This window comes from Oncorhynchus mykiss, chromosome 11 (genome assembly GCF_057628025.1).
Source record: "Oncorhynchus mykiss isolate SJ-2025 chromosome 11, ASM5762802v1, whole genome shotgun sequence".
Classification (NCBI taxonomy): domain Eukaryota; kingdom Metazoa; phylum Chordata; class Actinopteri; order Salmoniformes; family Salmonidae; genus Oncorhynchus; species Oncorhynchus mykiss.
This window is the reverse complement of record NC_143032.1, coordinates 6,378,493-6,500,000: the sequence shown is the minus strand read 5'-3', so window position 1 is coordinate 6,500,000 and position 121,508 is coordinate 6,378,493. Positions and strand designations below refer to the sequence as shown.

The 121,508-nt window shown below is 42.4% G+C and overlaps 4 protein-coding genes and 1 non-coding gene across 9 annotated transcripts in view; 2 read left to right on the top strand and 3 right to left on the bottom strand.

Moving 5' to 3' along the window:
• LOC110536538 (uncharacterized) overlaps positions 1-4,919 on the bottom strand; it is a 103,834-nt gene extending 98,915 nt beyond the window's left edge. The window contains exons 1-3 of one of the 4 annotated variants that reach the window (XM_090189261.1): positions 4,545-4,919; positions 3,988-4,128; positions 1,864-2,045 (exon numbers count right to left, since the gene is read on the bottom strand). In XM_090189261.1, the coding sequence (XP_090045387.1) occupies positions 1,864-2,045; positions 3,988-4,049 (244 nt within the window). In that variant the 5' untranslated portion in view covers positions 4,050-4,128; positions 4,545-4,919. The remainder of the gene's footprint in view (positions 1-1,863; positions 2,046-3,987; positions 4,129-4,544) is intronic. The other 3 variants (XM_036934740.2, XM_036934743.2, XM_036934742.2) reach the window with 3 other exon arrangements.
• A 52,282-nt stretch (positions 4,920-57,201) lies between these two features.
• On the top strand, positions 57,202-62,807 carry LOC110535196 (patched domain-containing protein 3). 2 transcript variants are annotated; one of them, XM_021620060.3, is made up of 4 exons: positions 57,234-58,074; positions 58,319-58,446; positions 59,433-59,578; positions 59,751-62,807. In XM_021620060.3, exons 1-4 carry the CDS (start codon positions 57,391-57,393, stop codon positions 61,367-61,369), a joined length of 2,577 nt encoding a protein of 858 aa, XP_021475735.3. In that variant the 5' UTR covers positions 57,234-57,390; the 3' UTR covers positions 61,370-62,807. The 2 variants fall into 2 exon arrangements, with proteins under 2 accessions (XP_021475736.3, XP_021475735.3); XM_021620061.3 differs by lacking the exon at positions 58,319-58,446 and having other exon boundaries at positions 57,202-57,344.
• On the top strand, positions 62,642-66,540 carry LOC110536536 (uncharacterized). The gene is made up of 2 exons (XR_016484320.1): positions 62,642-62,704; positions 64,067-66,540. It is a non-coding gene; the product is annotated as an uncharacterized LOC110536536 (transcript).
• Positions 66,541-77,558: 11,018 nt separating this feature from the next.
• On the bottom strand, positions 77,559-84,441 carry LOC149979462 (uncharacterized). The gene has a single exon (XM_090189260.1). It carries the CDS (start codon positions 84,352-84,354, stop codon positions 78,910-78,912), a length of 5,445 nt encoding a protein of 1,814 aa, XP_090045386.1. The 5' UTR covers positions 84,355-84,441; the 3' UTR covers positions 77,559-78,909.
• A 100-nt stretch (positions 84,442-84,541) lies between these two features.
• On the bottom strand, positions 84,542-99,277 carry LOC149979461 (uncharacterized). Its single transcript, XM_090189180.1, has 6 exons — positions 99,193-99,277; positions 98,914-98,994; positions 98,218-98,371; positions 89,240-89,400; positions 84,986-85,192; positions 84,542-84,726 (listed from the first exon to the last, which is right to left on the bottom strand). Exons 1-6 carry the CDS (start codon positions 99,212-99,214, stop codon positions 84,542-84,544), a joined length of 810 nt encoding a protein of 269 aa, XP_090045306.1. The 5' UTR covers positions 99,215-99,277.
• Between the last annotated feature and the right edge of the window lie 22,231 nt (positions 99,278-121,508).

Below are 121,508 nucleotides of genomic sequence, written 5' to 3'. Positions count from 1 at the left end.
GTCCCTCCGTTCTCCTGAGGAAAGGGAACAGTCTTCCAGCTGATGGTCAGTCTGAGGGGAGGGAGGGAGCAGCGGTAAGGCTGCCTATCACCGTCCCTCCGTTCTCCTGAGGAAAGGGAACAGTCTTCCAGCTGATGGTCAGTCTGAGGGGAGGGAGGGGGCAGCGGTAAGGCTGCCTATCACCGTCCCTCCGTTCTCCTGAGGAAAGGGAACAGTCTTCCAGCTGATGGTCAGTCTGAGGGGAGGGAGGGGGCAGCGGTAAGGCTGCCTATCACCGTCCCTCCGTCCCTCCGTTCTCCTGAGGAAAGGGAACAGTCTTCCAGCTGATGGTCAGTCTGAGGGGAGGGAGGGGGCAGCGGTAAGGCTGCCTATCACCGTCCCTCCGTTCTCCTGAGGAAAGGGAACAGTCTTCCAGCTGATGGCGAAACTCAACTCACACTGGATTATTTCTGCCTCAAGCACCAATTCATGGTGTTACTCCGATGACCAGAGAAAGTGAAATATTCCTCGATAGAGTCGATAGACACGAGCCACTAATAATACCAACGCAAGTTTATCGGAAACACTTTGCTGTAGTCATTCATTGCAGCTGCGGTGCTGGTTGTAGCGTGAGTGGAAGTAGGGAGAACTAGCATTTTATGGCTTATAAAAGTGTTGAACCAAGTGTTGACAGTGTTGAATAACAACTTCATCATGAACTTACTGCTCTCAGTTTGTCACACTGTGCCCAACAGCTGAAAACACTGACTTCACATCTGTCGACCATTATCAAGGGACAGTAACGGTCTAATCATTAGTCTGTGAGCTAGGGGAGGCTGATTAGACTCAACTGGGGGAGACTGATTAGACTGAACTGGAGGAGTCTGATTAGACTGAACTGGGGGAGACTGATTAGACTGAACTGGGGAGAGACTGATTAGACTGAACTGGGGGAGACCTGCATACTTAGGAGTCTGATTTCTGTCAGATTAGACTGAACTGAGGGAGACTGATTAGACTGAACTGGAGGAGACTGATTAGACTGTGAACTGAGGAAGATTGATTAGACTGAACTGGAGGAGACTGATTAGACTGTGAACTGGAGGAGACTGATTAGACTGTGAACTGGAGGAGACTGATTAGACTGAACTGGGGGAGACTGATTAGACTGAACTGGGGGAGACTGATTAGACTGAACTGGGGGAGACTGATTAGACTGTGAACTGGGGGGAGACTGATTAGACTGAACTGGAGGAGACTGATTAGACTGACCTGGAGGAGACTGATTAGACTGAACTGGGGGGAGACTGATTACACTGAACTGGAGGAGACTGATTAGACTGACCTGGAGGAGACTGATTAGACTGAACTGGGGGAGACTGATTAGACTGAACTGGAGGAGACTGATTAGACTGAACTGGAGGAGACTGATTAGACTGAACTAGAGGAGACTGATTAGACTGTGAACTGGGGGAGACTGATTAGACTGTGAACTGGGGGAGACTGATTAGACTGTGAACTGGGGGAGACTGATTAGACTGTGAACTGGGGGACACTGATTAGACTGTGAACTGGGGGAGACTGATTAGACTGTGAACTGGGGGAGACTGATTAGACTGAACTGGGGGAGACTGATTAGACTGAACTGGGGGAGACTGATTAGACTGTAAACTGGAGGAGACTGATTAGACTGTAAACTGGGGGAGACTGATTAGTCTGTAGCTGTATAATCAGTCTCTCCCAGCTCACAGGCACAATCCACAGATGGCCCTAACATAGTTGGGCTGTGAAGTGTCATGTAATTCTGTGTTTTGTCGTGCAGTGATATTGTAGTTTCTGTAATGAGAGTTCCTCCTCCCTACTAGGGAAGAAGTGTCTCCTTACCTGTGAAGAAACTCTTGACCCGGAGGTAGCTGACACTGAGGCGCAGCACGGACAGTTTATCCAGCTTGGAGATGATGTCTGGGGAAAAAGGTAGCATGCTGGCCAGCCGGTCCAGCTCCGCGTTCAGGCGGTCCCGGTGCCTCTTGGATGGGTTGGACTTCTCACTCACAGTCGCTGGTTTCCTGGTGAAAACACAGCCGGACATATGTTAGGGTCTGTTTACTGTGACGGTTTGTAGCTGTAAGATTTTTTTTTTTTAAAGGCTCAACTGTTAACAGAGAGATGTCCTGTGCTTTTGGGTGCAGGAGGGCCGAGAGACACATAGCAACAGAATATGAACATGGAATCATTATGTAAATACAATACAATGTATTCATGGTCTTTGGAAGAGGAATGTTTTAGTCTGTTTTGTTTTTTCACGACCCGATCAACAGCAGTAACATAGGGAAACATACAATATGTGAAGTCAATTTACATCAAATTGTTCATTCAGCAATTGCGCACACACACATGCACACACACCTACACATACACACACACACACCTATACAACTACACATACACACACACACACACATACACACACACACACACACACGCATGCGCATGCACACGCACGCACACGCACATGCACACACACCTACACATACACACACACACACACCTATACACCTACACATATACACACACACACACACACACACACACACACACAAACAGGGTACCCTGAAAGTTTTGAACAAAACAAACAGCCATCAATCAATAATACCATTATCAAGAGACTTTTTACAAACAGACGGGTTGACAGCCTCAAACACCATTTCTTCTCAAATTTGACATATTGTAGCTAGCTGAAAGCTGTTGTTGGATTCAACATTTAAAAGGTTAGCGCTACAGTGTCCGGCGGATAGCTTGGTTAGCCTATACAGCATTTTGAAACCATCACGTTTCCTACAAGTCCTTTTAACCTGGCATTACTTGGAACGACAAAAACTTCCACAATAATCTGCCAACTACTTCTGTCTCCTGTCACTAAAAACCTCCAAATGACACTATTACTAATGTTATTTTTTATTTTATTTTATTTTTTTTAAATGTCACCTTTATTTAACCAGGTAGGCTAGTTGAGAACAAGTTCTCATTTACAACAGCAACCTGGCCAAGATAAAGCATAGCAGTGTGAACAGACAACAACAACAGAGTTACACATGGAGTAAACAATAAACAAGTCAATAACACAGTAGAAAAAAAAAGAGAGTCTATATACATTGTGTGCAAAAGGCATGAGGAGGTAGGCGGATAATTACAATTTAGCAGATTAACACTGGAGTGATAAATGATCAGATGGTCATGTACAGGTAGAGATATTGGTGTGCAAAAGAGCAGAAAAGTAAATAAATAAAAACAGTATGGGGATGAGGTAGGTAAATTGGGTGGGCTATTTACCGATAGACTATGTACAGCTGCAGCGATCGGTTAGCTGCTCAGATAGCAGATGTTTGAAGTTGGTGAGGGAGATAAAAGTCTCCAACTTCAGAGATTTTTGCAATTCGTTCCAGTCACAGCAGAGAACAGGTAAGAGAACAGAGAACAGGTAACGAAAGGCGGCCAAATGAGGTGTTGGCTTTCGGGATGATCAGTGAGATACACCTGCTGAAGGTTACTAATATTAACATATTAGTAACCTTCACATAAACTGAATTCATCCCAAACTGATCAATTATTGCTCCAAATTCAAGCCAAAGCCATAGCATATAAATAGCCTACATATCACATCAACAATCTATAACATTTTACATTTGTCCAAACGTATGCATATCTTGACTCATTCTGTAAACATTTCTCAGTGTTCGCTTGGCAGTGTACTAGTAATGTATCTAATACACGCTACTGAAATGTGAAAATCTCACAAATAATAAACTAGATGTACTAATGGGCTACCATGTAGACGGGCTATTACAACATAGTGAAACATGGTGAAAGTGTATTGAGGAACCCCCCCCCCCCCCCAAAAAAAAAAAAGTTTAACCAAACTTCAGAAGTAGAAGTACACATAAAATCCATAAAACAGTTTAACAACATGGTCAAATATAAATGTTACGAGGAAAACAAGTGATTCTTAACTGTTTTTTAACGGGTTTCCTTCTCTTCCTGGCCGCGTACATGCAGTCTCCTGGTGGAATCATCGTGCTGCGCTCCGTAAAGGGAACAGGTGCGCTGCAGGGTGCAGGGAAGATGGAGAAAACGTTTCAGTGTCCCCCCTCCCTAAAAACACATGACGTAGAAAAGTTCCACGAACCGATAAAAAAAATATATACTATACTCCATAAAGTAACTGATGGGAAAATTGCTTATATAAATTTAGTGATGCTATCAAGATCGAGTAATTTGTCAACGTAATTTGAGAAGACTATTGCCATTCAAATAATCAATAAGAAAATGATCAGGAAAAAAGTGGGTACAGTTATAACCTGGCCTAAATAGTGGTTTGTCAATATCGTGTCAATAGTTTTTTTTGTTTACACGAGTGAAACGTGAATATAGTGAAACCACAAATTCCATAATAACGCAAGTTGACAACTCACTAAGGTTATTCACATCAAATAAAAACAACTTTGAAAGACATTCTTAAATAGGCAATTTAGAAGAAATGGAAAACAACATAAAGTTAAAACACTTACCAAGAAGGTCTGTCAATATTACTTAATTCCAGTATAATGTTAGATGGGTCATTCAAATTGAACGGGTATGTTATAGATAAGGTACTTCCTAAGTAGACAATGGTAATAATTCCTCGGGAAAATGCAACCGACGTCTACCAGACGTCTGAACTGATGTTTTCATCCCTTTGCAATGCTCGAGGCAGATGTGGTTGTTGATGCTTTATACCCGATTGAGTCGCTTTCACTTCCTCGTGTTTCAGGTGGCGGATTCCTCTGAATGACATGTGGAGCTCTTCGCACGCAACTGCCTCGCAAACAGACTGCGTACGCACACACAATTTATGAGAAGCGCGAGCGGAGGAATCTCACCAGAAGCGTCACACTACAAATCTCATTACCGTTCTCCTGGCAGCAGGATGTGCATCATACGTGGATTTTTTTTGATTCTCAAAATAAGAGTCCCCTTACAAAAACATGCTAAACTTTGGGAATATCAATTTTTAAAAAAAAACAATTTCACAGAATTCCAATCACCTTCATTTAAAAAAATGATGGCTCAATTGACGTAGTTTTATTTTTCATATTTTATTATTCATACAATTTCTGCAGAAAGTTTAAACCAATACTGGTATGTTGAAAGCCATTGTATAGGCTATATGTAAAGAAATACACGTATAATTCAAATATGTGTCATTGTAATTACTCAATAGAGTCTACGTTGCTGGGCAACGGCTTTAATACAGAGTCCAAACTCCACCCACTCCATTCACCTCATGCAATACACTGCATACAGTATGCGGTACATATTGGTTTATAGAGAAACACATATTATTGGTGCCCATGTAAAAGGGGGATTGTGGGTACTCAGTAAGGCCTGTAGAATCTGTACATGGTATCATTTCTTGGGGCACTGAATGAATCAAATCAAAATCAAATCAAATTGTATTTGTCACATGGTTAGCAGATGTTAACGCGAGTGTAGCGAAATACGGAGCGTTGCTGGTCTTCTAATCCAGCCATTCCATAGGCCACAATGCAAATCACTGTATATGAAATACATATTGGCTAATGGAGAAAACCCTATCATTGTGCTGATGGAAAAGTGGGGTTGGGAGTTTTTTTCCCCCACTATAAACCAATATGTATTTCATATACAGTGTTTTGCATTGTGGCCTATGGAATGGCTGGAGTAACCACCATATGTAGATTCTACAGACCCTACTGAGTTCTCAAAACCCAATTTTACATCGACACAAATAATTGTTTTTTTTCCACTAAAACCCAATATTGTCAACATACCAGTCTGAACATTGGATCAAAAATGTAAAAAGAGATCTTCAAAATATTCTTCATAATGTTTCAAATGTTTTCCATAAATTCCTTATTGTATGTACTTGTAAGCGCAATAAATATCAACGTTGATTAAAATCTCAAATATATATATATATTATTTTATTATTTATCAACCTTGCAATGTTTTGAAATGTGGGCTTTTGTTTCGAAGGTGATCTTATTACCATAGCAAAGTGACGTCCTCGGTAGTTCTGCTAGTGGAACAGTAGTACAACTATTACTGTAGCTGAAATGTGCACAGGGAGGTTTTTACTCTCGGGTGTCTGACGCGCTGTCCGAAATGGAAAGGATATTTGGAGCAAGCATTTTTTGGATCGTTTTGGATTCGTAAAACCACATCTAAACTGTTAATAGCTGGATATATTATCTCCTCAACTTGGTTTGAATGGTGCGTCAGGAATTCTCTGTGTTCCACAGTTATGTCTTGTTTTGTTTACTAGCCCGTAGTGCGTGCTGTATTTCATCACAATGATTTTAAAATAACCAAAATGGTTTGAACCAGCCAGGGCTGGAACAAATCCGACCAGTTGAGTTCAGTAGTGGTCGCATTTAATTGCATTACCTCAGCTGCCAGATGCTATGAGATTTTACTCTGGGCGATATGTACATTTTAAGTACATCTGTTGCCCTTTTGTCTACACAGGCTAATCTTTGATCATCTAGCCTATGTAAGGCTATATGCAGAGAGACTGGTGGGAGGGAGACTGGTGGGTGATTGTCATATGGGATTTGTAGCCTACAGTGTTTTTTTTTTTTTGTTGTTTTTTTTGTTGTTTCTAACTAAGATTTTTTGATGTGATAAAAATATCTGAAATCAATTTAATTTGATTCCCATGTTTCTTGTTCATCACTTTTTATTAATAAACAAATGTTGCAAATGGTGGCAATGGAAATGACATGCTTCTCTCTCTCTCTCTCTCTCTCTCTCTCTCTGTGTCTCTTTCTCTCTCTCTGTCTCTCTCTGTCTCTCTCTCTCTCTGTGTCTATGTCTCGCTCTCTCTGTCTCTGTCTGTCTCTCTCTGTGTCTCTGTCTCTCTCTGTGTCTCTCTCTCTCTGTCTCTCTCTGTCTCTGTCTGTCTCTCTCTGTGTCTCTGTCTCTCTCTGTCTGTCTCTCTCTCTCTCCCTCTCTTTCTCTTTCTGTCTTGCTGCCCCCCCTCTCTCTCTCTCTCCCTCTCTCTCCCTCTCTCTTTATCTCTTTCTGTCTTGCTGCCCCCCTCTCTCTCTCTCTCTCTCTCTCTCTCTCTCTCTCTCTCTCTCTCTCTCTCTGTCTGTCTCTGTCTCTTTGTCTGTCTCTCTGTCTGTCTCTCTGTCTGTCTGTCTCTCTCTGTGTCTCTCTCTCTCTGTCTGTCTCTATGTCTCTGTCTCTCTGTCTGTCTCTGTCTCTCTTTCTCTCTGTCTCTCTTTCTCCCTCTCTCTCTGTGTGTCTCTCTCGCTCTGTCTGTGTCTCTGTCTCGCTCTCTCTGTGTGTCTCTTGGTCTCTGTCTCACTCTCTCTCAATTCATTTCAATGTTCCCTCAATTTCAATTATCTGTCTCTCTCTCTCTGTGTCTCTCTCAATTCAATAAAAAATGTCCCTCAATTTCAAATTTGTCTCTCTGTCTCTCTCTCTCTCTCTCTCAATTCAATTCAATTCAATTCAAGGGCTTTATTGGCATGGGAAACATGTGTTAACATTGCCAAAGCAAGTGAGGTAGACAACATACAAAGTGAAAATATAAAGTGAAAAACAACAAAAATTAACAGTAAACATTACACATACAGAGGTTTCAAAACAGTAAAGACATTACAAATGTCATATTATATATATATATACAGTGTTTTAACAATGTACAAATGGTTAAAGGACACAAGATAAAATAAATAAGCATAAATATGGGTTGTATTTACAATGGTGTGTGTTCTTCACTGGTTGCCCTTTTCTCGTGGCAACAGGTCACAAATCTTGCTGCTGTGATGGCACACTGTGGAATTTCACCCAGTAGATATGGGAGTTTTTCAAATTTGGATTTGTTTTCGAATTCTTTGTGGATCTGTGTAATCTGAGGGAAATATGTCTCTCTAATATGGTCATACATTGGGCAGGAGGTTAGGAAGTGCATCTCAGTTTCCACCTCATTTTGTGGGCAGTGAGCACATAGCCTGTCTTCTCTTGAGAGCCATGTCTGCCTACGGCGGCCTTTCTCAATAGCAAGGCTATGCTCACTGAGTCTGTACATAGTCAAAGCTTTCCTTAATTTTGGGTCAGTCACAGTGGTCAGGTATTCTGCCGCTGTGTACTCTCTGTTTAGGGCCAAATAGCATTCTAGTTTGCTCTGTTTTTTTGTTAATTCTTTCCAATGTGTCAAGTAATTATCTTTTTGTTTTCTCATGATTTGGTTGGGTCTAATTGTGCTGTTGTCCTGGGGCTCTGTAGGGTGTGTTTGTGTTTGTGAACAGAGCCCCAGGACCAGCTTGCTTAGGGGACTCTTCTCCAGGTTCATCTCTCTGTAGGTGATGGCTTTGTTATGGAAGGTTTGTGAATCACTTCCTTTTAGGTGGTTGTAGAATTTAACGGCTCTTTTCTGGATTTTGATAATTAGTGGGTATCGGCCTAATTCTGCTCTGCATGCATTATTTGGTGTTCTACGTTGTACACGGAGGATATTTTTGCAGAATTCTGCGTGCAGAGTCTCAATTTGGTGTTTGTCCCATTTTGTGAAGTCTTGGTTGGTGAGCGGACCCCAGACCTCACAACCATAAAGGGCAATGGGCTCTATGACTGATTCAAGTATTTTTAGCCAAATCCTAATTGGTATGTTGAAATTTATGTTTCTTTTGATGGCATAGAATGCCCTTCTTGCCTTGTCTCTCTCTCCCTGTCAATTCAATTCAATTCAAGGGCTTTATTGGCATGGGAAACATGTGTTAACATTGCCAAAGCAAGTGAGGTAGACAACATACAAAGTGAATATATAAAGTGAAAAACAAAAAAAATTAACATTAAACATTACACATACAGAGGTTTCAAAACAGTAAAGACATTACAAATGTCATATTATATATATATATACAGTGTTTTAACAATGTACAAATGGTTAAAGGACACAAGATAAAATAAATAAGCATAAATATGGGTTGTATTTACAATGGTGTGTGTTCTTCACTGGTTGCCCTTTTCTCGTGGCAACAGGTCACAAATCTTGCTGCTGTGATGGCACACTGTGGAATTTCACCCAGTAGATATGGGAGTTTTTCAAATTTGGATTTGTTTTCGAATTCTTTGTGGATCTGTGTAATCTGAGGGAAATATGTCTCTCTAATATGGTCATACATTGGGCAGGAGGTTAGGAAGTGCAGCTCAGTTTCCACCTCATTTTGTGGGCAGTGAGCACATAGCCTGTCTTCTCTTGAGAGCCATGTCTGCCTACGGCGGCCTTTCTCAATAGCAAGGCTATGCTCACTGAGTCTGTACATAGTCAAAGCTTTCCTTCATTTTGGGTCAGTCACAGTGGTCAGGTATTCTGCCGCTGTGTACTCTCTGTTTAGGGCCAAATAGCATTCTAGTTTGCTCTGTGTTTTTGTTAATTCTTTCCAATGTGTCAAGTAATTATCTTTTTGTTTTCTCATGATTTGGTTGGGTCTAATTGTGCTGTTGTCCTGGGGCTCTGTAGGGTGTGTTTGTGTTTGTGAACAGAGCCCCAGGACCAGCTTGCTTAGGGGACTCTTCTCCAGGTTCATCTCTCTGTAGGTGATGGCTTTGTTATGGAAGGTTTGTGAATCGCTTCCTTTTAGGTGGTTGTAGAATTTAACGGCTCTTTTCTGGATTTTGATAATTAGTGGGTATCGGCCTAATCCCTGTCTCTCTCTGTCTCTTAATTCAATTCATATCAATTTCAATTTCCCCTCAATTTCAATAATATTTCTCTCTCAATTAAATTCTCTCTCTCTCCCCCTCTCTTTATCTCTTTCTGTCTTGCTGCCCCCCCCCTCTCTCTCTCTCTCTCTCTCCCTCTCTTTCTCTTTCTGTCTTGCTGCCCCCTCCCATCTCTCTCTCCCTCTCTCTCTCTCTCTCCCTCTCTCTATCTCTTTCTGTCTTGCTGCCCCCCCTCTCTCTCTCTCTCTCTTTATCTCTTTCTGTCTTGCTGCCCCCCCTCTCTCTCTCTCTCAATTCAATAAAAAATGTCCCTCAATTTCAATTCTGCCTCTCTCGCTCTCTCTCTGTTTCTCTCTCCCTGTCTCTCTCTCTCTCTTAATTAAATTCATATCAATTTAAATTTTCCCTCAATTTCAATAATATTTCTCTCTCAATTAAATTCTCTCTCTCCCCCTCTCTTTATCTCTTTCTGTCTTGCTGCCCCCCCTCTCTCTCTCTCTCTCCCTCTATCGCTGCCTCTCTCTCTCTCTCTCGCTCTCTCTTTCTGTCTTGCTGCCCCCCTCCTCTCTCTCTCTCCCTCTCTCTTTATCTCTTTCTGTCTTGCTGCCCCCCCCTCTCTCTCTCTCTCCCTTTATCTCTTTCTGTCTTGCTGCCCCCCCCTCTCTCTCTCTCCCTCTCTCTTTATCTCTTTCTGTCTTGCTGCCCCCCCCCCCTCTCTCTCTCTCTCCTCCACTCTCTCTCTCTCTCCCTGTCTCTCTCTCTCACTCTCTTTAGCTCACAACACACATTCCATTAATGAAAGAAGCAACTGTAAAGTCAGATGATTTTCAGATGAAAGCTACTGTATATCCTAAAAATATGATAACTCTGATTTATAAAACATGGAATCTGACTTCCCAGAAAAAGGGCAAATGTTTTGTAGAATGCACTTAGGCAGGCTCGCATGTGGAATAAAACAAAAACAAGAGTCCCCCGGAGTGGAAGAATGGGCCCCGAGGTGATCCACTTGCAATGTGGTACATGGACGGAGATGGAATACAACAGGATGTACAGCTGTGGTAGACCGAGAGAAAGAGAGTTTGTGTGAGAGAGAGAGTGGAGGAGAGAGAGAGAGAGTGGAGGAGAGAGAGAGTGGAGGAGAGAAAGAGAGAGTGGAGGAGAGAAAGAGTGGAGGAGAGAGAGAGAGAGAGAGAGTGGAGGAGAGAGAGAGAGAGAGAGAGAGAGGAGGAGAGAGAGAATGAGGGAGATAGAGAGAGTGGAGGAGAGAGAGTTGAGGAGAGAGAGAGTGGAGGAGAGAAAGAGAGAGTGGAGGAGAGAGAGAGAGTGGAGAGAGAGAGTGGAGGAGAGAGAGAGAGAGAGTGGAGGAGAGAGAGAGTGGAGGAAAGAGAGAGAGAGTGGAGGAGAGAGAGAGAGTGGAGGAAAGAGAGAGAGTGAAGGAGAGAGAGAGACAACATTGGACACTCTATGGAACAAAAAGCCTTCACTATATTATCATGGAATATCCAAGGCCTGAGGTCATCTGCCTTTGGCCTAAAGAGCAGAAACCCGGACTTCACCAAAGAAATCGGTAATACAGACATTGTCATCCTGCAAGAAACCTGGTATAGAGGAGACGGACCCACTGGTTGCCCTCTAGGTTACAGAGAGCTGGTAGTCCCATCCACCAAACTACCAGGTGTGAAACAGGGAAGGGACTCAGGGGGTATGCTAATTTGGTATAGAGCAGACCTAACTCACTCCATTAAATTAATCAAAACAGGAACATTTTACATTTGGCTAGAAATTCAAAAGGAAATTATCCTAACAGAGAAAAATGTCCTCCTGTGTGCTACCTATATCCCCCCACTAGAATCCCCATATTTTAATGAAGACAGCTTCTCCATCCTGGAGGGGGAAATCAATCATTTCCAGGCCCAGGGACATGTACTAGTCTGTGGCGACCTAAATGCCAGAACCGGACAAGAACCTGACACCCTAAGCACACAGGGGGACAAACACCTGCCTGGAGGTGACAGCATTCCCTCCCACATATGCCCCCCTAGGCACAACTATGACAACATAACCAACAAAAACGGGTCACAACTCCTGCAGCTCTGTCGCACGCTGGGTATGTACATAGTCAACGGTAGGCTTCGAGGGGACTCCTATGGTAGGTACACCTATAGCTCATCTCTTGGCAGTAGTACTGTAGACTACTTTATCACCGACCTCAACCCAGAGTCTCTCAGAGCGTTCACAGTCAGCCCACTGACACCCCTATCAGACCACAGCAAAATCACAGTCTACTTAAACAGAGCAATAATCAATCATGAGGCATCAAAGCCAAAGGAACTGAGTAACATTAAGAAATGCTATAGATGGAAGGAATGCAGTTTGGAAACCTACCAAAAAACAATTAGGCAACAACAAATTCAATCCCTTTTAGACAATTTCCTGGGTAAAACGTTCCGCTGTAATAGTGAAGGTGTAAACTTGGCAGTAGAAAATCTTAACAGTATATTTGACCTCTCAGCTTCCCTATCAAATCTAAAAATCTCAAATAGAAAACCGAAGAAAATTAACAATAATGACAAATGGTTTGATGAAGAATGCAAAAATCTAAGAAAGAAATTGAGAAACCTGTCCAACCAAAAACATAGAGACCCGGAAAACCTGAGTCTACGCCTTCACTATGGTGAATCACTAAAACAATACAGAAATACACTACGGAAAAAGAAGGAACAGCATGTCAGAAATCAGCTCAATGCAATTGAAGAATCCATAGACTCTAACCACTTCTGGGAAAATTGGAAAACACTAAACAAACAACAACAAGAAGAATTATCTATCCAAAATGGAGATGTATGGGTAAACCACTTCTCCAATCTTTTTGGCTCTATAACAAAGAATAAAGAGCAAAAACATATACATGATCAAATACAGATCTTAGAATCATCTATTAAAGACTACCAGAACCCACTGGATTATCCAATTACATTGAATGAGTTACAGGACAAAATAAAAACCCTCCAACCCAAAAAGGCCTGTGGTGTTGATGGTATCCTCAATGAAATGATCAAATATACAGACAACAAATTCCAATTGGCTATACTAAAACTCTTTAACATCATACTTAGCTCTGGCATCTTCCCCAATATTTGGAACCAAGGACTGATCACCCCAATCCACAAAAGTGGAGACAAATTTGACCCCAATAACTACCGTGGAATATGTGTCAACAGTAACCTTGGGAAAATCCTCTGCATTATTATTAACAGCAGACTCGTACATTTCCTCAATGAAAACAATGTACTGAGCAAATGTCAAATTGGCTTTTTACCAAATTACCGTACAACAGACCATGTATTCACCCTGCACACCCTAATTGACAACCAAACAAACCAAAACAAAGGCAAAGTCTTCTCATGCTTTGTTGATTTCAAAAAAGCCTTCGACTCAATCTGGCATGAGGGTCTGCTATACAAACTGATGGAAAGTGGTGTTGGGGGTAAAACATACGACATTATAAAATCCATGTACACAAACAACAAGTGTGCGGTTAAAATTGGCAAAAAACACACACATTTCTTCACACAGGGTCGTGGGGTTAGACAGGGATGCAGTTTAAGCCCCACCCTCTTCAACATATATATCAACGAATTGGCGCGGGCACTAGAAAAGTCTGCAGCACCCGGCCTCCCCCTGCTAGAATCCGAAGTCAAATGTCTGCTGTTTGCCGATGATCTGGTGCTTCTGTCACCAACCAAGGAGGGCCTACAGCAGCACCTAGATCTTATGCACAGATTCTGTCAGACCTGGGCCCTGACAGTAAATCTCAGTAAGACCAAAATAATGGTGTTCCAAAAAAGGTCCAGTCACCAGGACCACAAATACAAATTCAATCTAGACACTGTTGCCCTAGAGCACACAAAAAACTATACATACCTTGGCCTAAACATCAGCGCCACAGGTAACTTCCACAAAGCTGTGAACGATCTGAGAGACAAGGCAAGAAGGGCATTCTATGCCATCAAAAGAAACATAAATTTCAACATACCAATTAGGATTTGGCTAAAAATACTTGAATCAGTCATAGAGCCCATTGCCCTTTATGGTTGTGAGGTCTGGGGTCCGCTCACCAACCAAGACTTCACAAAATGGGACAAACACCAAATTGAGACTCTGCACGCAGAATTCTGCAAAAATATCCTCCGTGTACAACGTAGAACACCAAATAATGCATGCAGAGCAGAATTAGGCCGATACCCACTAATTATCAAAATCCAGAAAAGAGCCGTTAAATTCTACAACCACCTAAAAGGAAGTGATTCACAAACCTTCCATAACAAAGCCATCACCTACAGAGAGATGAACCTGGAGAAGAGTCCCCTAAGCAAGCTGGTCCTGGGGCTCTGTTCACAAACACAAACACACCCTACAGAGCCCCAGGACAACAGCACAATTAGACCCAACCAAATCATGAGAAAACAAAAAGATAATTACTTGACACATTGGAAAGAATTAACAAAAAAACAGAGCAAACTAGAATGCTATTTGGCCCTAAACAGAGAGTACACAGCGGCAGAATACCTGACCACTGTGACTGACCCAAAATTAAGGAAAGCTTTGACTATGTACAGACTCAGTGAGCATAGCCTTGCTATTGAGAAAGGCCGCCGTAGGCAGACATGGCTCTCAAGAGAAGACAGGCTATGTGCTCACTGCCCACAAAATGAGGTGGAAACTGAGCTGCACTTCCTAACCTCCTGCCCAATGTATGATCATATTAGAGAGACATATTTCCCTCAGATTACACAGATCCACAAAGAATTCGAAAACAAATCCAAATTTGAAAAACTCCCATATCTACTGGGTGAAATTCCACAGTGTGCCATCACAGCAGCAAGATTTGTGACCTGTTGCCACGAGAAAAGGGCAACCAGTGAAGAACACACACCATTGTAAATACAACCCATATTTATGCTTATTTATTTTATCTTGTGTCCTTTAACCATTTGTACATTGTTAAAACACTGTATATATATATATGATATGACATTTGTAATGTCTTTACTGTTTTGAAACCTCTGTATGTGTAATGTTTACTGTTAATTTTTGTTGTTTTTCACTTTATATTTTCACTTTGTATGTTGTCTACCTCACTTGCTTTGGCAATGTTAACACATGTTTCCCATGCCAATAAAGCCCTTGAATTGAATTGAATTGAATTGAGTGGAGGAGAGAAAGAGAGAGTGGAGGAGCGAGAGAGAGAGTGGAGGAGAGAGAGGGCTAAAAGATTAAGCTTGTAGGATACTGTTCGACCCATCTAAACTTCACTAGCTCACCTACTCTCAATACAATGGGGTAGTCCACATGCCTGCATATTATATCACCCGGCAGGGGGGGAGTTTCAACCATCTTCGTGAAACAAAGATCTGCAAACGTGTTTTCCGTGATTGATGTTGGCTTCATGGTGGTTTTCAGATGTCGGGGAGAAGGTGCTACGTAGGGAATAAGACGATGGGGGAAGGGAAGGAGACCAGCTGTTCTCAAGGCCATGCAGAGACCTTTTTGGAGGGGGGGGGGGGGGTCAAATCAAATCAAATCAAATGTTATTTGTCACATACACATGGTTACAGCTCTGTGTGAGGGCACCTTCTCATAGTAGGACAAAAGGGCATTTTATGTTACAGCCTTTATTCTAAAATGGGTTAAATAAATACAATTCCTCATCAATCTACACACAATACCCCATCATTTCAAAGTGAAAGCAGGTTTTTAGAAATGTTTGCAAATGTATTAAATATTAAAAACAGAAATACCTTAATTACGTAAGTATTCAAACCCTTTGCTATGAGACTCAAAACTGAGTTCAGGTGCACCCTGTTTCCATTGAGCATCCTTGAAATGTTTCTATAACTTGATTGGAGTCCTCCTGTGGTAAATTCAATTAATTGGACGAATTGGATGATTTGGAAAGACACACGCCTGTCTATATAAGGTCCCACAGTTGACAGTGCATGTCAGAGCAAAAACCAAGCCAAGAGGTCGAAGGAATTGTCCGAACAGCTCTGAGACAGGATTGTGTCGAGGCACAGATCTGGGGAAGGGTACAAAAACATTTCTTCAGCATTGAACGTCCCCAAGAACACAGTGGCCTCCATCATTCTTGAATGGAAGAAGTTTGGAACCACCAAGACTCTTTATAGAGCTGGACACCTGGTCAAACTGAGCAATTGGAGTTGAAGGGTCAGGGAGGTGATCAAGAACCCAATGGTCACTCTGACAGAGCTCCAGAGTTCCTCTATGGAGATGGGAGAACCTTCCAGAAGAACAACCATCTCTGCAGCACTCCAACAATCAGGCCTTTATGGTAGAGTGGCCAGAAGGAAGCACTCCTCAGGAAAAGGCACATGACAGCTCGCTTGGAGTTTGCCTAAAGGAACCTAAAGACTCTCAGACCGTTAGAAACAAGATTCTCTGGTCTGATGAAACCAAGATTGAACTCTTTGGCTTGAATGCATAGCGTCACATGGAGGAAACCTGGCACCATCCCTACGGTGAAGCATGGTGGTGGCAGCATCATGCTGTGGGGATGTTTTTCAGCTGCAGAACTGTGAGACGAGTCAGGATCGAGGGAAAGATGAACAGAGCAAAGTACAGAGAGATCCTTGATGAAAACCTGCTCCAGAGCACTCAGGACTTCAGACTGGGACGAAGGTTCACCTTCCAACAGGACAACGACCCTAAGCACACAGCCAAGACAACGCAGGAGTGGATTCGGGACGAGTCTCTGAATGTCCTTGAGTGGCCCAGCCAGAGCCCAGACTTGAACCCAATCGAACATCTCTGGAGAGACCTGACAATAGCTGTGCAGCAATGCTCCCCATCGAACCTGACAGAGCCTGAGAGGATCTGCAGAGAAGAAAGGGAGAAACTCCCCAAATACAGGTGTGCCAAGCTTGTAGCATTGGGACCCAAGAAGACTTGAGGCTTCTTCTTTCTCCTCCTGAGCAGTGAGATCAGTTCAAGCTCTGAGTAGTGAGATCAGTTCAAGCTCTGAGCAGTGAGAGCACTGCCTAAGGTGCTTCAACAAAGTATTGAGTAAAGGGTACTTACAGTACCAGTCAAAGTTTGGACACCTACTCATTCCAGGGTTCTAGAACACCTACTCATTCCAGGGTTCTAGAACACCTACTCATTCCAGGGTTCTAGAACACCTACTCATTCCAGGGTTCTAGAACACCTACTCATTCCAGGGTTCTAGAACACCTACTCATTCCAGGGTTCTAGAACACCTACTCATTCCAGGGTTCTAGAACACCTACTCATTCCAGGGTTCTAGAACACCTACTCATTCAGGGGTTTTTCTTTATTTTACTATTTTCTACATTGTAGAATAATAATGATGATAATGAATAATAGTGAAGACATCAAAACTGTGAAATAACACATATGGAATCATGTAGTAATTGGTGTGTCCAAACTTTTGACTGGTTCTGTATGTGCGCACATGTTTTCCAATCCACACTCCAACGTTTGAACATTTAATGTAGAGTGCTACGCGTGATCGCAGCATCCTGGAAAGACACTCGACCAGCTGGTGTGAGGAAGTAGGCCTTGATGTTATTGTGCACATCTATAGCAACTCTGTTTGCCCTGCCTGCCGACATCCAGGAAGCTGGCGTCTCCTTGTACCACCTGTCTACAGTCTCCTGGACACGAGTTCCCAGTGGGTGTGGAGTGGTCAAGAAACATAGGGGTGGCTGTACTGTGTTGATGACTCTGTGTTGTCAGTGTCTGTGGTGCATAGGTAGTTGTGCAGGGCCACGCAGGCCTTCACAATGGTCTCAGCTTTCTCTGGGGCAACCTCAAGGGCTCGTCCCAGGATCCTCCATCTTGCAGCAAGGATCCCAAAGCAGTTCTCGGGTGGCTGCGGTTGATGATCTTGGTCGTCATCAAGGCCAGAAGAACCTTTGAATAAAACATGTGCTTCCATTAGTATTGAACAGGAACATGGAGGTTATCAAATGTGTAATGTAACAACTGTGTAGCCTAAGCTTCGGACACAGGCCTATCATTTCATTTGTATAGTCACATGTAGTTGGTGTATTTCACCTGGAGACGGTCGCATCATGTTTACCCTCAGAGAGAATGCCTCGTCTCCCATGAAGACATATGGTCTCGGTGTTTGGGCCCCCGGCAAGCACCCTGGCCCTGGTAGCGACAGCTGACCTGAAATGAGTTGGGAGCCGAACTTGCTTCATGAGCAGATTTCCGCATCTCCCTCCCGACCATACGTGCCCAGGTCGATCGTGGTGAAGCGGTACCTTGCATCTCAGACTGCCATCAGGACCACATGGACCCACCTCCTTCATGGTGAAGTGGTACTTTGCAGACTGCCATCAGGACCACATGGACCCACCTCCTTCGTGGTGAAGTGGTACTTTGCAGACTGCCATCAGGACCACATGGACCCACCTCCTTCGTGGTGAAGCGGTACCTTGCAGACTGCCATCAGGACCACATGGACCCACCTCCTTCATGGTGAAGTGGTACTTTGCAGACTGCCATCAGGACCACATGGACCCACCTCCTTCATGGTGAAGTGGTACTTTGCAGACTGCCATCAGGACCACATGGACCCACCTCCTTCATGGTGAAGCGGTACTTTGCAGACTGCCATCAGGACCACATGGACCCACCTCCTTCATGGTGAAGTGGTACTTTGCAGACTGCCATCAGGACCACATGGACCCACCTCCTTCATGGTGAAGTGGTACTTTGCAGACTGCCATCAGGACCATATGGACCCACCTCCTTCATGGTGAAGTGGTACTTTGCAGACTGCCATCAGGACCACATGGACCCACCTCCTTCATGGTGAAGTGGTACTTTGCAGACTGCCATCAGGACCACATGGACCCACCTCCTTCATGGTGAAGTGGTACTTTGCAGACTGCCATCAGGACCACATGGACCCACCTCCTTCGTGGTGAAGCGGTACCTTGCATTTCAGACTGCCATCAGGACCACATGGACCCACCTCCTTCATGGTGAAGTGGTACTTTGCAGACTGCCATCAGGACCACATGGACCCACCTCCTTCATGGTGAAGTGGTACTTTGCAGACTGCCATCAGGACCACATGGACCCACCTCCTTCGTGGTGAAGTGGTACTTTGCAGACTGCCATCAGGACCACATGGACCCACCTCCTTCATGGTGAAGTGGTACTTTGCAGACTGCCATCAGGACCATATGGACCCACCTCCTTCATGGTGAAGTGGTACTTTGCAGACTGCCATCAGGACCACATGGACCCACCTCCTTCGTGGTGAAGCGGTACCTTGCATCTCAGACTGCCATCAGGACCACATGGACCCACCTCCTTCATGGTGAAGTGATACTTTGCAGACTGCCATCAGGACCATATGGACCCACCTCCTTCATGGTGAAGTGGTACTTTGCAGACTGCCATCAGGACCACATGGACCCACCTCCTTCATGGTGAAGTGGTACTTTGCAGACTGCCATCAGGACCACATGGACCCACCTCCTTCATGGTGAAGTGGTACTTTGCAGACTGCCATCAGGACCATATGGACCCACCTCCTTCATGGTGAAGTGGTACTTTGCAGACTGCCATCAGGACCACATGGACCCACCTCCTTCATGGTGAAGTGGTACTTTGCAGACTGCCATCAGGACCACATGGACCCACCTCCTTCATGGTGAAGTGGTACTTTGCAGACTGCCATCAGGACCACTGAGAATTATCCCTAGTAGTTGAGGTACCCTGCCCGACTTTGCCCGACTTTGCCGGAGCTCAGAACCGAACATATTTTCCACTGACAGCTTCCAACGCCGCCGCTGAAGCATGTCGTCTTGGCAACAGACATCCGAAAGTATTGGAAATGTCTTTCATTTGTAGATGCTTCGCATAGGTTGGAGAAGAGGCATGTATTCTCCATTGTCCCCTCTTGTAGTGTTCAGTGGAAAAAAACATTTTCTGTTGTTGTTTTTTTTTCTCCTCCTGAGCAGTGAGATCGGTTCAAGCTCTGAGTAGTGAGAGTAGTTCAAGCTCTGAGCAGTGAGATCAGTTCAAGCTCTGAGCAGTGAGATCAGTTCAAGCTCTGAGCAGTGAGATCAGTTCAAGCTCTGAGCAGTGAGAGCAGTTCAAGCCATTGCTGTTCAAGCTCTAGCAATTGCAATTCGTAGAGAGACATGTTTGCTACTGCTTCTGTTGCTAAAAAGTAGCATCGTAGAGCATAGAACACCAGACTAGTCAGTGTTTGTAAACAAAAAGGCATATAACACCGTTTCCGGTAAGTTAAAAAGTCGTCGCTAGCTACAGTCAAGAGGTGCCTCTTGCTTGGTAAGCTACTCTGGCTCCCCCTAGTGGATTTCCATTACACAAGGCACCTCTTGCTTGGTAAACTACTCTGGCTCCCCCTAGTGGATATCCTCTACACAAGGCACCTCTTGCATGGTAAGCTACTCTGGCTCCCCCTAGTGGATTTCCATTACACAAGGCACCTCTTGCTTGGTAAACTACTCTGGCTCCCCCTAGTGGATATCCACTACACAAGGCACCTCTTGCTTGGTAAGCTACTCTGGCTCCCCCTAGTGGATATCCACTACACAAGGCACCTCTTGCTTGGTAAGCTACTCTGGCTCCCCCTAGTGGATATCCACTACACAAGGCACCTCTTGCTTGGTAAGCTACTCTGGCTCCCCCTAGTGGATAACCACTACACAAGGTGGACTTCCTCACTAAGTGGGAATGCGATGTGGACAAAAGGGTGAGTTGTCCCAAGAAAACAGACTATTCCCATGCACCTGCATCCACGTCAATCGACAAATTAAGCTTTTAAATCAAACCAAATCAAATCTTAGTACTTACATGCGCCGAATACAACAGGCGTAGGTAGACCTTTACAGTGAAATGCTTACTTACGAGGCCCTAACCAACAATGCAGTTTGAACAAATACGAATAAGAATAAGAAATAAAAGTAACAAGTAATTAAAAAGCAGTGATAAAATAACAATAGCGAGACAATATACAGGGGGGAGGTACCAGTACAGAGTCAATGTGCGGGGGCTCCGGTTAGTTTTAGTTACCTTAAGCTACCCAACCAAATACCTGGTATTGAAATTGTTTTGAATGGATCTAAGCTACTCTACCTGGTGTTGACACACTGAGTGTACAAGACATTAGGAACACTTGCTTTTTCCATGACAGACTGACCAGGTGAATACAGGTATGCCCTGTGATCCCTTGTTAAATCCACTTCAATCCGTGTAGATGAAGGAGAGGAGAAAGGTTAAAGAATGATTTTTAAGTCTTGAGACAATTGAGACATGGATTGTGTATCTGTGCCACTCAGAGGGTGAATGGGCAAGACAAAATATTTAAGTGCCTTTGATCTGGTATGGTAGAAGGTGCCAGGAGCATTGGTTTGAGGGTGTCAAGAACTGCAACGCTGCTGGGTTTTTCACGTTCAACAATTCCCCGTGTGTATCATGAATGGTCCACCACCCAAATGACATACAGTCAACTTGACACAACTGTGGGAAGCATTGGAGTCAACATGGGCCATGCCCGACACCTTGTAGAGTCCATGACCTGAAGAATTGAGGATGTTCTAAAGGCCAAAGGGGCGGGGGGGGGGGGGGGGGGTTGCAACTCAAGGCTAAGGAATCTCCTGACCCAGACAGACACGCAGTTTCCCTCCATCAGCACATGTTGCCACTGACACACAAGATGACTTCCCCCAGGGAGAGACATCACGGATCAAATCGGAGCGATCCTCCAGGTGGTGAGTTTGTTCATCTGACGAAGGAAAAACAAAACAATTAGAAAACAAAACAGAAGTCAAACAAGGCTGTTTAGTAATCAAAGGAAGATCCGGTGATGATAGTTTACGTGTCTCATCAGTAATATTGACAGCTCGATCTAAAGCAGTGGTTATACTGGCTCATCAACTTTATATCAGACCCCCGAGACCCCCTCTGGGTTCCCGTCTACCTGTAGAATAAAGGAACTTCTGCTAAAAACCTAAATATTGGTATGAAATGGGTTGTGGTATACTATGTCATTCTATATTCCACAGAAATAACAACGGTCTCTTGGCTGTGTAGCTAGAAAATAAACTCAGCAGAGTGACTCATTACATTTGCATCCCACGTGCTAACTCATTCCAAATGTTTCTGGGCTGTCGTTGGGCTCATACCTCTCTCAAGAGGATTTCTTGCATCCAAACACAAAAGACACTGAATGTTCGGGACGGAAACGTTTCTGTCACTAAAGTCATTGTTTTCATTCAACACAACAGGCCATAATAGCAACCGTGTAGTCTGAGTCAGACATCTTAAACTATGAGACATAAAGTGAAAAAACATACCAGTGGTATCAAGTTAATAACACTGTTTTTTTGGGGGACAACTTTCATGAACGAGAATGAATGAACAGGCCTGTTTCAAATCACATTTTATTCATCACGTGCTTCGTAACAACAACAGGTGTAGACTATCGGTGAAATGCTTACTCACGGGTCCTTTTCCAACAATGTAGAGTTAAAGATTGAGAGAATAAATAAGAAACAAATGTAGAAATAGTGACAAGACGAACACAGTGATTTAAAAATTAAAGCTTTATTTAACTAGGTAAGTGAGTTAAGAACAAATTCTTATTTACAATGACGGCCCTACACCAGCCAAACCCGGACAACACTGGGCAAATTGTGCGCCGACCTATGGGACTCCCAATCACGGCCGGTTGTGATTATTTTATATTTATCTGTTTATATTATTTATTTAACAAGTCAGATAAGAAACAAATTCTTATTTACAATGATGGCCTTCCCGGGGAGGTGGATTTGATTTGATTTGATCTAGCAACCTTTTGGTTACTGGCACAACACTCTAACCACTAGGCAACCTGCCGCCTCAACACTCTAACCACTAGGCAACCTGCCGCCTCTACACTCTAACCACTAGGCAACCTGCCGCCTCTACACTCTAACCACTAGGCAACCTGCCGCCTCTACACTCTAACCACTAGGCAACCTGCCGCCTCTACACTCTAACCACTAGGCAACCTGCCGCCTCTACACTCTAACCACTAGGCAACCTGCCGCCTCTACACTCTAACCACTAGGCAACCTGCCGCCTCTACACTCTAACCACTAGGCAACCTGCCGCCTCTACACTCTAACCACTAGGCAACCTGCCGCCTCTACACTCTAACCACTAGGCAACCTGCCGCCTCTACACTCTAACCACTAGGCAACCTGCCGCCTCTACACTCTAACCACTAGGCAACCTGCCGCCTCTACACTCTAACCACTAGGCAACCTGCCGCCTCTACACTCTAACCACGAGGCTACCTGCCGCCTCTACACTCTAAACACTAGGCAACCTGCCGCCTCTACACTCTAACCACTAGGCAACCTGCCACCTCTACACTCTAACCACTAGCCTACCTGCCGCCTCTACATTCTAACCACTAGGCAACCTGCCGCCTCTACACTCTAACCACTAGGCAACCTGCCGCCTCTACACTCTAACCACTAGGCTACCTGCCACCTCTACACTCTAACCACTAGGCTACCTGCCGCCTCTACACTCTAACCACTAGGCTACCTGCCGCCTCTACACTCTAACCACTAGGCAACCTGCCGCCTCTACACTCTAACCACTAGGCTACCTGCTGCCTCTACACTCTAACCACTAGGCAACCTGCCGCCTCTACACTCTAACCACTAGGCAACCTGCCGGCTCTACACTCTAACCACTAGGCTACCTGCCGCCTCTACACTCTAACCACTAGGCTACCCTGCCGCCTCTACACTCTAACCACTAGGCAACCTGCCACCTCTACACTCTAACCACTAGGCAACCTGCCGCCTCTACACTCTAACCACTAGGCAACCTGCCACCTCTACACTCTAACCACTAGGCAACCTGCCACCTCTACACTCTAACCACTAGGCTACCCTGCCGCCTCTACACTCTAACCACTAGGCAACCTGCCGCCTCTGCACTCTAACCACTAGGCTACCCTGCCACCTTTACACTCTAGCCACTAGGCTACCTGCCCCCTCTACACTCTAACCACTAGGCAACCTGCCGCCTCTGCACTCTAACCACTAGGCTACCCTGCCGCCTCTACACTCTAACCACTAGGCAACCTGCCGCCTCTGCACTCTAACCACTAGGCTACCCTGCCACCTCTACACTCTAGCCACTAGGCTACCTGCCCCCTCTACACTCTAACCACTAGACTACCTGCCACCTCTACACTCTAACCACTAGGCTACCCTGCCACCCTGCCACCTCTACACTCTAACCACTAGACTACCTGCCACCTCTACACTCTAACCACTAGGCTACCCTGCCACCCTGCCGCCTCTGCACTCTAACCACTAGGCTACCCTGCCACCTCTACACTCTAGCCACTAGGCTACCTGCCCCCTCTACACTCTAACCACTAGACTACCTGCCACCTCTACACTCTAACCACTAGGCTACCCTGCCACCCTGCCACCTCTACACTCTAACCACTAGACTACCTGCCACCTCTACACTCTAACCACTAGGCTACCCTGCCACCCTGCCACCTCTACACTCTAACCACTAGGCTACCCTGCCGCCTCTACACTCTAACCACTAGGCTACCCTGCCGCCTCTACACTCTAACCACTAGGCAACCTGCCGCCTCTGCACTCTAACCACTAGGCTACCCTGCCACCTCTACACTCTAGCCACTAGGCTACCTGCCCCCTCTACACTCTAACCACTAGACTACCTGCCACCTCTACACTCTAACCACTAGGCTACCCTGCCACCCTGCCACCTCTACACTCTAACCACTAGGCTACCCTGCCGCCTCTACACTCTAACCACTAGGCAACCTGCCGCCTCTGCACTCTAACCACTAGGCTACCCTGCCACCTCTACACTCTAGCAACTAGGCTACCTGCCCCCTCTACACTCTAACCACTAGACTACCTGCCACCTCTACACTCTAACCACTAGGCTACCCTGCCACCCTGCCACCTCTACACTCTAACCACTAGGCTACCTGCCCCCTCTACACTCTAACCACTAGACTACCTGCCACCTCTACACTCTAACCACTAGGCTACCCTGCCACCCTGCCACCTCTACACTCTAACCACTAGGCTACCTGCCGCCTCTACACTCTAACCACTAGGCTACCTGCCGCCTCTACACTCTAACCACTAGGCTACCCTGCCGCCTCTACACTCTAACCACTAGGCAACCTGCCGCCTCTACACTCTAACCACTAGGCAACCTGCCGCCTCTACACTCTAACCACTAGGCTACCTGCTGCCTCTACACTCTAACCACTAGGCAACCTGCCGCCTCTACACTCTAACCACTAGGCAACCTGCCGCCTCTACACTCTAACCACTAGCCTACCTGCCGCCTCTACACTCTAACCACTAGGCAACCTGCCACCTCTACACTCTAACCACTAGGCTACCCTGCCGCCTCTACAATCTAACCACTAGGCTACCTGCCACCTCTACACTCTAACCACTAGGCTACCCTGCCACCTCTACACTCTAACCACTAGGCTACCTGCCCCCTCTACACTCTAACCACTAGACTACCTGCCACCTCTACACTCTAACCACTAGGCTACCCTGCCACCCTGCCACCTCTACACTCTAACCACTAGGCTACCTGCCGCCTCTACACTCTAACCACTAGGCTACCTGCCGCCTCTACACTCTAACCACTAGGCTACCCTGCCGCCTCTACACTCTAACCACTAGGCAACCTGCCGCCTCTACACTCTAACCACTAGGCAACCTGCCGCCTCTACACTCTAACCACTAGGCTACCTGCTGCCTCTACACTCTAACCACTAGGCAACCTGCCGCCTCTACACTCTAACCACTAGGCAACCTGCCGCCTCTACACTCTAACCACTAGCCTACCTGCCGCCTCTACACTCTAACCACTAGGCAACCTGCCACCTCTACACTCTAACCACTAGGCTACCCTGCCGCCTCTACACTCTAACCACTAGGCTACCTGCCACCTCTACACTCTAACCACTAGGCTACCCTGCCACCTCTACACTCTAACCACTAGGCTACCTGCCACCTCTACACTCTAACCACTAGGCTACCCTGCCGCCTCTACACTCTAAACACTAGGCTACCCTGCCACCTCTACACTCTAACCACTAGGCTACCCTGCCGCCTCTACACTCTAACCACTAGGCTACCTGCCACCTCTACACTCTAACCACTAGGCTACCCTGCCACCTCTACACTCTAACCACTAGGCTACCTGCCACCTCTACACTCTAACCACTAGGCTACCCTGCCACGTCTACACTCTAACCACTAGGCTACCTACAACCTCTACACTCTAACCACTAGGCTACCCTGCCGCCTCTACACTCTAACCACTAGGCTACCCTGCCGCCTCTACACTCTAACCACTAGGCTACCTGCCCCCTCTACACTCTAACCACTAGACTACCTGCAACCTCTACACTCTAACCACTAGGCTACCTGCCACCTCTACACTCTAACCACTAGGCAACCTGCCGCCTCTACACTCTAACCACTAGGCAACCTGCCGCCTCTACACTCTAACCACTAGGCTACCTGCTGCCTCTACACTCTAACCACTAGGCAACCTGCCGCCTCTACACTCTAACCACTAGGCAACCTGCCGCCTCTACACTCTAACCACTAGCCTACCTGCCGCCTCTACACTCTAACCACTAGGCAACCTGCCGCCTCTACACTCTAACCACTAGGCAACATGCCGGCTCTACACTCTAACCACTAGGCTACCTGCCGCCTCTACACTCTAACCACTAGGCTACCTGCCGCCTCTACACTCTAACCACTAGGCTACCCTGCCGCCTCTACACTCTAACCACTAGGCTACCTGCCACCTCTACACTCTAACCACTAGGCTACCCTGCCGCCTCTACACTCTAACCACTAGGCTACCTGCCACCTCTACACTCTAACCACTAGGCTACCCTGCCACCTCTACACTCTAACCACTAGGCAACCTGCCACCTCTACACTCTAATCACTAGGCTACCCTGCCGCCTCTACACTCTAAACACTAGGCAACCTGCCACCTCTACACTCTAACCACTAGGCAACCTGCCACCTCTACACTCTAACCACTAGGCAACCTGCCACCTCTACACTCTAACCACTAGGCTACCCTGCCGCCTCTACACTCTAACCACTAGGCAACCTGCCGCCTCTGCACTCTAACCACTAGGCAACCTGCCACCTCTACACTCTAACCACTAGGCTACCTGCCTCCTCTACACTCTAACCACTAGGCAACCTGCCACCTCTACACTCTAACCACTAGGCAACCTGCCACGTCTACACTCTAACCACTAGGCTACCTACCACCTCTACACTCTAACCACTAGGCTACCCTGCCGCCTCTACACTCTAACCACTAGGCTACCCTGCCGCCTCTACACTCTAACCACTAGGCTACCCTGCCACCTCTACACTCTAACCACTAGGCTACCTGCCCCCTCTACACTCTAACCACTAGACTACCTGCCACCTCTACACTCTAACCACTAGGCTACCCTGCCACCTCTACACTCTAACCACTAGGCTACCCTGCCACCCCTACACTCTAACCACTAGGCAACCTGCCACGTCTACACTCTAACCACTAGGCTACCTACAACCTCTACACTCTAACCACTAGGCTACCCTGCCGCCTCTACACTCTAACCACTAGGCTACCCTGCCGCCTCTACACTCTAACCACTAGGCTACCCTGCCGCCTCTACACTCTAACCACTAGGCTACCCTGCCACCTCTACACTCTAACCACTAGGCCACCCTGCCACCTCTACACTCTAACCACTAGGCTACCTGCCCCCTCTACACTCTAACCACTAGACTACCTGCCACCTCTACACTCTAACCACTAGGCTACCTGCCACCTCTACACTCTAACCACTAGGCTACCTGCCGCCTCTACACTCTAACCACTAGGCTACCTGCCACCTCTACACTCTAACCACTAGACTACCTGCCGCCTCTACACTCTAACCACTAGGCAACCTGCCACCTCTACACTCTAACCACTAGACTACCTGCCACCTCTACACTCTAACCACTAGACTACCTGCCGCCTCTACACTCTAACCACTAGACTACCTGCCACCTCTACACTCTAACCACTAGACTACCTGCCACCTCTACACTCTAACCACTAGACTACCTGCCGCCTCTACACTCTAACCACTAGGCAACCTGCCACCTCTACACTCTAACCACTAGGCTACCTGCCACCTCTACACTCTAACCACTAGACTACCTGCCGCCTCTACACTCTAACCACTAGGCAACCTGCCACCTCTACACTCTAACCACTAGACTACCTGCCACCTCTACACTCTAACCACTAGACTACCTGCCGCCTCTACACTCTAACCACTAGACTACCTGCCACCTCTACACTCTAACCACTAGACTACCTGCCACCTCTACACTCTAACCACTAGACTACCTGCCACCTCTACACTCTAACCACTAGACTACCTGCCACCTCTACACTCTAACCACTAGGCTACCTGAGAGGTGCAGACCACTGCTGCTGTCGATACCCAATAACAATAACAATATCGAGTAAAAGTAACATAGCTATGTACAGAGATGACCAGAACCGAGTCGATGTGCAGGGCTACAAGGTTATTGTGGTAGCTATGTACTGAACATGTAAACTGTAGGTACACTGGGTATATGGGTAGGATTTTACTAATAGTGTTCCCATTGTTATAGGAATACATTTGTATTTTATTATAAAATTATAAAATTGTATTTCACTATTTGTAAACATTTATGAGCATGTATAAGCATCATCGGCATTACATTTACAAGCATTTATAGTATTTTTATTAATATATAAAACATGTATAAACATTTAAAATGGCTTATTTATGGATAGTCGTTATAGAATGTGACATTATTTTCAAATGGAATCACTCATATGGCAATGCTAAAACATTGTTGAGGGGTCAGGAAGTGACTAAAACTATACTGTATAGTTTTAGTTTTACTGTATAGGTACAGTAACACTTGAATGAACTTCAAACAATGCCATATATTGTATTATACATATTATACAGCGATTGGAGGCCAAAATGCAAGGAGAAACCGTAATGCATACATCCCTACAAACTGTGTCAGTGATTTGGGTATCCATAGCAGTGTGCTGCACCTTTCCAAAACACAGACGTCCACGCCAAGGCCTATTTGGCTCCAAACACTGGAGAGAATCTCACTCCATCCACTGGGTATTAGCTACACAGTACTCCATCCACTGGGTATTAGCTACACAGTACTCCATCCACTGGGTATTAGCTACACAGTACTCCATCCACTGGGTATTAGTGGCAACACAGTACTCCATCCACTGGGTATTAGTGGTTACACAGTACTCCATCCACTGGGTATTAGTGGCAACACAGTACTCCATCCACTGGGTATTAGTTACACAGTACTCCATCCACTGGGTATTAGTTACACAGTACTCCATCCACTGGGTATTAGCTACACAGTACTCCATCCACTGGGTATTAGTTACACAGTACTCCATCCACTGGGTATTAGTTACACAGTACTCCATCCACTGGGTATTAGTTACACAGTACTCCATCCACTGGGTATTAGTTACACAGTACTCCATCCACTGGGTATTAGTTACACAGTACTCCATCCACTGGGTATTAGTTACACAGTACTCCATCCACTGGGTATTAGTGGTTACACAGTACTCCATCCACTGGGTATTAGTGGTTACACAGTACTCCATCCACTGGGTATTAGTTACACAGTACTCCATCCACTGGGTATTAGTGGCAACACAGTACTCCATCCACTGGGTATTAGTTACACAGTACTCCATCCACTGGGTATTAGTTACACAGTACTCCATCCACTGGGTATTAGTTACACAGTACTCCATCCATTGGGTATTAGTGGCAACACAGTACTCCATCCATTGGGTATTAGTTACACAGTACTCCATCCATTGGGTATTAGTTACACAGTACTCCATCCATTGGGTATTAGTGGCAACACAGTACTCCATCCATTGGGTATTAGTTACACAGTACTCCATCCACTGGGTATTAGTGGCAACACAGTACTCCATCCATTGGGTATTAGTTACACAGTACTCCATCCACTGGGTATTAGTTACACAGTACTCCATCCACTGGGTATTAGTGGCAACACAGTACTCCATCCACTGGGTATTAGTGGCAACACAGTACTCCATCCACTGGGTATTAGTGGTTACACAGTACTCCATCCACTGGGTATTAGTGGCAACACAGTACTCCATCCACTGGGTATTAGTGGCAACACAGTACTCCATCCACTGGGTATTAGTGGCAACACAGTACTCCATCCACTGGGTATTAGTGGTTACACAGTACTCCATCCACTGGGTATTAGTGGCAACACAGTACTCCATCCACTGGGTATTAGTTACACAGTACTCCATCCACTGGGTATTAGTGGCAACACAGTACTCCATCCACTGGGTATTAGTTACACAGTACTCCATCCACTGGGTATTAGTGGCAACACAGTACTCCATCCACTGGGTATTAGTGGTTACACAGTACTCCATCCACTGGGTATTAGTGGCAACACAGTACTCCATCCACTGGGTATTAGTTACACAGTACTCCATCCACTGGGTATTAGTGGCAACACAGTACTCCATCCACTGGGTATTAGTGGCAACACAGTACTCCATCCACTGGGTATTAGTGGCAACACAGTACTCCATCCACTGGGTATTAGTGGCAACACAGTACTCCATCCACTGGGTATTAGTGGCTACACAGTACTCCATCCACTGGGTATTAGTGGTTACACAGTACTCCATCCACTGGGTATTAGTGGCAACACAGTACTCCATCCACTGGGTATTAGTTACACAGTACTCCATCCACTGGGTATTAGTTACACAGTACTCCATCCACTGGGTATTAGTGGCAACACAGTACTCCATCCACTGGGTATTAGTTACACAGTACTCCATCCACTGGGTATTAGTGGCAACACAGTACTCCATCCACTGGGTATTAGTTACACAGTACTCCATCCACTGGGTATTAGTGGCAACACAGTACTCCATCCACTGGGTATTAGTGGCAACACAGTACTCCATCCACTGGGTATTAGTGGTTACACAGTACTCCATCCACTGGGTATTAGTGGCAACACAGTACTCCATCCACTGGGTATTAGTTACACAGTACTCCATCCACTGGGTATTAGTGGCAACACAGTACTCCATCCACTGGGTATTAGTTACACAGTACTCCATCCACTGGGTATTAGTGGCAACACAGTACTCCATCCACTGGGTATTAGTGGTTACACAGTACTCCATCCACTGGGTATTAGTGGCAACACAGTACTCCATCCACTGGGTATTAGTTACACAGTACTCCATCCACTGGGTATTAGTGGCAACACAGTACTCCATCCACTGGGTATTAGTGGCAACACAGTACTCCATCCACTGGGTATTAGTGGCAACACAGTACTCCATCCACTGGGTATTAGTGGCAACACAGTACTCCATCTACTGGGTATTAGTGGCTACACAGTACTCCATCCACTGGGTATTAGTGGTTACACAGTACTCCATCCACTGGGTATTAGTGGCAACACAGTACTCCATCTACTGGGTATTAGTGGCAACACAGTACTCCATCCACTGGGTATTAGTTACACAGTACTCCATCCACTGGGTATTAGTGGCAACACAGTACTCCATCCACTGGGTATTAGTTACACAGTACTCCATCCACTGGGTATTAGTGGCAACACAGTACTCCATCCACTGGGTATTAGTTACACAGTACTCCATCCACTGGGTATTAGTGGCAACACAGTACTCCATCCACTGGGTATAAGTTACACAGTACTCCATCCATTGGGTATTAGTGGCAACACAGTACTCCATCCACTGGGTATTAGTGGCTACACAGTCCAAAGATTCATAAGGTTTTAGTTTTCTTCAATAAATTATTTGACCTGAATTTGCTCAATTATTTTTGGCCGAGCAAGGCACTACAGAGGGTAGTGCGAACAGCCCAGTACATCACTGCCTGGTATGGCAACTGCTCGGCCTCCGACCGCAAGGCACTACAGAGGGTAGTGCGAACTGCCCAGTACATCACTGGGGCCAAGCTTCCTGCCGTGCAGGACCTCTATACCAGGCGGTGTCAGAGGAAGGCCCTAAAAATTGTCAAAGACTCCGTTCACCCTAGTCATAGACTGTTCTCTCTGCTACCGCAAGGCAAGTGGTACCGTAGCACCAAGTCTAGGTCCAAGAGGCTTCTAAACAGCTTCTACCCCCAAGCCATAAGACTCCTAAACATCTAGTCAAATGGCTACACAGACTATTTGCGCTCCTCTTTACACCACTGCTACTCTCTGTTGTCATCTATGCAAAGTCACTTTAATAACTCTACCTACATGTACATACTACCTCAAATAACCGGTGCCCCCGGACATTGACTCTGTACCAGTACCCCCCTGTATATAGCCTCACTATTGTTATTTTACTGCTGCTCTTTAATTACTTGTTACTTTTATCTCTTATTCTTATCTGTATTTTTTTGAAACTGCATTGTTGGTTAGTGGCTTGTAAGTAAGCCTTTCACTGTAAGGTTGTAGATTCACCTGTTGTATTCGGCGCGTGTGACTAATAACATTTTATTTGATATTGTTATTTATCTTAAATATTCTAGTTTAGTTGTTTGACGTTATTTTTATTATTATTATAGGAGTGTTGTTATGGCTGTTGTTCTTTGTTATCTGTGACCAGAAGGGTATACTACAAAGCAGGATCAAGTTATTGAGTTAGCCAGCTAACTTGAGTTAGCCAGCTAACTTTAATAAATGTCCTGAAATAACCATTGATTTTCAGGTTCTTCAAAAAAATAAAGAGATATCAGTCAGTTAACATTAATTAATTAACATGAACTTCATGAATTATGAAGCCTTTATGTGGTTAATGCGCTTTTTTTCAGGACATAAATGCTTCAACATTTCACAAAAAGTGATGTTAGCTGATGAAGATTATCTCATACACCAAAACGTACAAGATCTCCTAAGTCTGTGTTTACCACAGACCTTATATTCAGCATTTATCCAAAAACCCTACCAAAAAAAATCCATTCATTTCCCCATAGGCTTTTGCCAACGAGCCATGGCGGAGTTAGTGCTCACAGATTTTATGATTTCGGGTGTGTTCGTAAATTCAGTGCCAGAGTGTGCTCTGGGCGTTCGTAAATACAGAGCGTTGTTAAATTGTCCATTGGTAAATTCAGAGCGTTTCGCTATCGGAGAGTTCAGAGCACACACTGGATGCTCAGACCGAGGAGTAGATCCAGCATTCAACGGTTGTCAAGCACCCAAGATAACTGGCTAACGTTGGCTAGTCAATGAGTAATGTATATAAAACATACTGACTAGGTATCCCCCTTGATCCTACTTAGCAGGTGACGCCAGACATGCACTGGTTGATGTTTGTGACTATCCAGCAGGTGGAGCTGCTGGTAAATGTTTTAACTACATAACGTGAAATCATTCAATATTATAATTAAAAACATTCAATTAAAAACTGTATGTAGCTATGAAGGCTCTGTCCAATATTCTCCCGAAAAGCCCGTATGATTGACATCCTGAGTAGGATTTGAATTGGGCTGGAATGATTTGCTTCCACAATTTTCTTTCCCCAAAATGTTTTTATATCTAGGGGCTAGAATCCTCATGGCCTGCAAATACATGGAGAAAGCTGCGGGGGCCCTGAAATAAGTCAAGGAAGGCTTTGGCAGCCAAAATCCTTCAGAGAGTTTGCCAGAGACCATCAACAAAGGTAAGGGGAAGTGAGACATGACTTGAAACTTTAGCCGATTGCTTAGTTTTTCCACATGGTGTCTCTACAACGTTTGTTGTTTCACCATAGCCACCTGCTTATTAAGGCATACCTCAGATGGTCTTTAGGCAAACCTCAGATGGTCTTTAGGCAAACCTCAGATGGAAATTGTTACCATTTTTCAGTGTTCTGAGACTTGTGTTTTTGTTGTACCTTGTCCCTGTCCAAATATATTTAAAAAAAAATGTAGACTAGATTGTATCACGAGTCAAGACTTCATTGGGACAATGGATTGATTCATTTGCACTCCTGTCAGAAGAGAAGAAACTCAACATCCTCATCAACAATGCTGGCGTCATGGTGTGTCCGTACGGGAAAACAGCTGATGGATATGAAATGCAGATTGGTGTCACCCACATGGGTAAGTGAACCTACATAGCATGGATTTGAAATGCAGATTGGTGTCACCCACATGGGTAAGTGAACCTACATAGCATGGATTTGAAATGCAGATTGGTGTCACCCACATGGGTAAATGAACCTACATAGCATGGATTTGAAATGCAGATTGGTGTCACCCACATGGGTAAGTGAACCTACATAGCATGGATTTGAAATGCAGATTGGTGTCACCCACATGGGTAAGTGAACCTACATAGCACAGGAAGAGAAGCAAAGTTCTTCTTTGGCCAGGCATCACATGATTCTAAAATATAAAAGGGCACAAACATACCACATATTATTGATAATTGACTAGGGTTTAACTGCCAATTGGCTGTACTAGTAGCCATTCCTATAAGGAAATGCTTATTTATCTGCTTACTTCCTTGTGGACAGCTGCTTCCCTTGGAGATGTGGTTTTGTTATGACAGAAATACACTAAATTAATTGAAGACTCTGGCCTAAACCACTACTGACTAACCACACGGATGATTCCAAGGCAAAGGAGGAAAGTACCAGACCACACAACATTTAATTCAAGCAAGTCCTGACTTGTACATAGTGTTCTCCATTATTAATCATTTACTGGAGTTGTAATCTTTATGCAAATATCTATCCAGGAAGCGAAGCTACTGCAAGTTAAGGTACACTACATGGCCAAAAAGTATATAGACACCTGCTGGTCTAACATCTCATTCCGAAATCATGGGCATTTGCTGCTATAACCGCCTCCACTCTTCTGGGAAGGCTTTCCACTAGATGTTGGAACATTGCTGCTATAACAGCCTCCACTCTTCTGGGAAGGCTTTCCACTAGATGTTGGAACATTGCTGCTATAACAGCCTCCACTCTTCTGGGAAGGCTTTCCACTAGATGTTGGAACATTGCTGCTATAACAGCCTCCACTCTTCTGGGAAGGCTTTCCACTAGATGTTGGAACATTGCTGCTATAACAGCCTCCACTCTTCTGGGAAGGCTTTCCACTAGATGTTGGAACATTGCTGCTATAACAGCCTCCACTCTTCTGGGAAGGCTTTCCACTAGATGTTGGAACATTGAGGCGGGGCCTTGCTTCCATTCATCAACAAGAGCATTAGTGAGGTCGGGCACCAATTCATCCCAAAGGTGCTCGATGGGGTTGAGGTCAGGGCTCTATGCAGGCCAGTCAAGAGCTGCAACGGTTAACTGTAAGTGCTGTTATTGTGAAATGGAAACGTCTAGGAGCAACAATGGCTCACCCACGAGGTGGTAAGCCACACAATCTCACAGAACGGGAATCGTCTGTCCTCGATTGCAACACTCACTATAGGTCTGTCCGTAATAAAGAGATGGGGAGAGGTCTGTCTGTAATAAAGAGATGGGGAGAGGTCTGTCATAATAAAGAGATGGGGAGAGGTATGTCTGTCTGTAATAAAGAGATGGGGAGAGGTCTGTCTGTAATAAAGAGATGGGGAGAGGTCTGTCTGTAATATAGAGATGAGGGGAGGTCTGTCATAATAAAGAGATGAGGAGAGGTCTGTCCGTAATAAAGAGATGGGGAGAGGTCTGTCTGTAATAAAGAGATGGGGAGAGGTCTGTCTGTAATAAAGAGATGGCGAGAGGTCTGTCTGTAATAAAGAGATGGGGTGAGGTCTGTCTGTAATAAAGAGATGGGGAGAGGTCTGTCATAATAAAGAGATGGGGAGAGGTCTGTCTGTAATAAAGAGATGGGGAGAGGTCTGTCTGTAATATAGAGATGAGGGGAGGTCTGTCATAATAAAGAGATGAGGAGAGGTCTGTCCGTAATAAAGAGATGGGGAGAGGTCTGTCTGTAATAAAGAGATGGGGAGAGGTCTGTCTGTAATAAAGAGATGGTGAGAGGTCTGTCATAATAAAGAGATGGGGAGAGGTCTGTCTGTAATAAAGAGATGGGGAGAGGTCTGTCTGTAATATAGAGATGAGGAGAGGTCTGTCTGTAATAAAGAGATGGTGAGAGGTCTGTCTGTAATAAAGAGATGGGGAGAGGTCTGTAATAAAGAGATGGGGAGAGGTCTGTCTGTAATAAAGAGATGGGGAGAGGTCTGTCTGTAATAAAGAGATGGGGAGAGGTCTGTCTGTAATAAAGAGATGGGGAGAGGTCTGTCTGTAATAAAGAGATGGGGAGAGGTCTGTCTGTAATAAAGAGATGGGGAGAGGTTTGTCTGTAATAAAGAGATGGGGAGAGGTTTGTCTGTAATATAGAGATGGGGAGAGGTCTGTCTGTAATAAAGAGATGAGGAGAGGTCTGTCTGTAAATAAAGAGATGGGGAGAGGTCTGTCATAATAAAGAGATGGGGAGAGGTCTGTCTGTAAATAAAGAGATGGGGAGAGGTCTGTCTGTAATAAAGAGATGGGGAGAGGTCTGTCTGTAATAAAGAGATGGGGAGAGGTCTGTCTGTAATATAGAGATGGGGAGAGGTCTGTCTGTAATAAAGAGATGGGGAGAGGTCTGTCTGTAATATAGAGATGGGGAGAGGTCTGTCTGTAATAAAGAGATGGGGAGAGGTCTGTCTGTAATAAAGAGATGGGGAGAGGTCTGTCTGTAATATAGAGATGGGGAGAGGTCTGTCTGTAATAAAGAGATGGGGAGAGGTCTGTCTGTAATAAAGAGATGGGGAGAGGTCTGTCTGTAATAAAGAGATGGGGAGAGGTCTGTCTGTCTGTAATAAAGAGATGAGGAGAGGTCTGTCATAATAAAGAGATGGGGAGAGGTCTGTCTGTAATAAAGAGATGGGGAGAGGTCTGTCTGTAATAAAGAGATGGGGAGAGGTCTGTCTGTAATAAAGAGATGGGGAGAGGTCTGTCTGTAATAAAGAGATGAGGAGAGGTCTGTCTGTAATAAAGAGATGGGGAGAGGTCTGTCTGTAATAAAGAGATGAGGAGAGGTCTGTCTGTAATAAAGAGATGGGGAGAGGTCTGTCTGTAATAAAGAGATGGGGAGAGGTCTGTCATAATAAAGAGATGGGGAGAGGTCTGTCTGTAATAAAGAGATGGGGAAAGGTCTGTCTGTAATAAAGAGATGGGGAGAGGTCTGTCTGTAATAAAGAGATGGGGAGAGGTCTGTCTGTAATAAAGAGATGAGGAGAGGTCTGTCTGTAATAAAGAGATGGGGAGAGGTCTGTCTGTAATAAAGAGATGAGGAGAGGTCTGTCATAATAAAGAGATGGGGAGAGGTCTGTCTGTAATATAGAGATGGGGAGAGGTCTGTCTGTAATAAAGAGATGGGGAGAGGTCTGTCTGTAATAAAGAGATGGGGAGAGGTCTGTCTGTAATAAAGAGATGGCGAGAGGTCTGTCATAATAAAGAGATGGGGAAAGGTCTGTCTGTAATAAAGCGATGGGGAGAGGTCTGTCTGTAATAAAGAGATGAGGAGAGGTCTGTCTGTAATAAAGAGATGGGGAGAGGTCTGTCTGTAATAAAGAGATGAGGAGAGGTCTGTCTGTAATAAAGAGATGGGGAGAGGTCTGTCTGTAATAAAGAGATGAGGAGAGGTCTGTCTGTAATAAAGAGATGGGGAGAGGTCTGTCTGTAATAAAGAGATGAGGAGAGGTCTGTCATAATAAAGAGATGGGGAGAGGTCTGTCTGTAATAAAGAGATGGGGAGAGGTCTGTCTGTAATAAAGAGATGAGGAGAGGTCTGTCTGTAATATAGAGATGGGGAGAGGTCTGTCTGTAATAAAGAGATGGGGAGAGGTATGTCTGTAATAAAGAGATGGGGAGAGGTCTGTCTGTAATAAAGAGATGGGGAGAGGTCTGTCTGTAATAAAGAGATGGGGAGAGGTCTGTCTGTAATAAAGAGATAAGGAGAGGTCTGTCTGTAATAAAGAGATGGGGAGAGGTCTGTCTGTAATAAAGAGATGGGGAGAGGTCTGTCATAATAAAGAGATGGGGAGAGGTCTGTCTGTAATAAAGAGATGAGGGGAGGTCTGTCTGTAATAAAGAGATGAGGAGAGGTCTGTCATAATAAAGAGATGAGGAGAGGTCTGTCTGTAATAAAGAGATGGGGAGAGGTCTGTCTGTAATAAAGAGATGAGGGGAGGTCTGTCTGTAATAAAGAGATGGGGAGAGGTCTGTCTGTAATAAAGAGATGAGGGGAGGTCTGTCTGTAATAAAGAGATGGGGAGAGGTCTGTCTGTAATAAATAGATGGGGAGAGGTCTGTCTGTAATAAAGAGATGGGGAGAGGTCTGTCATAATAAAGAGATGGGGAGAGGTCTGTCTGTAATAAAGAGATGGGGAGAGGTCTGTCATAATAAAGAGATGGGGAGAGGTCTGTCTGTAATAAAGAGATGGGGAGAGGTCTGTCATAATAAAGAGATGGGGAGAGGTCTGTCTGTAATAAAGAGATGGGGAGAGGTCTGTCATAATAAAGAGATGGGGAGAGGTCTGTCTGTAATAAAGAGATGGGGAGAGGTCTGTCATAATAAAGAGATGGGGAGAGGTCTGTCTGTAATATAGAGATGAGGGGAGGTCTGTCATAATAAAGAGATGAGGAGAGGTCTGTCCGTAATAAAGAGATGAGGAGAGGTCTGTCTGTAATATAGAGATGGGGAGAGGTCTGTCAGTAATAAAGAGATGGAGAGAGGTCTGTCAGTAATAAAGAGATGGGGAGAGGTCTGTCTGTAATAAAGAGGTCCTCTGCTTTTTTGACACCACACTCCACGAAGCAAATCCTGCAGACACTAGTTTTATCTTACCTTGGTTATTGTTCAGTCTTCTGGTCAAGTGTTGCAAAGAAAGCTGCAGCTGGTCCTAAACAGAGCGGCACATCTTCTTCTTCATTGTAATCAGAGGGATAATATTAATACTATGCATGCCAGTCTCTCTTGGCTAAGAGTTGAGGAAGACTGATTGCGTCACTTCTTGTTTTTATAAGAAACAATGTGTTGGAAATTCCAAATTCTTTGCATAGTCAACTTAAACACAGCACTGACACACACACTTAACCCAACAGACATGCCACCAGGGGTCTTTTCACAGTCCCCAAAGGTCCAGAACAAATTCAATGAAATTGATATTATACAAAGCCATGAGTGCACGACACAATGCCTCTTCCCCATGTGACCTACCTGGTGTGTGTACAATTTGTGTGTGAATAATTTTGCACGCCCAATTTTTCAGTTTTTGATTTGTTAAAAAAGTTTGAAATATCCAATAAATGTCGTTCCACTTCATGATTGTGTCCCACTTGTTGTTGATTCTTCACAAAAAAATACAGTTTTATATGTTTATGTTTGAAGCCTGAAATGTGGCAAAAGGTCGCAAAGTTCAAGGGGGCCGAATACTTTCGCAAGGCACTGTAACTACTATATCTATCGTATCTACTATATCTACTGTTACCTACAATATCTACTGTGTTATCTACTCTGGTGTGTGTATGTACTGAGATGCATATGGAACTGATAGATGCACATTTACATTTCTTGTTAATGTTTTTAAATGTATATAAATTGTTAAATATTTTGTCTGTAATGTCAAAACAACAACAAATCAAATTTTATTTGTCACATACACATGGTTAGCAGATGTTAATGCGAGTGTAGCGAAATGCTTGTGCTTCTAGTTCCGACAATGCAGTAATAACCAACAAGTAATCTAGCTAACAATTCCAAAACTACTACCTTATAGACACAAGTGTAAGGGGATAAAGAATATGTACATAAAGATATATGAATGAGTGATGGTACAGAGCAGCATAGGCAAGATACAGTAGATGGTATTGAGTACAGTATATACATATGAGATGAGTATGTAAACAAAGTGGCATAGTTTAAAGTGGCTAGTGATACATGTATTACATAAAGATGCAGTAGATGATATAGAGTACAGTATATACGTATACATATGAGATGAATAATGTAGGGTATGTAAACATTATATTAGGTAGCATTGTTTAAAGTGGCTAGTGATATATTTTACATCATTTCCCATCAATTCCCATTATTAAAGTGGCTGGAGTTGAGTCAGTGTCAGTGTGTTGGCAGCAGCCCCTCAATGTATTTTTTGTTATACGTCTGACCCCAACAAGACTAGTTGTCGCCGTTGACGTCGGCTAATGTGGATCCTAATAAATCAAATCAAAAATTAAGTTGACCGCAATGAATTACATGTAATTTACTTCCTCCTTATTATCCATCAGATCCAAAAACAAGTTCATCACCATGCTCAGATTCCTGGTTTCCACCCTCTTTCAGCATTACTACCAAAGTGTGCTGTCGGGGTCCAGTAATTTAATCAGGAGAACATTCACACCCATGTCTTGAAAGAGAAGATTCCGGAAAGTCATAGCTAGTCAATGCCTAATGCAATGAGAGAAGAATCGTCATTCAGCGCAACACTGCAAGCTTTCATCTACGGCACCATACTGACTCTTAATGTTGCTTGTCTCCTGCTGTACGTCTGGCGAGGGACCGCTTCTGGAAAGAATGACAATGTACCCACCTCCTCGCTGTGCAATAAACTTTACTGTTTCAAACCCTAATCCAGTTAGACCACATGTAACGATGTACACAGACTTCTTTTGGAAAAGCTGGTTTGGCTTAGGCAGCAACTGAATGTCGGACAGTGCCTTTGGAATCATCTTTACCCAGCGCCTCAACAGACAGGGTCTTTGAGCTGAAGTATGACTCAAGATTCCTCAACAGACAGGGCCTTTAGAATCATCTTTACCCAGTGCCACAACAGACAGGGCCTTTGGAATCATCTTTACCCAGTGCCACAACAGACAGTGCCTTTGGAATCATCTTTACCCAGCGCCTCAACAGACAGGGTCTTTGAGCTGAAGTATGACTCAAGATTCCTCAACAGACAGGGCCTTTAGAAACATCTTTACCCAGTGCTATAACAGACAGGGCCTTTAGAATCATCTTTACCCAGTGCCACAACAGACAGGGCCTTTGGAATCATCTTTACCCAGTGCCACAACAGACAGGGCCTTTGGAATCATCTTTACCCAGTGCCACAACAGACAGGGCCTTTGGAATCATCTTTACCCAGTGCCACAACATACAGGGTCTTTAGAATCATCTTTACCCAGTGCTATAACAGACAGGGCCTTTAGAATCATCTTTACCCAGTGCTATAACAGACAGGGCCTTTGGAATCATCTTTACCCAGTGCTATAACAGACAGGGCCTTTGGAATCATCTTTACCCAGTGCCACAACAGACAGGGCCTTTGGAATCATATTTACCCAGTGCCACAACAGACAGGGCCTTTGGAATCATCTTTACCCAGTGCCACAACAGACAGGGCCTTTGGAATCATCTTTACCCAGTGCTATAACAGACAGATCCTTTAGAATCATCTTTACCCAGTGCTATAACAGACAGGGCCTTTGGAATCATCTTTACCCAGTGCTATAACAGACAGGGCCTTTAGAATCATCTTTACCCAGTGCCACAACAGACAGGGCCTTTGGAATCATCTTTACCCAGTGCCACAACAGACAGGGCCTTTGGAATCATCTTTACCCAGTGCCACAACAGACAGGGTCTTTAGAATCATCTTTACCCAGTGCTATAACAGACAGGGCCTTTGGAATCATCTTTACCCAGTGCTATAACAGACAGGGCCTTTGGAATCATCTTTACCCAGTACTATAACAGACAGGGCCTTAATGAATCATCTTTACCCAGTACTATAACAGACAGGGCCTTAATGAATCATCTTTACCCAGTGCTATAACAGACAGGGCCTTTAGAATCATCTTTACCCAGTGCCACAACAGACAGGGCCTTTAGAATCATCTTTACCCAGTGCCACAACAGACAGGGCCTTTAGAATCATCTTTACCCAGTGCTATAACAGACAGGGCCTTTAGAATCATCTTTACCCAGTGCTATAACAGACAGGGCCTTTAGAATCATCTTTACCCAGTGCCACAACAGACAGGGCCTTTGGAATCATCTTTACCCAGTGCCACAACAGACAGGGCCTTTGAGATGAAGTACGACTCAGATTCTTCAACAGGTAGGAAGTCAATGCTTCCGGATGACATTCTCTGAAAGGTGTTGGTTTCAAAATCTAAAGACTTCTTGTCCAAATGCATTGATTTGAGCAAATGTACACGTGACGCTTTTCTTCTCTGATAGATCCCTTTTCCAATATGCTAGACATCTGAACAGTCTGAATGCGAACATCATCATTGCCACAACTGAAGAAATTTTGTGAAAAGGAGGATTGCCACTCATTTTCTCATACAGCAACAATGTGTCTCACACCGGAAACATTGCAAGCTGAGATTTGTCAAATAACAAAGACAAATGCATCAAGCTTGTTCACACTGTGAAGCTGATCACTGAACTGAGCCAAGACAATGATGTTTGGGATAGTGGGCAGCATTTTTACATTCGGATGAAAAGCGTGCCCAGAGTAAACTGCCTGCTACTCAGGCCCAGATGCTAATATATGCATATTATTAGTAGTATTGGATAGAAAACACTCTGAAGTTTCTAAAACTGTTTGAATGAAGTCTGTGAGTATAACAGAACTCATATGGCAGGCGAAAACCTGAGAAAAATTCAAACAGGAAGTGGGAAATCTGAGGTTTGTAGTTTTTCAAGTTATTGCCTATCAAATATACAGTGTCTATGGGGTCATATTGCACTTCCTAATGCTTCCACTAGATGTCAACAGTCTTTAGAACCTTGTTTGATGCTTCTACTGTGAAGGAGGGGGGAATGGGAGCTGAATGAGTCAGAGGTCTGCCAGAGTAGCATGAGCTGATCACGCGCGTTCACATGAGAGTTAGCTCTGTTCCATTGCATTTCTACAGACAAAGGAATTCTCCGGTTGAAACATTATTGAAGATTTATGATAAAAACATCCTAAAGATTGATTCTATACTTCGTTTGACATGTTTCTACGAACTGTAATATGACTTTTCGTCTGAACTTTTGCCTGGACTTGTTTTGTAGCATGCTGCTTCAGGAATCACAATCTTAGAAGATGCAGCAATGGGATAACATGATACTACATGGTCTCCCACTTTCAGTGTGTTCACATCTTTCCCTACAGCTGTGACAGTACCACTGAAGTCAAGAGCCAGAAGCTGGTGGTTCTGAGATGTGTGATTGTTCCAGTACATTGTCTGACCATAGTTCAGGTCAGAGACACTGACAGGACAGCAGTAGTCTGAGAAATGAACACCTATCTTACTGAGCTGAGTCTCAACTTATTTCTCCTGGATGTTCTGATCATCAACATCACAGGGAACGGCAGACAAGCGAGTCATTCTGTACGGATCAGCAGTCTGAAGGATGAACTGCCCAGACAAGCTAATCATTCTGTACGGATCAGCAGTCTGAAGGATGTACTTATATTTCAAAGAGTGGACATTTCCCTGTGAGTTGTAAGGTTTCATAATCTGCCCATCTTCCAACACCAATTCTGGGTATTTGAGTCAAGGACCTGAGACAGAGATCTGATGTCCTCTGTAGAGATAGAGCTGATGTTAATCAACTGGAAGAAAATATCTGACATTTCTTCAGCACGAGATCTAGTCATGCCTGACATGACAAAGCCTGGGCTGATACAGTCCACTGTGTTCTCTGCTGACCGGTAGGTTATTGCTCTGATGGAATTTGGAAATTTCATTACCTTCAGTTCCAGGACTATTTGTCGGAACATCTCACAGCAGCTGACCATGTTCTCCAGGATAGCCTCTGTTTCGTGGGATGTAACATTGTCGTTGCTCCACACAAACGAGATTTCTTCAAAGTTGTTCGAGATTTGATCAAACGGCGCTTTAAATCCACGGCTCAAGAGATCATTGGCATGTGTGAAAGAGACGTATTGAGACTGTGAGCTCAAATGTTTTTGCATGGCTACGGATACACTCATCTGGTCAGCGAAGACCAATGCCTTGGGTTTATTAATGGGCTTGTAGTCATCAGAGACAACACTGAAGTCATTGTGGAAGAAGTATTCTTCAACTACACAAGATTGACTTCCAAGATACTTGAATATAACATGCTTCAGTTCAACCAACACCCGGCCTGCTTTGTCTGTGAAACAGACAGATACTTCCAAATTGTACACTGCAACATTTGCAGCTCTCAAATACAGAACCATTTCAGGCTGCAAAGGGTTCGAGGAACAGTCCACCGGCCAATTTCATCAGGAAAGCCAGGCCTTGCCATGAATGCAGTCACTGTTGTGACTTGAGTCAGTTGTAGCAAGTAGTCTAGCACTACAGGATGAATGCAGAAGTCATGCAACTGTGGCAGGAGCTCTTCAGGGACAGACACAACAGAGATGGCTTCCATCAAGTCGTCACCATAATGGACATCTCCTCTGTTTCTGAAAACAGAACCATACTGAAACCCTCTGTTACTTAGGTAATTGTAGAAGTCGTCAGTACTCATAGTTGATGTGCATCACTTGTAAACCGAGTCTTTAGAGATGTCCTGTTCCTCGGCCAACCTCCCTTGCTTGCATGATATGCTGCCTGATGCATACGTTACTGTAGGTGATTGTATCTTAAACGTTGTCTCATTTTCAACGTGATCCAGTTTGACACTCAACTCAGGAGAATTTGGTGAAATGACAAACTGACACTGAGTTGCAGTGTGTTGAGTGGCACCGCCTAATGTACCTTGCTGTGCTGCCTCAAAGATGAGACTGACCCTTACCCTAACCTTAACCCTTAACCATTAACCATTAAACCTTAACCATTAAACCTTAACCATTAAACCTTAACCCTTACCTAACTCTAACCTTAAACCTTACCTTAACCGTTTTAAATGTTGACTGCAGTGGAGTGACGTCAGAGTTCGTTTAGCACTTACCCATTTCGGGCCATTTAAAAAAAAAATTGAGGCCCCCATTCTTTGAGACCCTCATGGTACCCGGGGCGGCAGGTAGCCTAAAGTATTGAGCATTGGGCCAAAAGGTTGCTGGATTGAATCCCCGAGCTGACGAGGTAAAAATGTGTTGTTCTGCCCCTGAACAAAGCAGTTGCTCCCCGGTAGGCTGTCATTGTAAATAAGAATTTGTTCTTATTAACTGACTTAACTACTTAAATAAATAAAGGTGAAATTCAATGTTAAAAAAAAATTATTGCCATATAATGAACATTTTGTCCAACCCCCAAAAAATGACTAGTCAGACAGGCCCACTGGGCAAAAAATGGACCAGCCAATCTGACAAATGCCCGAAATGCCAGATGGTCAGTCCACCCCGGGACCAGTATCTGTGAGAAAGTTGTACTACATGGAACACTGCAAGGAACTGTTGGGCTCCACCCTTAATTACTCTTGGTGAGTCATATAGGAAAAAATAACTTGTATATTGCACTCTAATTTAAATTGGTGATAAGGGATGGTAAATATACAGTGTCACAGAATAGTAACATTCTCTTGAAGTTCTTTGACGAAATTAAAGTTTAAAAGTTCATTCAACGCATCAAATACTCCCAGAGACGTTGTAAGGCCAGACTGGCTAAATGTTTGCCCAGTTTGTATATTGTACTGCAAAGAGTGAAAAACTGAAGAAAACGCTCACTTGTTTCAGTGACTTCAGTAGAAGAACCCCACAACCCTCTCCTCTGCCATCTGCTCTGCTGGATAAAGGGGAAATCAGCTTTACCTTGCTGAGATCGACAGTGGTTTGCAACTCTATCAAAACAGCTGACACAGAGAGCCATCTCACCTGGTAGGACAAACAAGTGTTAATATAATTACAGGTGGTACTCAAACAGCACCTGCTCATGTAGCTGTAAAGGGATTAATAGTCAAACATATGATTGTCTATTTGTCTTTATCTTTTTAGAAATTGCACAATTGGTAGGTTGACAGTGGTAGCCTGTATTAAGCCCCCTAAGGGCTAAGGACTGGGGCTGACTCTCTAATAAAAGCTAACATATCGTTGAAATTGTTGCATGTTGCATTTTTAGAAAACAATTATTTTTTTTATTTCACCTTTATTTAACCAGGTAGGCTAGTTGAGAACACCTTTATTTAACCAGGTAGGCTAGTTGAGAACACCTTTATTTAACCAGGTAGGCCAGTTGAGAACACCTTTATTTAACCAGGTAGGCCAGTTGAGAACACCTTTATTTAACCAGGTAGACCAGTTGAGAACACCTTTATTTAACCAGGTAGGCTAGTTGAGAACACCTTTATTTAACCAGGTAGGCCAGTTGAGAACACCTTTATTTAACCAGGTAGGCCAGTTGAGAACAAGTTCTCATTTGAGTTACTAACAATTGTGCAATACAATGTACAGTCAGAAAGCAGTTGATCAGTTACACCGGAGGGGCCCCGTGGCAATAAATTAATAAAACCAAAAGCTTACCTAGACTTGGAAGAGTTCCAGTGATGGATTGCCATAGTCAGCAAGCTAACATAGCATCCCTCTGTTATAGTCAGCAAGCTAACATAGCATCCCTCTGTTATAGTCAGCAAGCTAACATAGCATCCCTCTCTGTTGGATAGCCATAGTCAGCAAGCTAACATAGCATCCCTCTGTTATAGTCAGCAAGCTAACATAGCATCCCTCTGTTATAGTCAGCAAGCTAACATAGCATCCCTCTCTGTTGGATAGCCATAGTCAGCAAGCTAACATAGCATCCCTCTGTTATAGTCAGCAAGCTAACATAGCATCCCTCTGTTATAGTCAGCAAGCTAACATAGCATCCCTCTCTGTTGGATAGCCATAGTCAGCAAGCTAACATAGCATCCCTCTGTTATAGTCAGCAAGCTAACATAGCATCCCTCTGTTATAGTCAGCAAGCTAACATAGCATCCCTCTCTGTTGGATAGCCATAGTCAGCAAGCTAACATAGCATCCCTCTGTTATAGTCAGCAAGCTAACATAGCATCCCTCTCTGTTGGATAGCCATAGTCAGCAAGCTAACATAGCATCCCTCTCTGTTGGATAGCCATACTCAGCAAGCTAACATAGCATCCCTCTATATTGGATAGCCATAGTCAGCAAGCTAACATAGCATCCCTCTGTTATAATCAGCAAGCTAACATAGCATCCCTCTGTTATAGTCAGCAAGCTAACATAGCATCCCTCTGTTATAGTCAGCAAGCTAACATAGCATCCCTCTCTGTTATAGTCAGCAAGCTAACAGAGCATCCCTCTCTGTTATAGTCAGCAAGCTAACATAGCATCCCTCTCTGTTGGATAGCCATAGTCAGCAAGCTAACATAGCATCCCTCTGTTATAGTCAGCAAGCTAACATAGCATCCCTCTGTTATAGTCAGCAAGCTAACAGAGCATCCCGCTGTTATAGTCAGCAAGCAAACATAGCATCCCTCTGTTATAGTCAGCAAGCTAACATAGCATCCCTCTGTTATAGTCAGCAAGCTAACATAGCATCCCTCTCTGTTGGATAGCCATAGTCAGCAAGCTAACATAGCATCCCTCTCTGTTGGATAGCCATACTCAGCAAGCTAACATAGCATCCCTCTCTGTTGGATAGCCATAGTCAGCAAGCTAACATAGCATCCCTCTCTGTTGGATAGCCATAGTCAGCAAGCTAACATAGCATCCCTCTCTGTTCGAGCTGGGTGTTTGAGTAGGCTGCATTTGCTAGCTAAGTGAAAGTTTAAAAATATACTACCAAATGTAGCTTTCTCTCTCTCTTGCTTTTCCCTAATTTTGTAAGAAATGTATTTGTTAAAAACGCTTAAACTATTGTCTTTCTCTCTCTTTGAGTCAACTACTCACCACATGGGGCGGCAGGGTAGCCTAGTGGTTAGAGTGTAGAGGCGGCAGGTAGCCTAGTGGTTAGAGTGTAGAGGTGGCAGGTAGCCTAGTGGTTAGAGTGTAGGGGAGGCAGGTAGCCTAGTGGTTAGAGTGTAGAGGTGGCAGGTAGCCTAGTGGTTAGAGTGTGGAGGTGGCAGGGTAGCCTAGTGGTTAGAGTGTAGAGGTGGCAGGGTAGCCTAGTGGTTAGAGTGTAGAGGTGGCAGGTAGCCTAGTGGTTAGAGTGTAGGGGAGGCAGGTAGCCTAGTGGTTAGAGAGTAGAGGTGACAGGGTAGCCTAGTGGTTAGAGTGTAGAGGAGGCAGGTAGCCTAGTGGTTGCAAGTTCAAATCCCCGAGCTGACAAGGTACAAATCTGTCGTTCTGCCCCTGAACAGGCAGTTAACCCACTGTTCCTAGGCAGTCATTGAAAATAAGGATTTGTTCTTAACTTACCTGCCTAGTTAAAGGTTAAAAAAATAAAATTAAAATAAATTGAATGTTATACACTGCAGTGCTAGCTAGCTGTAGCTTATGCTTTCAGTACTAAATTAATTCTCTGATCCTTGATTTGGTGGACATGCTGCAAGAGCTCTGATAGGTTGGAGCACATCCTCTGGAAGTTGTCATAATTACTGTGTAAGTCTATGAAAAGGGGTGAGAAACCTCCTAGGTTTTGTGTTTAATTTTATGTACCCAGAGGAGGACAGAAGCTAGCTGTGAGTAAGACCTTTAAACATGTTTACATTCACAAGGCTGCAGGACCAGACGGATTACCAGGACGTGTACTCACAGCATGCGCTGACCAACTGGCAATTGTCTTCACTGACATTTTTAACCTCTTCCCTGTCCGAGTCTGTAATACCTACATGTTTCAAGCAAACCAACCACCATAGTCCCTGTGCCCACGAACACCAAGGAAACCTGTCTAAATGACTATTGCCCCACAGACCTCATGGCTCACATCAACACCATTACCCCAGAAACCCTAGACCCACTCCAATTTGCATACCGCCCCAACAGATCCACAGATGATGCAATCTCTATCGTACTCCGCACTGCCCTTTCCCACCTGGACAAGAGGAATACCTATGTAGGAATGCTGTTCATTGACTACAGTTCAGCGTTCAACACCCCCCCCCCCCCCAACATTCACACAAACATACGCACACAACATTCACTCAAACATTCGCACACAACATTCACACCAACATACGCACACAACATTCACACAAACATACGCACACAACATTCACTCAAACATTCGCACACAACATTCACACCAACATACGCACACAACATTCACCCAAACATACGCACACAACATTCACACCAACATACGCACACAACATTCACCCAAACATACGCACACAACATTCACACACACACATACACATTAATCTAGGCTAGATATTAAAACAAGCAACAACCATTGTCAATTATTTAAAAAAAAATTGAAATGACAGGCTACGTTTTTTGTACAGGACACAGTATTTATTCTATAAAATCAACGAGAGCAGCTTTGATAGTGTGAGACTTCCCAGGATTGCTGTTGTCGGCATCTTTAAGTACTGTTAAATCTCTTGTTAGAGATTAGCCAGTTTTTGCCTTTCCGGAATAAACTTCCAGAAATTGTCAAAACCCTCACCTGGAATAGGTTATGGTTAGCATCAGAACAGGAAGAAAATATGATTTGTTTTTAAAATTAATAGCTAGGTACATATATATTTTTTGAACAAAAATATTTTTTCATCACAATGTATATCGTTTTTTTGTAAACAACATGTAGCTTGTCTATAAATAAAAAAACATTTAAATTACTGGTACAGATGTTAGGGGAAAAAATGAGTCTTTAAAAGTATCATTAGATATATATATATATATATTTAATTTAAAGAATCAAAATCCAAGTCAGCTGATGTTTCATAATATTATATTTAACGTCTCAGCAGCTTGTTGTGTTTTTATTAGAGGTGAGAACTTGGGTTATCTTTATTTTTTAACTAGGCAAGTCAGTTAAGAACAAATTCTTATTTTCAATGACAGCCTAGTGGGTTAACTGCCTGTTCAGTGGCAGAACGACAGATTCGTACCTAGTCAGCTCGGGGGTTTGAACTTGCAACCTTCCGGTTACTAGTACAACGCTCTAACCACTAGGCTACCCTGCAGAGCCCATATGCCTCTAGCTCCTTAGTCTCCTTAGTTCACGTGCATGGCCTTTATCTCGAAGGACTGATTGCAGTCCTCTAAGGAAATGCTGATACATTTCCACCGATATCAATGCTTTCAATAAAGGCCACGCCAGTTTAATTTATTTTGTCAGACAGTATCTCCTTGGCCACAGTATCTACAGTCCTCAAGTGGATTTCTATATGAGTTATCCTCATTGTACTCGTATCCTTTTCATTTTCTTAAAACTTGTTATGCGGCAAAATTGGTGCAGAAGAGCTTGTCTGAGATCTACTTTTTTCCTCTGTCTGATACAGAATTGGTTAATTATTACGTTTAAGAACCAATATATTTTCTTCTCAATTTTTTTTCACTGTTAGTCTGCACCTTTTGAGGTGTACATCGTCAAGAACCTTAAAAACATAACAGTTTCTATTTAAAAAAATTAGAGGAAACCAGAACTTTCCTAGTTATCAAAATATTGCTAATAGGTTGAAGATATCATTTTCCACTAACCGTCATACTTCAGTATTTTGTGACAACTTGCACATTTCTGTAATAATGTGTGAACTAAAGAGAGAGAGAGATTTGCTGACAGCATGGAAAAGTCAACGTGAGGTGAGACGGGGACATTCAAATGATGTCATTATTAATGATGATCCAGCAGTAATGTTGGCTAGTAGGATACTTGCCAGTACCTGACTTACTCCGTAACCAATAGCAGTTTTAGCGCTGTAATATAACGCATCAGAAGGTCAACGTTTATTCCACTGTAGTTGTAAACTTTACAGGTGTAAAACAAACAAGCATTGTAACAGATAAGTAGGCAGATAACGTCAGACAACTTCTAGTGAAAAAAATAAGTTTCATGCTTTAGTATGATGAGCATCTGAAAAGTGTGTCATATCTATTTGTAGGAATCCTTTATCAAATTGGTATGTTCTGTACAATACGATACACGGGTAAATGGAGCCTGCCTTTCCAACTGAGGACATGTATCAATAAGGCTTTTTTTACATAACTCAAATGGCGTTCTATTAACTTAGCCATAGAACTTAGCCATAGAACATAGCCATAGAACATAGCCATAGAACATAGCCATAGAACATAGCCATAGAACTTAGCCATAGAACTCAGCCATAGAACTCAGCCATATAACTTAGCCATAGAACATAGCCATAGAACATAGCCATAGAACTTAGCCATAGAACTCAGCCATAGAACTCAGCCATATAACTTAGCCATAGAACTTAGCCATAGAACATAGCCATAGAACTTAGCCATAGAACATAGCCATAGAACATAGCCATAGAACTTAGCCATAGAACATAGTCTATTTCCTGGAAGAGGAGAGCATGTAATATACAAGTATAGACGGATACCCAAACAGAAATAGTCAAAAGATGATCAGGTTTAATACAGTTGGAACCTGTTTCCATGTTGATGTGTTCCTCTCTCTTAATGTGTATTGTTAACGTGATCCTCTCTGTTAATGTGTATTGTTGACGTGTTCCTCTCTGTTAATGTGTATTGTTGACGTGTTCCTCTCTGTTAATGTGTATTGTTGACGTGATCCTCTCTCTTAATGTGTATTGTTAAAGTGATCCTCTCTCTTAATGTGTATTGTTGATGTGTTCCTATCTGTTAATGTGTATTGTTGACGTGTTCCTCTCTGTTAATGTGTATTAGTGAGCGGTTCCACTGGCAGCACTTTTAAACTCCATTACAGGTCTTCTTCTGTACTTTGGGGATAGAACCTGGTGGTAGTAGTTCTGTACTTTGGGGATAGAACCTGGTGGTAGTAGTTCTGTACTTTGGGGATAGAACCTGGTGGTAGTAGTTCTGTACTTTGGGGATAGAACCTGGTGGTAGTAGTTCTGTACTTTGGGGATAGAACCTGGTGGTAGAGGTTCTGTACTTTGGGGATAGAACCTGGTGGTAGTAGTTCTGTACTTTGGGGATAGAACCTGGTCGTAGTAGTTCTGTACTTTGGGGATAGAACCTGGTGGTAGAGGTTCTGTACTTTGGGGATAGAACCTGGTGGTAGTAGTTCTGTACTTTGGGGATAGAACCTGGTCGTAGTAGTTCTGTACTTTGGGGATAGAACCTGGTGGTAGTAGTTCTGTACTTAAAGGGGATAGAACCTGGTGGTAGAGGTTCTGTACTTAAAGGGGATAGAACCTGGTGGTAGAGGTTCTGTACTTTGGGGATAGAACCTGGTCGTAGTAGTTCTGTACTTTGGGGATAGAACCTGGTGGTAGTAGTTCTGTACTTTGGGGATAGAACCTGGTGGTAGTAGTTCTGTACTTTGGGGATAGAACCTGGTGGTAGTAGTTCTGTACTTTGGGGATAGAACCTGGTGGTAGTAGTTCTGTACTTTGGGGATAGAACCTGGTCGTAGTAGTTCTGTACTTTGGGGATAGAACCTGGTCGTAGTAGTTCTGTACTTAAAGGGGATAGAACCTGGTGGTAGAGGTTCTGTACTTAAATGGGATAGAACCTGGTGGTAGAGGTTCTGTACTTTGGGGATAGAACCTGGTCGTAGTAGTTCTGTACTTTGGGGATAGAACCTGGTGGTAGTAGTTCTGTACTTTGGGGATAGAACCTGGTCGTAGTAGTTCTGTACTTTGGGGATAGAACCTGGTGGTAGTAGGTCTGTACTTTGGGGATAGAACCTGGTGGTAGTAGTTCTGTACTTTGGGGATAGAACCTGGTGGTAGTAGTTCTGTACTTTGGGGATAGAACCTGGTGGTAGTAGTTCTGTACTTTGGGGATAGAACCTGGTGGTAGTAGTTCTGTACTTTGGGGATAGAACCTGGTGGTAGTAGTTCTGTACTTAAAGGGGATAGAACCTGGTGGTAGTAGTTCTGTACTTAAAGGGGATAGAACCTGGTGGTAGTAGTTCTGTACTTAAAGGGGATAGAACCTGGTGGTAGTAGTTCTGTACTTAAAGGGGATAGAACCTGGTGGTAGTAGTTCTGTACTTAAAGGGGATAGAACCTGGTGGTAGTAGTTTTTGAATTCAGATATTTTTTGTTAGTGCACTGACTGTTCAACTCTTCTACTTTCTCAGAGAAAACAACAAGGCAAGAAAATTATGTGTGTTTTACTCAACTGTTTTCCAACTTGTCAGAAACTTAATTGCGAAAGGGAAATACAGCCAGTGCACTAACAAAAAATATCTGAATTCAAAAACTACTACCACCAGGTTATATCCCCAAAAAGACCGTGTTTGACGATGAGTTATGATAAGGAAAGGTAAAGTTGACCTTTTTGAATTGCACTAGCATGCGGCAATCAGTGACATCAAACGTGTAGTTTTGACAAAGAACATTTTTTCCTGAATGATTCAGAAGGGAAAAGTACCGTTTGTTATTTAAGTTGCACAGATTAACAAACTGTCTAAGCATATTGCCAGGTTTGGTAAAAATACTTGTGTCCATGTGCATACAAGTTCATACGTGGTTTAAGCATCTTTGGTTGCTTCCAAATCAGAGGGCATAGCTCATATGTGGGTAGCTATTATGAAAACGAGGACCAATCATTGTCAGAGTATCAAAACAAATCAAATGTTATTTGTCACATACATATTGTTAGCAGATGTTAATGCGAGTGTAGCGAAATGCTTGTGCTTCTAGTTTCGACAGTGCAGTAATATCTAACAAGTAATCTAACAAATTCACAACGACTGCCTTATACACGCAAATGTAAGGGGATGGAATAAGAATATGTACATATATATATATATATGGACGTACGATGACCGTTCGGCATAGGTAAGATGCAATAGATGGTCTAAAATACAGTATATACAGTTTAAGTCGGAAGTTTACTTACACCCTAGCCAAAGACATTTAAACTCAGTTTTTCACAATTCCTGACATTTAGTCCTCGTAAAAATTCCCTGTCTTAGGTCAGTTAGAATCACCACTTTATTTTAAGAATGTGAAATGTCAGAGTAATAGTAGAGAGAATGATTTATTTCAGCTTTTATTTCTTTCATCACATTCCCAGTGGGTCAGAAGTTTACATACGCTCAATTAGTATTTGGTAGCATTGCCATTAAATTGTTTAACTTGGGTCAAACGTTTTGGGTAGCCTTCCACAAGTTTCCCACAATAAGTTGGGTGAATTTTGGCCCATTTCTCCTGACAGAGCTGGTGTAACTGAGTCAGGTTTGTAGGCCTCCTTGCTCGCACACACTTTTTCAGTGGCCACCATTTTTCAATGATGGCCACTCCAATACCTTGACTTTGTTGTCCTTAAGCCATTTTGCCACAACTTTGGAAGTATGCTTGGGGTCATTGTTCATTTGGAAGACCCATCTGCAACCAAGCTTTATCTTCCTGACTGAGGTCTTGAGATGTTGCTTCAATATATCCACATAATTTTCCTGCCTCATGATGCCATCTATTTTGTGAAATGCACCAGTCTCTCCTGCAGAAAGGCACCCCCACAACATGATGCTGCCACCCCCGTGCCTCATGGTTGGGATGGTGTTCTTCGGCATGCAAGCCTCCTCCTTTTTCCTCCAAATGTAACAATGGTCATAATGGCCAAACAGTTAAATTTTTGTTTCATTATTTCTCCAAAAAGTACAATCTTTGTTCCCATGTGCAGTTGCAAACCGTAGTCTGGCTTTTTAATGGTAGTTTTGGAGCAGTGGCTTGCTGAGCGGCCACTCATGGTCATGTTGATATAGGACTCGTTTTACTGTGGATATACAGTGGGGCAACAAAGTATTTAGTCAGCCACCAATTGTGCAAGTTCTCCCACTTAAAAAGATGAGAGAGGCCTGTAATTTTCATCATAGGTACACTTCAACTATGACAGACAAAATGAGGGAAAAAAATCCAGAAAATCACATTGTAGGATTTGTAATGAACTACTTCCCGTCTCCCGGGGTCGTCGTTACACACATGAAACAATGTATTTGATTGTCTTTTATCGTACTCAAACATTATCGGCCCAAAAGTGTCAATCACAATGGATGAGGGCTCTTTTGACAGGTGTGTGTGTTTATATGCCGGTACATCAATATGAAGGTTAGATTAACAGGTCACCCTTTTGTTATCAAACTGTACTTTTGACAGGGAAGTCATCCCAGGGGCAACCCCTGAAATTGCACAAAACATTACACAAGCAATGTTAATTAATAAAGACAAAACCTTGCATCCTAGCGATGAACTCCTAGTGTGGACCGACGCCGGAGAAGAGAAGCAGGTACGGGGAGTAGAACCTTTAATATGGAACAGACATCAACCTGGACAGAGACAGCATCAGAACCGGGTATGCAAAGACAAACAAACATTAATCCTGAAGCAGGGAACAGACATCAACCTAGACAGAGACAGCATCAGAACCGGGTATGCAAAGACAAACAAACATTAATCCTGAAGCAGGGAACAGACATCAACCTAGACAGAGACAGCATCAGAACCGGGTATGCAAAGACAAACAAACATTAATCCTGAAGCAGGGAACAGACATCAACCTGGACAGAGACAGCATCAGAACCGGGTATGCAAAGACAAACAATCATTAATCCTGAAGCAGGGAACAGACATCAACCTGGACAGAGACAGCATCAGAACTGGGTATGCAAAGACAAACAATCATTAATCCTGAAGCAGGGAACAGACATCAACCTGGACAGAGACAGCATCAGAACCGGGTATGCAAAGACAAACAATCATTAATCCTGAAGCAGGGAACAGACATCAACCTAGACAGAGACAGCATCAGAACCGGGTATGCAAAGACAAACAATCATTAATCCTGAAGCAGGGAACAGACATCAACCTGGACAGAGACAGCATCAGAACCGGGTATGCAAAGACAAACAATCATTAATCCTGAAGCAGGGAACAGACATCAACCTGGACAGAGACAGCATCAGAACCGGGTATGCAAAGACAAACAAACATTAATCCTGAAGCAGGGAACAGACATCAACCTGGACAGAGACAGCATCAGAACCGGGTATGCAAAGACAAACAAACATTAATCCTGAAGCAGGGAACAGACATCAACCTGGACAGAGACAGCATCAGAACCGGGTATGCAAAGACAAACAAACATTAATCCTGAAGCAGGGAACAGACATCAACCTGGACAGAGACAGCATCAGAACCGGGTATGCAAAGACAAACAATCATTAATCCTGAAGCAGGGAACAGACATCAACCTGGACAGAGACAGCATCAGAACCGGGTATGCAAAGACAAACAATCATTAATCCTGAAGCAGGGAACAGACATCAACCTGGACAGAGACAGCATCAGAACCGGGTATGCAAAGACAAACAAACATTAATCCTGAAGCAGGGAACAGACATCAACCTGGACAGAGACAGCATCAGAACCGGGTATGCAAAGACAAACAATCATTAATCCTGAAGCAGGGAACAGACATCAACCTGGACAGAGACAGCATCAGAACCGGGTATGCAAAGACAAACAATCATTAATCCTGAAGCAGGGAACAGACATCAACCTGGACAGAGACAGCATCAGAACCGGGTATGCAAAGACAAACAATCATTAATCCTGAAGCAGGGAACAGACATCAACCTAGACAGAGACAGCATCAGAACCGGGTATGCAAAGACAAACAATCATTAATCCTGAAGCAGGGAACAGACATCAACCTGGACAGAGACAGCATCAGAACCGGGTATGCAAAGACAAACAATCATTAATCCTGAAGCAGGGAACAGACATCAACCTGGACAGAGACAGCATCAGAACCGGGTATGCAAAGACAAACAAACATTAATCCTGAAGCAGGGAACAGACATCAACCTGGACAGAGACAGCATCAGAACCGGGTATGCAAAGACAAACAAACATTAATCCTGAAGCAGGGAACAGACATCAACCTGGACAGAGACAGCATCAGAACCGGGTATGCAAAGACAAACAAACATTAATCCTGAAGCAGGGAACAGAGCTTGGGAACAAACACATATAGTGGCGGTAATGACATAGGTGATTGAGTCCAGGTGAGTCCAGGTGAGTCCAATAATAATTTGATGCGCGTAACGAGGGGAAGGCAGGTGTGTGTGTACTGATGGTGGCAGGAGTACGTAATGCTGGGGGAGCCTGGTACCTCCGAGCACCAGGGAGGGGGAGCTGGAGCAGGCGTGGCACCTAGTGATGTTATCACAACCCAAACAGATAAACCACCTTATTTGTTAATATGTAACCATTTATTGCCCTGACGCGGTCATGGTTGTGATGCATCCAGGGCTGGCAGAGCCGCTACTGAGGAAAACTCTTCACAGGAAGCTTATCATGTCACCATGTTCAGAGGAAGTATAGCTTATGACTGTAAAGTCAACAGATATAATTCAAGGTGAGTTATTTCTTCTAGTACCACAAGTTGAAAAGGAGAATAGAAAATGGCTGGGTGCAACACAGACTGCGTTGAGAAACCGATAGCTAGAGGATTTGAAATACTTGGGCGTTTTGTTGGTAGACACCACTTGTGGTTTTTTATTCTTCCCATGTTCATTTCTGCGGGTCTTGGCGGAGGATTTTACTTCCTTGCGGACAGAGAAGCTAACGGCATTGAAGAGATGTTCACACCTATGGACGGACCAGCAAAAGACGAACGACAAGAAGTGAAAGAATACTTTCCACAGAACGATAGCGACTTCTCACGTTTGCGGCTCTATACCGAAGGCACCTTTGCATCTCTCATAATTGTTACGCCCGCAGCAAATATCCTCACAAATCCTGCTTTTACAAAAATGATTGCTATGGATAGGGAAGTGAAAGCCATTGACGTAGGAACATTTAATTTCTCAAACCTTTGTGTTAAGAAAGGTGATGTGTGCGTGTCAAATTCAATCTTTGATATTGTAAAAACTCCCAATGTTACCACTATTGATTACCCATATCACGACAACATTTTCATCGCATCTGAAATCGGTGGTGTGAAACTGAAAACTGGATCGACTGAAATTGAAAGCGCAAAGGCAATTCGACTTTTTTACTTCTTAAAAGAAGACAACCAGACTGTAAATACGATGTGGCTGCAGAAGTTCATAGAGACGGCGTCGACGATGCAAAAAGAAGACGGCGTGAGTACATGGTTTTAGAGATGAAACACAGGACATGTTCTCTTGTCAACTTGTATAGGATGGGTGTCTTCTCACCATGTTTAGGCCTACAGCCTAATTGATCAAACTGCACATTTAAGCTCCATTTAAAAAAAAAAAACAACATGTCATGTCATGATAATTTGATTATTCAAACATTTTGAGTTGTTTTACTAATGTTACCTGAATATGGTCTTTGTATCTATATTCTTATTTGTCTTTGCAGATGACCATATCGTATTTTACATCAATATCAAGGGATGAAGAGTTTGAGAAGAGCTCTGACTCAATCATTCCCCTCTTCTCATTGACCTATGCCCTGGCCATCACCTTTTCAATCGTATCTTGTATAAGGTATCTTTTCTGATTTCAATAAATATAGGACAATGAATATAGGACAGCTCGAATGGAAAATCGCAATGACAGTGTTGACTGTAAAAAGCTAGATTTTGGGGCTAAATTTAAATCAAATCCACATTTTGACCCACAATGCTTTTTAAAAAGGCAAGTCAGAAAAGGACCATAACAAACAAACTATTTTATGAAAAACTCATTCTCAGCATTTACATTTGAATCATTTAGCAGACGCTCTTATCCAGAGCCATTTACAGGAGCAATTGGGGTTAAGTGCCTTGCTCAAGGGCACAGCGACAGATTTTTCATCTAGTCATCTCTGGGATTTTACCTACAAGTAATGATCATGTTGTTTTAATCAGCTTCTTGATATGCCACACCTGTCAGGTGTATGGATTATCTTGGCAAAGGAGAAATGCTCACTAACAGGATTGTAAACAAATGTGTTCACAAAATTTGAGAGAAATAAGATTTTTGTGCGTACGTAAAACTTTGGGGATCTTCTATTTCAGCTCATGAAACACTGGACCAACATTTTACATGTTGTGTTTCTATTTTTCTGTTCAGTATTATCATGAACAGTGATTGAAATCAAATGGAACGACCCAGCAGGAACTGACAGTAAAAACACAACTTCTCAAAACCGAGGTGGAGACGTTCATTACTGATGGGCACCACGACATCGATTTACAAATTGTTTTGCAGCGTCTTTCGTCGCACAGTAACATCGCTATTGCTACTATTTAATATCAATGTGAGGATTGAGAATCCAATTCCAGAGCCACTCGTTGGAGTCCGATGCGATTCCACATCATCAGTCAATATAGTACAGCTCAATTGAAAATGATAATAACAGCGTTTATTATCTGAAACTAGATTTGTGGCTCAAATCAGTCGAACCCACATTGTAACTGTATTACTGTTTTCAAGGCACATCAGAGAGCACTACTTATTAGAGTTTACCCACTAATGTTGTGTTTGTCTAGGTTGGACTGTGTTAGGAACAAGGTGTGGGTGGCGACCTTTGGTGTCCTCTCAGCTGGTATGGCGGTGTTGTCCAGTTTTGGGTTGTTGCTGTACTGTGGGATGCCCTTCGCTATGACTGTGGCAACAGCTCCATTCCTGATTCTGGGTAAGCTTACAAACTCTCATTATGATACAATAAACCAAATGCAACTGACATCCTGTTTAGACCTGATATGAAATGTACTCGGCTTGTGATCTTAACAGATGTGATCACAGGAATGAACACGGGTAGAAACAAGATCTGACATTTTGTAAAGCAGTGTCCTTTTTCTCCACAGGAATTGGTGTTGACGACATGTTCATCATGATTTCTTGTTGGCAGCAGACTCAAGTTCATGACAACGTAGAGGACCGTATGGCAGCTACATACAAAGAGGCAGCTGTTTCTATCACCATCACAACACTAACTGATGCCCTGGCTTTCTTTATTGGTCTGTTAACTCCCTTTGGTTCTGTACAGTCCTTTTGTATGTATACTGGCACAGCTGTGCTGTTCTGCTACTTGTACAACATCACCTTCTTTGGTGCATTTCTGGCACTGAATGGAAGACGTGAAAAGAGCAACAGACATTGGCTGACCTGCATGAAGGTTTCAGAACCAGAGGAGAATTCTGAAAAGTACAACATCTGCTCTGTAGGGGGAGCTTATGATCATGAAACAGGAAAAGAGGAACCAATGCCAATTAACAACTTCTTTAAGACGTACTATGGTCCATTTCTAACAAATAATTGGACCAAGGGGTTTGTGATCCTGCTCTATGCTGTATATTTGGGCTCAAGCATCTATGGTTGCTTACAAATCCAAGAGGGCATAGACCTTAAAAATCTAGCAGCTGATAGCTCCTATGTGGGTAGCTATTATGATAATGAGGACGAATTCTTTTCAGAGTATGGCCCAAATGTTATGGTTGTTGTGACAGACAGTGCGTTTAAATATTGGGACGAAAGTGCTCGGAATATTCTTGACTCCTGCCTTCAAAACTTTGAAGGTCTACCAATGGTTTCTCAAAACAGGACCATATCTTGGCTCAATGAATATCTTACATTTGGAAAGATGACCCATTTGAATCTAAGTGAGGAAAACACATTCAAAAGGAATTTGTCTGCATTTCTCGAGAGGTCTGATTTCATACAAGATGTGAATTTTACAGACAACACAATATATGCTTCACGTGTGTTCATTCAGACAGTCAATGTCAGTACAGCTGTTGATGAAAAGAACATGTTGAACGAGCTTCGGGAGACCGCTAGTGATTGTTCAGTAAAGTTGGTTGTTTACCACCCAGCTTTCATATACTTTGACCAGTACGCAGTCATTGTTAGTAACACCATCCAAAACATTGTAGTTGCCACTCTTGCCATGCTGGTGATCTCCCTCCTGTTGATTCCCAACCCAATATGTTCTCTTTGGGTGACCTTTGCCATTGCCTCTGTCATAGTGGGCGTTGCTGGTTTCATGGCGTTTTGGGACGTCAATCTCGACTCTGTATCCATGATCAATCTTGTCATCTGCATCGGTTTCTCAGTGGACTTTTCCGCTCACATTTCCTATGCCTTCGTCTCTAGCGATAAGAGAACTGCTAACGAGAAGGCTATAGATGCGGTCTATCACTTGGGCTATCCTATCATACAGGGAGCTGTGTCTACTATCTTAGGAGTGGTGGCTCTGTCTGCTGCTGAGAGCTACATCTTCAGAACCTTCTTTAAGATCATGTTCTTGGTCATTTTGTTTGGGGCCGTCCATGGTATAGTGTTTATCCCTGTGTTTTTGTCTTTCTTTGGAATCTGCGGCGCTAAAGTTGGCAATGAAGAAGATGCAGGTGATAACCCTCAAGATAATACCTATCAATTGAAAAAGAAAATGAACGATAATATCGTTTGTGAAAACAATTTCTGACTGTCCTTAAAACTGCTGGGCCGGGTGGTCATTAATTCTTGAAGCAGCTAAGCACTATCCCCCCAGCTGAAGGATTTGCACCTGTTTCTACTGATAACTATCAGACATAGAAACTGCTAGAAAAAAAACATAAAATAAAGTTAATGATAAAAGTGTATTGTGTATGGACGCTTAGTAAATCTGACTTGCATTTAACAAATGTAATTATATTTGAGTCATAGTTGTAATATGTAGGAATCTATAGAATAAGAATGTCTAAGTCATTCTGAAAAACACATAAACATAGTAGGTTATATGTTATAGATTACAGGTTACAGGTTATAGGTAACACATTCTTTGTTGTTGGTACTGAGTTTGTGTCATGCATTGCAAAGGTAAAAAATATATATATATATATATATGTGTGTGTGAGATTTCATATTTAATTTCTATTTAGTCATATTGAGTTTCAGTCTATCAAACTGTGCGATATAGTTTTTTCTGTAGTGTCTATTTTTTTAACAATGTTCATTCATTTGGTTCGTGTTTTTCCACAAGGCATTTGAAGTGTCCTGTTTATTATTTTACTACATCTGTTAATTACACGCAAGTAGACTATGTTGATGATATTAATGGTAGATTAATCCGTATCGCGGATGTTCAACGTTACAGTGTGAGTGCAATTTAACACCAGAAAAGTCATTTTGACTTCAAACATTCTAACAGTCTAATAAATATATTTCATAAATGCAATTGGGAAAAAAAAAGAATAATGTGGCTATGTTTATGAAGGTCATCAGAGTAATCTTGAACAAGATTTCAAGGAGCACAATAGCTTTCTCATTAGTTTATGTTACTATAGGCTACCTGTTGCAGCATGCTCAAATGCAGAGTTTGATTTTAGCTTTGATTTAGTTATTTGGCATATTTATAGTAGTTATAATATATATTATTATTATTATTATTATTATTATTATTATTATAACTATTATAATAGTTATTGGGGAATGGTAAGGGAAACCTCTGAATATCTTTCTGATACTATATGGAAATCAAACACGTTCTACCTGCATCTGTTGAAGGATTTGAAAAATGTAACTTTTTGGCCTCTCACGGAGGAGGAGAAAATAAATTACATGTCCTCTTTAAAACTGCTTTTATAAGACAAATGATGTTTGTGACATTGAAATTCTTACAGCATACACGTGTTTAAATAGACTTATTTAGAAAAGGAAAGGCTTGACTTTGAAAATGCTAGAGATATTTGAATTTTTAAATTCGTATGGAGTCAAAATGACTTACTCGGCTCTTCTAATACTGAAGGTGTACTTCCTGTTAGCGGAGGGTAAATTCAGGGTAAATGTCGACTCAATCGGTTTACATTTCTAATGTTTCAGCGATACAGACTGAATGGAGCCCTTAGTAAAGAAATCATGAATAAACTGTTGATTGTCACCAACTTCCATATTTGGCCTATACAATTTTTTATATTTTATGTGCAAATTCAGAGTCATTTCGTTACTATGCTATTATATTCGCTATGATATTCTTATATGTTATGTGGAGTACTAATGACTTATCATGTAATCTTCCAAGGCATTGACTCAGCTTTAACTAAACGAGTACCTTCGTGACTTTCTGGTGCATTCTGGCAGCACAACATCCCTGCAGTCCTCTCCACCGAAACGAGCGCACCTAGCCTACTCGTTTGCCTCACGAAAATGTTTATAATGCAATGAGAGGCCACATGTGTGGCTGTTGTAGAAAAACACTGGGAATATTTGGTTAAATAAAAATGTCTGTCTGGTCTCAGGAAAAGAAAAAAAAAATTCCAAATGGATTGAAGTAGCAGCAAATGTGTTGAATGGGTAAATAATAAACATGGAGAGCCTCACAAGTTTGTCGAAATGACCTTATGTCTTTCAATCTAATAGGCACGTTACTTACTTTTGTACATATTCATCAGAAACTTTTTGTAAGTAGTTAGGCCTGTCTTCTCCAAGATTAGCTGGGTTTTAGCCCAAAATAATTGGATAAATATATAAATATGAGTAGTTGACATACAGACCTATCTTCACAGGTCCAAAAAGTTGGACCCATTTGGGAATGGACCTGTGGCTTTCCCACCCGGACCGTAGACCTGGTCCAATCCGAGTGAGAGAAGCAGCATAAAAGTAATTTTTCTAAGGTACTTTATTAAACGGAGCTGATAAAGCATGGGAGAAGGGAGAGAGGAGTGCCACCCTAGCAGTTGAGGGAGAGGCCGCACTGTGAGCGAGGGACACAGGGAGCAAGGAGGGAGTGAGAGACAAGGAGGGAGGGAGAGACGAGAGACAGCAACCAACCAAGCCAACTCGTGCTATAGTAGACCAATAGCTGCCATAGCTAGGTTATTTATTATCAAATATGATGACATAGTTCCTGCCCTGACTGCATCAAACCCGGGAGAAGATAGTTAAGCAACATAGCTAATGTTAGCTAGCTAGGCTAATTGAGACCTGCAGTGCTCGCGTTTTCTCATCCTGCAGTTACAAACAACAACATCTCCATTCAGAATATTAAGTAGCAACCTACCTGTAGGCTCTTTGTTGTAGTAGCCTATCCTTTTAACTTTCAATTATTTTGTCCTTTTAATTCCATTGATTATATAGCTCCTAACTTTTGCTACACACGGAGGATCTATGACTGTAACCTATTGCCGTCTTTGATGAGTTTAAGGAGTTTTTTTCAGTTGTCACAGTTCCAGAAGAATTGCTGTCTCAGTTGCATGAATACTGCATTCAACCCGTAGTGTTAGACTTCCTGATGCAACTTGCTCCTGTTACAGTAGCATATGGAGTCTCTTCAAGGCCCAGGTTTCCTGTCAAAATAGGCAGCTTGACAGTGTTTGAACCTCTGCAAGAGGAAATGATTGTGTATCTGAAAGCAATTGATGAAGGTGTTGATCACTATGAAGTATGTGGTTGCTTTACAGACAAAGAGGGAAGAGTTTTGGTTGAGCTTAAGCATGTGGTGATTAAATATCTTGGGAGCCGCTCTCATGTTGTGGAAGAATACTTCTTCCACAATGAATTCAATGTTGTCTGTGAGGATATCATCTCCTCTAATGCCAGCGAGGCACCAAAGGCCTTGGTATTTTCCGACCAGGTAGGCCTTCCAAAAGCCATGCAACCACACTTAAGTTCACAGTCTAGATACATCTCCTTCACACAATCTAAGGAGGTCTTGAGCCAAGGATTTCCTACACTCCTGGCAAGCCTTAATATCACAGATCTCAACAAACACTTCCAGGAAGTCTTATTTGTGTGGGGTCAGGAAGATGTGACTTCACTGAGAACTGAGTATGTTCTGGAGAGTATGATAAGCTGCTGTGAGATGCTCAGGAAAATTGTCCTGTCATTGAGGGCCATGCAATTTACAAATTTCATCAGAGTAATAACCTACCGGTCGGCGGAGGATACGGTGGACCACATCAGCGCAGGCTTTGTCCTGTCAGGCATGACTAGATCGTGTGCTGCAGAAATGGAAAAGCTTTCCTTCCAGCTGATTGACATCAACTCTGTCTCTACAGAAGACATCATAGCTCTGTCTCAGGTCTTAAAGTCATACCCTTGCAAAAGATACCCAGAGTTGGTTGTGAAAGGTGGGCTGATTTTGAAACCTGATTTTGTACATACTCCCATTGGAAGCATTGAGAGCACTGAGGGAAGCATTTTCTCCTCAATGTCTGAGCCATGCATCTTTCAGACAAATGACCCCTGCAGAATGACTAGCTTGTCTGCCATTCCTTGTGATGTTGACAACACAAACATCCATAAGAAATCAGTTAAGATTCAGCTCAGTAAGATAGGCGTTCATTCCTCAGACTACTATCCTGTCAGTGTCTCTGGGCTGAACTATGGTCAGACAATGTACTGGAACAATCACACATCTCAGAACCACCAGCTTCTGGCTCTTGACTTCAGTGGTACTGTCACAGCTGTAGGGAAAGATGTGAACACACTGAAAGTGGGAGATGACGTAGTATCATGTTATCCCATTGCTGCATCTTCTAAGATTGTGATTCCTGAAGCAGCTTGCTACAAGACAAAGAGGCTTACATTTCTGAAGGAGGCTCCTTGTGTGTCCTACTTTGTTTTGGCATGGGAAATACTGCACAGACTGTTACCTACCATCAAACAACGGAGAAGGTTGAGCATCATCTCCTCTGTTCCTGACTCAAGTCTGCTGAAGGTCCTAATCCAGACAGCAAACAAATCAAGATGGAATGCCATTGTATGGACACAGTGCAGTGGAATGTTTGCTGATGCAATTCTCCTCCTTCCACCATTTGATAAATCTCTGTTGGCAGAAGTCAGCAATTGTCCTGATGTCAGACATGTTGTCATTGTCTGTGAATCCCAGTCCCACTGCTTGCTTGAACAGAGTGTGTTCCAGAATGTTAAGGATAGTGTTCACATCCAGACTCTTCAGATGTCCAGCATATTACAAAAGGGATCACTCATTGCCAAGAGGCCACAGATTTATAATTGGCTAAAGTCCATGCATTTGGGAATTTCTCTAGAGACCTCTACCTTACAAAGAATGTCATCCGGTAGCATTGACTTCCTGTCTGTTGAGTCGTACTTCAGCTCAAAGACCCTGTCTGTTGTGGCGCTGGGTAAAGATGATTCCAAAGGCACACTGTCCAACATTCAGTTGCTGCCTAAACCAACCCAGCTATTCCAGAAGAAGTCTGTGTACATTGTCACAGGTGGTCTCTCTGGGCTGGGGTTTGAAACAGTGAAGTTCTTTACTCAGAAAGGTGGAGAGTACATCGTCATACTCTCCAGAAGTAGCCCCACACCAGACATACAGCAGGAGATAGTCAGAGACAATGGAGTGCCCATATTGTATGGATGGGATGTGATGTCTCTGTCTCTGAGCATGTGCTCAGAGTGATTGGTCTCATTGGTCAGAAGTTTCCCTCTTGTCCAATCAAAGGGGTGTTTCACAGTGCAGTCGTCCTGCATGATGGATTGATTGAAAACCCTTGACAAATCCCACTTTGAGAAAGTCCTAAAGCCCAAGGTGAATGGAGCTCTGAATCTGCACCACGCCACAAAACACTGTTAGACTACTTTGAGAGCTGCTACTCCTCTATCGCCTCACAAACCAAAATGATCATATTTGACCAAATGGTCGAGCTCTAAACATGCACAAATTCCCATAGGAACACAGCCATTTTAAAAGCACAGGGGCCTTGTGCAGGAATGAATGATACATATGAACTTTAAACTTGTTGTTTTTTTAAACTGAAGTCATAACCTTTTCACTGATGTAATCAGATCTCATGTCTGATCCCCAGTTCGTCCACTAGATTGCAGTAGAATATCACATGACATAACTTGGTCACTTGAAACCATTCTGGTATGTCACTGTACTAAAAGAGACTTTCTGACTTCTAAAATTTACCCAATCAGGGCTTTCTGTTTATAACGTTTAAAAAAAATTAAAGGAATAAAACACATTTTACACAAGGAAACGTCAAACTAGTTTTCCCATTCGTTTTTTCCATTGGAAACGAGTGAGACAGATGTGCGTGTGTGTGTGTGTGTGTGTGTGTGTGTGTGTGTGTGTGTGTGTGTGTGTGTGTGTGTGTGTGTGTGTGTGTGTGTGTGTGTGTGTGTGTGTGTGTGTGTGTGTGTGTGCACGTGTTATGGGAGAGCAATGACTAGTAAAATAGTTCTCGTGAATGACCTCATTACTGATTACTGAACGCAAAGTTGATTGGGTGGCTGTCTCCATACTATAGTGTCGCTCTTATTGAAGCCCCCCCCCCACCAGACTACACATTTTCGAACTCTATCATTAATGGGAAAAAGGGTGGGGATGATAAAATCATTGTGTTGGGTGATTTTAATATTCACATTGACAAAGACACTGACTCCAAGGCCATTGAATTTATGAATCTTTTGAAATCTATGGACTTTATCCAACATGTTACTGGGCCCTTCCATAACTGTGGCCATACTCTGGACCTGGTTATTACCAAGGGGCTTTCTACTGGGCCCACCCATAACCACAGCCATACTCTGAACCTGGTTCTTACCAAGGGGCTTTCTACTGGGCCCACCCATAACCACAGCCATACTCTGGGCCTGGTTATTACCAAGGGGCTTTCTACTGGGCCCACCCATAACCGCGGCAATACTCTGGGCCTGGTTATTACCAAGGGGCTTTCTACTGGGCCCCCCCATAACTACAGCCATACTCTGGGCCTGGTTATTACCAAGGGGCTTTCTACTGGGCCCCCCCCATAACTACAGCCATACTCTGGACCTGGTTATTACCAAGGGGCTTTCTACTGGGCCCCCCCATAACTACAGCCATACTCTGGGCCTGGTTATTACCAAGGAGATTTCTACTGGGCCCCCCCATAACCACAGCCATACTCTGGACCTGGTTATTACCAAGGGGCTTTCTACTGGGCCCCCCCCATAACCACAGCCATACTCTGGACCTGGTTATTACCAAGGGGATTTCTACTGGGCCCCCCCCATAACCACAGCCATACTCTGGACCTGGTTATTACCAAGGGGCTTTCTACTGGGCCCCCCCCATAACCACAGCCATACTCTGGGCCTGGTTATTACCAAGAGGTTATTGACATATCCTCTGTTGTTGATGTTGCTCTATCTGATCACCACTGTGTATTTATAGTACCTTGTTGCCCACAGCACGGAGTAATACTGAACACATTATTAAGAAACGTAATCTGACCTCTGAAGTGCCTTGAGTCATTAAACAATACTCTACCACCTATTCTGCCTTCCTCTTGCGATGGTTAACTTTCATAGCAAATTAAGGGCAACCGTTGATGCCACAGCTTGAGTGAAGTTGAAAAAGGTCACATCCAAACAGAGAGCCCATTGGATGAGAGAGAAAATGAATAAATTAAAGAGAAATTGCAGACAGGCGGAGAGGAAGTGGAGAAAGTCAAAGTTGCAGGTCCATTATGATATTCTGTGAGAGCAACTTGGCATCGGGAATAAGGCAATTAGAAATGACAGAAGGGCAAATTTCTCTGACTTGATCACTAATTATCAGAATGACTTGAGAGTGCTCTTCTCGATCATTGATGGCCTGATTAATCCTACGAGCTTCTCCTTCACGTCTCTATGGATTAAAATGACAAACCCATGTGAACTTCCTTCAACATATAAATGTGATGAGTTTGCGGCAGAGACTTCAGAGATAAGATAACAAACATTAGGCTGGGTGTTAGTCAAGCAAGACCTGATGAGAAGTTTGATGATACAGGGCCTTCGGGAAGTATTCAGACCCCTTGACTTTTTCCCACATTTTGTTACGTTACAGCCTTATTCTAAAATGGATTAAATAATAAAGAAACCCTCAGCAATCAACACATACATAGTAGCCATAACCTATGGTCACCATAGTAGTCATAACCTATGGTCACCATAGTAGCCATAACCTATGGTCACCATAGTAGTCATAACCTATGGTCACCATAGTAGCCATAACCTATGGTCACCATAGTAGCCATAACCTATGGTCACCATAGTAGCCATAAACTATGGTCACCATAGTAGCCATAAACTATGGTCACCATAGTAGCCATAACCTATGGTCACCATAGTAGCCATAACCTATGGTCACCATAGTAGCCATAACCTATGGTCACCATAGTAGCCATAACCTATGGTCACCATAGTAGCCATAACCTATGGTCACCATAGTAGTCATAACCTATGGTCACCATAGTAGCCATAACCTATGGTCACCATAGTAGCCATAACCTATGGTCACCATAGTAGTCATAAACTATGGTCACCATAGTAGCCATAACCTATGGTCACCATAGTAGCCATAACCTATGGTCACCATAGTAGTCATAACCTATGGTCACCATAGTAGCCATAACCTATGGTCACCATAGTAGCCATAAACTATGGTCACCATAGTAGCCATAACCTATGGTCACCATAGTAGCCATAACCTATGGTCACCATAGTAGCCATAACCTATGGTCACCATAGTAGCCATAACCTATGGTCACCATAGTAGCCATAACCTATGGTCACCATAGTAGCCATAACCTATGGTCACCATAGTAGCCATAACCTATGGTCACCATAGTAGCCATAACCTATGGTCACCATAGTAGCCATAACCTATGGTCACCATAGTAGCTATAACCTATGGTCACCATAGTAGCCATAACCTATGGTCACCATAGTAGCCATAACCTATGGTCACCATAGTAGCCATAACCTATGGTCACCATAGTAGCCATAACCTATGGTCACCATAGTAGCTATAACCTATGGTCACCATAGTAGCTATAACCTATGGTCACCATAGTAGCCATAACCTATGGTCACCATAGTAGCCATAACCTATGGTCACCATAGTAGCTATAACCTATGGTCACCATAGTAGCCATAACCTATGGTCACCATAGTAGCCATAACCTATGGTCACCATAGTAGCCATAACCTATGGTCACCATAGTAGCCATAACCTATGGTCACCATAGTAGCCATAACCTATGGTCACCATAGTAGCCATAACCTATGGTCACCATAGTAGCCATAACCTATGGTCACCATAGTAGCCCACAGTTGAAGTTGGAAGTTTACATACACTCAGGTCGGAGTCATAAAAACTTGTTTTTCAACCACTCCACAAATTTCTTGTTCACAAACTATAGTTTTGGCAAGTCGGTTAGGACATCTACTTTGTGCATAACACAAGTCATTTTTCCAACAATTGTTTACAGACAGATTATTTCACTTATAATTCACTGTATCACAATCCCAGTGGTTCAGAAGTTTACATGCACTAAGTTGACTTTGCCTTTAAACAGCTTGGAAAATTCCAGAAAATTATGTCATGGCTTTAGACGCTTCTGATAGGCTAATTTACATAATTTGAGTCAATTGGAGGTGTACCTGTGGATGTATTTCAAGGCCTTCCTTCAAACTCAGTGCCTCTTTGCTTGACATCATGGGAAATTCAAAAGAAAGAAGACCTCAGAAAAAAAACTTGTAGACCTCCACAAATCTGGTTCATCCTTGGGAGCAATTTACAAGCGCCTGAAAGTACCACGTTCATCTGTACAAACAATAGTACGCAAGTATAAACACCATGGGACCACGCAGCCGTCATACTGCTCAGGAAGGAGACGCTTTCTGTCTCCCAGAAACTAACGTACTTTGGTGCAAAAAGCACAAATCAATCCCAGAACAACAGCAAAGGACCTTGTGAAGATGCTGGAGGAAACAGGTACAAAAGTATCAATATCCACAGTAAAACAAGTCCTATATCGACATAACCTGAAAGGCCGCTCAGCAAGGAAGAAGCCACTGCTCCAAAACTGCCATAAAAAAGCCAGACTACGGTTTGCAACTGCACATGGGGACAAAGATTGTACTTTTTGGAGAAATGTCCTCTGGTCCGATGAAACAAAAATAGAACTGTTTGGCCATAATGACCATCGTTATGTTTGGACGAAAAGGGGGGAGGATTGCAAGCCAAAGAACACCATCCCAACCGTGAAGCACGGGGGTGGCAGCATCATGTTGTAGGGGTGCTTTGCTGCAGGAGGGACTGGTGCACTTCACAAAATAGATGGCATCATGAGTGGGAAAATTATGTGGATATATTGAAGCAACATCTCAAGACATCAGTCAGGAAGTTAAAGCTTGGTCGCAAATGGGTCTTCCAAATGGACAATGACCCCAAGCATACTTACAAAGTTGTGGCAAAATGGCTTACGGACAACAAAGTCAAGGTATTGGAGTCACAAAGCCCTGACCTCAATCCCATAGAAAATTTGTCGGCAGAACTAAAAAAGCGTGTGCGAGCAAGGAGGCCTACAAACCTGACTCAGTTACACCAGCTCTGTCAGGAGGAATGGGACAAAATTCACCCAACTTATTGTGGGAAGCTTGTGGAAGGCTACCCAAAACGTTTGAACCAAGTTAAACAATTTAAAGGCAATGCTAACAAATACTAATTGAGTGTATGTAAACTTCTGACCAACTGGGAATGTGATGAAAGAAATAAAAGATGAAAGAAATATATTTTTCTGACATTTCACATTCTTAAAATTAAGTGGTGTTCCTAACTGACCTAAGACAGGGAATTTTTACTAGGATTAAATGTCAGGAATTGTGAAAAACTGAGTTTAAATGTATTTGGCTAGGGTGTATGTAAACTTCTGACTTCAACTATATGTATATAATGTATATATATATATACATTTAGTTTTGAAAGAATACATCTACAAATTAGATTATTCCAGCTTCATTAATAAATGAGTAAAGATGACATTTTCACTAGTTTAATATTATTGTATATAGTATTTTATAGTAAACTGTGTTAGAGACATGAGCATCTTCTCTGTTTGCCCACAGGGACTGTGCACCAGCCAACTGCTCGCGGCCTGCTTCAGATGATGACACGGCTCAGAAACTATGGGAGCTAAGCTGCAGGATGCTTTCTGTATCATGGGATTGAATAGCTCAGAAATACGGTGTATGGTTTTCATTGAGATGTCATTTGATGAGATATATGGTATATATGGTTGACATAGATTTTTTTTTAAAAATACTGTACAAATTGTCATAATGTGATATTGCACATCAATAATTAATTACACTAACATTTTGGGCATTTACGAACTCAGCATTTCATATTAGAATTCTACTGTATCTTTACACCATACAGTGGTTTTCATATTAGAATTCTACTGTATCTTTACACCATACAGTGGTTTTCATATTAGAATTCTACTGTATCTTTACACCATACAGTGGTTTTCATATTAGAATTCTACTGTATCTTTACAGCATACAGTGGTTTTCATATTAGAATTCTACTGTATCTTTACAGCATACAGTGGTTTTCATATTAGAATTCTACTGTATCTTTACAGCATACAGTGGTTTTCATATTGGAATTCTACTGTATCTTTACAGCATACAGTGGTTTTCATATTAGAATTCTACTGTATCTTTACACCATACAGTGGTTTTCATATTAGAATTCTACTGTATCTTTACACCATACAGTGGTTTTCATATTAGAATTCTACTGTATCTTTACACCATACAGTGGTTTTCATATTAGAATTCTACTGTATCTTTACAGCATACAGTGGTTTTCATATTAGAATTCTACTGTATCTTTACAGCATACAGTGGTTTTCATATTAGAATTCTACTGTATCTTTACAGCATACAGTGGTTTTCATATTGGAATTCTACTGTATCTTTACAGCATACAGTGGTTTTCATATTGGAATTCTACTGTATCTTTACACCATACAGTGGTTTTCATATTAGAATTCTACTGTGTCTTTACACCATACAGTGGTTTTCATATTAGAATTCTACTGTATCTTTACAGCATACAGTGGTTTTCATATTGGAATTCTACTGTATCTTTACAGCATACAGTGGTTTTCATATTGGAATTCTACTGTATCTTTACAGCATACAGTGGTTTTCATATTAGAATTCTACTGTATCTTTACAGCATACAGTGGTTTTCATATTAGAATTCTACTGTATCTTTACACCATACAGTGGTTTTCATATTAGAATTCTACTGTATCTTTACACCATACAGTGGTTTTCATATTAGAATTCTACTGTATCTTTACACCATACAGTGGTTTTCATATTAGAATTCTACTGTATCTTTACAGCATACAGTGGTTTTCATATTAGAATTCTACTGTATCTTTACACCATACAGTGGTTTTCATATTAGAATTCTACTGTATCTTTACACCATACAGTGGTTTTCATATTGGAATTCTACTGTATCTTTACAGCATACAGTGGTTTTCATATTAGAATTCTACTGTATCTTTACACCATACAGTGGTTTTCATATTAGAATTCTACTGTATCTTTACACCATACAGTGGTTTTCATATTAGAATTCTACTGTATCTTTACACCATACAGTGGTTTTCATATTAGAATTCTACTGTATCTTTACACCATACAGTGGTTTTCATATTAGAATTCTACTGTATCTTTACACCATACAGTGGTTTTCATATTAGAATTCTACTGTATCTTTACACCATACAGTGGTTTTCATATTAGAATTCTACTGTATCTTTACAGCATACAGTGGTTTTCATATTAGAATTCTACTGTATCTTTACACCATACAGTGGTTTTCATATTAGAATTCTACTGTATCTTTACACCATACAGTGGTTTTCATATTGGAATTCTACTGTATCTTTACAGCATACAGTGGTTTTCATATTAGAATTCTACTGTATCTTTACACCATACAGTGGTTTTCATATTAGAATTCTACTGTATCTTTACACCATACAGTGGTTTTCATATTAGAATTCTACTGTATCTTTACATCATACAGTGGTTTTCATATTAGAATTCTACTGTATCTTTACACCATACAGTGGTTTTCATATTGGAATTCTACTGTATCTTTACACCATACAGTGGTTTTCATATTAGAATTCTACTGTATCTTTACAGCATACAGTGGTTTTCATATTAGAATTCTACTGTATCTTTACAGCATACAGTGGTTTTCATATTAGAATTCTACTGTATCTTTACAGCATACAGTGGTTTTCATATTAGAATTCTACTGTATCTTTACAGCATACAGTGGTTTTCATATTAGAATTCTACTGTATCTTTACAGCATTCAGTGGTTTTCATATTATAATTCTACTGTATCTTTACAGCATACAGTGGTTTTCATATTGGAATTCTACTGTATCTTTACACCATACAGTGGTTTTCATATTAGAATTCTACTGTATCTTTACAGCATACAGTGGTTTTCATATTAGAATTCTACTGTATCTTTACAGCATACAGTGGTTTTCATATTGGAATTCTACTGTATCTTTACACCATACAGTGGTTTTCATATTAGAATTCTACTGTATCTTTACACCATACAGTGGTTTTCATATTGGAATTCTACTGTATCTTTACACCATACAGTGGTTTTCATATTAGAATTCTACTGTATCTTTACAGCATACAGTGGTTTTCATATTAGAATTCTACTGTATCTTTACACCATACAGTGGTTTTCATATTAGAATTCTACTGTATCTTTACACCATACAGTGGTTTTCATATTAGAATTCTACTGTATCTTTACAGCATACAGTGGTTTTCATATTAGAATTCTACTGTATCTTTACAGCATACAGTGGTTTTCATATTGGAATTCTTTAAACAACATAATTCTAAAATGTTTTCTACAAAACTTGCAACTACCAAGGGATCTCTTCAGCATGATGTAATTTCCCTAAATGGTCTATTTGTCTACTGATAGAGAATTAAAATGTATTCACATCAGCATGATTATAAGTGTGTATTTTATTTTTGTATTTAAATTCTGTTGTAAATTATAAAGGTAATCAGATTTGGACAGTTTGCTAAATTTGTATTTTTTAAACACATGGGCATAAATATTTTGTATATCGCTAAACCTCTGCTTGACTTTTGATATTCCATTCCCCAATCCTCAGTCTTGGAATATTTGACTTCTAGTTCATTGCTCCTTCATCTGCTGCACACAACACATGTTGTTGAACACAACCAGAATAAACAGGAATAACATGGGATGAAAGTAGCGTTATACACTACTTTAAGATCATCTAACGTGTCCCATGATACTCGGAAAGATTGAAAGACAACATTTCCTAACAAACTATAATCAATTATTCAGGATAATACATACACTACATGTCCAAAAGTATGTGGACAACTGCATGTTGAACATCTCATTCCAAAATCATGGGCATTAATATGGAGTTGCCCCCCCCCCCCCTTCCTTTGCTGCTATAACAGCCTCCACTCTTCTGGGAAGGCTTTCCACTAGATGTTGGAACATTGCTGCTATAACAGCCTCCACTCTTCTGGGAAGGCTTTCCACTAGATGTTGGAACATTGCTGCTATAACAGCCTCCAGTCTTCTGGGAAGGCTTTCCACTAGATGTTGGAACATTGCTGCTATAACAGCCTCCACTCCTCTGGGAAGGCTTTCCACTAGATGTTGGAACATTGCTGCGGGGACTTGCTTCCATTCAACCACGAGCATTTGTGAGATTTGGCACTGATGTTGGGCGATTAGGCTTGGTTTGCAGTCTCCGTTCCAATTCATCCCAAAGGTGTTTGATTAGATTGAGGTCAGGGCTCTGTGCAGGCCAGTCAAGTTCTTCCACACCGACCTCGCTTTGTGCATGGGGGCATTATCAAACTGAAACAGGAAGGGTCCTTCCCCAAACTGTTGCCACAAAGTTGGAAGCACAGAATCGACTAGAATGTAATTGTATGCTGTAGTGTTAAGATTTACCTTCACTGGAACTAAGGGGCCCGAACCATAAAAAACAGCCCCAGATCATTATTCCTCCTCCAAAGTTTTCAGTTGGCACTATGCAATGGGGCAGGTAGCGTTCTCCTGGCGTCCGCCAAACCTAGATTCATCCGTGGGACTGCCAGATGGTGAAGCGTGATTCATCACTCCAGAGAACGTGTTTCCACTGCTCCAGAGTCCAATGGCGGCGAGTTTTACACCAGTCCAGTCGACACATGGAAACCTATTTCATGAAGCTCCCGATTAACAGTTCTTGTCCTGACGTTGCTTCCAGAGGTTAGTGAGTGTTTCAACTGAGGACAGATGATTTTTACGGGCTACAAGCTTCAGCACTCGGCGGTCCCGTTCTGTGAGCTTGTGTGGCCTACCACTTAGCGTCTGAGTCGTTGTTGCACCTGTACTTTTCCACTTCACAATAACATCACTTACAGTTGACCAGGGCAGAAATTTGACATGTGCCAATGTATGTTTATGGAGATTGCTTGGCTGTGTACTCGATTTCATACACCTGTCGGCAACGGCTGTGGCTGAAATAGACGAATCCACTAATTTGAAGGGGTGTCCACATACTTTTGTATATATAGTGTATTTTATTTGTAAAAACCAATCACCGTATTTGAAAGGTTGTCTACTTTTTACCATAAAAGAAAAAGAGGAATAATAATCCTGCACAGAATAAAAATATAAACGATACATGCAATGATTTTACTAAGATACAGTACATAATTTATGGATTTCCCATGACTGGGCAGGGGCGCAGCCATGGAGAAATTAAGCACTGGCCACAACACATTATTTGCTCTATAGCGGTGACAAACGGTGCCCACAAACTGTTAGGGCCGACATAAAGCTGTCCCAACAGCAGAGTCCCAACACAATACACATCAATAATATGTCACATATACACATTTTTGGCCAGCAGCATACCACCCTGCATACTACTGCTGGCTTGCTTCTGAAGCTAAGCAGGGTTGGTCCTGGTCAGTACCTAAATGGGGAGACCAGATGCTGCTGGAAGTGGTGTTGGAGGGCCAGTAGGAGGCACTCTTTCCTCTGGTCTAAAAAAAAATATCCCAAATGCCCCAGAGCAGTGATTGGGGACACTGCCCTGTGTAGGGTGCCGTCTTTCGGATGGGAAGTTAAACGGGTGTCCTGACTCTCTGAGGCCATTAAAGATCACATAGCACTTATTGTAAGAGTAGGGGTGTTAAACCCTGGTGTCCTGGCTAAATTCCCAATCTGCCCCTCAAACCATCAAGGTCACCTAATAATCCCCTGTTTACAATTGGCTCATTCATCCCCGGTAACTATTCCCCAGGTCGTTGCTGCAAATGAGAACATGTTCTCAGTCAACTTACCTGGTAAAATAACGGATAAATAAATAAAAAAATCGTGTATATGTGGAATTATTTGTTTCTTGTTTTTAATATTTCGTTGCAGCCTTCCGTTTTGTGGGGATGAAATTGTGATATGCAAAGAAAAGTATATAAATGTCTAACTATCAGGATGAGAAAGAGCAAGCTACTTCTGTACTTATCACATTGCCAAATATCAGAACTCAAAGTCCAACAGATCACGCAATATGCTTTTGATATATAGGCTCAAGCCCACTTGAATGTTTATTGCTCAGTAGGCTTTTTACTAATCAGGCAAGGTTGCAAACTCCTAAGCCTGACCATCTGACGGGGATCGGCAAATAAAAATCAAATACAGTAGGGTTTCACCCATCTTTGCTGCTTGAGCCACTAATAACAACAAGAACAATGTTAACTCATAAATTAATTAAAAGTTAAAAGTGACTTTAAACTGGTTAATTTTGAAATCATTTTATTTTAAATTTGACAAAAGAAATACATTACAGATTAGTACATGTTTTTAAGATTAATATAAGAATAGAGTAATATCCTAACAGATAAACATATTTTTAAAAAAGTCTAAAAACACCATGTTCTAAAATTAAAAATGTGTAATAATGGCAAAAATATTGCATAACACCTTTAACAAATATCATTACAGAAATATAAATCGTAATGTTTACACAAATATAGTTTGCTTGGATCTTCGAAACATCAGGGAGAAAATAGTAATGGAGTCTTTGGTCCACAGCATCTTTCTTTACCTGTGGGATTACTGACTAAAAACATACCTGGGCAGCAGTCACTGCTACAGGTGGGGAATACACCGAGACATGGAAGGCGAGCCGGCATACTATCTAGGTTCAGGATGTCTCTACTGGCCCCCTCTGCCTGCCTTGCTGCTATCGATGTCCGTTCACTCAGGAATAGAAAATGAACTTCTGCTTTTGATCCAAACTATGAGAGATTCCAGAGAATCATGTGTCTGATTGAGACATGTCTGGACCAATCTGTTTCAAACTCGGCCGTATTCCCTTCTGGATTTTACTGGATTCAAGTTCTCAAAAATCAAAAGGCAGTTGTATCTGATTCATGATTGATCAGCTCTGGTGTACCAACTCCACGGCACTACATCAACCATGCTCCCCTGACCTTGAAACCCTAACTATAAACTGCAGACCATTCTACCAAGGGAATTTGAGACAATTGTGCTAACCGGTGTTTACATCCCACCGCAAGCTAACGCCAGCAATACCATCAGCTAACTAGCACATCACATTTCCACAGTGGAATGATCTCACCCGACTCCAACGCAAAATGTGCTGCCGGTGATTTTAACCACTTCAACCTGTCCCACGAGTTACCTAACTATGAACAACTGGTGACATGCCCCACAAGAGAAGATACAATTCTAGATAACTGATACAGTTCAATCGGATTCTGCTTACCATGCATTCCCTAGAGCTCCCCTTTAAGAATCTGACCTTGCGATGCTGCTCCTCATTCGTATAAACAAAAACAAAAACTCAAAATTATCAAACCAAAGTCCGAAACGGTTAAAATATGGTCCACAGATTCCGTTGAATCTCTGAATGGCTGTTTTGAATGTACAATTTGTACAAACTATCTCTTTCAGCCCGTCCCATCCAGGAAACTACCTCTTTCAGCCCCTCCCATCCAGGAAACTACCTCTTTCAGCCCCTCCCATCCAGGAAACTACCTCTTGTCGGATCAAACATGTAAATATGATTAGAAAATCCAATATCTACATGTTCATTTTCAATTATAAATGTTCAATTGGAATCTCTATAGTCTTGTCAACATGTCATCTGTCATGTCCTCTTTCTGATCATCATTCTCAGATTCACCCTCAGTACTCTCCATCAGCATTGATACCAATGTAGACAGTGTCCTATTGGGGTCCAGCAATGTAACCAGAGGCACATTCACACCCCTATCCTGAAAGATGAGGTTCTGCAGGGTCATAGCTAGCATTGAGTCGATGCCTAAGGCAGAGAGAGGAGAATCGTCATCTAACTCATGCTTGTCAACACCAATTGTTTGACTGAGTACAGACCTGATGTATTCACTTGGGGAAGATGACACAGAAGTATGTTCAGACTGTGACTTTTGGAATTTCAGTTTTTGCACTGCCTCATCCACTAATGCAGTCATACGCACGGTCAATGATGCATTTTGAGAGAGAACATTGCTCACCATGTTCTTGATGTGAAACCTACATACAACCTGTTGGGGTTTGTTTAGCAAGAGGCATTGTTCCAAACTCTCATGAATCTCTGTAACATCCATCACCATCAATCCCCTTGTCTCCAGAAACCTGTGTAAATGATCCTTGTTAAGCAGGAGACCAAGGTTCAAAGCTCCCCAGTTGATGGATTGCCCAGAAAGTCCAATATTCCGTCTATAGTGACAGAAGTAGTCCAGGAATGAATTAGCTGCTGCATAGTTTGTTTGTGAAGCATTGCCAAGGAAAGAAGAGATGGAAGAGTAGCACACAAAGTAGTCTAACTTGCAGTGTTTTGTGGCGTGGTGCAGATTCAGAGCTCCATTCACCTTGGGCTTTAGGACTTTCTCAAAGTGGGATTTGTCAAGGTTTTCAATCAATCCATCATGCAGGACGACTGCACTGTGAAACACCCCTTTGATTGGACAAGAGGGAAACTTCTGACCAATGAGACCAATCACTCTGAGCACATGCTCAGAGACAGAGACATCACATCCCATCCATACAATATGGGCACTCCATTGTCTCTCCAGAATGACTATCTCCTGCTGTATGTCTGGTGTGGGGCTACTTCTGGAGAGTATGACGATGTACTCTCCACCTTTCTGAGTAAGGAACTTCACTGTTTCAAACCCCAGCCCAGAGAGACCACCTGTGACAATGTACACAGACTTCTTCTGGAATAGCTGGGTTGGTTTAGGCAGCAACTGAATGTTGGACAGTGTGCCTTTGGAATCATCTTTACCCAGCGCCACAACAGACAGGGTCTTTGAGCTGAAGTACGACTCAACAGACAGGAAGTCAATGCTACCGGATGACATTCTCTGTAAGGTAGAGGTCTCTAGAGAAATTCCCAAATGCATGGACTTTAGCCAATTATAAATCTGTGGCCTCTTGGCAATGAGTGATCCCTTTTGTAAGATGCTGGACATCTGAAGAGTCTGGATGTGAACACTATCCTTAACATTCTGGAACACACTCTGTTCAAGCAAGCAGTGGGACTGGGATTCACAGACAATGACAACATGTCTGACATCAGGACAATTGCTGACTTCTGCCAACAGAGATTTATCAAATGGTGGAAGGAGGAGAATTGCATCAGCAAACATTCCACTGCACTGTGTCCCTACAATGGCATTCCATCTTGATTTGTTTGCTGTCTGGATTAGGACCTTCAGCAGACTAGAGTCAGGAACAGAGGAGATGATGCTCAACCTTCTCCGTTGTTTGATGGTAGGTAACAGTCTGTGCAGTATTTCCCATGCCAAAACAAAGTAGGACACACAAGGAGCCTCCTTCAGAAATGTAAGCCTCTTTGTCTTGTAGCAAGCTGCTTCAGGAATCACAATCTTAGAAGATGCAGCAATGGGATAACATGATACTACGTCATCTCCCACTTTCAGTGTGTTCACATCTTTCCCTACAGCTGTGACAGTACCACTGAAGTCAAGAGCCAGAAGCTGGTGGTTCTGAGATGTGTGATTGCTCCAGTACATTGTCTGACCATAGTTCAGCTCAGAGACACTGACAGGATAGTAGTCTGAAGAATGAACGCCTATCTTACTGAGCTGAATCTTAACTGATTTCTTATGGATGTTTGTGTTGTCAACATCACAAGGAATGGCAGACAAGCTAGTCATTCTGCAGGGGTCATTTGTCTGAAAGATGCATGGCTCAGACATTGAGGAGAAAATGCTTCCCTCAGTGCTCTCAATGCTTCCAATGGGAGTATGTACAAAATCAGGTTTCAAAATCAGCCCACCTTTCACAACCAACTCTGGGTATCTTTTGCAAGGGTATGACTTTAAGACCTGAGACAGAGCTATGATGTCTTCTGTAGAGACAGAGTTGATGTCAATCAGCTGGAAGGAAAGCTTTTCCATTTCTGCAGCACATGATCTAGTCATGCCTGACAGGACAAAGCCTGCGCTGATGTGGTCCACCGTGTTCTCCGCCGACCGGTAGGTTATTACTCTGATGGAATTTGTAAATTGCATGGCCCTCAATGACAGGACAATTTTCCTGAGCATCTCACAGCAGCTTATCATACTCTCCAGAACATACTCAGTTCTCAGTGAAGTCACATCTTCCTGACCCCACACAAATAAGACTTCCTGGAAGTGTTTGTTGAGATCTGTGATATTAAGGCTTGCCAGGAGTGTAGGAAATCCTTGGCTCAAGACCTCCTTAGATTGTGTGAAGGAGATGTATCTCGACTGTGAACTTAAGTGTGGTTGCATGGCTTTTGGAAGGCCTACCTGGTCGGAAAATACCAAGGCCTTTGGTGCCTCGCTGGCATTAGAGGAGATGATATCCTCACAGACAACATTGAATTCATTGTGGAAGAAGTATTCTTCCACAACATGAGAGCGGCTCCCAAGATATTTAATCACCACATGTTTAAGCTCAACCAAAACTCTTCCCTCTTTGTCTGTAAAGCAACCACATACTTCATAGTGATCAACACCTTCATCAATTGCTTTCAGATACACAATCATTTCCTCTTGCAGAGGTTCAAACACTGTCAAGCTGCCTATTTTGACAGGAAACCTGGGCCTTGAAGAGACTCCATATGCTACTGTAACAGGAGCAAGTTGCATCAGGAAGTCTAACACTACGGGGTGAATGCAGTATTCATGCAACTGAGACAGCAATTCTTCTGGAACTGTGACAACTGAAAAAGCCTCCTTAAACTCTTTACCATAGTGTATATCCCCCGTGTTCTGGAAAACAGGGCCATACTGAAACCCACCCAGAGCAATTTCAGTGTAGAACTTTTCAGAACTCAACACTGAATTGCATCTTTTGTAGATAGAGCTTAGCGAAATGTTCTGTTCTTCAGCTAGCTGTCCTCGCTTGCACGTTATTGTGCCTGATGCATGTTTTGTGGAGGGAGAATATATCTTAAAATGGGTCTCATCCACTGCTGGTTCAAGTTGCACTTTCATCTCTGGTGCATTCTGTGTGAAAACATAGGGACTCTGAAAACTGATACTGACTTGCAGTGTGTTGAGTGGAACCTTTGGTTTGGCACTGGCCATGAAGGCAGCCAAACCCAACTCAGTATAGAAGGCACCGGGGATTATGGCAACACCATTGTGTTTATGCTCATGCAGGTAGGATACTGAGTCAGAAGACAGATCACAACTGAAGGTATTGCCATCGCTAGCTGTATGAGTTAGCACAGGATGATTACCTGATGTATGATGTACCTTTGATGCAGCCATGATAACATCTCTCCGAGTAGAATCAAACTGATACCTTGGGAAAGATGTTGGTGAAGCCTCACGGCCTCTGTAGAACTGATCCCAGTCTACCTGAACCCCCAACTCAAACAGTTTGGACACAGTATTCAGCATTGTCTCATGATCTTTATCTGGCTGCACTGAGGACAGAACTATGGTGTCATTTCCAAGAGTCTCCTGGATGTTTCTTTGTAGAGCCCTTCTAGGGCCAATCTCCACAAAGACTACATTCTTTTTCACTTTGGTTGCAGATCTCACTGCCTGTTCAAATGAAACTGTCTCTCGTATGTTCCTGGCCCAGTATTTGCCTGTGTTGAAGTCTGGCTGCTCTACCTCCTTTCCTGTTACTGTGGAGAACAATTCTGTCTCAACATCATTGACTTGTAAAGAGCCAATACTGTCCTCTAGTTGAGACAGGATGGGATCCATCATCTGGCTGTGGTATGCAGCAGGGACATCCAAAACACGGAGGAACAGATTCTTACTCTTGACTGAGCTGCTCAGCTTTCGATGGAGACTGTCTATAGCCTCTGCATCACCTGAGAGCGTGCAGGACTGTGGGCTGTTGAAGGCAGCCAAGGAAATCTTATTTGAGTAAGAGGGAAGGAGGTTCAAGACCTCTGACACGACCATGTTACTGACCACAAGCATTTTCCCTCCTGTGACCGTATTCTGCAGAGTACTGCGGAAATAAATCACCTTCACTGCATCCTCAAGGGACAACAGACCAGAACAGTGGGCAGCAGCAACCTCTCCTATAGAGTGGCCAAGAATGGCATCAGGTTTGATGCCCCAGTGCTTGAAGAGACTGGCTATGCCAACCTGAGTGGCAAAGAGGAGGGGCTGGACAACATCTGGGTTTGAAAGATCTTTACTCTCTGATGCACTCTCAAGTCTCTCTATGATACTCATGTTATTGAACTTCTGGAAAAGCTTCTCAATTTGGCTGATCTTCTCTCTGAACACAGGCTCATGTTTCAAGAGCTGCTGGCACATGCCTTGATAGGTGACACCGTTCCCACAGAAGACAAATACTAGCCTGGGATCTGAGTAAGACGGCGTTGTTACCTTTTTCATGGCAGATTTGAGTTGATCTTTAAGATCAGCCAGAGAGGGAGTTCTGAATGCTTTCCGATATCGATGTTTCAAGTGGCTTCTTCTACATGCAGATGTGTATGCAAGAGCTTCTAGATCACCTTTGTTGTCTCTGTCTATCTGTTGAATTGTGTCCTCCATCATCATACTCATAGACTTTTCAGAACTGGCAGAGAGGACAAAGAAATTGTGTGATTTCCTACCACTTTTTAGAGGAACATTTGACTGCTTGTGTTGTTTGACAATTGCATGTGCATTTGTTCCTCCAAAACCAAAATTGTTTATTCCTGCAACTCTTGCAATAGAATCTCTCCACTTTTCTGCTTTAGTAGGAATCTTTACATTTAAAGCTTTAGCATCTATACTGGCACTGTCCTCAGAGTAGAACAGTGAAGGGACAATGGTTTCATGTTTCATCATTAGGAGTACCTTGATTAGCCCTGCCACTCCAGCTGCAGATTCAGTGTGTCCAATGTTGCCTTTCACAGAGCCGATGAGGAGTGTCTCTGAACCTGGAGGTCTGGCTTTGGCAATGACTTTGGAGATGCTGCCTGCTTCTATGGGATCTCCCACTGGAGTTCCAGTCCCATGAGCCTCTATGTACTGGACCGATAACAGGTCAGACTCTGAATAGATTCCGCGCAGCAGCTCCTCTTGCTGGATCATGGATGGCTTGGTGATTGGAGTGACTGTGCGGCCATCTTGGTTAACAGCAGTGTTGCTTATGATGCCCCATACATGGTCATTCTCCTTGAGAGCCTGTGTAAAATATAAATCAGTGTGTGGTCTAAGGTTAAAAAAAATATATATATAAAAAAAGGAGCAATTTTGTGACAGTGAAACAGAAAATAATTTACTTTTTTAGTGGCTTCAGCAGAATAATCCCACAGCCCTCTCCTCTGCCATAGCCATCTGCTCTGCTGGAGAAAGGTTTGCTGGTGCCTTCAGGTGAAATCATCTTTGCTTTGCTGAGCGCGACAAAGGCTAGCGGCTGTATGATGGAATTGACGCCACCACAAAGAGCCATCTCGCAGTCACCTGAGAAGCGAAAGCATACAGTATACAAATTCGTCAGATGATATTTTGTGATGAGAGCCACCATGCTTTTACTTCTGCTTTGCTCTTCGGGGCACTTTGACAGAGCTGCGTAAAAAGGGCTTTGTAAAATAAATCGGATTTTAGATTTTTTTGTTGTTGTTGTTGTTGTTGTAGTGAATTCAGTCCGTGTGTAAGTTTACATTTTTACAAAATGTTGCATGGGTTGTAAAACGTAGGTAAATGTGATTACGTTACACACCTTGTCTTATGGCTTGACAAGCTAAATGAAGAGCCACAAGGGATGAAGAGCAGGCACAGTCAATGGAGAGTGAGGGTCCAGTGAAGTTGAAGATGTATGAGACTCTGTTGGCTGCTATACTCATAGAAAGTCCGGTACCGGTGCAGTGGTTGATTAAATTTGGGTTCATAAATGCAACAGATTGTTCATAATCTCTGTTCATAAGCCCTTGAATTAAAAATAGGCACACGTTATTGAAAATAATACACAAATGACATTTTATGGTGTGTGGGCTTTCTTTCAATGGAGGACCAATGCAGTCAAAATTAAAGGGGCAATAATACCAACATGATTCACTAATAAACTGCCAATTCACTTACGTTACAATGTCTTTATAATGTCATTGTAGCAAGTATTGTAATTACTAATTGTTACACTCTACACAGCATACTGTATTACTTACGATTGGTGTAAAGGCGAGGGTAAATGCTGTGAATACAGTATGTAAGTAATGACCATAGTTGCTGCACTGTACAGACAGGAACAATTACACAGTAATAAGGGCACTGTAATGCTACCGGGTTATTCTTCTATTTTATATGCAATATAAAACCAGTATTCATATTTAGTATCTAGGTTGTTTGTGATATCTTTCTTTTAGGTTGTTTGTGATATTTTGAGGTATCTTTCTTTTAGGTTGTTTGTGATATTTTGAGGTATCTTTCTTTTAGGTTGTTTGTGATATTTTGAGGTATCTTTCTTTTAGGTTGTTTGTGATATTTTGAGGTATCTTTCTTTTAGGTTGTTTGTGATATTTTGAGGTATCTTTCTTTTAGGTTGTTTGTGATATTTTGAGGTATCTTTCTTTTTTAGGTTGTTTGTGATATTTTGAGGTATCTTTCTTTTTTAGGTTGTTTGTGATATTTTGAGGTATCTTTCTTTTTTAGGTTGTTTGTGACATTTTGAGGTATCTTTCTTTTTTAGGTTGACGTGGCAAAGCAATCATAAACATATTGGTGGTGTAGGTCATCTAAAAGATTGTGTGTTGGCATGATGCTCTGGTCATAATTTCCCACTCATTTTTTTTACCTGGGTGGTCTGTATCCAATCGCAATCAAGTGTCATCACCCATATGTCGTCACAATAACAATGCAGTGTCTTAGGGACCTGTTCAATAGTTACTGGGAGGGGACTCAATATTAGGAAGGTTGGAACCCCCCTCTCCCCCAGTGCAGAGTGTACAAAACATTGAGAACACCTTCCTAATATTGAGCTGCACCCCCTTTTTCCCAGTTCCCTTTATCTATTTCCGTTGCCAGAGCCTGACCCCCCTGCTTTACTAGACACCAGACATTTGCAGATGCTCCCAATCATTTCAATAAAACCTTGGCAAAAGCAGTGCTGAACCTCTTAAAGATGCACTATGCGGAAATCGCTCTGCCATTTTCCTGGTTGCTAACGTTCTAATTCGCCTCATTTCAGTTTGTGACAAAACCAGCAAGTATAGGGTAGAGAATCATTGTACCATCTAAACCCACTTTAAAAAACGGCAATATGTCACTTTTTTGGGGACCACCGAATTCACACAGTAGTGTGAGTTATAGATCTGTCATTCTAATTGAAAGCAAGTCTAAGAAACGGTAGATCTGTTCTATGTGGGCTATTTCTGTGCTTCATGTTATGATGTTTCTCGGTTTTTCGTCTTTTACTTTTGGTTTTATACACCAGCTTCAAAACAGATGAAAATATAATATTTTTGGTTATTGAAAAGATATGTCACAGCGGGTTAGATGGTACAACGATTCTCTACACTTTACTTGTCACATAAACTTAAATTAGGTGAACTATTATAATTTCAGCAACCAGGAAATGGCGGAGCGATATCACAATACTGCAACTTTCTGAGGTTTATGCTGCTCAGCATGTAAATTATGTTCTGTCGGGTTCCATTTTCTACATTTCAACACATAGTTTATGCCCAAGAACACTTGATAAACCGGCTTGTGCTCACGCTGGCTAAACGTTATGCTGTATGTAGCAAATAAAAAACCTAGCTCCCTACTATAGAAAGCGCTGTGCAGGGCTGTAGTCATGGAGCTAATTACACATTCAGGAGCCAGGGACAGCGGAACGAAAGGGGGTGCAGGACCTCCTATGAGCGCACACCATTTCCTTTTAATTAATACTAAAGACATGTCATTTAAGTTTATCTGTAAACATTTTTGGGCTTATTACCTTTCAATGTGATATTAAAACAACCAGGCATGATGTTTTTTTATCTGATTGTTAAACAAATCACTTGCAAAAAGTAGGCTCCCTGCACATGTTTAATACAGTTTCTAAACAGTGCATTGTGCACCCGCCATTCATCTTAAAACACCAAACGGGTTATGACACTAGACGATTGTCATTAGGCGTAGTGTAGACTGAATTGATTGATGCTTCCATTGCTGTCACGGTCCCGGGTGGTCTTCACTGTCTACTCAGGCTACTTCCATCCTTATTTTAGAACATTTTCTGCATACAACTTCAGACATTTTATGGGCTATTTGTTAGCCAATTTGCAGCTTCTCTTCTGTCGTTAGGCCGACTTGTTGCCCTAGTAGAATTACCAGAAGAATGTCATAAATAAATAGAATGAATGCATCAATAATAAGTCTAACCTAGTTGAAATCGGCAAAGGTTTTCTCTTCCATTTCTGATTGGGCAAAGGTTCTCTCTTCCATTTCTGATTGGGCAAAGGTTCTCTCTTCCATTTCTGATTGGGTAAAGGTTCTCTCTTCCATTTCTGATTGGGTAAAGGTTCTCTCTTCCATTTCTGATTGGGCAAAGGTTCTCTCTTCCATTTCTGATTGGGCAAAGGTTCTCTCTTCCATTTCTGATTGGGCAAAGGTTCTCTCTTCCATTTCTGATTGGGCAAAGGTTCTCTCTTCCATTTCTGATTGGGCAAAGGTTCTCTCTTCCATTTCTGATTGGGCAAAGGTTCTCTCTTCCATTTCTGATTGGGCAAAGGTTCTCTCTTCCATTTCTGATTGGGCAAAGGTTCTCTCTTCCATTTCCGATTGGGCAAAGGTTCTCTCTTCCATTTCTGATTGGGTAAAGGTTCTCTCTTCAATTTCTGCTCTCAGAGCAAGGACTTGTAGGGTGCGGGGAGAAAATAGCAATAACACTAAAACAGTGGATTTTTCCTGCAAAATGTCCAAAGAACATCAGTTTGACCAGTTTCAAGGAAACGGAAAGCTGTGAAAAACGGTCCAACATGAATCTGATAAGATTTCAGTTCGTCTCCGATGCATATTTCATGTGGTTGAAATAGCCTACTGTCAGCTTTTATGTCGCTGACAAAGACAGCATGTTTGCACAGTCCCTAACCGTGCATTCCTATTATCTCAAGATGCTGAAAGAAATCATATATATGAGACAAAATTAATATTTGATGTTTAATTTTACTGCAAGACATACTATTATATTAGGGCACATGTGTGAGTTATAGTCCTACAGCCAGTGTCCATGTTTCAGTTACTAGGCAAAAACGTGATGTACTTCTAGTTCAGAGGAGCAGGGAAGCACTTCCGCCCTCTCTGCCAAAAGCTGTATTTTAAAGAAAAGGAGACCAAAGGGCCACTACGATGGAGAATCGATTGCAGATCACACCCTAACGTTATTAAATGTCACACCCCGACCATAGTTTGCTTTGTATGTTCTATGTTTTGTTTGGTCAGGGTGTGATCTGAGTGGGCATTCTATGTTGGATGTCTTGTTTGTCTGTTTCTGTGTTTGGGCCTGATATGATTCTCAATCAGAGGTAGGTGTTAGTCATCTGTCTCTGATTGGGAGCCATATTTAGGTAGCCTGTTTTGTGTTGGGTTTTGTGGGTGATTGTTCCTGTCTTTGTGTTTGTTACACCAGATAGGGCTGTTTTTTGGTTTTTCCACATTTCTTGTTTTGTATATTGTTCAACCTTAACAGTTTGGGGTTGCTTGGAGTCTTTTGTTGTCATTAGAGGTATTTTGGGATGGTCTGGGTTATTTTGGACTAGCTGTTTGGGGTAGTTGGGGGTCATTTGTGCGTGGTTTTCGTAATTATTAGGGCCCAACATTTCTGTGGTCCAAATCATCTTTGCATTCACATTACAGTCTTTAGCGAGAAACCGGGATAATTTGACAAAATTGAAAAATCAGTGAACACACTTCTGAACAAGCCATACCATAAGTTCCTTTTATGGGACACTGGGTGTGAAAACACCCTAAAATAACACATTGTTATCCACCTTACCTATAAATACTCCTGTCTTGGTCCCACTGGCCTTCTCCATTGGCATCCCAGCATTCTCCAGAGCCCTGTATGCACACTGAAGAAGGAGTTTTTGCTGGGGGTCCATTTGTTCCACTTCTGTTTCAGTGATGCCAAAGAATTTGTGATCAAACTCATTAAACCTGCAAAATTATAAATAATTCAAAAGGGAACTCCGAACAAAAAACTGTCAGCGATGTTGTACCTCACACTCTTAGAAAAAAGGGTTCCAAAAGGGTTCTTCAACTGTCCCCATAGGAGAACCCTTTTAGGTTCCATGTCAAAAATGAAACCATTTGTGGAAAAGGGTTCTACATGGAACCAAAAATAATCGTTCAAGGGGTTCTCATATGGGTACAACTAAAGAACCGTTTAAGGTTCTAGATGGCACCTTTTTCTCTAGGAGTGTACCTGAGGTATTTGTGCGTTTCAGTAAACAGAGGACGTAAATGTTGGGTTCTGAGAATCTGAAATATACTTATTCATGTTACTGAGGGAGAGAGGGTAATGTATAACGTTTACATTATATCAGGATACGTCACTGAGGGAGAGAGGGTAATGTATAACGTTTACATTATGTCAGGATATGTTACTGAGGGAGAGAGGGTAATGTATAACGTTTACATTATGTCAGGATACGTCACTGAGGGAGAGAGGGTAATGTATAATGTTTACATTATGTCAGGATACGTCACTGAGGGAGAGAGGGTAATGTATAACGTTTACATTATATCAGGTAGTAACACTGAGAATTAGAACATAACATACCAAAGATTAAGAGTCAGACTGAAAATGACCTTTTCTTAAATCTGTGTGATCGCAAAGCAACGGCAATATTGCACCCCAAAAAATATTTTTGACAGATTTAATAAATCCTCTTACTTCTACACCCTCCTTTTTCGAACATTCTGTTAAAAATCGCGCAACTTTTCAGCGTCCTACTACTCATGCCAGGAATATAGTATATGCATATGATTAGTATGTGTGGATAGAAAACACTCTGAAGTTTCTAAAACTGGTTAAATCACGGCTGTGACTATAACAGATCGTGTGTTTCATTGAAAAACGCAAGAAAAACTGCTCTCTGAAAGCTAAAAATAATTTCCATAAGTCACTTTCATGGGTTATTAAAAGGGGACAAAATTTAATATCGACCTGCATGCAATTCATACAAATTCCACACGATGTCGCCATTGTCGTCATTTTCAATTGAATTTTTTGTTGGAAAATCCAACTATCTGGATTCCGTTTCTTCCGGTCTCCACCAGGATGCTGTGAATGTGGACATTGGCAGCCATTGATTTGCAGACGAGGAGCTATTGAATATACATCGCCCTGTAATCATTTTGATAGATTATAAACGTTTACTAATACCTAAAGTTGGATTACAAAAGGATTTCGAAGTGTTTTGTGAAAGTTTATCGTCAACTTTTTTAATTTTAAAAAATGACGCAGCGTTTAAAAACGATGTTTTTTTCTGAATGACACAGCTTCCATAGAAAGCTATTTTGGGTATATATGGACCGATTTAAACGAAAAAAAGACCCAATAGTGATGTTTATGGGGCATATAGGAGTGCCAAGAAAGAAGCTCGTCAAAGGTAATGAATGTTTTATATTTTATTTCTGCGTTTTGTGTTGCGCCGGCTAAGCTATATCTTTGTTTACATCGCATTCAGGCATTTTGGGGTGTTGCATGCTATCAGATAATAGCTTCTCATGCTTTCGCCGAAAAGCATTTTAAAAATCTGACTTGTTGGCTAGGTTCACAACGAGTGTAGCTTTAATTCAATACCCTGCTTGTGAATTTTGATCAAGGTTTGAGTTTTAACGAGTACATTTAGCATTTAGCGTAGCGCATTTGCATTTCCAGGTGCCTAGTTGAGACATATGCGTCTCAAGTAGAATCAAGAAGTTAACTTCTTGCTCCTACTTGAGACGCAGATGTCTCAAGTAGAAAACCTGGAAATGCAAATGCGCTACGCTAAATTCTAAATGTACTCGTTAAAACTCAAACCTTCATCAAAATTCACATGCAGGGTATTGAATTAAAGCTACACTCGTTGTGAACCTAGCCAACAAGTCAGATTTTTAAAATGCTTTTCGGCAAAAGCATGAGAAGCTATTATCTGATAGCATGCAACACCCCAAAATGCCTGAATGCGATGTAAACAAAGATATAGCTTAGCCGGCGCTACACAAAACGCAGAAATAAAATATAAAACATTCATTACCTTTGACGAGCTTCTTTCTTGGCACTCCTATATGCCCCATAAACATCACTATTGGGTCTTTTTTTCGTTTAAATCGGTCCATATATACCCAAAATAGCTTTCTATGGAAGCTGTGTCATTCAGAAAAAAACATCGTTTTTAAACGCTGCGTCATTTTTTTAAATTAACAAAGTCGACGATAAACTTTCACAAAACACTTCGAAATACTTTTGTAATCCAACTTTAGGTATTAGTAAACGTTTATAATCTATCAAAATGATTACAGGGCGATGTATATTCAATAGCTCCTCGTTTTCAAATCAATGGCTGCCAATGTGCACATTCAAAACATCCTGGTGGAGACCGGAAGAAATGGAATCCAGTTAGTTGGATTTACCAAGAAAAAACTCCCTGGAAAATGACGACAATGGCGACATCGTGTGGAATCTGTAGGAATTGCATGCAGGTCGATAATTAATTTTGTGCCCTTTTAACAACCCATGAAAGTGACGCATGGAAATAATTTTTAGCTTTCAGAGAGCAGTTTTTCTTGCGCTTTTCAATGAAACACACGATCTGTTATAGTCACAGCCGTGATTTAACCAGTTTTAGAAACTTCAGAGTGTTTTCTATCTACGCATACTAATCATATGCATATACTATATTCCTGGCATGAGTAGCAGGACGCTGAAAAGTTGCGCGATTTTTAACAGAATGTTCGAAAAAGGAGGGGGTAGACTTAAGAGGTTTTAATTAGTTGAGTACGGAATTGATGACTAGTGAAAAGTGCCCCCTGTGAGAGAAATATTGAATATATCTTATCATGTATAGAATCAGAGATGGCTTTATGAAAAATGGTTGAGGTCAGAGTGCAGTCTAACTGGCTGTTCAGTGTAACTATAATATAATATATTATAATATATTGCAAATACTGAGGCCAAAATATATTTTTTACTTCAGTATAACTATAGTACAACTGCAGTTATTATGCAAATACAGCATCCAAAATACCACATTCAACTGCAGTTACTGCACGTTTACTGCAGTTACTGCACGTTTACTGCAGTTACTGCACGTTTACTGCACGTTTACTGCAGTTTCGAAACCTCAGTCTTTTTTTTGTAAGGGTAAACCCTTAGGTAGTAGGCTGACCGGTAATGACAGCATGCATTTAGACCAATTTCAATTTTTTTAACCTTTATTTTACTAGGCAAGTCAGTTAAGAACAAATTCTTATTTTCAATGACGGCCTAGGAACAGTGGGTTAACTGCCTGTTCAGGGGCAGAACGACAGATTTGTACCTTGTCAGCTCGGGGGTTTGAACTTGCAACTTACTAGTCCAACGCTCTAACCACTAGGCTACCCTGCCACCTCTACACTCTAACCACTAGGCTACCCTGCCACCTCTACACTCTAACCACTAGGCTACCCTGCCACCTCTACACTCTAACCACTAGGCTACCTGCCTCCTCTACACTCTAACCACTAGGCTACCCTGCCACCTCTACACTCTAACCACTAGGCTACCTGCCTCCTCTACACTCTAACCACTAGGCTACCCTGCCACCTCTACACTCTAACCACTAGGCTACCTGCCACCTCTACACTCTAACCACGAGGCTACCTGCCACCTCTACACTCTAACCACTAGGCTACCCTGCCACCTCTACACTCTAACCACTAGGCTACCCTGCCAGCTCTACACTCTAACCACTAGGCTACCTGCCACCTCTACACTCTAACCACTAGGCTACCCTACCACCTCTACACTCTAACCACTAGGCTACCTGCCACCTCTACACTCTAACCACTAAGCTACCTGCCGCCTCTACACTCTAACCACTAGGCTACCCTGCCACCTCTATACTCTAACCACTAGGCTACCTGCCTCCTCTACACTCTAACCACTAAGCTACCTGCCGCCTCTACACTCTAACCACTAGGCTACCCTGCCACCTCTACACTCTAACCACTAGGCTACCCTGCCACCTCTACACTCTAACCACTAGGCTACCTGCCACCTCTACACTCTAACCACTAGGCTACCTGCCACCTCTACACTCTAACCACTAGGCTACCTGCCACCTCTACACTCTAACCACTAGGCTACCTGCCTCCTCTACACTCTAACCAGTAGGCTACCTGCCACCTCTACACTCTAACCACTAGGCTACCTGCCTCCTCTACACTCTAACCACTAGGCTACCTGCCACCTCTACACTCTAACCACTAGGCTACCTGCCACCTCTACACTCTAACCACTAGGCTACCTGCCTCCTCTACACTCTAACCACTAGGCTACCTGCCTCCTCTACACTCTAACCACTAGGCTACCCTGCCACCTCTATACTCTAACCACTAGGCTACCTGCCTCCTCTACACTCTAACCACTAGGCTACCTGCCACCTCTACACTCTAACCACTAGGCTACCTGCCACCTCTACACTCTAACCACTAGGCTACCTGCCTCCTCTACACTCTAACCACTAGGCTACCTGCCTCCTCTACACTCTAACCACTAGGCTACCCTGCCACCTCTATACTCTAACCACTAGGCTACCTGCCTCCTCTACACTCTAACCACTAGGCTACCTGCCGCCTCTACACTCTAACCACTAGGCTACCCTGCCACCTCTACACTCTAACCACTAGGCTACCTGCCGCCTCTACACTCTAACCACTAGGCTACCCTGCCACCTCTACACTCTAACCACTAGGCTACCTGCCACCTCTACACTCTAACCACTAGTCTACTCTGCCACCTCTACACTCTAACCACTAGGCTACCTGCCACCTCTACACTCTAACCACGAGGCTACCTGCCACCTCTACACTCTAACCACTAGGCTACCCTGCCACCTCTACACTCTAACCACTAGGCTACCTGCCGCCTCTACACTCTAACCACTAGGCTACCCTGCCACCTCTACACTCTAACCACTAGGCTACCTGCCACCTCTACACTCTAACCACTAGTCTACTCTGCCACCTCTACACTCTAACCACTAGTCTACTCTGCAATCTGGGATCTGATAATCTGTTAAATGCTCATTTAAATTCTTGATTTTTGAAGAAAATGAGGTATAACTTTCCACACCCTATTATAAATCACACGCAAACAGTTTTTTTTACTGAATTGTTTACAAACAAGAACATAAACAAACAGTTTATTGTACTGCATCTATTTTCAAATATTTTTTTCAATGATTTCATAGCCCTTTACACTCGTACCCGTATACAGGTTGAAAGTGGCAGTTTTGAACGCTGATAGTCGCCTAAATTGGAACGCAGCGTCAGTACAGTAGCCTCTGCTGGGTTGTTAATAACCGGATGTTACAATTTTAGGGGAAATGGAAGAGAAAGCCTGTGATGTGACCTCCGCTTTCAGAAGTTAACAAGACGACACTCCATCTTAACTCCTCCTCCACATTTACTGGATTGGTTGAACAGTGCAGAAGAGAAACTCCCCCTGACAGTTTGTTTTATTCTCGTTAAATCCAGAATGTGGATGATCTAGTTTCAGGCGTTTCGTTATGCCTGCTACGTTAGTTTACTGTACAGTAACATGCTATACATGACGTCAGAGCTCAGGCTCTGCGCTTCACAGCTCTCTATGGGTTTTGACTGACAGACAGTTTAGCACCACACCTTCACACCTCTCTATGGATTTTGACTGACAGACAGTTTAGCACCACACCTTCACACCTCTCTATGGATTTTGACTGACAGACAGTTTAGCACCACACCTTCACACCTCTCTATGGATTTTGACTGACAGACAGTTTAGCACCACACCTTCACACCTCTCTATGGATTTTGACTGACAGCCAGTTTAGCACCACACCTTCACAGCTCTCTATGGGTTTTGACTGACAGCCAGTTTAGCACCATACCTTCACAGCTCTCTATGGGTTTTGACTGACAGCCAGTTTAGCACCACACCTTCACACCTCTGTATGGGTTTTGACTGACAGCAAATTTGGCAACTTTTTTGTTGTCTGAGTGACATAAATGCTGTAAATTACAAGGACCCAATGTATTTTGAAAGATAAGACGCTGAGGACCAAAAATAAATACCTCATGCAAGCAAGCCAAACACTAGTGAGTCCAAATGTGCATTTCCGTATCATGAAACTGTAATATACAGAGTCAACGTTTATAATCACTACGTTTGATGTAGTTACCAGATGACATGGCATTATACCCTGGGTTGTCCTGAACAGAATGAGCCTGTGTTTGTTGTATTGTGAAGAAGATTTGCGCGGATCAGGCATCTGAATGCCTTCATGACTCAATTCTACTCGCATCAAAATTACAATCTGCATCTCTGAATTACCTTGTGAAAGCAAAACGCTGTAAGATGTTTGAAAAAGAGCGGCAAGATGTGGTGGTTTCCGATAGAGGTGCTGGTTCAGATCTAGGTGCAACTGTCCCGGGAATTCACACTTTATAGCCACCCTCAAGAAAGGCACACACACAGCAAACGGGAAGTGGACTAGGTGGAAGTGTTGTAGTGATAGAGTTAGAGGTTGTATGTTCAGTGATGCAACGGCACACAGGTAGGATGTCCCGGGTGGAGGATTGTCCAGGAAGAAAGTTCCAGATGATTTGTTGATGTGGGGTTTGCAGAGCCTGTGCTCAATCTGGGCTCTGAAATGCAACTAAAGAGTTCAGAGATTGTGTTGGGTATTTTCCTGCCACTGATGAGCTGGCCAGGTCACATGGCACAGGTCAGGAGAGTGTTAACCCTAGCAACAGAGTTTCCAAGGGCAGAGGTGTGAAACCGGGGGATGGTAACCTGGGCTGGAGAGTGTCTCTCTAAAGTTTGTGCCTCTGTGTCTCAGAACCAAAGAGAGGGTTTGAGAGAGGTTTTTAACAAGCATATTTTATAATTTAGCTCGTCCTGTTGGCAATAGAACAAGCTTTCAAATTATGGCCACCTGACCCAGATTGCAATTGATAATGGACCGTTTTTGGATTGCGTAAAACAACAGTAATCGTGTAAAAGCAGGGGATGCAGGGCAGTGTTCCAAACAAACCAACTTCAAGTGTACTTGCTCTAGTTCCACAAAACAAAAAATTATAGTTGAAGACTCTTCTTTGAGTCATAAAAGTGCATTGAAATGACTTAGGAACTATGTACACGTTGGAGAGGTGCATGGCCACTTGGAAACACTAGTTAGACATTTCACTCAATCCCTTGTCATTAAAAAAAAGAAGCTTTACAGTGCCTTCAGCAAGTATTCACAACTCTGTACTTTTTCCATATTTTTTTTGTGATACATCTGAATTTAAAATTGATTCAATTGAGATTTTGCGTCACTGGTCTACACCAGGGGAGGCTGGTGGGAGGAGATATAGGAGGACTAATTGGAATAGCTGGAATGGCAAAAAAAAATGGAACAATATCAAACATATGGAAACCACATGTTTGACTCCGTTCCATTTATTCCATTCCAGCTGTTACAATGAGCCCGTTCTCCTATAGCTCCTCCCACCAGCCTCCTCTGTAATATATTACACACAATAACCCATCATGTCAAAGTGGAATTATGTTTTTAGAAATGTCTTGAGACTTTTATTTCCCTCACCAACATTAAACATCAACTATCTGAGCAGCTAACTGATTACTGCAGCTGTACATAGTCCATCTGTAAATAGCCCACCCAATTTTACCTACCTCATCCCCATACGGTTTTTATTTGATTTATTTTCCTGCTCTTTTGCACACCAGTATCTCTACCTGCACATGTTCATCTGATCATTTATCACTCCAGTGTTAATCTGCTAAATTGTAATTATTCACTCCTATGGTCTATTTATTGCCTACCTCCTCATGCCTTTTGCACACAATGTATATAGACTCTTTTTTTTCTACTATGTTATTGACTTGTTTATTGTTTATTGTTTACTCCATGTGTAACTCTGTGTTGTTGTCTGTTCACACTGCTTTGCTTTATCTTGGCCAGGTCGCAGTTGCAAATGAGAACTTGTTCTCAACTAGCCTACCTGGTTAAATAAAGGTGAAATAAATCAAATAAAAAATAAAAAATTCAAGCACTTTGTTATGGCAAGCCTAAATAAGTTCAGGAGTAAAAATGTTCCTAATTCACATAATAAGTTGCATGGACTCTGTGTGCAATGATAGTGTTTAACATGATTTTTTACTGACTACCTCATCTCTGTACCCCACAAATACAATTATCTGTAAGGTCCCTCAGTCGAGCAGTGAATTTCAAACACAGATTCAACCACAAAGACCAGGGAGGTTCTCCAATGCCTTGCAAAGAAGGGCACCTATTTTTAGATAGGTAAAAAAAATCTGACATTGAATACGTCTCACCCTGATCTGTTTCACCTCTCTTGTGCTTGTCTCCACCCCCTACCAGGTGTCTCCCACTGTTCCCTATGATCTGCTGTGTATTTATACATTTTCTGTTTGTCTGTTGCCAGTTCGTCTTGTCAGGTCGCACCAGGGTGTTTCCCGTTTTCCACCAAAAACGTGGTGAACATCCTCTTCTAGACCCAAGGTTAACATCATGTTTTAATGTTCCTAGAACAATCTCAGAATGTCAGTGCAATAATATCTTGCTGAAACCTTTAAAGGGAACTAATGTGAATGTTGCCTAATTTCCATAGGACGTCCCCTGTTTGCTAGAATTAGTTCTATTTGCAAGAGGAATTGTTACATAGAGTTTATAGATTTTCCATTTATTTTATTGTAAGGCAAATGGGAGCGATACATACCCATCCATGAGTGCAGCCTTAGCTGTGCGCGATTTTCCAACTTTGTTGTCATTGGGGTCATACCAGTGGGAAGAGACAAACCTTTCATCGGGAATCTGTAAAGCACAGTTCTTCCCCTCCAACAGAACCTTCCAGAAATTGTCAAGCCCCTCTCCTGTATAGAAATATATATATATATATATATATTTTTACGACAGTTTAAAAATGTAGATTATGGCATTATTTTGTCATCATTATTAGGGGTCCAAGCAGTGCAGCAAACAATTGTTTTTGTTACTGTTAAAGTAGAGCGTTTCTTGTTTACAATGAGGTATAACTATGACATTTAAACATTTGAACATCTTGGCCATGTTCTGTTATAATCTCCACCCGGCACAGCCAGAAGAGGACTGGCCACCCCACATAGCCTGGTTCCTCTCTAGGTTTCTTCCTAGGTTTTGGCCTTTCTAGGGAGTTTTTCCTAGCCACCGTGCTTCTACACCTGCATTGCTTGCTGTTTGGGGTTTTAGGCTGGGTTTCTGTACAGCACTTTGAGATATCAGCTGATGTACGAAGGGCTATATAAATACAATTTTATTTTATTAATTTTTTATTTGATTTGAAAGGGTGATGAAACTTAAGGTAGTGCACCAGACAAGATTTGCCACCACAGGAAATGTTAACTATTTTTAAAAAGTTTCAAAGTCTGAGTTTTACCTCCTGGGAAATTACAGCCAATGCCGACAACAGCAATGTCCTCCTCAGCATCTCTCATCATGAATCCACTGTCCGAAACTTCTAGAGCATGAATGACATGAATGTAAGATGAACAAATATTACATTTTTAAATTAAACTGAATCAAGGAAAATGTGTTTGATCAAAATACAATGTTTGTGATATTCCACTTGATTTTAGGAGTTTGAACTGAAGATAAAATCCCAGGTTTCAAATTGCATTAACTCTATCAATATCAGTTAAAGGCAACACAATCTTACCTCGTGAGTCTTGAACCTTCATTTGACAATGCAGTTGAAGTTCACAGTGTAGCTTTTTATATTGTCTCTTTTGCCCTCCCCAAAACATGAATCATTGACTATCTACATGACCGTGTAAATATACAGAACGTTTGTCCTTAAATTTGATTACTGCACCTTGTATATTATGGACAAAGTTCTGTGCTATCAAAAAATAAATATGTGTCCAAAAAATATATATATAAAGAACCAGTCAACAGTTTGGACACACCTACTCATTCAAAGGTTTTTCTTTATTTTTTACTATTTTCTACTCTGTATGATAATAGTGAAGACATCAACAAATATGAAATAACACATATGGAATCATGTATTAATCAAAAAAGTGTTAAACAAATCCAAATATATTTTGATGACAGCTTTGCCAACTCGTTGCATTCTCTCAACCAGCTTCACCTGGAATGGGGTATTCACCTCCATGAAGAATAATTTGTAAATTGTAAGTTGGGGGGTATTATGCAAGGTAGACCGTGTGAAGAGTTCTAGGAAAATATTGTCCTGCAAGATCAGTAAATCATTATTAAAAAATCACATGTAATTAAACTTCACTTGTTGCATGTCATTTAGCCCAAACAACTACCTCTTTCCCTACTGTATTTAATTAATTTATTTATTTTGCTCCTTTGCACCCCATTATTTTTATTTCTACTTTGCACATTCTCCCATTGCAAATCTACCATTCCAGTGTTTTACTTGCTATATTGTATTTACTTTGCCACCATGGCCTTTTTGCCTTTACCTCCCTTATCTCACCTCATTTGCTCACATCGTATATAGACTTGTTTATACTGTATTATTGACTGTATGTTTGTTTTACTCCATGTGTAACTCTGAGTCGTTGTATCTGTCGAACTGCTTTGCTTTATCTTGGCCAGGTCGCAATTGTAAATGAGAACTTGTTCTCAACTTGCCTACCTGGTTAAATAAAGGTGAAATAAAATAAATTAAATAAATGTTTTAGAGGTATATTTATTCATAAATTTCCACTTAACAAATACAATATGTCAGGAAAGAAATACATAATTGAATTTGAACACATACAAATATGAGGTCGAAGAAAATGCAAATATGCATAAACTTCATACATATCAAAAGTTATTGTTTAGTAGTCTGACAAGCAAAGTTATTGTGCAGTTCAATATTATGTTTCAGAGACAAAGGAATATTCCAAAACTTGTACGGAAGTGATAAATACCACACTACTTCCTTATTGTCATCATTTGGTTACATATTGTGAAGCATGTTTTAGGGGCTGCACAATGATGAGAACTTCCTTGTCTCCGAGGGGCAGTTTGATAAATGATTGACTTGGCTGGCCTTGACTTTGATTACACAACATGATTGATAACAAAACAAACCACCTTAAAAACATCGACACCAGAGTACCACGGTTTGCCTTAAACTCATGAAGCCTTGAAGTTATATTGTTCAAGAATCAACGGGTAAATATCATTCATTTATTAAAGTCCAAAAATGACCCCTTTAAATGTAACAATATAACTTTAAATTGAATGTAAGTATTATAAAGGATGTAATAATACAGATTTTATCCAAAGCGACTTAGTCATGCGTGTATACATTTTACATATGGGGCGGCAGGGTAGCGTAGTAGTCAGAGTGTTGGACTAGTAACCGAAAGGTTGCAAGTTCAAACCCCTGAGCTGACAAGGTACAAATCTGTCGTTCTGCCCCTGAACAGGCAGTTAACCCACTGTTCCTAGGCCGTCATTGAAAATAAGAATGTGTTCTTAACTGACTTGCCTAGTTAAATAAAGGTGAAATAAAAAAAATAAAAAATAAAAACCAGAGATCAACTGGCGATAATGTAGTGGCCAGCTATGGTTGCAAAAGGCCCTATAACTTTCTAAAATTGGATTATATGGTGTGTAATGGCAGATTTCCTCCTCTTCATCTGAAGTGGTAAGTGTCCATGTCGTTTATTATAAAACATAAACTGAACACTAAGAACTACAAAACAATAAATGTGAACATGAATGAAAACCAAACCGAAACAGTCCCGTGAGGTGACAGACACGGAAACAAACACCCACAACCCAACAGTGAAACGCAGGCTACCTAAGTATGATGCTCAATCAGAGACAACTAACGACACCTGCCTCTGATTGAGAACCATACTAGGCCGAAACCTAAACATAGAAACACAAAACATAGACGGCCCACCCCAACTCACGCCCTGACCATACTAAACAAAGACAAATAAAGGTCAGAACGTGACATGGTGTTTATGATCAGTTCATAAAATCTTCACTTCAAACAAGTAATTTTATGTTCAAATGGAAGGTGTGTCTTAACATTGGTACGAACTAATCATGCACACGTGGTCCACTGTAGCACAGTTGGTAGAGGGTGGTGCTTGGACCACCAGGGTTATGGGCTCAATTCCCAGGGCCACCTGTATGTTTATTATTATTTTTTATTTTTTTAACCTTTATTTAACCAGGTAGGCTAGCTGAGAACACCTTTATTTAACCAGGTAGGCTAGTTGAGAACACCTTTATTTAACCAGGTAGGCTAGTTGAGAACACCTTTATTTAACCAGGTAGGCTAGTTGAGAACACCTTTATTTAACCAGGTAGGCTAGTTGAGAACAAGTTCTGATTTACAACTGCGACCTGGCCAAGAATAAAGCAAAGCGGTTTGACACAAACAACAACACAGAGTTACACATGGAATAAACAATAAACAAGTCAATAACACAAACAAGTCCATGACACAATAGAAAAAAATAAAGTCTATATACAGTGTGTGCAAAAGGCATGAGGAGGTAGGCAATAAATAATTACAATAATAATTACAATTTAGCAGATTAACACTGGAGTGATAAATGATCAGATGGTCATGTACAGGTATGTACATGTATATTGGTGTGCAAAAGAGCAGAAAAGTAAATAAAATAAAAACAGTATGGGGATGAGGTAGGTAGATTGGGTGGGCTATTTACAGATGGACTATGTACAGCTGCAGTAATCAGTTAGCTGCTCAGATAGTTGATGTTTAATGTTGGTGAGGGAAATAAAAGTCGAACTTCAGCGAATTATGCAATTCGTTCCAGTCACTGGCAGCAGAGAACTGGAAGGAAAGGTGGCCAAATGAGGTGTTGGCTTTGCATCAGTCATTGGCTTCATCAATAAGTGCATCGATGACGTCGTCCCCACAGTGACCGTACGTACATACCCCAACTAGAAGCCATGGATTACAGGCAGCATCCGCACTGAGCTAAAGACCAGAGCTGCCATTTTCAAAGAGCGGTACTCTAACCTGGAAGATTATAACAAATCCCGCTATGCCCTCCGACAAACCATCAAACAGGCATAGCATCAATACGTACTACACCGTCTCTGATACTCGCCGGATGTGGCAGGGCCTGCAAACAATTACAGACTACAAAGGGAAGCACAGCCAAGAGCTGCCCAGTGACACAAGCCTACCAGACGGGCTAAACTACTTCTATGCCCGCTTCGAGCCAAATAACACTGAAACTTGCATGAGAGCACCAGCTGTTCTGGAAGACTGTGTGATCACTCTGTCCACAGCCGATGTGAGTAAGACCTTAAAACAGGTCAACATTCACAAGGTTGCAGGGCCAGACGGATTACCAGGACGTGTACTGGGAGCATGCGCTGACCAACTGGCAAGTGTCTTCACTGACATTTTCAACCTCTCCCTGTCTGAGTCTGTAATACAAATATGTTTCAAGCAGACCGCCATAATGCCTGTGCCCAAGAACACTAAGGTAACCGGGCCTAAACGACTACCGACCCGTAGCACTCACATCTGTAGCCATGAAGTGCTTTGAAAGGCTGGCCATGGCTCACATCAACACCATCATCACAGAAACCCTAGACCAAAACAAAGGTCATATGGTTTGGTAAGAAGAATGCCCCACTCCCCACATGTGTGATTAATACTTCCTGAGGGTTTAGAGCTTGAGGTAGTCACCTCATACAAGTACTTGGGAGGATGGCTAGATGGTACACTGTCCTTCTCTCAGCACATATCAAAGCTGCAGGCTAAAGTTAAATATAGACTTGGTTTCCTCTATCATAATCACTCCTCTTTCACCCCAGCTCCGAAACTAACCCTGATTCAGATGACCATCAGAATCTAGATTACGGAGACATAATTTATAGATCGGCAGGTAAGGGTGGTCTCGAGCGGCTAGATGTTCTTTACCATTCGGCCATCAGATTTGCCACCAATGCCCCTTACAGGACACATCACTGCACTCTACACTCCTCTGTAAACTGGTAATCTCTGCATATCTGTCGCAAGACGCACTGGTTGATGCTTATTGATAAAACCCTCTTAGGCCTCACTCCCTGTCACGTTCTGACCTTAGTTCTTTTGTTATGTCTTTGTTTTAGTATGGTCAGGGCGTGAGTTGGGGTGGGTTGTCTATGTTTGTTTTTCTATGAGTTGGTAGTTCTGTGTTTGGCCTGGTATGGTTCTCAATCAGAGGCAGCTGTCAATCGTTGTCCCTGATTGAGAACCATACTTAGGCAGCCTGTTTTCACCCTTGAGTTGTGGGTGATTATTTTCTGTGTGTTCCACATGGAACTGTTTCGGTTTTTGTTTTGATTCGCTTGTTCTTTTGTATTCGTTTTCCATTAAATCTCATTATGGATACATACCACGCTGCATTTTGGCCCTCCGATCCTTCCTACTACTCCTCCTCCTCAGAGGAAGAAGAAACCCGTTACACTCCCCCCCTATCTGAGATATCTACTCCTCATCCTCCACACAAAACACCCGTTCTGCCAGTCACATTCTGTTAAAGGTCCCCAAAAGCACACACATCCCTGGGTCGCTCCTCTTATCAGTTCGCTGCAGCTAGCGACTGGAACAAGCTGCAACAAACATTCAAAATGGACAGGTTTATCTGAAAGACTAAATCATGGACACTCTTACTGACAGTTGGGGCTGCTTTGTGTGAGGTATTGTTGTCTCTACCTTCTTGCCCTGCCTTCTGAAAGTATTCATACCTGTTATGACATTGGCCTCTTTGGGTATAGCAACCCCATCCCCCTCTCCCTGCCTCCCCCTTGCCTCCTTCAACTAGGCTGCTGTGGTCAGAGGTCGTAAATTCCTGAGAAGACCCTGCCACATGGCCACATAGTAGAGAGAGGGTAAACTTTCATAGAGGACAAAGGAAATCCTTCCACCTCACAGAACTTGAGGTACAAACAAATTTTATGTTCCGGAGAAAGTGTAAAAGACCGTGAAGAATCCAGCTACGAACTGGTCCGTTTTTCACAACTTGGGAAGCTCATGGGAGACGGTGTGGCCACATTACCATAACGCTGTTTATATAATAGCCTCAGATAGTAGGTTTACATCTAATTGTTTTATAAGATGAATGAGTAAGTATGATACTAGAAATTAGAAGATATTCGTTCGGTGACCGAGCCGGAGTATTTAGCTGCCTACCGCACTAGTGTGGACAGACTACAGGAATATCGTATTATGTACCTTGTCGCTCCGGTCAACATAACGCTAGCAAAGTATGCTGAAAGGTTTAATGTGAGACATCACTAGTAAACCCACCCTTTCCATGGTGAGAGGACCCTATTTCATGCTTAGAATGTGATATCAGTATGGGGCTCCCGAGTGGCGCAATGGTCTAAGGCCCTGCATCTCAGTGCTAGAGGCGTCATTACAGACACCATGGTTTGAATCCAGGCTGTATCACACCCGGCCGTGATTGGGAATCCCATAGGGAGGCGCACATCGGCCCAGCGTCGTCTGGGTTTGGCCGGTGTAGGCCGTCATTGTAAATAAGAATTTGTTCTTAACTGACTTTCCTTATTAAATAAACATACAAAATATATATATCTGGTGAGAGGACACCCATAACAGTATATTTAATCTACTATAAACTCACAAAGCAGTCTCTATAAACTTCTGCAGCCACAGTGTGGTTGTTATTAAGATGTAAAAAAGTCTAATTGTGTTTCCTGTTTGTGATCCAGTTTTACATAGCACACCATCTATTTAATTTGGTAAGTAGTACTGTAGATGTTGTGGGAAGATCATTAGGTTTTTTTCACAATGTCAGATATTCAATATGACTTGCACAAACATTTTTGCAGTTGAATTGACCAACTGTGCTATTTTTCACTTTGCCATTCATTGCAGCTATTTCTCTGAAAACAGAAACTGTGAGGACATTTTCTGCAACAATTAAAATAGATGTAAAAGTCTGTCGTGGAAATTTCCTCTATTTACCAAATCATGGGAGTAAACCACACACACAAGTCAGAGTTAGTTATCAAAGTCCATCTTTAATTATATGAGCTCTATCACAATCCTGTGACTCTCAGGCAATTCAGTGTCTAACCATGAATTCTCTGAGAGCCCCCCTTCATTGCAACTGAGATCCTTTAATAGCAAAGAACACACATAGTCAGACAGCATAGACATCATAAATCGTTCAGCTTTGTCTCCTTACTCAAACCCCAGAACCATAAACCAACCCTCCATATCAACAGGCATATATCAAATTGTCATTTAGATACAACCAACTCTAAATACAACCAATCCTGGACAAGCTCACGGAGAGGAGAATGATTGCTATAGGTTAAGATAGGGACAACATTAGAGGGAGCATAGAATGATTCCAGACACTGCCACCCTCCTTTCCCCGCTGGGAAAGGTAGGGAGTGACTCCACACAGACATTGTGGAGCCAAGAGATATGTTTACACATGATGATACTTTGACCTCTCTCCTCTCTGCGGCCCATGCAACTTAGTCTTGACATAGAACAGATACAGTGCCTTGCGAAAGTATTCGGCCCCCTTGAACTTTGCGACCTTTTGCCACATTTCAGGCTTCAAACATAAAGATATAAAACTGTATTTTTTTGTGAAGAATCAACAACAAGTGGGACACAATCATGAAGTGGAACGACATTTATTGGATATTTCAAACTTTTTTAACAAATCAAAAACTGAAAAATTGGGCGTGCAAAATTATTCAGCCCCTTTACTTTCAGTGCAGCAAACTCTCTCCAGAAGTTCAGTGAGGATCTCTGAATGATCCAATGTTGACCTAAATGACTAATGATGATAAATACAATCCACCTGTGTGTAATCAAGTCTCCGTATAAATGCACCTGCACTGTGATAGTCTCAGAGGTCCGTTAAAAGCGCAGAGAGCATCATGAAGAACAAGATACAGATCAGTATCTCAATGCATTCTTAATCTAAATTACCTCAATTTACATGGTGTAGACCTCTTCAATCAACCTGATACCACAAAAGTATACACAATTTAATGACACAGTTTGATTGCCCCCACCTTCCTCTCAGGCATGGCATCTTCTGGCATCTTCGTTTTTCTTCAGATATCTTTACAGTTCAAAGTGGACGGCCCATGATAATGTCCCAATTTCAATGTCTCATCTTTACCACTCATGTCTTGTCCATTCGTCAACCAATATACCAGCATCATAAGAACATGTTAGAACAGATCTTTCTCCATGATCACTCCAAGTGGACTCCTCACAGTATGAGAGAACCATGAAAGAAAAGCAGTTGATAGCTTAGATCTGATACTGTACACCAATTTCTGGCTTGGTTCTTTTCTCTCGGTCGAAGTGGTTTAAAACCTCCTTCAATGCCTTTGTCTCTCTTCTTCAGCCAGTTAGAGGGGGTTTTGAGGTACACACACCATTCGGTCCAAATTATCTCTTCCATGCATTAAGATACCGTCTGATCACTTTTCATGATAACCTCGAAAGAACAGATCAGAACAACAGTTTAGTTCAGTTCATTAACTACATGATAAATTATTACTTTTACCAATTATTCTTAATACACATATCTAAACATATTTCACAGAGAATATCAAAACATTCTATTGAAACTATTCTTTCAAATTGGTTTATACTCCCCATCTCACTGTCAACTCCATCGTAGAGTCAAGGATCAAGAAATTAGACCTATACACCTCGGGAATAGAACAAAACAAACACAACAATACAATACACTCAACAATACAATTCACTCATTCACATATCACTTAAGTTGTATAACTTCAATTCAAACCCTCAAAAAACTGAATCCTCCCCCATGTTTTACACACATCTCTCCGTATGAGAGTAATGTAAAACAAAATTTCAGCTAGCCTAATCAAATTAAAATCACTAAACTGAAAAAAAACTCCACAAAGAAAAATTATTTAACCCCTATGGTCATAGGAAAATAGACTTAAAGCAGCATATCCTTAGTTAAAAGCAATGCCATCCACAGTGGGCCAAATTACAAATATGGCTAAGAAACATATTTACCAATTACACAAATTATCTTGAAAGCAGTATTACAAATGACCCTAATTTCATTATCCAAATGGCTTTCCAATGCGGGTGATCAAGCCACAACGGAAAGTCATCAGAAGGTCATAGGTCATACAAAACCCTTCAAAGCAGTGTTTCACTATATAAAACAATTTGCAAACAATAATCAACTAGTTCCAAACATTTTTGTATTTCCATGTTCCCAGAACATTCCTTTATCAAAATAATTTGCGTGTGTAATGAAAAGTCAGAAAATAAAAACTCATTCAAATCCCAATGTGGCAGTTTATGGCCTCAATTTCACTCACTCTCCCCAAGAGTATAGTCCCTGGAAACATTCCAGAGAGAGACAGTGAAATATCAATTTTCCCGGAGAAAACACAAAAACACTTAGTATTCATTACACTACATCGATTCAGAAACTCAAACGTGAACTAACCAAACCTAATGATAATTCCACTGTACCTCAAATCATTAATCATAAGTTTTAATCAAATCAATGTATATGCATGATACAATGTTTAATTAAGTTAAATCAACTCCTAAAAAACATTTTAATCAGCAACCTAATAATTTCAATCTGTTGATATAAATTTAGTAAAAACCAATCCTGATTTTTTTAATGCAAATCTAAAATCCTTCAAAAGTCGGTGCTGTCTCATCATCGTAAAAATAAAATAAACGTATTTTTTCCCCCACTGATATCCACAAAGGTCAATACTGTTCAGCACATCCATGAATGATCTTCCTTTAGGTTGTACAGGGTCTGAAGTTCCAATGTATGCAGATGATACAGTGATAAATTCATGCAAATAACAAACTACACAAGAACTCACTACTATAATGATTCAGATGACAAAATTGCTCAGAGACTCATGTTTACATCTCAATAAAATAAAACACAGTCTGCATGTTCCTCAAAAACAACCACTGATGTAAAAAGCTCCTGGTGGTATCTGATTTTAAGTGCCAAGGCATCATACTTGATTCCAACCTTTCTTTTAAAAAGCAAATAATAAAGGAACTCAAATACAAAATTCAACCTAGCTAAATTCCCAAAACATATGAAATCGTTTTGACTATTGCGGTAACAACACTATAATTCAAATCTATGATACTCCCCCACTTAACATACTTAGTTTACTAGTTTGGCCCAAGCTTGCTTTTCAACATTCATACCCATTCAGTCTTCTGTCAACAGGTTCTCATACCATTCAATCCAGCAATCATCTTTAATGACCTGACATTGTTCCACATAATGGAAACATACCATAATGTTAGACTATTTATTTTTCTCATTGGGCAAAAATATAACCCCTCTCATTTCAACGATTTTTCCTTACCTCTATGTAAGATTAAAACCCCAACTTTATAACTTCCTCTTCTCTTTGCTCTTCACACTTATGAAGTGTATCCTATTTCTTTAAAAACAACACGCAGCGCCAAGATTATAACATGCGTCAGTCAATCTATAAGAATGCAAAAACATTTCGGTTACCACTTTCCATTGCCATTCTCTCCCCGCTATTATTCAGAATTCCTTAGGTAACTGCCCTCCCTATTGATACAGTAATTTAAATACGACCCAATTCTCAATACATTATTCCAGCAGATAATTTAGTGAACAGACATCGTCTTGCATCAGAATTCGCTTCGTTATTATTTTAAATTGAATTAGTCTATCAATTTAACCTAAACAATCTATTGAAAACGTTCAATTTATCTCTTATACAAACACCAGCGACCATAACTTTCCAGGCGAAACATACAAATAGATTATTTACAATCAAAAACTCTGAATTCAGCTAGCGCCATGACTGGGAAGGGAACCCGGGCCTCCCGTGTTGCAAGCGAGAATTCTTGGCGCCCCCCCCCCCCTGGGTTGTGCCGTGGCGAGGTCTTTGTGGGCTATACTCAGCCTTGTCTCAGGATGGTAAGTTGGTGGTTGAAGATATCCCTCTAGTGGTGTGGGGGCTGTGCTTTGGCAAAGTGGGTGGGGTTATATCCTTCCTGTTTGGCCCTGTCCGGGGGTGTCCTCGGATGGGGCCACAGTGTCTCCTGACCCCTCCTGTCTCAGCCTCCAGTATTTATGCTGCAGTAGTTTATGTGTCGGGGGGCTAGGGTCAGTTTGTTATATCTGGAGTACTTCTCCTGTCCTATTCGGTGTCCTGTGTGAATTTAAGTGTGCATTCTCTAATTCTCTCTTTCTCTCTCTCGGAGGACCTGAGCCCTAGGACCATGCCCCAGGACTACCTGACATGATGACTCCTTGCTGTCACCAGTCCACCTGGCCGTGCTGCTGCTCCAGTTTCTTTCAACTGTTCTGCCTTATTATTATTCGACCATGCTGGTCATTTATGAACATTTGAACATCTTGGCCATGTTCTGTTATAATCTCCACCCGGCACAGCCAGAAGAGGACTGGCCATCCCACATATGCTCTCTCTAATTCTCTCTTTCTTTCTCTCTCTCTGAGGACCTGAGCCCTAGGACCATGCCCCAGGAATACCTGACATGATGACTCCTTGCTGTCCCCAGTCCACCTGACTGTGCTGCTGCTCCAGTTTCAACTGTTCTGCCTTATTATTATTCGACCATGCTGGTCATTTATGAACATTTGAACATCTTGACCATGTTCTGTTATAATCTCCACCCGGCACAGCCAGAAGAGGACTGGCCACCCCACATAGCCTGGTTCCTCTCTAGGTTTCTTCCTAGGTTTTGGCCTTTCTAGGGAGTTTTTCCTAGCCACCGTGCTTCTACACCTGCATTGCTTGCTGTTTGGGGTTTTAGGCTGGGTTTCTGTACAGCACTTTGAGATATCAGCTGATGTACGAAGGGCTATATAAATAAATTTGATTTGATTTGATAATCAGTTTCTAGAGCTCAATTTCCCAGATTTTGTAGATTATTTTAATAGTGCTTAAAAACGTCCTCCTTATCAAATTATCCTTTTAAGATATCAACTCAAAACCTACGTACGTCTACGAATGGGTGGTTTAAATTGTATCTAATGATTCTCCGCATTACTTTATCAACTTTCTAGTAATTGATTACACACACATACAATTCATCATAATTTCAAATAATTCACAGAATCCATATAAAACTTAAGAAATCTTAGGTACTCACACAGAACTTTCAGGATCATCCACACAGGATTGGTCAGATGTTCACATAGAACTGGTCAGACGTCCACACAGAACATCAAAAGGTTTTCCCACACAGAGTCAACCCTACCCCGCTCACACAGAACGGTCCGACAACTATTACCTAGTGATCCCATAACAAAATACTCACACAGAGTAACCCAGGGCATACCTGGCTAGCACATTTAAAATAATTGGAATTCTTGATAACATGCATGAGGTTTTGTTGAACGTTACTCAGAGTAACACGGTTCTACTCAAAACGCTGCAGGCCAAAGACGATCAGTTAATGAACACAATGACAAAGTTGGATGACAAATCAGCAGAACTCATTGAAGTCGCTGACCAATTGAATGATGAGGGAACTCAGGTGATGAAGATGGAAATATTGATTTCTAAGCAAGCGGAGGAAATCTCATCACTGAATCTCTCGCTCCGTACTCAAGACCTCTATCTGCAAACCATGACAGATAAGTTTGAGACCGAAAGGAGAAAGTGTGACACTCACGTGTCCAAAATCAGTTCTCTAAGCGCTCAAGTGGACTCTGCAATGCAGCAGAATACCACCCTTAGGTACCATCTGGAGGAAGTACAGAATGGTCACACTCTACAGCGTGACTACCAATCCAAGAAACCGGAGCCCTGTACTCACAGGAGTAAAGACGATAGGCTTCAGACCTTGCCTCCCTCATGTGTCCCTCAGTCTTCTCCTCTTGGCCATTCGGCACTGAGTAATATTGCGCCTCTTGGCCAACAACAACAAGGCTGGGCTTCTCCTCTTGGCCTTTCGGGCCCACTTTCCCCACAGGATGAAGCCAACCCTCTCCGCCCGCTTGGCGCAGAATACCTTGACAAACTCTGCAAGAATTTCCCCACCTTTGACCCCGTTCCAGGTCAGCCAAACGATACTGAGACGTTCCTAGCTGACATAGAGGACGCGTTGGATGGCTATCCGAACGCTACGGGTTCTGACAGGGTTTACCTGTTGAAGGGAACATCGAATAGACACGTGACAAGGTTCATTCGTCTACAACAGCAACACGTGCTAAAAGACTACGCTAATCTTGCCACAGTTTTGAAAGTACAATTCAGTGGTTCTGCGACTCGCAAACACGATAGCTCACTGGCTAACACCGTCAAACAAGCTCGGAACGAATACCCACAAGCTTACTGTCATAGGCTTCGTTCAGCTTACTTTGGCCTACTCACTGAAACAGGCATGGAAGACCTGTTACCTTTTAAACAAATGTTCCTGTCGAACATGTATCCTACCTTCATTACCTAATTGGGCCCTGCCGCCCACGTTGGCTTGCCTATCTTACAACTCAGAGAGCTTGCAAGCACAGCTTTTGAGGCATCAAAAGTTCACAACACTAAGAGCCCTGACCATTCGGTTTTAAAGTTTGACCAGGAGCACTCACTCCGGTCAGAGGGTGCATTATCAGGTATTGGAGCATTGAGAGATGACGCACAACAACAGTTTCTACCACGAAACCATGATTCCAATAACCTCCGTGGTCGAAATAACTGTAAAGTACGTCACTCTCAAAACGACTACCGCTACAATCGACCTGTTCGCTACGTTCCTGCACCCAACCCACACAAAGTGTCAGAGCACAAGGGTAACAAAGGGGTGAAGGACGATCAAAACGTAGACCAATGCTCTCCAGAAGTTCCACTACGGGAAGAACTAAAGCGAGAACAATTTGAGAAAAGGGTAAAAGATAAGTCACAAGGACTAGACGGGGAATTACTGGACACCAGGTCCGCAGGAATCAACACCCATAGCAAGGACGTTAAAGTTCAAATTTCTCCCGCTCTCATTCAAGACCCTATCCAGGGCCCACTTGATCAAGAAACAACCCCACAGACTTTGTCTATAGACTCTGATACAAAGGTTGCGAAGAAAAAGGTCAAATGTTTCGTTAAAGCCAAGCCCACTCAAAATCGGAAAAGTCAATCTGCTTCCACCTTGAACAGAAATGGCACATCACGTCGTTGCGAGCGACCACTCCACTTCGTGGGGAATATGTCCACTTACCACAAATCTAAACGGCCATTCCTGGAAACAGTCCTGGAAGACTGCTTAACTTGTGATGCGCTAATTGATTCGGGTGCGACAATATCACTCATCTCTCAAACATTTTTTGATGATCTCAAAAGGGCTTTGAAGCCAACTAAACGTTGGTTAAAAGTGGAACGATGCGACACTACACTTCGAGGAGTCACTCAGACTACCTCGTCTCTCACATTGAGAGTCATGCTGAAACTACACTTCAAGGACGTATCGCTCGTTCACCCTGTGTATGTTACCAGCCTCGAAACTGTAACCCTGCTACTTGGAGCAGACTTGATGGATCAGTTACTCCCATTGATGGATTGGAAAACCAACCAGGTATGGTCACAGGCTACAGTGCCTCCTCCACTTACCACACTGTCTTCCCCTAACGCTAGCTGCAACGCAGTCATTCACGAGGGGTATCTGTCAAAAGCACCCCTTTGAAAAAAGACGTTTAGAAACCTCTTTGGGCAGAATCCGATCCAAGGAGATATTACGATATCTCAACACATTCCATCAGCCAACTTGATTCACCATTCTTTTCATGATTTCGAGACAGCTGTCTCTGTGAATACGCAACTTCCCTCCTCCTTGCAGTCGCCACTGAGCGTTTTGAAGCACAAACACCAGGAGATTTGGTTGAAAGGTTACAGCCATTCTCATAACATCGCGGCCAGTGACAACTCGTACATAGGGTCCGACCTTTTCGTTTGCGCCTCGGACATCAACACCACCCGCTGGTGGAATAGTAGCCCAGACCCATGATGAGCCTCATCGAGGCCAGTGGGGGGGGTCGAGACTACGGACAACACCGTACAAGGCCGCCAGAGCATAAATCAAATCTAGTTGTAAACTCCCATTTTGAGAACAGTGAGGAGCAGACAGGCCCCTATACGGGGATTATCTTAGAACACATCTAAGATAGTACTGAGGTGTACCACACTGGTCGTAAAGGAAGTCCAGTGGACTTGTCCACCTCCAAAACAAATGGCAACAATAATCTTTCCTTGCCATGTGTAGTAATCACTACAAGACAACTAGTAAAATGCTCCAATCATGTGTTCCGGTAGTATAATATTTCAGAATAAATAGCTAGGATAACTGGTCCCTTTGAGCACCAGTACCAATACCAGCAACAGTCAGTCTAGCTACAATCAGTATGAAGGTTAGAGACCTAACCAATCAAATGACCCTTGACAATAGCGACATAGGAGTCACTCAGAGTGCAACACGTGGAAGGGAATCTCCAGTGCACTCTTCCAATGGTTAACACACATGTCACTAATAAATAGAATCCTCCATTCAGGCGGAAAATTATTAGAATCATTAACCATGATCACACCACGTACGACTGGTCTAATACTTAGAGTACTTCCTTCATGAGGTTAGCTCTTCCCTGAATAACATAGCTATGAAATAGACTTCATACCTATCGCTACTACAATAGTGGAAGACGCAGTGACTTGTAGTAAAAACTACTACAGACTCTCTTGACACCAATTCTGACTGACCTCCAGGCATTGACCTGAAAATTACCTGACTACGTCAGACTCATTCTGAACAAGTTGTAATCTGCCAGGATGCTTGGTTTTCTTCCCTTGACATGCGCACTTGTGTAAGCATAAACGCACATGCACAACGGAACATCCCATTAGGATTCATGCTAGGACCACTTAAGGGTCCAAGCAAAATACCAGCCTTAGTAAATAAAGTTGAACGTTTACTTCTAGGCTTTTGACTCTACAGCACTCACCAGTTTTCTTCCCAGAAGTCCATAGGTCATCCCTGTAGACTGCCCAAAACTAGTGACTTACAGCTGTAAATTTATCATATAATTATCAACTTAGGATAGTGCCTAAGCAACACACCAAGTAGGAAAACCCTAGATATGGCATTAGAGACAATGCCATGATAGTCATTTTGCCAGAACATTGGACGTATATAGAATACAGTCCAATTAGATTGTTTTTGTGTGAGAACTATATTTTGTATATCTTTTGTTTATGCTTTCATTCCTTTTCGGTTCAGTTCCTTTGACACTTAGGAAGTGATAGAGCCATAAACAAAGTCCCCATACAAACATCACTTAGTGCCACAACGCCGCTCATTGGGGAATGAATGTAATTATATATATTTCATGAGTGTGTGTGCGTTGTTAACATCTGCCCAAGTTACTGCCCAGATCTTCCAGTCTGGACGACGACCAGATGACTGGTCTGGAACGGCGACCCCAAATCCGGACACCCACGGTCCATCCTTGTGGCGGCATGCCCCGCTGTCAGAGAGCCTACCAAGGTAAACCACCAGCGGGGGGGGGGGGGGGGAACCGCAACGGCGATCACCAACCAGGACATCACCAACCATGGCCCTCCCTGGGGTACTTTGCAGCTTCCAGGGAACCTACCAAGGAACATCACTAGAAGGGACCGCAAGGGCGATCACCAACCGGACATCAAGTGCCATCCTTGTGGTGGACTGCTCCGCTTTCAGAGAAGCCTACCAAGTTCAACCACCAGAGGGGACTGCAATGATGATCTACAAACAGGACATCACGTGTTCATGATTTTATGTTGATTTGTAACTTGCAGGACAAACAAGAACCAAACCACCAGGGGATGTATGTCATGACGTTGGCCTCTTTGGGTATAGCAACCCCATCCCCCTCTCCCTGCCTCCCCCTTGCCTCCTTCAACTAGGCTGCTGTGGTCAGAGATCGTAAATTCCTGAGAAGACCCTGCCACATGGCCACATAGTAGAGAGAGGGTAAACTTTCATAGAGGACAAAGGAAATCCTTCCACCTCACAGAACTTGAGGTACAAACAAATTTTATGTTCCGGAGAAAGTGTAAAAGACCGGTGAAGAATCCAGCTACGAACTGGTCCGTTTTTCACAACTTGGGAAGCTCATGGGAGACGGTGTGGCCACATTACCATAACGCTGTTTATAAAATAGCCTCAGATAGTAGGTTTACATCTAATTGTTTTATAAGATGAATGAGTGAGTATGATACTGTTTGTATAATTGTGTAATATGATTTTTGACTGTTTAATTAATAAAAATACAATTCCCTTTTGATTTTAACTAAATCAGAGGACCGCCCCTGAGCCCAGTTAGGGTCATACATCCTGGGACAGCCCTCTTCGGCCCTTCCGAATAAAACCCAACTTTGAGAAATTATCAGCAGACCAAGCTTACCTCAATTACGAGATGGCTAAAGGTTGCAGACCATGTTTTTCTCCATTAGGAGGGGAACAAAGGTTGTAGATCATTGCTGAAAATTTTAACCATACCACGTGGTTAAACTCTTAGACTCTCGATACCGACAGAATAAGAACAAGTCTTTGATATTAATTACTAGTCTGCAGCTAGGAATTCGGCATCATTGAACGCAAAGAATGACAACCACCGAAACATCCATTCTATAACGAATATCACTCTGAACAATCCACTCTAACCACAACCGAGAGAGAGAGGGAGGGAGACGGACAATTCTACAAAATAAATTAACTTTTCACCAGCGATCAAGACGACACACTGAGCGTAAATATATATATATATTGATTGCAATTGTTCCCGACTGAGTGAGCGTTCATGTGCAAAGGATTAGCATTTCAATTGTTATAGTTATCACTTTGTAGTGACTTCTTAGTTGACCCCCACTTCCCCTTTTTGTCTAACAAGCCGCCATGCCCACTAGGGCGCATTTTCCTATTATTACATTTACTTTGTTTGTTTGTTTGTTTATGCATTTCTGTGAATTACTTAGTTAGTAATAAATAAATGATTTAAGACAATTGATGTATGGATGACTCATAGTGAAGACTGGGTTCGTGCAGATAACCAACAATTTACGACGTTTGGAATGAGACTAACGTGAGGTAGAGTAAATCATTCATTAATTCGAAGACTAATTGATCAGATAAAATATCTGAAAAGTTATTTTAGGAAATTATAACTTTGTAATCTGAATATTTTTCCTTGGTGCCCCGACTTCCTAGTTAATTAGTTACGTGATTAATCAGTTGATCGCGCAGTAACTAACTACAGAGAATCTTTGATAAAAACTATCAGTCTTCAGTTAATGATAGTAAAGACACGACATTTATGGCGCCCCCTTGTGAGGACTAAAACAAGGACGCACGTTTGGGTCATTTTGATAATATACATTGACGCCCCGTCGCGAGGCATCTAATATAGAATTAGACTTTGCTGTGGAATTCTATATATCAATTGTGCAAACAGAAGTGTACGAACAGACTGCTTTGTATACATTCAAATTGGTTGTATGTGTGTTCCCATTTGAAGAGGCTACAGTGAGCCTCCGGTTGTGGTTTTTAGCGTCAGAGCAATGAGTGATAAATTCCAGATTTAGTCCGTTAGGCCAAACGGTACTATTTCTGTCGGTCAATATTAACTTCTAGAGCCACAAAGGTTAGAAATTAGAAGATATTCGTTCGGTGACCGAGCCGGAGTATTTAGCTGCCTACCGCACTAGTGTGGACAGACTACAGGAATATCGTATTATGTACCTTGTCGCTCCGGTCAACATAACGCTAGCTAAAAAAGTCTAATTGTGTTTCCTGTTTGTGATCCAGTTTTACATAGCACACCATCTATTTAATTTGGTAAGTAGTACTGTAGATGTTGTGGGAAGATCATTAGGTTTTTTTCACAATGTCAGATATTCAATATGACTTGCACAAACATTTTTGCAATTGAATTGACCAACTGTGCTATTTTTCACTTTGCCATTCATTGCAGCTATTTCTCTGAAAACAGAAACTGTGAGGACATTTTCTGCAACAATTAAAATAGATGTAAAAGTCCCTTCAGTCACAAACGAGAAAAGTCCCTATCATCATGTAGAATGTGGATTTTGACAATTATTTGTTCTTCTTTAGCGGGTGTAAACATCTCTTCACAGGTGTAAACATCTCTTCAATTCCGTTTGCTTCCCTCTCTTCTAGGAAATAAAATCCTCAATCAAGGCCCACAGAGATGAACATGGGAACAATACAAATTAAATACATTTTTCCCCAACGAAACGCCCCAAATTATTCAAATGCCATAGATATGGCGTTTTCAATACTGTCTTGCACCTAGGCATTTTTATTGTTTGTTTTTAAAACTTAAGTTATTAAAAAATAACTTTCCTTGGATTAGGCCAAGGGTTCTCAAACTATTTTGGCCCATTTTGATATTAAAACATTTAGCAACAGGGCAATAAAGTGTTGGTCCTGTGTTTCATGAGCTGAAATAAAATATCCTAGACATTTCCCATAGGCACAAAATCCTTATTATTCTCAAATGTTCACATCCCTTTTAGTGAGCATTTCTCCATCCACCTGACAGGTGTGACATGTCAAGAAGTTGATTAAACAGCATGATCATTACACAGGTGCACCTTGTGCTGGGGACAATAAAAGGCCACTCTAATATGTGCTGTTTTGTCAGACAACACAATGCCACAGATGTCTCAAGTTTTGAGGAAGCATGCAATTGGCATGCTGACTGCAGGAATGTCCATCAGAGCTGCTGCGAGAGAATTTAATGTGCATTTTTCTACCATAAGCCGCCTCATCATTTTAGAGAATTAGGCAATACGGACAACGAGCGGTTTGCTGATGTTGTGAACAGAGTGCCCCATGGTGGCGGTGGGGTTGTGTTATGGGCAGGCATAAGCTACGGACAACGAAAACAATTGCGTATTATCAATGCCAATTTGAAAGCACAGAGAGAACTTGACGAGATCCTGAGGCCCATTGTCGTGCCATTCATCCACCGCCATCACCTCATGTTTCAGCATGATAATGCACAACCCCATGTCGCAAGGACCTGTACACAATTCCTGGAAGCTGAAAACGTCCCAGTTCTTCCATGGCCTAAATACTCATCAGACATGTCACCCATTGAACAATGGGTACGACAGCATGTTCCAGTTCCCACCAATATCCAGCAACTTTGCCCAGCCATTGAAGAGGAGTGGGGACAACATTCCGCAGGCCAGAATCAACAGCCGGATCAACTCTATGCGAAGGAGATGTGTTGTGCTACACATGCAAATGGTGGTCACAGGAGATACTGACTGGTTTCTGATGCACGCCTCTACCTTTAAAAAAAAAGAAACCAACAAATGACTATAAGTATGTGGACACCTGCTCGTCGAACATCTCATTCCAAAATCATGGGCATTTATAAGGCGTTGGTCCCCCTTCGCTTCTATATCAATCAAATTTATTTGATATAGCCCTTCGTACATCAGCTGATATCTCAAAGTGCTGTACAGAAACCCAGCCTAAAACCCCAAACAGCAAGCAATGCAGGTGAAGAAGCACGGTGGCTAGGAAAAACTCCCTAGAAAGGCCAAAACCTAGGAAGAAACCTAGAGAGGAACCAGGCTATGTGGGGTGGCCAGTCCTCTTCTGGCTGTGCCGGGTGGAGATTATAACAAAACATGGTCAAGATGTTCAAATGTTCATAAATGACCAGCATGGTCGAATAATAATAAGGCAGAATAGTTGAAACTGGAGCAGCAGCACAGTCAGGTGGACTGGGGACAGCAAGGAGTCATCATGTCAGGTATTCCTGGGGCATGGTCCTAGGGCTCAGGTCCTCCGAGAGAGAGAAAGAAAGAGAGAATTAGAGAGAGCATATGTGGGATGGCCAGTCCTCTTCTGGCTGTGCCGGGTGGAGATTATAACAGAACATGGCCAAGATGTTCAAATGTTCATAAATGATCAGCATGGTTGAATAATAATAAGGCAGAACAGTTGAAACTGGAGCAGCAGCACAGCCAGGTGGACTGGGGACAGCAAGGAGTCATCATGTCAGGTAGTCCTGGGGCATGGTCCTAGGGCTCAGGTCCTCCGAGAGAGAGAAAGAGAGAAGGAGAGAATTAGAGAACGCACACTTAGATTCACACAGGACACCGAATAGGACAGGAGAAGTACTCCAGATATAACAAACTGACCCTAGCCCCCCGACACATAAACTACTGCAGCATAAATACTGGAGGCTGAGACAGGAGGGGTCAGGAGACACTGTGGCCCACTCCGAGGACACCCCCGGACAGGGCCAAACAGGAAGGATATAACCCCACCCACTTTGCCAAAGCACAGCCCCCACACCACTAGAGGGATATCTTCAACCACCAACTTACCATCCTGAGACAAGGCTGAGTATAGCCCACAAAGACCTCCGCCACGGCACAACTTAAGGGGGGGGGGGGGGGCGCCAACCCAGACAGGATGACCACATCAGTGACTCAACCCACTCAGGTGACGCACCTCCTCCAGGGACGGCATGAGAGAGCCCCAGTAAAGCCAGTGACTCAGCCCCTGTAATAGGGTTAGAGGCAGAGAATCCCAGTGGAAAGAGGGGAACCGGCCAGGCAGAGACAGCAAGGGTGGTTCGTTGCTCCAGAGCCTTTCCGTTCACCCTCCCACTCCTGGGCCAGACTACACTCAATCATATGACCCACTGAAGAGATGAGTCTTCAGTAGAGACTTAAAGGTTGAGACCGAGTTTGCGTCTCTGACATGGGTAGGCAGACCGTTCCATAAAAATGGAGCTCTATAGGAGAAAGCCCTGCCTCCAGCTGTTTGCTTAAAAATTCTAGGGACAATTAGGAGGCCTGCGTCTTGTGACCGTAGCGTACGTGTAGGTATGTACGGCAGGACCAAATCAGAGAGATAGATAGGAGCAAGCCCATGTAATGCTTTGTAGGTTAGCAGTAAAACCTTGAAATCAGCCCTTGCTTTGACAGGAAGCCAGTGTAGAGAGGCTAGCACTGGAGTAATATGATCAAATTTTTTGGTTCTAGTCAGGATTCTAGCAGCCGTATTTAGCACTAACTGAAGTTTATTTAGTGCTTTATCCGGGTAGCCGGAAAGTAGAGCATTGCAGTAGTCTAACCTGGAAGTGACAAAAGCATGGATTAATTTTTCTGCATCATTTTTGGACAGAAAGTTCCTGATTTTTGCAATGTTACGTAGATGGAAAAAAGCTGTCCTTGAAATGGTCTTGATATGTTCTTCAAAAGAGAGATCAGGGTCCAGAGTAACGCCGAGGTCCTTCACAGTTTTATTTGAGACGACTGTACAACCATTAAGATTAATTGTCAGATTCAACAGAAGATCTCTTTGTTTCTTGGGACCTAGAACAAGCATCTCTGTTTTGTCCGAGTTTAAAAGTAGAAAGTTTGCAGCCATCCACTTCCTTATGTCTGAAACACATTCTTCTAGCAAGGGCAATTTTGGGGCTTCACCATGTTTAATTGAAATGTACAGCTGTGTGTCATCTGCATAGCAGTGAAAGTTAACATTATGTTTTCGAATAACATCCCCAAGAGGTAAAATATATAGTGAAAACAATAGTGGTCCTAAAACGGAACCTTGAGGAACACCGAAATTTACAGTTGATTTGTCAGAGGACAAACCATTCACAGAGACAAACTGATATCTTTCCGACAGATAAGATCTAAACCAGGCCAGAACTTGTCCGTGTAGACCAATTTGGGTTTCCAATCTCTCCAAAAGAATGTGGTGATCGATGGTATCAAAAGCAGCACTAAGGTCTAGGAGCACGAGGACAGATGCAGAGCCTCGGTCCGATGCCATTAAAATGTCATTTACCACCTTCACAAGTGCCGTCTCAGTGCTATGATGGGGTCTAAAACCAGACTGAAGCATTTCGTATACATTGTTTGTCTTCAGGAAGGCAGTGAGTTGTTGCGCAACAGCCTTTTCTAAAA

Coding starts and splice junctions, on each gene's coding strand:
- LOC110535196 (XM_021620060.3), top strand. CDS start 57,391: ATGGCTGGGTGCAACACAGACTGCGTTGAGAAACCGATAGCTAGAGGA. Junction 58,075..58,318: donor CGATGCAAAAAGAAGACGGC/GTGAGTACATGG, acceptor TTGTCTTTGCAG/ATGACCATATCGTATTTTAC. Junction 58,447..59,432: donor TCAATCGTATCTTGTATAAG/GTATCTTTTCTG, acceptor GTGTTTGTCTAG/GTTGGACTGTGTTAGGAACA.
- LOC149979462 (XM_090189260.1), bottom strand. CDS start 84,354: ATGATCCAGCAAGAGGAGCTGCTGCGCGGAATCTATTCAGAGTCTGAC.
- LOC149979461 (XM_090189180.1), bottom strand. CDS start 99,214: ATGAAGGTTCAAGACTCACGAG. Junction 85,193..89,239: donor CAAGACAGGAGTATTTATAG/GTAAGGTGGATA, acceptor TTTTAATTCAAG/GGCTTATGAACAGAGATTAT. Junction 84,727..84,985: donor TTGTCAAGCCATAAGACAAG/GTGTGTAACGTA, acceptor TTCGCTTCTCAG/GTGACTGCGAGATGGCTCTT.